Source organism: Pongo pygmaeus, chromosome 10 (genome assembly GCF_028885625.2).
Source record: "Pongo pygmaeus isolate AG05252 chromosome 10, NHGRI_mPonPyg2-v2.0_pri, whole genome shotgun sequence".
Taxonomy (NCBI): domain Eukaryota; kingdom Metazoa; phylum Chordata; class Mammalia; order Primates; family Hominidae; genus Pongo; species Pongo pygmaeus.
In genome coordinates this window covers 66539021-66650399 of record NC_072383.2, presented here as the reverse complement: position 1 = coordinate 66650399, position 111379 = coordinate 66539021, and the positions used below count along the sequence as shown (strand labels likewise).

The window sequence follows — 111379 nt, the reverse complement described above, 5'->3', positions numbered from 1 at the left end:
TGTTCCACTGCATGCTACTAGCTCCCGGGCTGAGACCGGCCTTTTGCTTGGCAGGTTTCTTTCTTTCGAAACTATTAATTATTATATTTTTTGTAGAGACAGGGTTTCGCCATGATGCCCAGGCTGGTCTTGAACTTCTGAGCTCAAGAGATCCACCCGCCTTGGCCTCTCAAAAGTGTTGGGATTACAGGCATAAGCCACAGTGCCCAGCCCATTTTCCTCCTGCCTCTTTGTTCCTTCTCTGTTTCTTTTGCAGCATTATGTTCTATCATCGTATACCAGAGTTCCTCAACTTCAGTTATAGTCTGTTCTTGCTTTATGCTATCTTCTTCAGCAAGCTCATCTTGGTCTGTTTTCCTCCTTATCAGGCATACCCCAGAAACTCCTGTTTTATCTCCACTCCAACTAAACATTTTCCTGAGTTCTGGGCCTCTATAAACTGATTATTTGATTAACATCTTTTTTTTTTTTTTTTTTTTTTTTTCCTGAGATAGAGTCTCTCTCTATCACCCAGGCTGGAGTGCAGTGGTGCAATCTCAGCTCACTGCAGCTTCTGCCTCCCAGATTCAAGCGATTCTCCTGCCTCAGCCTCCTAAGTAGCTGGGATTACAGGCATGCGCCACCACACACAGCTAATTTTTGTATTTTTAGTAGAGACGGGGTTTCACCATGTTGGTCAGGCTGGTCTCGAACTCCGGATCTGAAGTGATCTGCCTGCCTCAGCCTCCCAAAGTGCTGGGATTACAAGCCTGAGCCACCATGCCTGGCCAACATCTTTAATTGGGTATCTCAGTATCAAGAAGGCTCATAATATTCCTCTGCCTCATCCCTCTCCTCAGTCCTCTTCTTGTGTTTCCCAGTTCAGAGAATGGCACCATTCTCTATCAAGCTGTGCAAATCAGACATGTGTGATTTTTTGTTGTTGTTGAGACAGGGACTCACTCTGTCACCCAGGCTAGAGTGCAGTGGTGTGATCATAGCGCACTGAAGCCTCAAACTCCTGGGCTCAGGAGATCCTCCCGCCTCAAGCCTCCTGAGTAGCTGGGACCACAGGCCCACACCACCATGCCCAGCTAATTTTGTATTCTTTGTAGAGATGGGGTTTCATCATGTTGCCCAGGCTGGTCTCGAACTCTTGGACTCAAGCAATCCACCCACCTCGGCCTCCCAAAATGCTGGGATTATAGGCATGAGCCACTGCGCCCAGCTGAAGTGTGATCCTTAACTTCACCCCTTCTCATGCCCTCCATTTCCAATCCATCTCCAGTCCAGTTGATTCCAGCTACTCAATTCTCTTGAATATTTCCACTTATCTCATTCCCCTACCTTTCAAGCTACCACCATCTCTAACTACAGTCATCTCCCAACTAACTGGTCTCCTGGCATCTCTCTGGTTCTCCTCCACTAATTTCAAAACAAAGAAATTTACTGTGACAGTGCTCACAACACTCCCCCTTGCTCTTACTAAAGATGCTTACCATAGCCTCCAGGTACTGTATGGCCTGAGGCCTATCTACCTTTCCAGATGCATGACACACCATATCTCCCCACTCCCAAATTTAGTCTCCAGACTCCATCCTTTTTACAGTTCTTTAAAATCATCACAATTCCTCCAACCACTGGGCATTTGTATGTGCTATTCCCTCTTTCCAGAATGCAATACCCTCCCTCTGCCTAGCTAGCTAACTTCTATATATCTATGACTGCAGCTCAAACTTTCTTCATGGACTCCCTCCACAAGTGCCAAGCCTGGGCCAGATTCTTTTGTTATGTGCTCACAGAACCATGTTCGCTTTAGCATTCATTGAGTTTGCTGTTTAATTATTCTTGTCTTGTTTTTGTTTAATTAGTCCTATCTCTAATACTAGACAAATGTTCCTTAAGATCACAGGAAATACAGGACTGTCTCTACATAAAAACTGTTTTATATCCATAATGCCTAGGATAGTACCTGGCACACAGTATATGCTCAATAAATTTTTGCTGAATGAATGCAGTTATCATTATATTCCTGATATTAGCAGGTATAATCCAGTTTAAGTTTGGCAACAGAAAGACAAAACAGACCACATCTAATGAATCCAGTCTTTCATTATTTATTTATTTATTTTTGAGACACAGTTTTGCTCTTGTTGCCCAGGCTGCAGTGCAATGGCATGATCTTGGCTCACTGAAACCTCAGCCTCCCGAGTTCAAGGGATTCTCCGGCCTCACCCTCCCAAGTAGCTGGGATTACAGGCGTCCACCACCATGCCCAGCTAATTTTTTTGTAGTTTTAGTAGAGATGGGGTTTCACCATGTTGGCCAGGGTGGTCTCAAACTCCTGACCTCAGGTGATCCACCTGCCTCAGCCTCCCAAAGTGTTGGGATTACAGGCGTGAGCCACCGTGCCTGGCCAAGGTCTCCTTTCTTTTAATCAGACTCTCACCTTTGGCCATTCTGCATAGTCATTCACCCAACAGTATTTACTGACGGAGTGCATACAGAGTGCTTGATTAATGTTGCTGCTTTGTTATTATTATTATTATTATTGAGACGGAGTCTCGCTCTGTTGCCCAGGCTGGAGTGCAGTGGCGTGATCTCGGCTCACTGCAACCTCCGCCTCCTGGGTTCAAGCCATTCTCCTGCCTCAGCCTCCCAAGTAGCTGGGACTACAGGCATGCACTGCCACACCTGGCTAATTTTTGTATTTTTAGTAGAGACAGGGTTTTACCATATTGGCCAGGCTGGTCTTGAACTCCTGACCTCAGGTGATTCGCCCACCTCGGCCTCCCAAAGTGCTGGGATTACAGGCGTGAGCCACCGTGCCCAACCTAATGTTTCTGCTTTGAAATACAATTTTAAAAAGTCATTAATAGGTTGAAAACAGCAAGATTTTAAAAGTATTTTAAAAAGTGAAACAAAAGAATGCTTACTTCATTTCACAGAGATAGATTTCTCCTTTATGTTATTATTAAAAGGAGATGGAATTTTGTTTCATTCATTTCTGCTTATTTGGACAGGCCAAATATGAACAGCTGAACACGCCAGCGTTACCATGCATATGTTACACAGATGCCATCCTTCTTCCATCGGCTCTCATATGCAATACAGAAGTAAAAAGAGGTTCTCTTTATTTTTAAAAGGTAAAAACTGAAATTCAGTCACTTAACACAGAATAAACAATAATTACAGTTACACTGGTAACAAAGGACAGCATGTTTTCTTTGAAAGCACTGTATGTGGTTTGTCTCCGTGCTTGGTCCTAGTATCCGGCACATTTTCCCTGGGAGTTTTCTTTTCAGTGGGATGATTATCTTCAGGGCAAAAAAGTTTATCAGACTCAAGTTTTAGCAGTACTTACTTTATTCATTTACATACATGTAACCCCATCCTGTCTTACTCCAGTCTTCTTACTGCATTCCTACTGACACATATATTGTAACACCCTCCCCAAGTTCTATTTACAGTTAAAATTTTCTTTTTTCTTTTTTTGAGACGGAGTTTCACTCTTGTCACCCAGGCTGGTGTGCAATGGCGCAGTCTTGGCTCACTGCAACCTCCGACTCCCAGGTTCAAGTGATTCTCCTGTCTCAGCCTCCCGAGTAGCTGGAATTACAGGCGCCTGCCACCATGCCCAGCTAATTTTTGTATTTTTAGTAGAGACAGTGTTTCGCCATGTTGGCCAGGCTGGTCTCAAACTCCTGACCTCAGGTGATCCACCCACCTTGGCCTCTCAAAGTGCTGGGATTACAGGCGTGAGCTGCTGTGCCCAGCCTACAGTTAAGAATTTCTAAATGGCACAAATTAACTCAGCTGTTCTCAGTGCAGACGTCAAATCCTCACTGTGCTGAAACATTTTCCTCAGCTTTTGGGAAATAATTACAATTTAAACATACACAGAGAATGTTTCTTAGACAAACATAATACTCAAGGCTTATCTGGTAAAAACTAATTGCTCTGTCCTTCTTAGCACAAAAAAAATATATCTTTGTAAAATGAGAAGAACCAAAGAATATTTAAAACAAAGCAGGAAGCCACACGTACTAATTACACAAGAGACTGACTGACAGACTGGAATTCTCCAAAACAGATTTTTAGCGAGGCTTCTCATTTCAGAGTCCAGGAAAAAAAAATCCTAAAAACCCCAAAGGTATATTATATGTGTGTATATATATTTTTATTGTGTTAAAAAACATAAAACATAAAATTTACTGTCTTACCAAAAGGTATATTTTGTGGCTCTTCCCTTTTTTTTTTTCCAAGACAGAGTCCAGTCTGTCGCCCAGGCTGAAGTGCAGTGGCACGATCTTGGCTCACTGCAACCAGCACCTTCTAGGCTCAAGCAGTCCTCCCACCTCAGCCTCCTGAGTAGATGGAGCTACAGGCACGTGCCACTGGGCCCAGCTAATTTTTGTATTTTTTGCAGACAGGGTTTTGCCATGTTGCCTGGGCTGGTCTTTGTTCTCCTAAGAGTTGTTTTGTCCATCAAAGTTGATAAATAACATTTAGAAAATGAATTATTTATTACAAGAGTAATGATATGTCTGAATTTATTATATGAAATTATCAACAACTGCTTTTAATATGCAGATGTCAAGAAGATGAAAAGCAGAAATATATTTTGCAAACATGTGGCACTCCATAAATGGAAATCATGTATTTCCTCTAATATCCCAATTTTTCTGCCTAGTATCTGTATGGCTATTTTGTCCCAACTTGCTGTACAAGAATTTTCCCCAGCCACCTTAGAAAGGTTGGATGTAGTTGACTCCAAGTCTGCAGTTCACTCCAAGTGTTTCAGTACCACAGAAAGCTCTACGGAAGACTCAAATGTACGGGCTAGGCAACAGAAGCAGGGAGGTAAGATTAAGAAATTACTGGCCAGGTGTGGTGGCTCAGGCCTGTAATCCCAGCACTTTGAGAAGCTGAGGCAGACAGATGGCTTGAGCTCAAGAGTTTGAGATCAGCCTGAGCAACATAGCAAAACTCTGTCTCTACAAAAAATATAAAAATCAGCCACGTGTGTTGGTGTGCACCTGTAGTCCCAGCTACTGGGGAGGTTGAGGCAGGAGGATTGCTTGAGCCCAGGAGGTTGAGGCTGCAGTGAGCCATGATTGTGCCACTGCATTCCAGCCTGGTCGACTGTAAGACAAAAAATAAAAAAATAAAAAATTTACCAATATAAAATGCTCAAACAGCTAACAAACATGTTCAATTCCATTTATAGTCTTTTCTTTGAGCCATTTAAACGTAGGGCTTTTTTTTTTTTGAGATGGAGTTTCACTCTTGTTGCCTAGGCTGGAGAGCAATGGCATGAGCTCGGCTCACCGCAACCTCTGCCTCCTGGGTTCAAGCGATTCTCCTACCTCAGCCTCCTGAGTAGCTGGGATTACAGGCATGTGCCACCATGCCTGGCTAATTTTGTATTTTTAGTAGAGACGGGGTTTCTCCATGTTGGTCAGACTGGTCTTGAACTCCCAACCTCAGGTGATCTGTGCACCTCAACCTTCCAAAGTGCTGGGATTGCAGGTGTGAGCCACCGAGATTGGCTGCCATTTTGTTTTTTAACTCCATATAGTTTCTGTAGTTCACTGAAAACTCAAAGAGATGACCTATAAATGTATGAATAATGTATGATTTCTTACATCAATTTTCTACTAGAAAAAAATCATACTTTTAGAATTGGATTTTGTCTTACAGTCATCTTTATTATACGTTATAAATGAGATTTCATTTATATAAATCAGGAAGCTAAACTAAAATAGAAACACTAGATTTAAATTCTGATTTGAATACTCTTATCAAAATAACAAATCTCACACTGGGAAACCATCTATCAGCAAGCAGAGAGCTACTGTGTGTCCTTCCTTAGAAGAGTATGAACACTGAGAAGCCACAGCACATTTGCAGTACAACAACAGCAATTCCTTTGTCATTATCACAGAACTTTAATTTTCATGTACTTTGCTGGGACCAACCAAACCATCCCATATATATATCCATATATATATATCTCCCACATATATATGGGATGGTATATATATACACATGTATATGTGTGTGTGTATATATGTGTATATATTTATGTATACACACACACACACACACATATATATATATGGAGAGAGAGAGAGAGACAGAGTCTTGCTCTGTCGCCCAGGCTGGAGTGCAGTGGTGCGATCTTGGCTCATTGCAACCTCCGCCTCCCAGGCTCAAGTGATTCTCATGTCTCAGCCTCCCGAGTAGCTGGGATTACAGGTGTGCACCGCCACACCAGGCTAACCATCCCATACATTTTATACAATCATTTTTAAAAAGAAGCATGAACCATTTTGGTTTTAGAGAATTAAGTTTTTTTAATAAAGAGACTCTTAAAAAAAAGTCATTATATGAATAAAATTTCCTTTGTGTTAATTCCGACAAATCATTCCATCATTGAATCAGTCACCAATTTTCTTTTTTTTGAAATGGAGCTTCACTCTTGTTGCCCAGGCTGGAGTGCAATGGTACGATCTCAGCTCACTGCAACCTCCGCCTCCCAGGTTCAAGCGATTCTCCTGCCTCAGCCTCCTGAGTAGCTGGGATTACAGGCATGCACCACCACGCCTGGTTAATTTTGTATTATTAGTTGAGACGGGGTTTCTCCATGTTGGTCAGGCTGGTCTCGAACTCCCGACCTCAGGTGATCCGCTGGCCTTGGCCTCCCAAAGTGCTGGGATTACAGGCGTGAGCCACCATGCCTGGCCCAATTTTTTTTTTTTTTTTAATAACTTGCACACTTAACAATATTTTTTATCTTCTTGGGACAACATTCTTTTCTCCACAAAAACCCAATTAAGGGCGTTGTGCCAGTTTACTCTTACTTCCTTCCTGTTCACTGAGCTTAAAGTGGGTATAGGCGAGAATGCCAAATAATGTACAAAAAATGCCAAGGGCCTGATTAATGGACAGTGGATCCTTAAATAAAATGTATCCTCCAAATAAAGTAATGCAGAACTTGAAGTGTCCGAACATGTTATAGCTGAGGTTTTTGGATAAGGATAAAAAGGAATAACAAGATAGATGTTATATTTACACACACACTCACACTGCATAAAACAACCCAAAAGCAGCCCATCCCACGTAAAGAACAATGGGACCAGGCGCGGTGGATCATGCCTGTAATCCCAGCACTTTGGGAAGCTGAGGTGGTGGATCACTTGAGGCTGGGAATTTGAGACCAGCCTGGCCATCATGGTGAAACCCTGTCTCTACAAAAAATACAAAAATTAGCTGGGCGTGGTGGCGCACGCCTTCAATCCCAGCTACTCGGGAGCCTGAGGCACGAGAATCGCTTAAACCCAGGAGGTGGAGGTTGCAGTGAGCCAAGAATGCACAACTGCACTCTAGTCCAGGTGACAGAACAAGACTGTCTAAAAAAGGAAATAATGGGAACTTCTTAGTTTCTTCAGGTAGGTTTTAGCGATTGATTAATCAGAGACACAAGACTGCCTCAACCATTCCTACTGACCTCCGAAAAAGAAAAGGGATACAATATAAAAGGAAAGACATTCAAACAAGGTCCAGGGAAGGTATTTTGTACAGCAATTTATAATTATGTTTTACAGTGGTGTTTCCTTGGGAAATGAAGTGAGATTTATAAGGTACCAAATAGCTAACGAGTTTAGGAGGGAAAAGGGGGAGAGGGAGAGGGAGTAATATTGAGCACCAACTATATACCAAATACCATGCTGGGCGATTTACATGAAATCGTCGAAGTTAGGCATCACGTTTACCTTCACTGCAGGCTCACTCTTCCTATTTACGGTTGTAGAGGCTCAGAGATTTTAAGTTAACATGCCCCAGATTACAGAGCTATTAAGTAGCAGAGTTGGAGTCCAAACATAAATGGGTCTATTTAACTCCAAAGCACATGTTCTAATCCAAAATACTGCCAGTAACATGCCCCTGGATTAAGGTTCCAAATCATTGTTCATTTAAAAAGCAAACTAAACACACACACACACACCATTTAAAAATTACTTGTGGCCAGGTATGGTGGCTCACGCCTCTAATCCTAATCCCAGCACTTTGGGAGGCCAAGGCATGCGGATAACCTGAGGTCAGGAGTTCGAGACCAGCCTGACTAACATGGAGAAACCCCGTCTCTACTAATAATACAAAATTAGCCGGGTGTGGTGGTGCACGCCTGTAATCCCAGCTACTTAGGAGGCTGAGGCAGGAGAATCACTTGAACCCAGGAGGCGGAGGTTGCAGTGAGCTGAGATCACACCATTGCACTCCAGCCTGGGCAACAAGAGCGAAACTCCATCACACAGACACACACACACACACACACACACACAATTACTTATATTTAAATATAATTATTTTTTCTATATAAATGAGTACTTTCTTGTTCTTCAGATGTACGATGTGTGCCTATGTGCTTTTCCTAATTACAACACTAGAAACAGCCACCACTCTATGCCTTAGTTTCCTCACTGTATAAAAGGGGAACAAAATAATACCTCCCAGGGTTATTGTAAGGATTAAGTAAGTTAATATACACAAAGCTTCTAGCATATAGTAAGCACCATATGTGCTAGCTATAATAACATTACCAACAGCAGTACTTATGTATCATAAACACCTGCTTGGTGCTTGACACATTCTCTCAAATACAACCACCCAACATCATAGATCGTACTTCCTCCACTTCATGCATTTCATAAGTGATCAGAGTGAGACCCTGAGAGTTCCCACACTAGTCAGGCCCACAGGGAGTGGCAGAGCTCGGTGTTCACACCTGGACCTGTCTGACCTCCAAGCCCACCTAAGCAGCCTGGAGGTTCCCGCTGGGCAGCAGCAGTGCCTCAGGAGAGCACAGGCCGTGTCACCAGGTGCATGTGGTGGCTTGATCCCATGAAGGTGACTTCTTGAGACACAGAGGATCTTCCCAAGGTTGCTGGCAATAGTCATAATATGTTTTATTTTCAATTATAAGCTATCTTCATGTGCACTGGCTCTAACACTTTAAATTTCTTTATTCCTCAGCTTCTCTTTTAAGTACATTTATACTACAAGGAAGTCAAATTTAAAGAAACTATTTATGAATCCTTTTGTAAAAGCAACAACAAAAGAGCAGTCTACATGTGGTATTTCCAGTTCTGCACTTCACTCCAGGCAGGCTGTCACCCCAACCCTCAGAATGTTCTGGTCAAACCCAGTGCCCTCCACCTAACTCAGTCCCTCAATGCTGACCAGTCTCCTTGAACTTGGCCTGCCAGCGGCATCTGACACAGACACTGACCCTGCCTCCTCCTCCTTACTCTGGTTCTGTGCCACTCTCCTCCTTCCTTCCACCTCTGACTGCTCCTTCTCATCCTCCACCTAGTTTCTCTCATCTCTCCGAATTCCAAATACTGGACTCAAACCCAACACTCAATCTTTGGACTTATTTTCTTCTACTTGTCTGCTTGGTAATCTCAACTAGTCTCACCACTTTAAACCACAGCTTCATACTGCTGACTCCCTGTGATGCCTCCTACTGAGACGTCACCTTTGAACCCTCAGACTTGTTTATCCAAAACTGAGCACCTGGCTGTGCGCAGTGGCTCACACCTGTAATCCCAGCACTTTGGAAGGCTGAGGTGGGAAGAACGCTTGAGCCCAACAGTTCAAGGTTGCAGTGAACCATGATCGCACCACTTCACTCCAGCCTGGGTGACAGAGCAAGACCCTGTCTCAAAAACAACAAAAAAATACTCCCCAAACTGAGCACCTGATCTTCCTCACCAGCCCCAAACCTCCTTCTGGCTATGCTATCTTAGTTGATGGCACCTCCATTCTACCAGGTGCTCAGGTCAAAAACCATGTAAATCAGCCTTGTTTTCTCTTTTTCCACATCCAACTAGGCAGCAAAACCTGTTGGCTCTTCTTAGAAATATATCCAGAATCCAATCACTTCTCACTATATCCACTGCTATTATACTGGTAGCCACTATTACTTCTAAATTAGAATATCGTAGCAGTCTCCTGAGTTTCCTGTGCCTCTTTCAGTCCAGTAGTTCTCAACCATGGGTGATTCTGCTTTGTGGGCAATCTTTGGAGGCATTTTTGGTTGTCACAATTGGGCAAAGGGTATGTATGCTACTGGCATCTGGTGGTAGAGCCCAGGCCTGCTGAAAACATCCTACAGGGATGCACTAACAACCTGCACTAACAACCGTCCAGCCAAAAAAGTCAACAGCCCAGAGGTTGAGAAATCCTTCTTAAGTCTATTCTCAACACAGGAGCTCTGAGTGATTCTATGATTTATTTTATTTTAAAAAACTTTTTGTAGAGACAGGGTCTTACTATGTTGCCCAGACTGGTCTCGAACTCCTGGGCTCAAGGGATCCTCCTGTCTTGGCCTTCCAAAGTGTTGGAATGACAGGTGTGAGCCATTGCGCCCAGCCCACTGAGTGCTTCTATTAGAACGTATGTAAAATCATGTTATTTCTCTGCTCAAAATGCTAATGGCTTCCCATCTTACTCAGTTTAACAGTCCTTACGTAAACACCCTACTCAATTCAGTTCTGTGTTACTTCTCAGTCCACCACATTCCCTCCTTTGCTCAACCTGCTCCAACCACACAGGCTTCCTTGTTTTTTTTAGGGCCTCGCACCTGCTCTTGCCTCTTCCTGGAATGTTCTTTCCTCCTGATCTGCATGGAGCAACCGCATTTCCTTCAGGTCTTTACTCAAATGTTGTCTTCCCACTGAGGCCTTCCTAACTAGCCCTGCCTAGAACTTCAATGCTGTCTATGACATTTCACATTCTCTTCCCTGCTTTATTTTTACTCCTTGGCAGTTAACACTATCCAACACTGTATATAAATATTTAATTGTTTTCTATTTCTAGTCTTCCTCACCAGAATTCAAGCCTGTGAGAGCAAAGACTTTTGTCTATGTGGTTCATTACTGTATCCCCGGTGCCTGGCACATAGTAGATGTTCAGTATATAAATATTTTTATATCAAGGAATGGTTTAGTGGGTATTCAATAAATACTTATTGAATAAATTAATGTTTTAAATCAGAGCACATATTTGGATGCCTTGATTGGGTAGTATGATGTACAAATTTGGGGACTAGACTGCATGGGTTCAAATCTGGACATCCCATTTGTCAGCTTTGTGCCTTAAGTGAGTTGGTTAACCTCTCTGTGCCTCTATTTTTTCTATAAACTAAAATGACAGACTTTACGTCACAGAGCTGCTGTGAGAATTAAATGGACTAATACATACAAAATGTTTCTAACAGTGTCTGACACAAAATAAATATTTGTTAAGTATTGGTTTTCTAAAAAACTTATCGTTGTTGTTTTTTATTGACAGTTGGCAAATATCCTACTTGTTTACTTCCTGGGGAAATTCATTCGTTGCATTTGCCTAAGGGTGGGGGCAGAGTGAAATGTGAAGAGAAACAGGATGACAAGCAGAATGGTATAAATGGACAGTTGAATTTGACCTTTAACATATAACTTCATTTCTATTTTTTCTTTTTTTTTTTGGTAGAGATAGGGTCTCCCTATGTTGCCCAGGCTGGTCTTGAACTCCTGGGCTCAAGCGATCCTCCTGCCTCGGCCTCCCACAGTGTTGGAATTACAGGCGTGAGCTGTGGCATCCGGCCAATGACTTCATTTCTTGACTTGAAATAATATTGAGAAAAACAGGCACACCCATATCCAAATAAGTACAAACACATACTCCATAGCCAGATGCCAGTGGCCTGAAATTATCTTTTGTTATTTGTTAACCATTCCTCTACTTTGTTACTATAAATACCTGAAAACTGTTTGAAAATCCAAACCTCCACCTCACTATTCATTCAAAAAATACTTAATCTCACTGTCTGTAAGAAACGGTACTCTGAGTTAATTTTTGTAAGGGAAAAGGTCAACTATTACATAAGAAAATTCAGAAACATTCATGACACAAAAAGCTAACCCACTTCCTCAGTTCATATTTCTTTCTTTCTTTTTTTTTTTTTTTTTTTTTAAGACAGAGTCTTGCTCTGTTGCCCAGGCTGGAGTACAGTGGCACAATCTTGGCTCACTATAACCTCCAACTCCCCAGTTCAAGCAATTCTTGCACCTCAGCCTCCTGAGTAGCTGGGATTACAGGCGTGCACCACCTTACCCAGCTAATTTATATATTTTTTGTAGAGACGGGGTTTCACCATGTTATCCAGGCTGGTCTTGAACTCCTGGCCTTAAGCGATCCACCTGCCTTGGCCTCCTGAAGTGTTGGGATTACAGGTGTGAGCCACCACACTCGCCCCTTCAGTTCATATTTCTTTAAAATCCTTTAGTGTGTAAAGATACAGTAAAAGGCTAAAAATAACTCTCTCTACTCAATTTAGGCCATGCAATAGTTAGTGTGAGATTCAAATAAGGTAATGAATGTAAAAGTTTTGGAAAATATAAAAGATGATGCATTTGTAAGTTATATGAAAAGGATACGTGACAGGTGAAGTGTTCCCAATGATCCAATAAATTGATAAGTTCACCATGAAAGCTATTACTCCAGATAGCAGCACCATAAGCTACAAATAAACCAAAAGAACCATTAATGCAAAGCACTGCAATCATAATAATCAAGCAAAGATACATTTCATTCAGCATTTTAAAAAATTCAAATATCAACCATTAATAAATAAGATTAGAAAGAGAGGGCTGGGCGTGGTGGCTCACGCCTGTAATCCCAGCACTTTGGGAGGACAAGGCGGGCGGATCATGAGGTCAGGAGATCGAGACCATGGTGAAACCCCGTCTCTACTAAAAATACAAATAATTAGCTGGGCACAGTAGCGGGTGCCTGTAGTCCCAGCTACTTGGGAGGCTGAGGCAGGAGAATGGCATGAACCCGGAAGGCGGAGCTTGCAGTGAGCCAAGAGCGCGCCACTGCACTCCAGCCTGGGCGACAGAGTGAGACTCCATCTCAAAAAAAAAAAAAAAAAAAAAAAAAAGAAAGAGAATTTGGGAGACAGTAAGAATTGCAAGTAAAAAAGCAGAATGAACAGGGTTTAGAAAAAACGTAATTTTTTCCACAAGAATCAACAAAAAAATACTGCAATAACATCCTTTCTGTGATTGTGAATTTCCAGGTTCATTTTTCTTATTAATCTAAAGAAAAAGTATACATATGCATTATTATTATTGTAAATCAGACAATAAAGAAAAGCAAAAAGAATACAAGGAATTCTTACAATCCCAACCACCCACACATTAACATCTTGGCATACATCCTTCGAGATCTTTTTCTTTTCTTTTCTTTTTTTTTTTTTTTTTGAGACGGAGTTTCACTCTGTCACCCAGGCTGGAGTGCAGTGACATGATCTTGGCTCACTGCAACCTCCACCCTCCAGATTCAAATGATTCTCCTTCCTCAGCCTCCTGTGTAGCTGGGACTACAGGTGCCTGCCACCGCGCCCGGCTAATTTTTTGTATTTTTAGTAGAGATGGGTTTCACCATCTTGGCCAGGCTGGTCTTGAACTCCTGACCTCGTGATCCACCCACCTCGGACTCCCAAAGTGCTGGGATTACAGGCGTGAGCCACTGCGCCTGGCCAAGATATTTTTCTATTAAATTGCTCATTCTTATTCTTTTTTTTTTTTTTTTTTTGAGACGGAGTCTCACTCTGTCGCCTAGTCTGGAGTGCAGTGACGCAATCTCGACTCACTGCAACCTCTGCCTCCCAGGTTCAAGTGATTCTTCTGCCTCAGCCTCCCCAATAGCTGGGATTACAGGCCCATGCCACCACACCCAGCTAATTTTTTTTGTATTTTTTGGTAGAGATGGGGTTTCACCATGTTGGCCAGGCTGGTCTCGAACTCCTGACCTCAGGTGATCTGCACCCTTTGGCCTCCCAAAGTGCTGGGATTACAGGCCTGAGCCACTGCACCTGGCCTCACTTTTATTCTTATTTAACTCAATAAGCATTCATTGGATATCTACAAAGTTAGGCCAGGCCTTGTGAGGAACGCAATATGTACAAAGTTCCTGCCCTCAAAGAGCTTAGAAACTACTTGAGGACATAATAAAAGTCATGATGATCACAGCTTACACTTACATAACACTTATTATGCACCAATAATTGTTCTGTTTTACATGTATTCACTCATTTAATTTTCACATACATCCACAAAGTAGTTGTAAAAATATTATTCCTTTTTATAGATAACTTGGCTGGGCACAGGGGGACAAATGGGTTGGACCACTATATACACATACAAAGTTCTGTTCAAATCTATCCCATAATTTTATCCAAAAAGTTATAGAATCATTTTGTTTCTGAGTTTAGATAAAATAATATTCATGATCTAAACTATTAAGAAGTTTAAGTTCCAAAGAAAACATGTCATATTTGAAGATGCTTTTTGTCCTGTGTGGGGTTTTGTTATTTTGTTTTATTTTTTTGTAAAGACAGGCTTTTACCATGTTGCCCAGGCTGTTCTCAAACACCTGGGCTCAAGTGATCCTCCCACCTTGGCCTCCCAAAGTGTTGGGATTATAGGCATGAGCCACTGTGCCCAGCCCCATGTAAGTTTTATCAGTTTTAAAATCAGTGCAGTCTTAAAAAGGCCAGAGGAATTAGATTTGTATCCTACTTAGGTAAATACAGTAATACCTCATTTAATTTACAATAGTGAGGTCTATTAAATAGCCAACATAGAGAAATTTGCTTAGAGATTTTGAGTTTCTAGAAATATATCTCAAATATATCATTGCTAATTTTATTGAGTTCACAGAATGCTACGTACCTATGTCTTGATACTTGGCACATCATTAAAAACACAATTACTCTACTTTGTTAGGGTCTTTGTTACGGACTTTGAAGAATATAAAGAAGTTAGTTCCATGTTGAAGAGGAGTGGTAAGAGTGGGCATCCTTGTCTTGTTCCAGTTCTGAGGGAATGCTTTCAACTTTCCCCCATTCAGTATTATGTTGGCTGAGGGTTTGTCATAGACGGCTCTTATTAAATTAAGGTATGTCCTTTGTATGCCGATTTTGCTGAGGGTTTTAATCATAAAGCGATGCTGAATTTTGTCAAATGCTCTTTCTGCATCTATTGAGATGATCATGCGATTATTTATTTATTTATTTGGAGTCTCGCTCTGTCGCCCAGGCTGGAGTGCAGTGGCACGATCTCGGCTCACTGCAAGCTCCGCCTCGTGGGTTCACGCCATTCTCCCGCCTCAGCCTCCCGAGTAGCTGGGACTACAGGCGCCCATCACCATGCCCAGCTAATTTTGTTTTTGTATTTTTAGTAGAGACAGGGTTTCACCGTGTTAGCCAGGATGGTCTCGGCTAGTCTCGATCTCCTGACCTTGTGATCCGCCCGCCTCGGCCTCCCAAAGTGCTGGGATTACAGGGATTACAGGAGCCACCGCGCCATGTGATTTTTGTTTTTAATTCTGTTTACATAGTTTATCACATTTATTGACTTTTGTATGTTAAACCATCCCCACATCCCTGGTATGAAACCCACTTGATCATGGTGGATTATCTTTTTGATACATCGTTGGATTCAGTTAGCTAGTATTTTCTTAGGGATTTTAGCATCTATGTTCATCAAGGATATTGGTCTTTAGTTTTCTTTTTTGGTTGTGTCCTTTCCTGGTTTTGGTATTAGGGTAATGCTGGCTTCATATGGAAAAAAAAAAAAGGCAGTTGACACAATGCTCTACTTTGAGTCAAGGATGCCTCCTAGGGACATTAAGGAATGAAGATGACTTTCCCTCACACTAAATGGCCTCAGCCTGCTGTGGTCTTGGTTTCTTTGCCTTTTTTTTTTTTTTTTTAATGGCTTTTCTGCTGCTGTCCTCATTTTAAAACCTGTTAGAAGGCTACCAAAAAAATCCTCTCTCCTTGTAGTATAAGGTCTCTAGGCTGCAATGGTTTGAAACCAGATAACCAGGATGGCTAGGACTTTTGCAAAGTGGAAATATTATCTGATAGATGGTCCAATGACCTCTACTTTAGAAAAAAAGTGTATATGGTAAAATATATAAATTTGAAACAACTACTGGTCTACTTAGGGGAAGCAGAGCGGAGCACTGGAGAACACAGACTTTGGACCCAGAAGGCATGTATCCAAATTGTGGCTCTGCTTATTAGCTGTGGGATTGCAAGCCAGTTACTAACTCTCTATCTCTCGGTTTCCTTATCAGTAAAAATAATAACAATGGTAATATAGTTTGGATGTTTGTTCCCTCCAACTGTCATGCTGAAATTTGATCACCAATGTTGGAAGTGTGGCCTAGTAGAAGGTGTGTGGGTTATGGGGCTGGATCCCTCATGAATGGCTTGGTGCCCTCCCCAGGGTAATGGGTGAGTTCTTGCTCTATTAGTTCTCATGAGAGCTAGCTGTTTAAAAGAGACTGGCATTTCCTCCCCTCTCTCTCTTGCTCCCTGTCTCGCCATGTGACATGCCTGCTCCCCCTTCACCTTCCACCATGACTGTAAGCTTCCTGAGGCTCTCACTAGAAGTAGATGCCAGCACTAATGCTTCTTGTACTGTCTGCAGAACCGTAAGTCAAAATAAACCTCTTTTCTTTATAAATTACTCAGTCTCAGGTATTCTTTTATAACATCATAAAATGGACTAATACAAATAGTATAGCATCAACCTAATAAAGTTATGAAGATTAAATAAGTTAATATTTACGTAGTGCTTTGAATAGTGCTGGGAACAGACTAAGGGCTATATAGGTGCTTGACAAATTCATGCGACCAACAAAAAAGATATTCCCACTGACTGTGTTCCAAGAGTTGTGGGAACTCTTGTGGGAAGCAGGAATTCCTGATAAGTAAGGTGTTATGGACTGAATGTTTGTGTCCCCCCAAAATTTCTATGTTGAAATCCTCACCCACAAGGTGATGGTATTGGGTGGTGGGGCCTTTGGGAGGTGACTATGGCATAAGGGTAGAGCCTTCATGAATGGGATTAGTCCCTATGATAAGAAGAGATACAAGAGAGCTTGCTTCTCCTCTTCCTTGTTGTCAGATGAGGATATGGCAAAAAGACTGCCATCTATAAAGCAGGAAAAGAGCCTTCACCAAGAACCCAACCATACCGGCAGCCTGATCTCAGACTTCCAGACTTCAGAACTGTGAGAAATGAGTTATTTGTTGTTTAAGCCACCCAGTCCATTGTAGTTTTGTTATAGCAGCCTGAACTGACTAAGACATAGGAGGATTATACATTCTAACTTAAAATGTCCCCAAAGCATTAGTCCCAGCTGCTTGGGAGGCTGAGGTTGGGGGGATCACTTGAGCTCAGGAGCTTGAGGCCAGCCTGGGCAACATAGCCAGACCCTGTCTCTAAAAAATAAAAGTCCCCAAAATACGTATGCCCTTAATTTGCCAATTCCACTCCTGGGACTCATTTCCATAGGAAAAAAAGTTATCAGTACATGAGAACACATGATGTACAAGGATGTTTATCACAATATTGTTCGTAGTGGTAAAGAACTGGGAAAAAAGTGAATATGCAGAGGGGCTATTACATAGACACTGGCTGGGCGTGGCGGCTCACGCCTGTAATCCCAGCACTTTGGGAGGCCGAGGTGGGTGGATCACTTGAGGTCAGGAGGTCAAGACCAGCCTGGCCAACATGGTGAAACCCCGTCTCTACCAAAAATACAAAAAAATTAGCCAGGCGTGGTGGCGCACACCTGTAATTCCAGCTACTCGGGAGGCTGAGGCACAAGAATCACTTGAACCCAGGAGGTGGAGGTTGCAGTGAACAGAGATCACGCCACTGCACTACAGCCTGGGTGACAGTGAGACTCTGTCTCAAAACAAAACAAAACAAAATAACAACAAAACAGACCCTGAAAAGAATGCTTTGGAGAGATTTTTAGGAGATATTATTAAGTCAGGAAAGCAAGATACAGAAAAGCATATGTAATAGGATTCCACTTTTGTCAAACAAACAGATGTGGCCGGACACGGTGGCTCATGCCTGTAATCCCAGCACTTTGGGAGGCCGAGGCGAGTGGATCACGAGGTCAAGAGATTGAGACCATCCTGGCCAAGATGGTGAAACCCCGTCTCTACTAAAAACACAAAAATTAGCTGGGCATGGTGGTGTGCGCCTGTAGTCCCAGCTAGGGTCTGAGGCAGGAGAACCGCTTGAACCCAGGAGGTGGAGTTTGCAGTGAGCCAAGAATTGCACCACGCACTCCAGCCTGGGCGACAGAGTGAGACTCCTTCTCAAAAAAAAAAAAAGAAAAGAAATAGATGTTTAATTGGTGTGTGTGTGTGTGTGTTTATATGGATATATACGGCATGGAGAAAAATATGGAAGAACAAGCACTTAGAAAGTTAACATGACTTCAAGGAGCACGAATTAGGGGGTAATGGAATGTGGAAGAGTGTGTGGCTAGGAAGGCTGGGGAAGAGGAATCTGCAATAAAAACAGCATCTATGATATCATTCCATATCTAAAATTATACACACATGCATATGTACCTATGTGTTTATAAAAAAGAGATCCATGAAATGATCCTCACCGAAATGGTAAAGGTAATTACCTTAGTGTGATAGGGTTCCAGGGGCCCTTCACTTTCTTTTGTTGTTGTTGTTTTGGTTTGGTTTTTTTTTTTTTGAGACAGGGTCTCACTCTGTTGCCCAGGCTGAAATGCAGTGGTGCTATCTTGGCTCACTGCAGCCTTGACCTCCTGGGCTCAAGTGATCCTCCCACCCCAGCCTCCCAAGTAGCTGGGACTGCAGGCATGTGCCACCATGCCTGGCTAATTTTTTGATTTTTTTTTTTTTTTTTTTTCTGAAACAGAGTCTTGCTCTATGGCCCAGGCTGGAGTGCAGTGGCACAATCTTGGCTCATTGCAACCTCCACCTCCCAGGTTCAAGCAAATCTCGTGCCTCAGCTTCTTGAGTAGCTGGGATTACAGGGAGCATGCCATCACACCCAGCTAATTCTGTTGTTGTTGTTGTTTTTTTTTTTTTGAGACAGAGGTGTGATCTCAGCTCACTACACCCTCCGCCTCACGGGTTCAAGTGATTTTCGTGCCTCAGCCTCCTTGAGTAGCTGGGATTATAGGTGTGTGCCACCACGCCTGGCTAATTTTTGTATTTTTAGTAGAGACGGGGTTTTGCCATGTTGGCCAGGCTGGTCTTGAACTCCTGACCTCAGGTGATTTGCCTGCCTTGGTCTCCCAAAGTGCTGGGATTACAGGCATGAGCCACCGCACCCAGCCTCAGCTAATTTTTTTGTATTTTTAATAGAGACGGTTTCGCCATGTTGGCCAGGCTGGTCTTTAACTCCTGAGCTCAAGTGATCCACCCACCTAAGCCTCCCAAAGTCCCAGGATTACAGGCATGAGCCACCACACCCTGCCCATTTTTAAATTTTTTGTAGAGATGAGGTCTTCCTATGTTGCCCAGGCTGGTCTAAAACTCCTGGGCTCAAATGATCTGCCCACCTTATCCTCCCAAAGTGCTGGGATTACAGGAGTGAGCCACTGTGCCTGGCCCCTTCACTTTCTTTATATTTTTATGTATGTTCAAAATCGATATAGTGATTATAAAGCTATGTTTTCATTGTAAAAAAATTTAACTTAATCTAAATGTCCAAATTATTTGTGGGCTCTAGCTTGACATGGTCAGAACAGTAACCAGGCATCGGAAGACATTAATTGTAGTTCTGCTTTTGCCACTGAGTAGCTGCCTCACTCTAGGCAAGTCCCTTCACCTTTGTGTGCCTCAATTTCTTCATCTGAAAAAGAATCCTTACCTTACCTCCTTATATGGTGATTATGACGATAAATGTGAGAATGGATCAGACATAGTGCTCTGAAAACTAAAAATTACATTAATAATGGAGGAGTTACTATTATACTGTTTCTTAGATATCAAAACAATTAGAACTTACCAAAGCAGAAACTGACCAGGGACCAAATATTCCTCCTTCTCCAAACACTGGCTCAAAGAAGGGCACAGCGACCAGCAACATGGCAGATGACATCGGAGCCTGGTAGTACAGCAGCTGCATTGAGTTCACTTGTAATTCATGCTGTTTGGCTCCTACCCACTGAAAATTAGGAGATAAAACATGTCTGGCACAAAAGAAATAGTATCACATAATCAAAGATGCGACAACTAGAGTCACAAAGATGGGAATGTGGGGTATAGACTAGGGGAAGATAAAATGTCTAATTATTCTACAAGAGTTCAAAGACCAGTAAGCTATATGAATGCCCTTTAAGCACCATGGATGAAAATAGCTCTATAAATTTAATTTCTGATAATCTAGCTTCTTCTTAATTCTTAGAAGGAGGAGAAAAGTCCTCTATTTCCTTCTACCTGATCCTAGTAAATAGGGAAAAATAAATGCATATAAGGGCCTACAAGGATAAAAGATCTTGGGAAAATAAGGGAGAAATGGAAATTCAGGTGATTAGGAATACAGATGCAGTGTTGGACTTCATTTCTTTCTAAAAATGGCAAAATTTTAAAAATGGAAGACAGGGGCCAGGAGCAGTGGCTGACACCTGTAATCCCAGTACTTTGGGAGGCCAAGGCAGGCAGATAACCTGAGGTCAGGAGTTCGAGACCAGCCTGGCCAACATGGTGAAACCCTATCTCTACTAAAAATACAATTAGCTGGGCGTGGTGGTACGTGCCTGTGGTCCCAGCTACTCGGGAGGCTGAGTAGGAGAATCACCTGAACCAAGGGGGCGGAGGTTGCAATGAGCCGAGATCGCGCCACTGCACTCCAGCCTCGGTGATAGAGCGAGACTCTGTCTAAAAAAAAAAAACGAAGACAGAGGTTGGGGGGACACGATGACAATGGGGCATGGGGGCAGGTTAGAGATGGCTGCCAATGTGTGTGGCTTGAAAAGGTATGTGGTCTTGTCAGTTGCTTTGGAAAACCCAATCAATGGTAGAAGAAATTTTCCTCTCTCTGGATGACTTTTCTGTGGATACTATTCCTCATCCCCCACCAATACACCTAGATACACTGGATAATCACTAACCCTAAAATACCATACCATTCAGTAGAAACAACATCTCAAGACCTCAAATCCCATTTGTCCACAAAATGCTTCACAAATATAACTGAAAAAGAGGCTTTGAAGAAGCTTTAACAGGACTGTTTGGATCAGATCTGGCAAGAACAGCTAGGCTTTTGAATGACTTCTACATACTTCTTGTTCCTGTAGGTCTGGGTATCTTGTTACATAAACTCTAAGTCTATAGAAATTCATCAAGACAAAAATAGAAGAGCAGGGAATTTGAACCATACTCCTGCCAGCTTTAACTAAGAGTCCTCTGTGAATATGAAGGACAAAGAACTGATTCTTCTGCTGCCTGCTCCTCGGGGCACAGCAGCAAGCAAAAACGGATACAGAGGGTGTGTGCTCACCCCCTTTTCCTTTTGCAGCCTCTCCAGGCAGCCGCATGTCTTCACCACAGGACTGCCTGGAACAGCACGGGCTCTCAGGCCTCCACTGTCCCTCAATGCAGCATAGCCTGGCTCCTGCTGCCACCCCTCTAATGTTCTCCTAAGGGCACTATGACCTCCATGGCCATGTCCAGACTCCCTGTGGCCCTTCCTGCGAGCCCTCTTTGCAGAACCTGCAAGTTTTGCTTGGAAGAACTACCCTCTGGTTTGTACTCCTCCCTCACTGCCTCCTGCACTTAAGAGTTTTTAAGGCAGATGCCAGCCTTCCTCTTTCATCGCTCTGACTGATGTCTTTTACTATTTGCTGAGATCTACTGCTCTTCCCTCATCGCTTGAGCATCCTTAACCTTATATTGGCCACAGTCTCCTGGCCATCTCTACTTATATAATCTGCAGGAACTTGTTTAAAATCAACTGGTGCCTTTCTTCTACAAATGGGCTCCTTTTGTGTGGTTCCAATAATTGATGATATAATCTCCCTTAGGGATCAGAGCCTTACTTTCCTCACTCTCACATTCAGTCAGGTTCTCCTATGTTCCCCAAAACGCCCCTGGAGTGCCTTTTAACCTTTCCCTGTCCATTCCCACTGCCCTAGCTCAGGCCCTTCCTGCCTGTCCCGTGAAGTACGGGTAGGTTCCTGACTGCTCTGCCTTTCACCCTTCCTTCCCTCTTACCCACCCTTCACTGCCATCAGTTACTTTTCTAAAGACAGGGGAATGATCAAGTCAGTCCCTGTCTGAACTTCTCTCCTGGTGCGTGCTCAATAAAGATACACTTCCTTAGCATGGCTTCATGACCCTGACATCTGGTCTCACCCACTCCTCAGCCTTGTCTTCTCACAATGCACCTACAGCCTAGCCTCACCAAACAAATCAAGTTCTCCAAAAATGCTCCAGACTTTCACACGCACTGCAAGGAAAAGACCAGCTGTCCTTCCCTGCTGAGCTCATTTCTGTGTGCCCTTCAGTTTAAATTGTTAACTTTTCCATAAAGTCTTACCTCACCGCCCCTCTTTTAGAGCTGCCACTTCCTCCTTGGTGTTCCTCAGAATTTTCCTCCTACCTTGGGGTACATATGCTACTGTGAACAGCTGTCTCCTTGTGTTTCTAAACTGCTGGACTGTAGCTGCTTTTCATCTTTGTATCCTCAAGGGTGAACATAATGCAGAAAAGATGTCTGCTGAATGAATGAATGAGTCAACCATCTTTCTACAACTCAAGCTAATAGCTGGTCACTTGTCTTTTAACTCCTTTTAATGTCTCCAGCAGTATAAGAGAAACAACATAGAAATTATCCCAAGATACTGTGGGCAGATACAACTTTATTTAATAGGAATGTTTTGGGAATGTACCGATTTTGTAATAGTACCTTTACCATTTACTGATACGAAACTGTCCATTGATCTACAATCATTCCTTGGTCAATCTCATTTCAAATATCTACCTTAGGGATATAGAATCCTTTGATTCTAATCTATAGCAATTTTGAGACTTGTGTGAACAAAAATGGTCATAGTGACAGAGATGGTGAGTACTCTGAATCCATTATGTATAAGGAGTACAATTTCTTGCTCTGTTTAATAAATTGCCGATACTCGGCAAAAACAAGTGCATTTAATAAGAAAGATGAATAGGAATGTTCACTAGCCTCTTCTTTTATTTAAACTGCTTCTCTGCCACTAGAAAATGTATTTCACTGTAGAATATTTTCAAACACTGTCTCTGACATGATCACTCCTAGAATGTTTAAGATGCCAGGGCTCTATTACTGAACTCCTAAAATTTCGAACAAGAATGCCTTAGTTTAATAACCAGTGGATGTTTGTGAAAAAAGTAAAATTGGTTACACATTTTGGCTTTGATTCCCCATGCAGGCACACCCAGAATTTCCAGACCAAGGTTTTCAGTATAGAGAGAATACCGTTTCACTGTCCCCTACAGCAAGTTATTTTTTCTCCACTAAATAAGAATCAAAAACCATACTTGTTAGGATTTTATGGTAATGAAGTAAGTGAATCCATGAACATATTTTTAATGAATATCTGCTATAGGCAAGGCACTGTGCTTGCACAAATGGAAAAATATTCATTAATATAAATTACTCTATTATATTAATAATATTATAATAATCTATATTAGACAAGTTATTAAAAGCCAATAAACAAGTTGTAACAGAAGTATAATTTTTGAGGCAAAAACATCTAAAAATCTGAAATTTTTCATTACTGTTCAGATTTCTGGAAGTATACTCACTCCTTCACAACAATGTTAAAAGTAAAAAGTAAACAGAAAACATAACAAACTTAGGAAGTAAAAAGTCTTACTAGGTATTTTGTAAAGATTTCCCAGAAAATAACTTCACCCCAAGCTGAGACTGTTAAGCATGGATATTATACACTTACAAACAGGTAGGTATTTGGTGAGCATCACACACCCAAGTTTCTCTGTCTCCTTTCTTCTCTTCACCTTGAGTCAGACAACTTATGCAATTACGCTTTCTTCCCAACAGTCTATTGTCTCTATACTGTATTTTCTAAACCTTGGAATACAGCTTCAAAATTTATGAAATCTGCTAAAAAGGCACATAAAGAAAAAAAAATTACCAACCACTTGATAAAGGGATGTAACTAAAACACCAAGAGCAGCAAACACCATTCCAAGGAAATTAAACTTCACATCGTAATAAGAATTTAGGATTACACCTAAAGTTATAGGAATCTGTAACGAAAAAGAGGTAAATGTTGTTCAGATTAAATTCAAGAGACAAAAATTTAGTATTCCTTTCACAACGTCTTACAAGGCTAATGATAAACACATAACTGGGAAACAATGAACCTGTATAAATGTTTTCTTTTTTGACTTGGGAAAACTGGTTGTTAATCCTATTTCCTAAACGTGAAATATGACAAATCTATATTGATATTCACATTTAATTCCATTTTAAATTTGTGGTAAATATATTGCACTTTGCAAGAAAATACCACATGAATACAAAGGTGAGTTAATGGATCCCCAAACTAGTGTCTAAACAGCATAAGCATAAATATAAAACAATAAAAGCATAAAGACCTTAAATATAAGGCCGGGCACGATGGCTCACGCCTGTAACCCCAGCGCTTTCGGAGGCCAACGCGGGCAGATCACCTGAGCTCAGAGTTCGAGACCAGCCTGACTAACATGGAGAAACCCCGTCTCTACTAAAAATACAAAATTAGCCGGGCGTGGTGGCGCATGCCTGTAATCCCAGCTACTCGGGAGGCTGAGGCAGGAGAATCGCTTAAACCCGGGAGGTGGAGGTTGCGGTGAGCCGAGATCGTGCCATTGCACTCCAGCCTGGGCAACAAGAGTGAAATTCCGTCTCAAAAAGAAAAAAAGAAGAAAAAGACCTTAAATATAATAAGTGACTAAGTGCTAAAATTGAGTCCACCTCCTTTTATTTAAAGATGCAGACAGCTCTGCAGTATGGTGCTGCAGACGTTTTGAGACCTACTTTATGCTAAATCTTTTTACGTTTTATCATACATGATTTGATTCCCCTGGGGGAGAAAGGCTGTTTTTCAGTTTGAGCTTTTGCAGATATTCTGATAACACTGGACTGTACCACCCAATACAGCTTTTTTTCTTATCGATCACAGCATTTAACGATTTCCATCAAATGGCAGCTACTAAAACTCACACAAGCCCACTCTTCTGGGTTGACAAGATGGCCTTTTCCCCCTCCCCAAAATAAGCCTAAAAGTTCACATGCCCACAGATGACTCATTTGTGGATTTCAAGATGAAGGGAAAGACCAGTGTGCGTTCGAATTTCCCGGGGCCAGAGCAGGAGGTGGGTCGGGAGAGCGGCGCCTTGGGAAGCTGAAGCTACTCACCAGCGTGAGCTGGATTCTGGTGGAGAAGGTTTTCTGGTAGCAGAAGGTCTGGATGGCTATGATCACCGGCGTGGTCATGGCCTTGGCCAGCTGATAGGTGCCTATGGTGTTGTTCTGCAGAGAAAGGTTAGTGAAGACCACAAAGCCACAGAAGCTGAGGGCCAGGAGGAGGAGCCTGGAGGGCGGCAGACTTTTGGGGGCAAAGATGTCCAGCTTCTGGCAGATATACAAGCCCAGCCAGGTGACCACGAAGTGCACCAGGGTCAGGCTCATGTTGGGGAAGCCGTGATGCACATAAATCCATTTGTTGAGGAACACAATGCAAATGGACACCAGCAGGTTGAACAGGAGCCCGGCGACGATTCGCCCGTGGCCCCGCACTCGGTCCACCAGCAATGCCATGATCCCCGAGAAGCTGGGGCCGTCTAGCCTCCAAAGGGGCGCCCGGCTTGTCTCCGGCTGTGCTTCTCCTCCAACGCCGCGTCCTCGCAGACGCCGACCTCACCGTCTGACCCAGAAGTGGCATGCACAGATCAACCCCGGGCGAGTAGCACTCTTAACAGAGGACACACGCCCCGCCGCCGCCCTGCAAGCCAGCTAGGACACGGCAGCACGTCCCACGCCCCGCGCATCTCCGCCCGCAGCCACGTGACTCGGGGCTCCCGTGCTTCCGCCCCCGAGCCGCGGGCTGAACGGCCGCTACCCTGCGCAGGCGCGCTGAGCCTTGGGCGCGCGACGCTTGTGTCTTTGGGTCCTATCCTCTGGGTCCACGACCCCTTGGTCACCTAACGCCTCCTGACTGCACCAATCTAGGACCCCTTTCTTGATGTTTGTTTCCTGTGTGTCATTGACCCGATTTGCTAGACAGCTTCTCTCTGGCTGTGCAGACACTGTTAGCCAATTTTACGTATTAAATGCTGAGCAAATTTAGCCCTCGCCAGAGAGGGGAAAGAACTTATTGAAAGCATGTTTTTAGTTTTTATTTTTGGAAAAAGACATTCAGAATTTACTTTCCAACAGACAGCATCATCGGGTATAACTACAAGGGTTTCTCCTTAGATCATACATTCACAAAGCATTATTAGCTCAACAGTGAGAAAATGTGTTCTCTAAAGATGTCCCCTTGACAACGTAAACAAGTGCTATTGTGTTCACTTACAACTCGAGAAAAAAACGCACAACCTGGCAAAACTGTATATATATACAGCTGTCTCTAGGGGTGCATATAAATATATATATATGTATATATATATGTTTCGGATCAGGTCAGGTGCAATGACTAAGAGATACAACTTTGAGTAACAGTCTTGATCGACATTGCAGTAAGGTCCTTCACACAGAAGTCAGGTTCTTCCTTTCTCCTTCCTCCTTAAGTCGATAAAGAAAGATTATATATTGTAGATATTACAGGTACAAAAGGGGATTTTTAAAAAAGGAATCACAAAAACATCTTGAATGTTCAGCTGTTCCTGCCAATATGTCAATTCTTAGTTTTAAGACAGAGTCTAGGATTAACTCAGCAGTCATAAAATTAAAGAGAGAGACTGTGGTACAAAAAATTTAAAATAAATGAGGAAGTAGGGCATGGTGGCGTGGGCCTGTAGTCCCAGCTATTTGAGAGACTGACATGGGAGGATTGCTTGAGCCCAGGAGGTTGAAGCCAGGCTGGGCAACATAGTGAGACCCCCATCTCTAAATTAAATAAATAAATGAGGTAGGGAAATTAAAACTTTCATACCCAGGACATGCCTGTTCCAACTTTGTAGCCTTCATGCAATACTCAAGGAAGAAGTCTTCATAATTCCTTGGCATAAGTCACACCAATAAAAGTTTTTAAAAATTAGTATGTGAACCTGTGATAGGAAACACACCCTTCCCTGAGTTTCTCCTCTAGAATGAAAACCCAGTTCTTCAAGAGTAGGCACTGAGGAACTAAATTAAGTTGCCTGAAATTTCCCACTCAGGTGCCCACCACTTCTGGTGTTCAGGAAGACAGAGGCATTTGGGAATTGTGAGGAGCACATTGGCACTCTTGGGGCTCCAACTGAACTGTATTTAAATAAGCAGCAACACACACATTGACTCCCTAAGGACTCAAAGGAGTCCAGTTGGCCGGGTGCAGTGGCTCATGCCTGTAATCCCAGCACTTTGAGAGATTGAGGCGAGTGGATCACTTGAGGTCAAGAGTTTGAGACCAGCCTGGCCAACGTGGCAAAAGCCCGTCTCTACTAAAAATACAAAAATTAGCCAGGCGTGGTGGCAGGCGCCTGTAATCCCAGCTACTAGGGAGGCTAAGGCAGGAGAATCACTTGAACCCAGGAGACAGAGGTTTGCAGTGAGATATCATGCCACTGCACTCCGGCCTGGGAGACAGAGCAAGACCCTGTCTCAAAAATAAATAAATAAATAAATAAAAATTAAAAACAAGTCCATTTGAGGGCATCCTAATTAAGAGTCTAAGGTTGAAGGAATTTTGTAATTCCACAATCTTAGTGAGTTTCTGTGTTGTGTTTTTTAAAGGACATTCAAAAAACAAGGCACAACAAAAGATGAATACAGAGTGGGGGGCATGCAAAACAAGTTCCTAAATAGATGACAGACCTTGTCCATTTACCCACATACGGTTACGATGGAAGCATACAATATTCCTCCTCCTCATTTAGGCTAAGTAGTTCTCCACTGTTGTTCAACAAATAGGTAACAGTCTTTGGAAATAGTCACCCTAGGTTGTACAAAGTTTCTATATATATAGTTTGTTACAAGTAACAAAACTACTTTTAAGACTCACTTATTTCCCCTCCCCACCCCAAATCTAGTCTGTATTTGTTTTGGTATGAATTTTTTGTTTTTATTTTTTGCAAAGCAGCATAGCAATAATCATGATTACAGGACTGCATGAGCTGTAAAAATCATTTGCATATTAGTAAGAATAAAGAAAACAGGAAGACAAGATGAATTCTTTAGAGAAACAACAACAGAAAAAGCACATAATGTAGAGCTGATCAAATTCTGATCCCATCTCAGGCTTCCCAAGCCAGCTGTCTCTAGGGGTGGCATCTATAAATACATATTCAAGAAATTCCTTAGATGATTAGCAAGTTTGGGGAATTACTGTTTTCTATTAGAATCACATTCTTTTAGTTGTCTCCTGTTTATAAGCCCTACACTCTAGCCTATTTGGTGTATTTGTTGGTTCATAATAATGCCCAGCATTTATTATTTCTTGCTCATACTGATTTCTTAATCTATAGAACCTCATCCCTCTTGTGTCACTCTTTGCCTTTGCAAATTCAGTGCATTACTCAAACCCCAACCCAATACTACTTCCTGAGAGTCTTTTCAGCTGGAGATAGGTTCTTTCTGCTCAGACAACTTGTAATTCTTTTTTTTTTTGGAGACAGTGTCTCGCTCTGTCCCCAAGGCTGGAGTGCAGTGGCGTGATCTTGGCTCACTGCAACCTCTGCCTCCCAGGTTCAAGAGATTCTCATGCCTCAGCCTCCCCTGAGTAGCTGGGATTACAGGCGCCTGCCACCATGCCCGGCTAATTTTTGTATTTTTTTTAGTAGAGACGGGGTTTCACCATGTTGGCCAGGCTGGTCTCAAACTCCTGACGACAAGTAATCTGTCTGCCTCGGCCTCCCAAAGTCCTGGGGTTACAGATGTGAGCCACTGCACTCAGCCACTACTTGTATTTTTAAATGACACTTTTTAAATGTACTTATGGTATTTCCCCTATTAGAAGAGCTGGATCTGTAATCTCCAATATATTCAGTGCTTACTGTGTGCCAGGTACTACGCTAAGTCTTTATATGCTCTTATTTTGATAGGAAGTTTGCTAAATGAAAGTTAAACTAGAAATGTGTTCAAAATAACTAAAACAATAATAGCATATTATGTTAGAAAACATTCTTGTTATAGTCATCTTCTTAATTTTAATATTCAAAAATACTAAATTTTATGATAAATAATTACGTACCTGGCTTAAAAATAAATCTACTTTCTATCATCTATATGATTTTAAAATATCAGAATGCTTATGATTACAGAAAAAACTAGAATAGAAAATTTAATTTTCTTATTACATGACAAAGAGACAATCCTGGAATTTGTAAAAACAGAAAATTTTAATTTTTATATAGTTTTATTAATAAGCATACAGAGAAACGCCGATATACCTACATGTTCAAAGTGTCACGATAATATTCTGAAAAGTACAAAATTCAAATGTCTAAATTTTACATGGTAATGCAAAAGAAAAAATTACTAATAACAAGTATATTTTATTAAAAACTTCATTTATCATGAAAATTAGTGAGATTACAAAAATTAAACTATAACTGAATTTCGTACCCTAATGGGTCAAGTCCCTGGTCTAGGAGCATTAGAGAGGACTCTCTTAGCTTCTGCAGCAACTTCCTTAGCTCTTCCTTAGAAAATACCTGATTTTTAAAAAGAAAAATAAGAATGAGAACAAAGACAAGTAGACAAGTATGAACTTAGTTACCTAATCAATCTGATTAGCTTCATATAAGAAGAAATTCCTCTTTAAGATTTATGTAGCCAGAGGCTAGTAAATTAGAGAGGTTCAGGAATTTCAAGGCGAATTCTCAGAGTCAGTCTATATATTTCTAACTGCTTACAAATATGTACACATTTTGGGAAAAAAGTACAAACATTAAAACATTAAAACTGGACTATTACTTTAAGAAAATCCAAGAACAATTACAAATGTAAACACATCTTCACAAAATTAATATTACTACAAAGCATATCAAATCATTAAAATTTAAAACTACAATGCTCTAGAACTTACCAGGTACAGTTTGTGGCGCTCAGAAGATACCATATCTGCTAACTGTAGGCATTCCTGATACTGACCAGTACTGTGCAATATTGTATGAAGCAGAAAACACAACATTGGCAGACAAAGCTTTCTCAGTAAGACCATTTGATGTGTTCTTTCATGGTCTTCTTCAGCATCCTACAAACAGACATCAATAAATCATTTTAACAATTTAAGCTAAAGATCCTTACAAAAAGAAAAGCCAGGTACTGAATCAAACCCAGAATGTAATTGGTAGACAAGATTTAACAGCAAAAAAGTATGAAGATGAACACAGCAGACTACAGAGAGGTTAGAGGTATGACAGTGAAAATAATATGCTTCTGCATTTGTATTTCTAATAAACTTACTATGTCCTGAATAAAAACATGCATAAAAAGAATGAGTTAGAAACTGAATATCATTAGAGCAAAAATCAGAACAGAAAACAATCACCACTCCCATGGATGTTTACACATATAAATAAAGATAGCTCTAAGGAGGCCTGAGAGGACACAGTAGACTGACAGCAATGACTGTTGCTGGGAAAAAAACGATGTGGGGAGGGGCACACTGGGAGGGTCAACTTCATTGCAGACTACTTTGCTTATAAACAAGGAAAATGGAATTTATAATTTCCTTATATAATTTTTAAAAACAGAAAAACAGAACCTATAGATTTGAATAATACAATTAATGAGTCAGAACAGATATATGAGGAAAACAAGCAGAAAAAACAATTGGCATTCCTTTATACATACATGGATCTTTCTTAAAATCGATGTGAACAGTAAAAGTACAGAAAAAAGAGTAAACCTCTTATGCCCACTACATTTACTTACAACAAATTTGAAAATTAAAATAATTAAAAAGTAACCAACCACATAATTTCTTTTTTTTTTCCTTTTCTTTTTTAACCTTTTTCTTCTTTTCTGAGACAGCGTCCCACTCTGTTGCCCAGTCTGGAATACAGTGGTGCAATCATGGCTCTCTGAAGCCTTGATCTCCGGGCTCAAGCGATCCTCCTACCTCAGCCTCCCAAGTAGCTAAGAACCACAGGCATGTGCCACCATGCCCGGCTAATTTTTTTATTAAAAAATAATAATAATTTTATTATTTGTAGAGATGAGGTCTCCCTATGTTGCCCAAGCTAGTATCGAACTCTTGGGCTCAAGTGATCCTCCTGCCTCAGCCTCCCAAAGTGCTGGGATTGCAGAAATGACACACTACAATTTCTGAAATAATCTTAAAAATAGGAAGGAAATCAATAGCACTAATAGTGTAGAAAAAAAAAAAACAGGACAAGCTAAAATAATAACTGCTCCTTTGAAAAGCCTAATGGAATATCTAAAAATATCTTCATGTGAGAGGCTATATTAAATTGCTAAAACATTTTTCAAATGGACATGTAAGTGGAGGGGTTAATCAACAACAAAGTATAATCTGGTAATTATACCAAGGAGTAATTGTACTAATTTGGGCTAATTTAGGTCAGGTTTCCAAACACAGGAAAAATTACTATCAATATTTTGGTCTTGTTTGAAGCATAAATACATAAAAGCAAATATTAAAGTGCTTCTTTACAAGGGAAGCACCTTTATTTCTTTTCTCAAATAGATACTTGCTACCTTCAGAGGTGGATTTAAAATGCTTCAAGGTTTTACTTGTAATTCTTATTAGTGATCCCAACCTAGAACCCAGTAAGAGTAAGAGGACTGCTTCTTTCTGGACCTTTCCATTTGTGCTCCAATGTAGTCTTTCTATGTTAAAGAGGCCGGGTGCCCCTGGCTTCTGACTCCTTGTTGCCTGAAAAGCAGCAGGTTACTTTCTTATCCCACAGGATGGACCCAGACTTGCTTTTCCTAAATCCTGTTGCTGCCATAATATCAGTGTGCTGCAGGCAATCTGTTCTGCTAATTATAATGAATTCCGATACTAGCGGGTGGGCTGCCAGCAACTATCCAGGGTAATGGCTGACAGACCCAGCAAATTGCTACAAGGAAAAGCAAATAAACAGCTCTGCTACAACTGAAGACATTTTTCTCATCTGAATGAACAAAAGCTTTGAAATAGCCCGTAAATATGTAAAACAGACGGATTATTTCCACTAGGGATATTTCCACTTTTTTTTTTTTTTTTGAGACGGAGTCTCGCTTTGTCGCTCAGGCTGGAGTGCAGTGGCGCGATCTCGGCTCACTGCAAGCTCCGCCTCCCAGGTTCACGCGATTCTCCTGCCTCAGCCTCCCGAGTAGCTGGGACTACAGGTGCCCGCCACCACGCCCAGCTAATTTTTTGTATTTTTAGTAGAGACGGGGTTTTACTGTGTTAGCCAGGATGGTCTCGATCTCCTGACCTCGTGATCCACCCACCTCAGCCTCCCAAAGTGCTGGGATTACAGGCATGAGCCACCGCGCCCCCCCATGTAGTGCCTTACATGTGAGAAAAACTCATTACCTAATATGTGTTGATAGCAAGAGTTGATTGGTACTGATATTACAGCTATTCCTAATCTGAAGACAGTACATTCACCTCAGGAATGCAGTATCATTCATTTACCAAGTACCACTGAAAGCCTCCCATGTGCTCAGCATTATTTTAAGTGCCAGAGTCAAAGAAATAAAAGAAAACAAGGTTACTCCCTTCATGAAGGTTATAGTCTAATGAGGGTAGACATACAAAAAGCAAATAAATTAATATGTTTTATATCAGATTGTGCTAAGTGCTATGAAGAAAACTAATGTAGGATATGGAGATTAAAAGGGACAGGTGTGTGTGTGTGTGTGTGTATACACATGCATACATGCTATTTTAAATAGGGTGGTTGGGTTGAGGAGAGGTTCTTGAAAGAGAGAACATTTGAGCAGCTGCTGAAAGAAGTACAAAGTCATCCATGCACATATCTTGGCGAAGGAGCATTCTAGGCAGAGGGGAACCAATGAAGAGGCCCAGAAGGCTAGGATACAGTGACGGGAGAGCAGTAGGACACAAGATTAGGGGGTTAGTTTAAAAAAAAAGAACAAAACAAAAGTATGTATACTCTTGTACATCAAGAAAAGAAACACAGATTTTATTCCCAGTGCAATAAGAAGGCAACAGAAAGTTCTGGGTTAGAGAGTCGCATGTATTTTATTCCGAAAGGGTCACTAGTCCATCTGTATAAGGAACGATTGTATAAAGAACAGTGAGAAGCCAGGGAAGACGTAGAGGCTTGGACTAGAATGTGCTAGAGGCAGAGGTAGTGAAAGATGACCTACCTGCTCCATTCTCTCTACCATCCCTCTGTGCCACCAGCCCCAACACTAAGGGGCCTATTCCAGTTATTTAAAAACTTGAGGGGTAGCTATACGAAAACAGCACATAATGCTAGGGCTATTGTGTCAGCCGTGCCTTGTACAAGGGTGGCTGGCCAAACAAGTCAGTGGGGCTGAAATCTAGCCTGTGTTCTGTCTTACATGTCGTGTGCACTTGCCATGGAACCTATCTATGTAAGGGAAGGGAATTCCAATTTTTTTTTTTTTGAGATGGGAGTCTCCCTCTGTTGCCCAGGCTGGAGTGCACTGGCGCAATCTCGGCTCACTGAAACCTCCACCTCCCTGGGTTCAATCGATTCTCCTGCCTCCACCTCCCTAGTAGCTGGGATTATAGGCGCGAACCACCACACCCGGCTAATTTTTTGTATTTGTATTTTTTTTTTTTTTGAGACAGAGTCTCGCTCTGTTGCCAGGCTGGAGTGCAGTGGCGTGATCTCGGCTCACTGCAACCTCCGCCTCCCAGGTTCAGGTGATTCTTCTGCCTCAGCCTCCCAAGTAGCTGAGACTACAGGCACATGCCACCATGCCTGGCTAGTTTTCTGTAATTTTAGTAGAGACACGGTTTCACCATATTGGCCAGGATGATCTTCATCTCCTGATCTTGTGATCCACCAGCCTTGGCCTCCCAAAGTGCTGGGATTCAGGCGTGAGCCACCATGCCTGGCCAATTTTTTGTATTTTTAGTAGAGACGGAGTTTCACCATATTGGCCAGGCTGGTCTCAAATTCCTGGCCTCATGTGATCTGCCCTCCTTGGCCTCCCAAAAGTGCTGGGATTATAGGGATAAGCCACCATTCCCAGCTAGAATTACAATTTTCTAATTCACATACAAGTGACAAGTGTTAGCAGGGGCCTTGAACAGTGCCCTACGTCATTGACTATGTAAGAGTATTAGGCTCAACAAAGGTGATTAAAATGTTATTAATCATTTAACTGTTCAAGAAATCTCTTTTCTGGATTAGTTTTAAAGAAATAATTGAGACTAAATATTGATTTTAAAATCCCTGATGAAACAAAATGGTGTATCATTCATTGCCTTCCATCTCAACTCCATTTTTTTTTTTTTTGAGACAGGGTCTCACTCTGTCACCTAGGCTGAAGTGCAGTGGCACGATCTCGGCTCACTGCAACCTCTGCCTCCTGGGTTCAGGCCATTCTCCTGCCTCACTAGTAGCTGGGACTACAGGCATGCACCACCACACTGGGCTAATTTTTTTGTATTTTTAGTAGAAACGGGGTTTCACCATGTTGTCCAGGCTGGTCTCAAGCTCCTGACCTCAGGTGATCCATCCACCTCAGCCTCTTAAAGTGCTAGGAGTACAGGCGTGAGCCACCACGCTTGGCCTCAACTCCAATTTTATGAGACCCCCAGACTATTTTGTGGCTCTCACTACCTAATCTACTTAATTAATAATTAGAATAGCAAAGATGTATGTATAAATAAAGCATTGAAGTCTTTTCAAAATTTAAGTGACACTTAATTAGCATTTTACAACATTAAAATTTTATCTTCAAGAGAATCAGCATGAATCAGATGAGAAAGGTTTTGCCAGAGGAACCTGCGGAAGGTTTAAAACGAGTCAAAGGAGTTCTATTATGAACGTTAGGATAAAAAGTGGAGACTTGGCTGGGTGCAGTGGCTCACGCCTGTAATCCCAGGCACTTTGGGAGGCCAAGGCAGGTGGGTCACCTGAGGTCAGGAGTTCGAGACCAGCCTGGCCAACATGGTGAGATCCCATCTCTACTAAAAATACAAAAATTAGCTGGGCGTGGTGGTGGATGCCTGTAATCCCAGCTACTTGGGAGGCTGAGGCAAGAGGATCTGGGAGGCGAGCCAAGATTGTGCCATTGCACTCCAGCCTGGGCAGCAAGAGCAAAACTCTTTCTCAAAAAAAAAAAAAAGGTGGCAACACATTGACTCATGCCTCTAATCCCAGCACTTTGGGAGGCCAAGGTGGGAGGACAGCTTGAGGCTAGAAGTTCAAGACCAGCTTGGGCAACACAGCAAAATCCTGTGTCAAAAAAAAAAAAAAAAAAGCCAGGCATGGTGGTGTGTGCTTGTTGTCCTAGCTACTGGGGAGGCTGAGGCAGAAGGACTGCTTGAGCCCAGAAGTTTGAGGCTGCAGTGAGCTATGATCAAGCCACTGTCCTCCAGCCTGGGTGATAGAGCAAGACCTTGTCTCTAAAACAAAAAAAGAAAAAATAAAGTGGAGACATTTAAGATAATTACTCCATCAGTAATAGTGGCAAATAGGGGCTCAAATTTAGTTTGCTGTCCTGCCTGTATTCATTTTCCTCCTTCTGGTCAGAGAAGACAGGCTAAAAAAAAATGCAGTAGCTAAAATTAAAGAAAAAGTACTAAATAGATGAGGGTATGAAGAATGGCAAAAGGAAAGATACCAAAAACCACTTATTGTTTTCTTTGTTCAAAATAACACATTGAATATCCAAGAAGCCAGCATTTCCAGCTCTCAGCTCATCAGGTCTACAGAGGATAAACCAAGCTACTCACTGTTTCTGTCATGCACCAGGGTCAAGCTGCAATATCTTTCTCTTATATGACTATTATCTCAGTATCCTTCCTTTCTCCCATCTCAGCTCATCCAAATTCTACCAGTATGTTCAAGATTCAGTCAAATGCTATACATTTCAAGTATACGTTCCAGTTCCCTTTCAGGTGGAAACAATCTTTTCTTTTCCTGGACTCAGAAAATACTTAACCTGTGCCTTTCTTATGGCACTTAATACTTCTGTAACTGGTTCTCAACACAGGCTATATATTATATTAAAGCACTCCAGGTGATTAAAAAAAACAAAAATAAACCCCAGCCCTACCTCAGACCAATTACACCAGAATCTCTGGGAGTTGAACCCTGTAGTATTTTTAAAAAGTTTGCCAGGTCATTAAAATGGACAGCCCAGAGGTGAAAGCCCCTACCTTAGCTATGCCTTACTGATACTACTCGAGTTATCTTTATATCTGTAAATGGAGTGACATACATGTATAATTAAATTTTTAGGTCCATAATTTTTTAAAAATTAGATTTTTGTATCCTGTGTGAACATAGTAAATGTGAACTAATAGTTTATCCAAGAATCAAATATTCCCATTCCCTAGGTAGTATTTTCAGTTTAGCTTAAAACATGGGATTTAGCTATATCTACAATTATGTAAAATCTGTAGATGCTCCCATTTAGAGACAGAACATTTAAAAAAAAGAACATGGTGAGTGTTTTGGTTTTTGGCTATAAACAATGCACACAGCTTACCTCTCTAACATCCACCATCCACCCTCCATCAACAAACAACAAGACGTTATACATTTTCTCCTTCACATCAGCAGTTAGGGCATCCAAATGCCCTTTCCAAATACCAAAATCCATCTGCAAAACAAACACAAGGCAGACATATAATGGATAAAACCCAATAAATAATGTATTTGGAAAATACAGACAGGAACATACATATAGAACATCATTCTAAAGAGTTGACGTTTCAGTCTGCCAAGTACAAAAATAAGTATCAACAGACTGCAGTTAAGTAAAACGCTAAAATGTTAACTTTGTAAATGAACGCTCATGTCACCTGAAGGCATTTTTCATGTTTGGTTAATTAACTACAGAAAAGTAACTAAACAGATGCATCTTCCAAAGCAGGACATTAACAGGAAGATTACCCGTTATGATCGAAAGATAGTTGCTGAAGAAACGATCTCTTTAAATATACAACATACATTTATAAGATGCAGTAGGCACATCCCAGATCCATATTTAACTTACTTCATATTTCTTTTCTTTGTGTTCATGAGCCACTTTCTCAGTAAAAGTTGGTTGAGGTATCAAAGTAGGTTTTTGTGGAACTGAATTCATATGCTTAAACCACTCATTAAAGGTTTCATGGGCTTCCTAAAATGTAAAATAAAAAAACCAAAATATAAAATAACAAAAGTTTTCACTTTTATTGTTTCACCAACATTTTTAACATTTGATTCTTAGAAATAATTTTGCAGCATCAAGAAATAAAACTGTTCAATATATATTTTTTTGCCTCCAAAAATTCATATCATGAATAAATGTTTTGTCAAGTGACAAACAAGGTATATATATTGTGTTTTCTGGCATATTCTCCAATCTGAGCACCCTGATCATATATGTATCTTGACATTCATTGCTCTGTAACATATGCATGTGTATATGTCTTCTTAACTAGACTATTAGTTTTTAGAGGGCAAGGATAGGGTGCTATCCACAGATTTGGCCCTACTACCTAACCCACTGTAATTACATAATTATTTATTGAATAAAATTTTTTTTTTGTTTTTGAGACAGGACCTTGCTTTGTCACCCAGGCTGGAGTGCATGATCTAATGAAGACAAGGCATGATCTCCGCTCACTGCAGCCTCAACTCCCTGGGCTCATGCGATCCTCCCACCTGAGCCTCTCAAGTAGCTGGGACTACAAGTACATGCTACCATGCCTGGCTAATTTTGTTATTTTTTTGTAGAGATGCAGGGGTCTCACTGTGTTGCTCAGGCCAGTCTTGAACTCCCAGGCTCAAGTGATCCTTCTGCCTTGGCATCCCGAAGTGTTGGGATTATAGGCGTGAGTCACCGCATCTGGCCTTGAATGAATTTTGAATGAGTATGCTGCTATTTTAGTCATAACAAACCTAGAGCATCTTGCTTTTTCTCAGTTATTGAAAAAAGCAGAAATTTAAAGCTGAGACATGCATCACAAAATCTTAAGAAAACATAATTTCCAGACATCATAGACACTATCTACCATGTGAGATGATCTTGGTTGGTTAGCATTGATTAGAGAATCATGCTAATGAAGATAAGGTCATGAAGTCAATCCCCTTGTGGATGAGTCAGCACTATAGTCACAAGAGAGGTAAGATGAACCAACACTACTTCTAGAAAAAAGTTCAAATTCTGAGAGTGAATCTGAAAAATCATCATGAAGATAGGCACATCTGTGGCTTTCTTTACAGTCTCACCAAATAAGCTCTGATGCACAAATGTTCTCGGATAGCATTATCATCTTCAGCAGGAAGTGGACTTTCCATTCCTTGTTCCTCCCACTGATTATAGATTTCTGCTATAGAATCCTGAGGAATTTTCACAAATACTTCTTTTGCAGCTTCGTGCTTTTTTGATGCTGTGAAAAAAGATACACAATTTTGAATGCCTATGGACTTCTCTGTAATGGTTTCTAAAGGAATCAAATCACTGGTTTACCAATTTTACAGTGACCTGTAACTATTTCAGGGCCCAAGGTGTAAAGGTCTTGGTGATCTTTGTACCTGATAGACTGGCTTTTTCCTATCTCAATGTGATACTATCACAAAAGGATACATCAAATGCAGTTACTTTTACATACTTCTAATGTCTTAAAGCAATTCATTTTTCAAAGTCGGATAGCCTTGAGATTATTTGCAAAATTGATTAGGACAATGAAAATTCACCATTAAAATATATTTTGTTTCATAATACCAGGTTTGATAGATAAAGAGTGGCTGGTTTTCTCCTCCCTATGGAAGGATCAAAAACAAAAAACAACCCCCCTGCCCCAAATTCAAAAATACACGAATTTGAACAAAAATGTTTTAAAAAAGAATAAAAAGTCTGGGTGTGGTGGTTCACACCTATAATCCCAGCACTTCAGGAGGCCGAGGTGGGAGGATTGCTTCAGGCCAGGAGTTCGAGACCCGCCTAGGCAACATAGTGAGACCCCATCTCTAGAAAAAATTTTTTAAAAATTAGGTGGGTGTGGTGGTGGGTGCCTGTAGTCCCAGCTACTTGGGAGGCTGAGGTAGGAAGAAGAATGGAGCCCAGGAGTTTGAAGATGCATAAAAATATATCATACCCAAGAATTTTCTCATAATTGCATTGCCTTGTTTCAGTGCTTCTGCCCTCTGCGCTGGGTCAAATACCAACCAGTCAATTACATCAATTTTTAAACGATCCTCCTATTTATTAAAGGGGAAAAAAAGAAAAAGGAACATCAGGGTTTTTTTTTTTTTAAAGATATTCTACAAATTAGTAGAATTAACTTACACCTGTACTTCCAGTAAACATCATTTTCTCTCAAGTTATAGAAAATTATGAAAGCATCTAACTTTCCTTAGTGTATTTTCATATTTAATAGCTCTTTATTAAATTATAGAAAATACTGCTGGGCATGCTGGCTCACACCCGTAATCCCAGCACTTTGGGAGGCCCAGGTGAGAGGATCTCTTGAGCTCATGAGTTCAAGACCAGCCTGGACAACATGGCAAAACCCCTTCTCTACAAAGAATACAAAAAATTAGCCGGGCATGGTGGCATATGCCTGTAATCCCAGCTACTCAGGAGACTGAGGGAGGGTGGCTTGAGCCTAGAAGGCGAAGGTTGCAGTGAGCAGAGATAGCGCCACTGCACTCCAGCCTTGGTAACAGAGCTAGACCTTGTTGTCTCAAGAAAATAAAAATAAAAATAAATTATGGAAAAAACTTACTGGATTATTAATATGGAATTATATATTGTATGCCTCACCAACTTAACCATGTGATTCCTTTAAATGCTACTCTAAAATAGTTTTCTTAGATATAACTTTCTATTCCTTTCTGAAAATATGAGTAAGCAATATACATAAGTTAATGATTAATCAAGTATTTAAAATAACCTGATGAGCAACAAGCCAAAGCTGGAATTTTTTTCTATTAAAGAAGCTCCTTTAACATACTACTATAAGTAATCCTTTACATAAGACTTTAAATTTAAAAGGTCTGGGCTGACAAAGAAACATTCTTAAAAAAGAATAATAGAACTTCTTTTTATGAAGGGAGAAGTTCACCAAGGAATAACATAAAAGATTATTAGAAGTTATACAAACCTCTGCCCCCCTATCCCAAATTACCTCAGTAGTGCCAGTATCTAGGGCTGGGGCCAGGTCATGATGACTAAATTCACCATTATCTTTCTTTCGAATATTCTCAACTACAGTTTTTGTTATTGTTGCAACATCCAAATCTAAATAATTTTTTGAAGCGACAAAAAACAAAGATTAATCATTGATACTAATATTCTCTAAATAGTCATAATGATTCAGTAAATTTTGAACAGTAATTCCTCAAAAATAAAATATGTAAGATATGAAAGATATTTATATAAAAGAAAATGCCAGAATTAAAAGATATTTTACATATGAGTTACAGCATAAGCAACTTTAGTCCTAAAACAGAAATTCCCTGAAAATTTTATTCCTTTTTTCCCCTCAACAGAAATAAGATTTAAAACTATAAGGACAAATGTTACTACAGCCAAAATGAATATTTGCCTAGAAAGGCCAAAAGACAAAGTTTTCAACCATTTTTACCTGCTTCTTTAGCCAACTCCAGGCAATGGTGGCGCTGTTCAAATTCTGTAACACTTTCCAAAAATAATGCATACTGGGCAACAGCTAGGTCTTGAGGCAAATGACAGGTATAAAATGCTATAAGATTTGTATGCTTCTCTCTTATTAAAAGCTAAAAAATAGAAAAAGATCAAAGTATGTCAATAATAAAATAAAAAGTATACTTCAAAATTTCAAATGTATTCAGGAGAGGTTCATACAGATGTGGATTTGTGTTGCTAAACAGAATAATTTTATTTTATATTTATTTATTTGTTTGAGACAGGGTCTCACTCTGTCACCCAGGCTGGGGTATAGTGGCATAATCATGGCTCACTGCAACGTGTCTCCTGGGCTCAGGTGATCCTCCCACCTCAACCTCCCGAGTAGGTGGGACTACAGGCACATGCCACTATGCCCTGCTAATTTTTTGTATTTTTTTTTTTAGTAGAGATGGCTTTTCACTATGCTGCCCAGACTGGTCTCAAACTCCTGGGCTCAAGTGATCTGCCCACCTTGGCCTCCTAAAGTGCTGGGATTACAGGCATGGGCCCCTATGTCCAGCCCAGAATAATTTTAAATTCCAAAAAGTGAGTACAGTTGGCTCTTAAACTGCACAGGTTTGAACCATGGATTTTTTTCGATAAATATATTGGAAAATTGGCTGGGTATGGCAGCTTGTGCCTGTAATTCCAGTACCTTGGGAGGCTGAGGCAGAAGTATCACTTGAGACCAGGCCTGGTAGCTCTTGCCTGTAATCCCAGCAATTTGGGAGGCTCAGGCAGGCGGATCACCTAAGGCCAGGAGTTCAAGACCAGCCTGGCCAACAAGACAAAACCCTGTCTCTATTAAAAATACAAAAATTAGCCAGGCGTGGTGGCGCATGCCTGTAATCTCAGCTACTTGGGAGGCTAAGGCAGGAGAATCACCTGAACCTGGGAGGCGGGTTGCAGTGAGCTGAGATCATTCCACTGCACTCCACATTCCAGCCTGAGTGACAGTGAGACTCTCTCTCAAAAAAAAAAAAAAAAAGTATCACCTGAGGCCAGGAGTTTGAGATTAGCCTGGCCAACAAGTGAGACCCAGTCTGTACAAAAAAAAATAAAAAATAAGTTTGCTGGCCATGGTGGCATGTGTCTATAATACCAGCTACTTGAGAGGTTGAGGGGAGAAGACTGTTTGAGCCCAGGAGTCTGAGGGTTACAATGGGCTATGATCTAACCAGTGAACTCTAGCCTGAGTGACAGAACAATATCCTATCTCTAAATAAATAAACATTAATTTAAATATATATATATATGAGAACATTTTTTGGAGATTTGTGACAATTTGAAAAATATTCACGCTTGAAACCAAGAGGCGGAGGGTACAGTGAGCTGAGATTGCGCCATTGCACTCCAGCCTTGGCGAGAAAGTGAGACTCCGTCTCAAAAAAAAAAAAAAGACTCACAAACAAATTAACATCCTAGAAATACTGAGTAAATTAAGAAAAAGCTAGGTAGGCTGGTGGCTCACACCTGTAATCCTAGCACTTTGGAAGGCCAAGGCTGCCAGATCACCTGAGGTCAGGAATTTGAGACCAGCCTGGCCAATGTGGTGAAACCCTGTCTCTACTAAAAATACAAAATTAGCCAGGGGTGGTGGTGTATGCCTGTAATACCAACTACTTGGGAGGCTGAGGCCAGAGAATCGCTTCACCCCGGTGAGGCAGAGGTTGCAGTGGCAGTGAGCCAAGATCATGCCACTACACTCCAGCCTGGGCATCAAAGTGAGACACCATCTCAAAAAAAAAAAAAAAAAAAAAAAAAGTTATGTCATAAATCCATTATATGTAGATTCCGGTCTATTTTATCACTTACTACTATAAAATATATATGAATCTATTATAAAAAGTTAAAATTTATCAAAACGTACACACATTTACAGACCATACATTGTGGTCTAGAGAAATGTAAACAAGCATACAGATGCAGTATTAAATCATAACTGCATACAACTAACTGTAGTAGATACTATACTACTGTAATAACTTTATAGCCACTTCCTGCCACTACTGGGGTGAGCTGAAGTGCTGTGAGTATCCATTTAAAATGCCGTGTGATGCTAATTATCTCTGAAGAGCCGTTGGTCTCTTCAGTTGCATACTGCAATAAAAAGTAATCTTTCCCAGGTCTCGTGTTTTTTTAATGCAATACTATAAACCCTTACTAACACCATAGGAGCCATGCAAAGTGCCAGTAGTGATACTGGAAGTTCTCCCAAGAAGCAGAGAAAAGTCATGAGATTACAAGAAAAAGGTGAATTGCTTGATATACTGTAGATTGAGATCTGTAACTGTGGTTGTCCATTTCAAACAGACAATTCATCTTGTAAACAGACAACATAAACTTACAGTATTAACAGGTACAGTATAGTACTATAAATGTAGTTTCTCTTCCTTATGATTTTTATTATTTATTCTTTTTTTTTAACTTTTAAAAGTTATTTATTAATTTTTAAACTTAAAAAAAAAAAAAGACAGGTCCAGGCCAGGTGTGGTGGTTCACGCCTGTAATCCCAGCTCTTTGGGAGACTGAGGGGGGTGGATCATGAAGTCAGGCGTTCAAGATCAGTCTGGCCAACATAGTGAAACCCCATCTCTACTAAAAATACAAACAATTAGCCAGGCACCTTTAATCCCAGCTACTCGGGAGGCTGAGGCAGGAGAACCACTTGAACCTGGGTGGCGGAGGCTGCAGTGAGCTGAGATGGTGCCACTGCACTCCAGCCCGGGTGACAGTGCAAGACTCCGTCTAAAAAAAAAAAAAAAAAAAAAAAAGACAGGTTTTCGCTGTTTCCTAGGCTAGTCTTGAACTCCTGGGCTCAAGCAATCCACCCACCTCTGCTTCCCAAAGTGCTGGGATTACAGGTGCAAGCCACCACGCCCGGCCTGACTGGTTTTTTTTTTTTTTTTTTTTGAGACGGTCTCATTCTGTCAGCCAGCTGGAGGGCAGTGGCAAGATCATAGCTCACTGCAACCTCCAACTCCTGGGCTCACTCAATCTTCCTGCCTCAGCCTCCCGAGTGGCTGGGTTTACAGATATGAACCACTGTGCCCGGCTAATTTAAAAACATTTTTTGTAGTAGAGAGAAAGGTCTCCCTATGTTACCCAGACTGATCTCAAACGTCTGGACTCAAGCAGTCCTCTCGCCTCTGCCTTCCAAAGTGTTGGGATTACAGGTATGAGCCACCTCGATGAGCCCCTTATGATTTTCTTAGTAATGTTTTCTTTTCTCTAACTTACATTATCGTAAGAATACAGTACAGTTGAGCTTTGAACAACATGGGATTGAACTGTGCAGGTCCTCTTCTGCACAAATTTTTTTCAACTCAACTTAGAAAATACAGTATTATCTGGATGTGAAATCTGCAAATATGGAAGGCCGATTTTTCGTATATGCAGGTTCTGCAGGGCCAACTGTGGGACATGAGTATACACAGATTTTGTTATATGTGGGGGTCCTGGAGCCAATCCCCCAAGTATACTAAGGGATGACTGTATATAATACATGTAATATACAAAATGTGTTAATTGTGTGTTTATGTTATTGGTATGATTTCTGGTCAGCAGTAGGGTATCAGTAGTTAGGTTTTTGGGGAGTCAAAAGTTACAGCGAATTTTTGATTGTGTGGGGCGGTGGGGGTTGTTTTCCTAATCCCTGCATTATTCAAAGGTCAACTGTGCTGATAATTAAAAGATCTCTTATGGATTCTGATGCTTTCTTACCATTGAGAATTAAAATAGCATCATTCTGAGTTTTGTTTTCGTTAAAATAGTAAAAAACAATCAGGTTGTAGGTTCTCAAAGTTTACCTGTATGTATGTCTTTAAAACTTCAATAGAAACTTCCTCCTTCATAGGAAAAAAAGACATAATTATAAATACACTGCTTATATGAAAGTAATAAAATTTTTGATATAAATTCCATTATTAAATAATAATTGTAATGTTTACCACTGAGCAGTAACTATACACCAAGCTAAGTGCTTACCAAAGTTCATCTACTGCCTGATTTAACCTTACCATAACTCTTTTTGGGTAGTTACTATTATTGTTCACATTTTACAAAGGATGAAATTAAGACCAAGGGAAGTTTTATTTACCCAGAGTTACACAGATAGAAGCTGCTGAATAAGGGTATATACTCAGGACTCTTACTCCAAAGCCCAAGCTTTCAACTACTGTATCATTCACTTTCTACATGTACTCTGACCAAAATGTTATCTTCTTTTTTAGGAAAAAAGCAACAAAACAACAACCAACAAAGTTTTAAAATCTCACATAGCACTCACTTTGTTTAGTTAGCTTAGCTGGTTGATTTAAAGCTGGGTACAGACAAGGATAAAGTTATGAATTTATTAAAAACCAGTTAACCAACAGCATTCTGTGGCCACAGACTAGAACCCTAAAGGGCCACTCTCAGTGAGTTATCATTGAGTGACTGACTATACAAGACTATATGGAAGACTTTTGGTTCCTTATCACCATTTCTAGAAAACAATAACAAAAAAAGTAGTGTTTTCTTGACAATAGGTATATAGCATCAACATTACAGAGAAGAAGAAATCGTTCATTTTTATATACCTTGGTCTGTAGTCCCAGAGTACGGAAAAACAAAATAAGGTGAGTCATAAAGCGAAGGAGGTGTCCAGGTAGATTGTTTCTGCTTTTGGAAAGCCATTTGCTAAACTCATCCATCAAACCTACAAGCCATCAAAGTGAAGATTCAACAATAGGAATAAAATCAAAAGAAAAAAATAAACATTACCAAGAACATTTACTTCACTCCTATAGTGCTTTCAAGTCACTGTCTCATAATTAATAGCCATGATATAACTCTATACCCTCTTTGAAACAGAGTTTGGGTTCAACCCAAACTTTATTTTATAAAAACCAAATGAAAGGTCACCTCTGACATAAAGTAAATAGTTGCATTCAAATAGGTTAATATTTATCAAGATTAAAAGATATGGTAAGTCATATGCATTGTTTGGATAACTTTAAAAAATCACTATAAGACAATGAAGAACTCATAAAGAGTAAAATAAAACTGGCTGGTTGTAGTCGCTCATGCCTGCAATCCCATGTCTATAACATATAGCACTTTGGGAGGCCAAGGAGGGAAGATCACCTGACGTCAGGAGTTGGAGACCAGCCTGGCCAAAATAGCGAAACCCCGTCTCTACTAAAAATACAAAAATTAGCCAGGTGTAGCAGTGCGCACCTGTAATCCCAGCTACTCAGGAGGCTGAGACTGAAGGATCTTGTGAACCCAGGAGACGGAGGTTGCAGTGAGCTGAGACTGAGCCACTGCACTCCAGTCTGGGTGACAGGGTGAGACTTTGTCTCAAAAAAAATAAAACAAAACAAAAAAAACACAAAGTAAAATAAAACCATATCTTACCATCAATGTCTCCCAGGATAAGAAACTTTTGAACTATATGATAATGTTCTTGATTCTCTTCCAGAACTCTCTGAAAAAAAAGTTTTTAATTTTCCATAAATCTTCTAGCGGTCATTCTGTAGTATATATTCATTGTTAAACTAAAAATGTTAAACTTTTGAAGGAACATATAGAAAGAAAAAGCTGGAAATGAAGGGCCTCAGAAAGATCAAAACAAAATAAAACATGGAAAGGATACTGCCTTTGGAATATACTCACAGCTTACAAATCCAGAACTGAAAAGCATCTTTGAAAGTAGAGACCTATGTTATAACAATTTAATCTCTCAATGGTATTAAACTTTTATTCTTATATTTTATTCCTATTTACCTTGGCACTACACATGGTGGACCAGAAAGGAAGAACTCATGTGACCTAAGCAAAATAAACTATTAAGATTTCTTTCAACATGAGCAGCAGTACATGAAAGCATTCTTTGAGTATACTCTTCTGTACATGGCACCAAGGGTGAAAAAAAAACAAAATAGTGATCAGGTACAGAGTAGAGAAAACCTTTTCTAATTTATTTGCAGCTTGATTTTTTGAAGAATATAGTTCATTTTTTGTTGTCAAACATATTTTAATTTTTATTTAGTTGGCTGTCTAAATTTTCTTTCAGCATTTATTCATTTTTACATTCAAACCTTTGCTCTATCTGGAATTTATTTTAGTTACATGGCATGAAGTAGGATCTAGCTTTGTTTTCTTCTGGATGGAAAGCCAATTATGCCAGCACCATTTATTTAAATAAACCATCCCTTTCCCTCTGAAACTAAAGGTCACCTCTGACATCTGTTAAGTTCTCATATATACTTGGATCTAATTTGGACTTTGTATTCCACTCATCTATTTATTTTCACGTCAGTTCTATACTGTTTTGTTGTATCTTCATTTAAGTGTTATTATTGAGTAACGCAAGTACCCTCTAACTGCTTTTTTTGCTTTGAGTGTGGTTTTGTTTGTTTGTTTGTTTTTGAGACAGAGTCTCACTTTGTTGCCCAGGCTGGAGTGCAGTGGTACAATCACGGCTCACTGCAGCCTCCACCTCCCTGGGCTCAGGTGATCCTCCCACCTCAGCCTCCTGAGAAGCTGGGACTACAGGAGCATGCCACCACACCTGGCTAATTTTTAAGATTCTATAGTTTTTTAAATGAAGGGCTTGAAACCCTGGATTAATTTTTTATTCCTAGATCTCTTTAGTTTTGGTCACTCGTTTAAATGGAACTTTTGGGGAGGGGGTACTAAATCCTTTTCTAAATAGTTATAGCAAGTACAGAAAGACTTGACTTTTAAAAAAAACGTCTTGTATCTGGCTACTTTAACAAATTCTCTTATTAATTCTAGTAACTTACTGAGCTTTAAGTTTCTAGACTAATATTTTTATCATATATAAATGTTCTTCCCTTTCTAGTATTTATATCTGTTCCTTAATTTTCTTGTTTTATTTCATTAGCTAGAATATCCAAAATAATAGACTGGTAATAAACTCTTGACAGAAAAAGCATTAATTTCCTTACTATATCAAGTGCTCCTATATAATAATAAGAAAAATATAAAACCCCACAGAAAAATAGCTAAAAGATATGAACAAAAAATTCACAAATGGTCAATAAACATAAGGAAACATGCTCAGCCTTATGAATAGACAAGAAAATGTGAGTAGAACAGCAAGTTCCTATTTCCCATCTACTCTGATGGATTGGCAAAACATAAAAAGTGTGACATTTGAGGCTGGTGAGAAATTCAATAAATTACTTGTGGAAGTATGAATTAACTGCCACAACCAGGTAATAAATTATTTTTCCATTTCAATTTTTTCTGAGACGGAGTTTCGCTCTTGTTGCTCAGGCTAGAGTGCAACATTGTGATCTTGGCTCACTGCAACCTCTACCTCCTGGGTTCAAGTGATTCTCCTGCCTCAGCCTCCCAAGTAGCTGGGATTACAGGCATGCAGCATCCATTTCAAAATGTTTCTTTACCTACCTACCTACCTACCTATTTAATTTTTCTTTTTTCTTTGAGACAGGGCCTTGCTCTGTTGCCCAGGCTGGGGTGCAGTAGTACAATCACAGCTCACTGAAGTCACGATCCTCCCACTTCAGCCTCTGGAGGAGCTGGGACTACAAGTGGGTGCACCACCATACCCAGCTAATTTTTTTTTAGAGACGAAGTTTTGCTATGCTGCCCAGGCTGGTCTAAATTCCTGGCCTCAAGTGATCCTCCCATCTTGGCCTCCCAAGTGCTGGGATTACAGATGTGAGCCACCATACCTGGCCTTTTTATTTATTTTTATTGTATATATTTTTAAGGTATACAACCTGATGTCTTCAGAGAATTCATTCAGAAACACTGTATGTATGTATATACAATGTATAAAGCATATACTTATTTATACTCCTTAACCTGGTAACCCTGCTTTCAGGAAACTTATCCCAAAGAAACAGAAGGACTAGTAGCTAAGTACACACACATGTAACTTCATTACAGCACTAGAAATAACCTAAATATTACCCAAAGGGGAATGATTAAAATAAATCATACATTATTCTAAAGGACATTATGTATTTATTAAAAAGAATAAGGTTAAGTGAAAATGAATAAACTAACTTGGAGATTATCATTAAATGAAAAAAATCAAGCTGTAGAGTAATATATGTAGTACAATGTGAAAAACACAAAAATCAAAATTCTAAATTGGAATATCTACATTATTTACACATATTTGTGAGATCATGGAGAGAAATATAGAAGGATACATATCAGTATGTTTTATCATCTCAGGGGAATAACCATAAAAGGGTAGAAATTACTATAAAGGCTTTATTTATACATTCTTAAATTATTTTATTGTTACAAGTACATACAATATTACTACAGTTGTTTAAGCATTTTTAAAAGAATATAATTTTTAGAAAATATTAGATTTTAAGATCTAGGAAAATAAAGTCTTAATAATTTTCCATAATGTGTTTTAAATTTTAAAAAAGGAATAAATATAGCTTACGTGCATATACTTAGATGAAATTAATCCGAAACAAAAAACTAAAAATGATGTATCATTTATGTAATTAAGTTTCTTCCTTTCAAAGAATGATTCTTATTTTAATAGGTGAGAAAAAGAAGGGAGAAAGTTCCACCTTTTTCCTTTCAGCTACAGTGCACAACAGAATAACACTGTTTCCTATTCCAGATACTTAACATATTCCTATTAACATTTACCTTTTTATCAGTAGCTTGAAGTTCCTCAAAAACCTTTTCTAAGGTCCAGCTTCAAAAGAAACAACGGGAAAAGAATAATGTTAATAATATGAAAAAGGGCTGTAAAATGAAACATCAAAGAGCATGCTACAAATCACCATGACTCAAAACAATCCAACAAACTCACTTTGCTTCCAGATATTCTCTAGGGAGTTCTTCAGTTTCATCCAGAGTTGCTACTGACGTCTGGATCTCCTGTTCTACCAGACTGTCCACCATCACCCGGAAGTAGGCCCAAACTGTGTCTTCCCAGGTGTCACAGACAGGCAGCAGCTTTTTCCCCATTACAAAACAGAAACATATAGACATATTCAACAGAAAAGAAAGGAAAAGCAATTACATCCAATGATACTGACTATAAAATCACTTTATAATGATATAAAACACGGCAGATTTTAAAAAAATTATGCCAAATAACCTTTCCCCCGCCAACTACATCTTCTAAGATGTTTGAACTGTTCAGATTTTTTCATACTGTTAACAACAACATCAGTTTTCCAGGCTGATATGACATTTCAACTGATTAGTATAGTATCCCTAAAGATAGCTATAATATGTAGGGAGTAGTGGGTTGTGAGAAAACATGCATATGTAAGACATCCCAAGGACTCACTGTGCCTTTCTGGCACATTTCTGCATACAGCTATGTATTTTAAGTCATCAATAAATGTGTGTTGGAGTTAAATTTGCAATTCTTAGTTAAAAACTGAAATCTGATTTCATTCATTAAAATACTATGCATGTTATGGGATACATCAAATTAAGCAGAACAAGTCACTATCTGATTCATGATTATCTCTATCATTGCTACACTTAAGTATGTATATACTTAAGTATACAAACTTAAGTTTATATTTGTTATATACAATTGTTAGAATATTTTATGTATTTAATTTTGCTCCACAGAAAAAATTTAAACATTAAAACAGATTGCATACCTGCTTAAGATTCCCACTTAAAGCTGCATAAATCGCTCTCTCGTATCTATTAAAAAGCTCCTAAAACACAATGAATATAAACAAGTTTGAAATATTGTTTTTCTTAGTATGTCAATTTTCCTTATAATGTGGAGTCTTGCAATCTCTTCTAGACTGAACCTATTCACTTGATAGTTTTTAAACTTCAGTGAAAGATCTAGTGGGGTAATAACAAGGAAGAACTTCAGTGTGATGAAATAATAAATGCTGAAATCTAGAGGAAAAAGTAAAACATTTAAATGCCAAATATTGGGTGAAAGCAGATCCAACTCTAGTGGATGCTCTGAATATTTAAAATCAAATTTTATTTTATTTATTAATTTTTTTTTTTTTTTTTTGAGACAGTCTCGCTCTGTCACCCAGGCTGGAGTGCAGTGGCGCGATCTTGGCTCACTGCAAGCTCCGCCTCCCGGGTTCATGCCATTCTCCTGCCTCAGCCTCCTGAGTAGCTGGGATTACAGGCGCCCGCCACTACGCCCGGCTAATTTTTTTGTATTTTTAGTAGAGAAGGGGTTTCACCGTGTTAGCCAGGATGTCTCGATCTCCTGACCTCGTGATCCGCCCGCCTCGGCCTCCCAAAGTGCTGGGATTACAGGCGTGAGCCACCGTGCTCGGCCTTTAAAATCAAATTTTATTCCAGATACAATCTATATAGTTATTTACTCCTAGAATGTTTCTCAATACCTGACATTCTCTGATACTGACCTGATACTCTCTGATACTGACCTATGTACAACATCAAAACAAGGAATGCATTAGTTTGCATCTAATTCCTATGTAGAACTAACTAATTCCCCATTTTACTTTTGGGATTCTATTAATGGTATTTCCAGTTTTCTTATCATCCAAACAAGAGACTTCAGAGACTCTTACTGCATAACCGAGTCCACCTCTGCCTTCTGTGTCTAATCACCGGTCCTGACCAGTGTCTCTTCCTTCCTTTCCATTACCATCAATACTATCCTAGGAAAGACCGTTATGACTTAGTGTCCAAATAATTCTGACAGGCTCCTAATTACTTTCTCAGGCTTTTGTCAATCTAATTTTAATTATATTTTTTCTACTGCCATGCTGATCTTCTTAAAAACACTTCTGCCATGTGCCCTAAAGCTTTTACCACCCTGACATCCAATTCCACAAGCAAACTTTAGGCCTTTTTCAAGGTAAAGTACCATATTTATTGTAGTATTTATGTGTTTTTTAAACTGTTTGACAGATGTAAAACTGTGCTACCATTTTTATTAACTTTTTATCATTTTATGTATCACTAATGAAGTTTTTGAGTATTCTTCTCTTAACTCCATTTTCCTGTAAGTCCTGTGGGGTTTTTGCACAATGTTGCACATTGTGATGACTTTGAATACCTATGTCGTGTTACAACAGAACTAACTGTATTTCCTTTATGAGCATTCTACTCCAACCTGGTAGACCCACCTTACTTTGAGTTTCCCAATCTATGTATCCCACCTAGAATTCCTTCCTCTTGTTTTTCATTCTCAACAACGCAAATCCTACTAAGTTTTAAAAGTTCAATTCAATTCTTTCCTCAGGGAAGCCAGCTTTAAGCTTTAGCCCAGTACTTTTTCTCTAAATTCATTTGGTACCTCCTTTACATTTCTGCCTTATATCGGTGTTTAATTCTTAGTACACAGTGTTTTAATAATTCTGATAAGTAGTTAAGCCTATTCCTCAATTTAATTGGAAATTCTCTGAAAACCAGTTTTACACTACTTTCAATGTTTCACAGCCCCTGAATAGGCTTTCAATTAACTGGAGTTAAAAACAGTATCACTGAATATTTTATTTATCTTACATCTTCTGCCATTCTCCAGCAACTTATTTTCCAAATGCGTCTATATGGATTCCCTTCAACAGGTTCTAATTCTGTTCCTATAAAACAGTAAAAGAAAATTTCTGGTTTAAAATGAGACCTTATTACAATCCTTTCTAAAAAGAGAAGCTATAGTTCACAAAGATTGGCATTTAGAGCGAAATGCCTTTGTCCTCAACTGTCAGAATAAAATCTACTAAAATACCTCCATTAACATTAGGGTCATGGTACAGTTTCCAGCCTTCAAGTGTTGCAGCTCTCCATGCTTGACCACAGCGTTTACAGAGTCGTTGTGCCTTAGGAAACAAGAAAGAGCAGTCAGTCCAATAACCAGGGTGCTTTATAGTAAAGTATAACCAATATATGACAAGCTTAGATAACTTATGGAACAAATGTTCCATCCATCCCATTACAAGGGATGGATGTAGGCAGTTAATAATGGAATTCTGGCTGGGTGTGGTGCTCACGCCTGTAATCCCAACACTTTGGGAGGCCAAGGCGAGTGCATCACCTGAGGTCAGGAGTTCCAGATCAGCCTGGCCAACATGGTGAAATCCCATCTCTACTAAAAACAGAAAAACTAGCCAGGCGCAGTGGCAGGCACCTGTAATCCCAGCTACTCGGGAGGCTGAGGCAGGAGCATCGCTTGAACCCAGGAGGCAGAGGTTGCAGTGAGCCGAAATTGCGCCACTGCCCTCCAGCCTGGATGACAGAGTGAGACCGTCTCAAAAAATAAATAAATACATACATACATACATACATACATAATGGCATTCTATTTTTAAAACATATGCATGTCTTTCTGTGGCCTCTGCCTTTTTCTTTCTTTTTAAAATTTTTTTGTAGAGACAGAGTCTCATTATATTGCCCAGGCTGGTCTCAAACTTCTGGACTGAAGGGATCCCCCCGCCTCAGCCTCCCAACGTGTTGGGATTACAGGTGTGAGCCACCATACCTGGCCCTCTTTTTATTTCTACAAAATCCCTTTTCTGTTTGACTTTAGGCTTAACAATAGGTTCCCACGGCACCCACTGGCATTTAATTCTGCTAGAAACAAATGGGGTTAAAGAGGTTGACGACCTCTGATTTATGAAAAACTATTACAAAAACAGTCTCTAAAGACAAGGCTGTTACTGCTCATTTACTCCACTGATGATATTGCATGTTCAACTTGACCAATAGATCAGTAAGTCAATGTGTTTATATACCAGTAAGGTAAATACATGTTTTTGTTCCATCATCCCTTTAGGGAATCACCTTTTCCCCATTCTTAGCTCCTATGTTTTGGATAGGCCTGATCCCATTCCAGAAATCTAAGGTTAGGGATGTGAGCTAACAAGATTCACCGCCAGGACTCTTGCTGGAGATACTGGGAAAGAAAATATACTCCTTTTACTGAGATTGCTAGCTGGCAAGAGGATGTAAGCTTGGAGCTTCTCGTATCCATCTCTGATACAACATGGGGAGTAGCTTTCTGGGAATGAAGGCACAGAGAGGAGGGTTGAGCTATGGGTCTTGGAAACAGACAGTATCCTAGTGATATCTTTGGAGTTCCTGGATCCTGCTGAAAGCCAGATATACCTTCTATACTTCCCACTTCCATGAGCCAATCAATTCTCCTCTTGTAAGCATAAAGTAACTTAGGTTGGGTTTCTATCACTTGAACCCAGAAAGCCTGATTGATACAACTAGTTAAAGAATATCATACCCCTAACATCATTCTGAACTTACAGCCTTTAAAATCTATGAGAGCTATGTAGGAATTAACATGGAAAACTGTTTTGATATGGTATCTTAAAAAGGCAGGATAAAAACTCAATATAGAATATTGAAAACATTATGCTAAGTGAAATAAGATAGTCACAAAAGCACATTGTATGATTCCACCTATACATCACAGAGACAGTAAGTAGATTAGAGGTTACAGGGGCTGAGGGAAGAAGAGAATGAGGCATTACTGCATATAATGGTTACGGTTTGTATTTGGGTTGATGAAAAAGTTTTAGAAACAGACAGTGGTGATGGTTTCCCAATACTGTTAATGTAATGAATGCCATGAACTGCACACTTAAATGATTAAAATGGCACATTTTGTTATATAATAATATATAATATATTATACAATTCACAGAATGAATAATGTAATACACCAAAACCATTGAATGGTGTCACTTGAAATGGGTGAATTATATGGTATGTAAATTTTATCTCAAATTACTATTAAAAAAGAGGGAAAAAACTTGAATGTATAGTATGACTGCAACTATCTTAAAAAGGAAGACAAAAGAAAAAGGGCTATAAGTAAATACAAAACACTCACTATCTGGTTTTATAAAGCTAGTGAGACCTTGAGAATTTCTATTTTTTGAGCCTTCAATAATGTGATTGTATTTTTGTTTTTTAAAATAAATCCCATGGCCGCGTGTGGTGGCTCACACCTGTAATCCTAGCACTTTGGGAGGCTGAGGTAGGTGGATTGCCTGAGCTCAGGAGTTTGAGACCAGCCTGGGCAACACGGTGAAACCCCGTCTTTATTAAAATGCAAAAAATTAGCCGGGCGTGGAGGTGTGTGCCTGTAGTCCAAGCTACTTGGGAGGCTGAGGCAGGAGAATTGCTTGAACCTGAGAGGTGGAGGTTGCAATGAGCCAAGATCACGCCACTGCACTCCAGCCTGGGCGACAGAGCAAGACTCCGTCTCTACAAAAACTAAATAAATAAATAAAATAAATCCCTTGTTTACCATAGTAATTTCTAGTATCTTGCACATTATCTAGCAGAGTGGCTGGGACTTATATATTTTCTGAATAAACAAGTACATGGTATCAACTTCTTTTTTAATTTAAAATATTTTAATAATAGAGACAGGGTCTTGCTATGGTGCCCAGGCTGGTCTCAAACTCCTGGTATCAAGTGATCCTCCTGCCTTGGTCTCCCAAAAATGCTGAAATTACAGGCATGAGTCACTGTGCCTGGCCAACTTCTTTTCTTAATAAAAAACATAAGAATGATGCTTAGTAAACCAAGATTTATTACTGTAAGAAATTATTACTGTAAGAAATTACATAAGAAATTAATATATGCTTATGGTTGATAACATAGAAGAGAACAAAGAACACTTTGAACTGACATAGAATCTGTCTAAAGACCATTGCAAAAAGTACTGTAAACAAAGTACAACATAATACTGAAGCCAAACTCCTACACATCACACTATCTCACCTAAAGAGCCATCTGGTAAACTGTCCAATTAGATACTTATCATTCTACATATAAGATATTAACTATCACCCACATTTTTAAAAGGTAAGGTTAAAAGGAAGAAGTTTGAGGGCCACTGTAGCCTTCAAGTGCCTAAACAGTATCACCTAGAATTAGGGTTAGGTTTATTCTAAACTCTGAACAATCAGAATTAGAAATAATGAAGATTGGGTCAGGTGCAGTGGCTAATGCCTACAATCCCAGCACTTTGGGAGGCCAACGCAGGAAGATCACTTGAGCCCAGGTGTTCATGATCAGCCTGGACAACATAGTAAGACTTCGTCTGTACAAAAAATAAAAAAGTTAGTTGGGCATAGTGGCATGTACCTGTAGTCCCAGTTACTCAGGAGACTGAGGCAGGGCTTGAGCCTGGGAGGTAAGGACTGCAGTGGGCCGCGATTATATCACTGCATTCCAGCCTAGGCGACAGTGAGATCCCATCTCAAAAAAAAAAAAAAAAAAAAAAAAAAGAAAGAAAGAAAGAAAAAGAAAAAAAATAAATGAATGGAGATTGGGCCAGGTGCAGTGTCTCATGCCTGTAATCCCAGCACTTTTTAAGGCCAAGGCAGGAGGATCACTTAAGGCCAGAAGTTCGAGATTAGGCTGGGCAACATGGCAAGACACTGTCTCAAAAAAAACAAAAACAAAAACAAAAATCTCAAATGGAACAAAAAAATAAATAATGCGGATATACCTAGAGTATGCAGTACAATATGGGGAAGAAAAGTATGACTTGTTATAAATAATTTTCTATTAATTAGAGTTGTACAAACTAGATTACATTGTTTTCTCAAGTTACATGTGCCTTATCACCAGAAATGTTCGCACAGGAAGTTAGATCTAGAAATACCATGAATGGAATTACTGCATTAGAAGGCATACTAGGCAGCCACAAAAATCTCTTCCAACTCAAAGAGTCTATGACTTTTTGAAATTAGACAAGAAGGGTACACATGACTGACCTCTTCTGTCATTCCAGCACGGATTAGAGTGAAGAGATATTTGAGTAATCTAACTTCATCTTCTCTATCCAGATCATCAAGGGGCATTTTCTGTCTTATGGGAGCATCAGGGTCCTGTAAGAAGAAAAAAAAAGTCATCATCAATCATAAATCCTTTGTACTTACATACATTTTACACATCATCAAGAGATGATAAACCTATCCTGAGTTTATATACAAATAAATTCATTTTTTCTTTTTTCTTTTCCAAGACAGAGTCTTGTTCTGTCGCCCAGGCTGGAGTGCAGTGGCGCGATCTCAGCACACCACAACCTCCACCTCCTCTGTTCAAGCAATTCTTCTGCCTTAGCCTCCCGAGCAGCTGGGATTATAGGTGCACGCCACCACGCCCAGCTAATTTTTGTATCTTTAGTAGAGACAGGGTTTCACCACGTTGGTCAGGTTGGTCTCGAACTCCTGACCTCATGATCCACCCACCTTGGCCACCCAAAGTGCTGGGATTACAGGCGTGAACCACTGCGCCTGGCTGAAATAAATTGTTTCAATTTAATTAAGTAACAAAGGGAATGAAGCTGTCACAAGATTACAAGTGTTCCAAATAGCCACACAGTCATCTGCTTCCCTACTTAAAACATACTCAGTTGGCCCACAAAGGGCATGCCTCAGTCAGGCAAGGCAGAAATACTACTAGCCTATCCCAGCCCAGGTAACACTAGAAGATGACTTGAGTTTCACTCTGTCATAGCAGCTACATGGTCAAGTCTAAATAGAATTAGACCTAGATGGAAGAAGAACACAAAGCAAAAACCTTCTGTTCTGTGACTACAAAGTGCTTACCTGGTACTTTTTGAGAACATATGGAAAGAGGGCCTATTAAGACCTATTTTGGGATTAATGCCATATAAAACACACCAATGCCTAATAAAAAAAATTTAAACAGATTTCTAATAAATAAGTACAAATCTCCCAAAACAGTTATTTATACCTACCTTTTTTTCATGTGCTTCTAAGCATTTAGGATAATATATTGTTCTCACTTTAGCAGCAAAGAGCACACATGATCTACATGATGGATTTCCAATGGAAAACAATTTTAATGTGACTCAAGAAAGGAAGTAATTCTTACTCCACATGTTACTTAGTGTATGGTAATATGAACATCAATTCAGAAAATGGAATACATAATAGATCAATTCACTACTTTCATAAATATTTTGCAAACATATAATTCAATTTTGGAACATGGTCTCTTTCTGGCAAAAGGAAATCACCACTTTCCAGCTGGTAAGATTAAATGATTTTCAGCTGTTGCCTGCTACAATGTAATTTAGCTATAATCAATTTTAAGCTGTTAAGAGTAGTTTCCAAACAATTTTCTTTTTCTTTTTCCCAAACAATTTTCATCAAAAACCACTTTGTTACTAAACGGAATTCTAGAAGTTTTTTTCAATTGTTACTTATTTCTCTCTTTTCACTATAAACATTTCACGTGCCCTACCTGTCATAAAGCTTCATTCCTTTGTTTCTAGAATAATTCAGCTTCAGTTCTTTTCAAATCCACTGTTATTCCTACTACTCATATCCTAGAATAACCGTTCTAACCTCAAACCAATAAGGCTTTAGTTTTTTTTCACTTGCTTTCAACATAAAAGAGCTTTCATAGGTCAGTCACTACCTTATATAGGCAGAGTCAAATCTTAAGATAAGACCAAAAATAATTTGTTTTTAATGCTGTCAAGTATACTTTCCACAACTTATTACTTACAATTCAAAGGTCATGGATATGTTTCAATATATTCCATCAGATTCCAATGCAACTTAGTTGTTTTAGAGTAAAATGTTAGTGTGTGCAAACCTTTAGAAGAGCAAAACAAAGATCCACGAGAAAAAATTCTCAGCCTGAAAAAAAAAATCAGTTAACTTTGAAGGCAACTTTCATTTCAAAGAACATTTACCAATTCAGTGACAAGCGGACGAACACTTCCAATGTAAGAAGTCAGCTGCCGTTGTTTTAAGGTATGTAGAGTATTTTCCCTGAAAGAAATAATAAGTACCAAATTTTTTAAAGGGGTAATTTTAATAGATCTATTTTTAAAAAATCAAATCAAGTCAAAGGAAGAAAGACAGACTACAATCCCAGAAAAAACATGCAAAAATCCTTAATACAGAAGTACATTTTAGTTCAGATGACTAATGATGTTGAGGGCTTTTTCATGTCCTTATTGGCCATTCATCTATCTGGTTTTGTGAATTATCAGTTGAAATTTTTGCCATTTTTGCTAGGATTATCTTTTTACTATTGAGTTATAGTTCTTTATGAACTACACATCCCAGTCTGTGGCTTGCTCCCATTTATTTTCTTAACGGTGGTTTTTTTTTTTTTTTTTTGGAGACAGGGTCTCGCTCTGTCACCAAGGCTAAAGTGCAGTGACACAATCATGACTCACTGCAGCCTCGACCTCCCAGGCTCAAGTGAACCTCCCATTTCAGTCTCCTGAGTAGCTGGGACTACAGACACATGCCACCATGCCCTGCTAACATTTTAATATTTTTGTAGACATGGGGTCTCACTATGTTCCCCTGGCTGGTCTTGAACTCCCGGCCTCAAGTAATCCTTCCGCCTCAGCCTCCCAAAGTGCTAGGATTACAGGTGTGAGCCACCACGTCTGGCCAATGGTGTTTTTCTAATGATACATTTTTAATTTTGATAAAGTCAAACCAATTTTTTTCCCTGATTATTGCTTTCTATGAGCTAAGATACATCTATCTATTCTCAAGTTACTAGGATATCTTCCTATGCTTTTCTTTAAAAGCTTTATGGTTTTTAGCTTCTACATTTAGGACTATGACACATCTTGAATTAATTGTTGGGTATGGAGTGAGGGAGCCGTCAAGGTTAATCTTCTTTCTCATAGATATCATTTTTCTGCAGTTTGTAAAAAAGGAATTCCATTCCCTGCTGGATTGCTTTGATGTCCTTGTTGAAAACCAAATGACCATATCAGTGTGAATCTGTTGTGGGGCTCTCTGTTCTGTTCCGCTGATCAGCAAAAAAAGATTAACTCTTTAAAAATTGTAAAAACCCAACAGGGCATTTTAACTAAAAAACAAACAAACAAACAAACAAAAACTTATTTTCTGAAAATGAAAACTTCCTTTCAGAAAAAAATCACATCCAATTAAGATTTAATTTTTAACAAATGCTTAGTAGCAGTAATTTCCTAGCTAAGCAGAGAAAATATATAATTGACTTACAGACTTTGTACACACGTTACTGAATTCAAAGGCAATCTGGCAATCTGACCTTTTTTTTTTGAGATGGAGTTTTGCTCTTTTTACCCAGGCTGGAGTGCAATGGCATGATCTTGGCTCACTGGTGCCCGCCACCACGCCTGGCTAATTTTTGTATTTTTAGTAGAGATGCGGTTTCACCATGTTGGCCAGACTGCTCTTGAACTCCTGATCTCAGGTGATCCACCTGCCTTGGCCTCCCAAAGTGCTAGGATTACTGGCATGAGTCACTGTGCCTGGCCACAATCTGACCTTTTAAAAATCTTTTGCAAGTCTTAAACCGTGCCCGGCCACAATCTGACCTTTTAAAAATTTTTTGCAAGTCTTAAAATAAACTGTCCCTTTAACTTAGGGGAGCTTTCTGGTTTCAAGGGCCTATAATAATTTAGAAATACTGAAGAGTGTAAGCAAAAGCAAGACAAAACAAAATAAACCCACACAAGTAGCTGAAAACAGGACAGAAGTGTCTTCTTGACAATCAGAAGATAATCTTCTGATATGATCAATAATCTTATTAAGAAAAAAGCAGGCAGGTGATTGTTTGAAAACATAAATTGGACCATGTCATTCTTCTCTTCTCAAGGTTTCCCATCACGTTTAGAATAAAGTCCAGAATAGTTACATTGGCCTGTCTGTAAAAGCCCTGTATCTGGCTTCCTCCAATTTGTTTTCTACCATTCTTTTCCTTGCTGTGTTCCCACTGGCTTCTTTGTGCAAACACTTTACGTTCTCTGGGTCATTACAGTTCGTTTTCCTGCTCAGAATAGTTATCCCCCAGATTTTTGCATGGCTGGCTGCCTTTATTTTATAAAAGTCTCTTACTACCTTAGAAAAGCCTTCTCTGGCCACCTCTTCAATTTAAAGTAGGACTCCCTGTCCTATCTATCCATTAATTCTAATCCTTTTTTTTGAGACGGAGTCTCGCTCTGTCACCCAGGCTGGAGTGCAGTGGTGCGATCTCGGCTCACTGCAAGCTCTGCCTCCCAGGTTCAAGCTCCTGTCACATCAGTATTTAAATACAGAATTCAGGATCTCCTACTTTAAAAACAATCTCCCTTCTGAGTCACTTTTATTTTATTTATTTATTTATTTTTTGAGACAGGGTCTCACTCTGTCACCCAGGCTAGAGTGCAGTGGCGCAATCTTGGCTCACTGCAACCTCTGCCTCCTGGGTTCAAGCGATTCTCCTGCCTCAGCCTCCCAAGTAGCTGGGACTACAGGCACCCACCATCACGCCCGGCTAATTTTTTGTATTTTTAGTAGAGACAGGTTTCACCGCATTAGCCAGGATGGTCTCGATCTCCTGACTTCGTGATCCACCCGCCTCAGCCTCCCAAAGTGCTGGGATTACAGGTGTGAGCCACAGTGCCGAGCCTCTAATTCATTTTTTTCCCCAAAGCTCGGAATACCCAACAGAATATACATACGTCTCTTGGTATCCATAGGGGATTGGTTCTGGGACCCTACTCAGATACCAAAATCCAAGGATGCTCAGATCCTTTACATAAAATGTTGTATTATTTGTATATAATCTACGCATGTTTTCCCATATACTTTATATCATCTTGATTACTTAAAATACCTAATACAATGTAAATGTTATGCAAATAACTGTTATACTATATTTTTAAATTTGTATTACTTTTTTTATCTTGTTATTTTTATTGTTTTATTCCAATTATTTCTTTTCTGTTTTTTGTTTTTTTTTTTAAGATGGCCTTCTCTGTTGCCCAGGCTGGAGTGCAATGGTGTGAACTCGGCTCACTGCAACCTCCGCCTCCTGGATTTAAGCGATTATCCTGCCTCAGCCTCCCAAGTAGCTGGGATTACAGGTGTGTGTCACCAGACCCGGCTAATTTTTGTATTTTTAGCAGAGACAGGGTTTTAACATGTTGGTCAGGCTGGTCTTGAACTCCTGACCTCGTGATCCACCCGCCTTGGCCTCCCAAAGTGCTGGGATTACAGGCATGAGCCACCACACCCGGCTTGTTTTATTCCAGTTATTTCTGATCTGCAGTTTGTTCAATCCATGGATGCGAAACCCACAAATTCAGAGGGCCAACTGTGTATTTGCAAATTAGCTATCTAACTCTCTTAAACAATTATAAATTCCATAAAGGCAAAGCCTTTACTTGTTTTGCTCACACACTGAACAAAGTAGTGTGAACAAAGTAAAAACTGAATAATACTTATTGAAAGATGAATGAACAATATCAACATTGAGTGACCTTAAGAATTAAAGTTTGGTAACTTACCAATATACTGATTTTGCATAAAACTCAATATTATCAGAAAATTCTCCAATTTCATCTTTGGCAATACTCTCTAACCAATCTACCACCAGCTAAGAAAGAAAGAAAAAAATAAATTAGTGTTAACTACCAAATCTATTCGTGTTTTATTTGTAGTGGCACTACTACCCTTAATTCAAACAGTTACAGAATTTTTTTTTTTTTTTTGAGACAGAGTCTCACTCTGTCGCCCAGGCTGGAGTGCAGTGGCATAATCTTGGCTCACTGCAAGCTCTGCCTCCTGGGTTCACGTCATTCTCCTGCCTCAGCCTCCCGAGTAGCTGGGACTACAGGTGCCCACCACCACACCCGGCTAATTTTTTTTGTATTTTTAGTAGAGACTGGGTTTCACTGTTAGCCAGGATGGTCTCGATTTCCTGACCTCGTGATCTGCCCGCCTCAGCCTCCCAAAGTGCTGGGATTACAGGCGTAAAGTTTCTGATTTTAAAAATATCAAGTAACAATTTTTCCAAACACTATTTTTACTTTTTTAAGATAAATAAATATTATAGCAAAAGAATAAAATTTTCTATAGGAATAATCGTTTTTAACAGGCTATTCCTGAAAATACTAGGGCTATTACTTAAAAATCAAAGAATAAGGTTTCTAATTCCTTTTAATTGCAAATAAAAAGATCAAGTAGAAAAAAAATTCAGAAAAAAGTTTTAAGTTAAAAAAAACTTCAGTACTTTGCATGTCATTAACCTTTTCTCCATGTTTCATAAAAAAAATTTTAAAATTCTAGTCATACCTGACTTTGTCGAACAAGTGAATCCCTCTGAAATAACGCTTCCACAACAGTTTTTTCACTGGCATTAAGAGCCTATTATGAAAAATATTTAAAGGATAAACAGAACGAAAAGAAGATGCTGTAAGAAATATTATTTTAACAGAAAGATAAAAAGCCAGTATGAAACAAGTACAGTTAATCAGCTATACATAAACATTTTACCACATAGTAAATCTGCATATTCATCATTGAAAAGTATCTATTGTGTAAATTCCAAACTGCTACATCAATTGTAGCTGCTCTTACCTGGTATTTTGATTCTTTACACTTGAAATTTAAAATTCCATTTTCCCAGAGATGGTGTTTTGGGGAAAAATAAACACAAAATAAAACAAACAAAAAACTTTAATAGGCCAGGCATGGTGGCTCACACCTGTAATCCCAGCACTTTGGGAGGCCGAGGCAGGCAGATCACTTGAGGTCAGGAGTTCAAGACCAGTCTGGCCAAAATGGTAAATCCCCCTCTCTACTAAAAATACAAAAATTAGCTGGGCGTGGTGACGCAAGCCTGTAATCCCAGCTACTCAGAGGCTAAGGCACAAGAATCACTTGAACCCAGGAGGCAGAGGTTGCAGTGAGCTGAGATCACGCCACTGCACTCCAGCCTGGGTGACAGAGCGAGACTCCACCCCAAAATTTAAAAAAAAAACTGTAATACAGGGCTGAATACAGCCATGTTACATGTTAGAAACTAAACATTTAAAAACTTTAAAATCCTTTATAGTCTATACAGAAGTTGATAAGTAATAAAAGCTAAGAGCAATCCAAGGCTCTTACAACTGACTTTAAAAGACAATTTAATGCAAATATTAGCAAGTAATACTACGCAGTATATTAAAAGGATAATATATTGTGACCAGTTCAAGAATGGGTCAAATTAATTAATTAATCCATTTTATCCATGGGTTAAAGGAGAAAAGCTACATGGACTTCTTGACAGGTACCAGAATATTTCATAAAAATATCTTCATAAATTTTACCTTGCCATTTTGATTTAAAAAATATATATATCTTCATAAATTAGAAGTAGACTAACTGAAACCTCTAGCAAACATAGTCGTCCCTTGGTATCCATGGGGGATTGGTTCCAGGACCCCTCGTGGATACCAAAATCTGTGGATGTTCAAGGCCCTCATATAAAATGTTGTAGTATATTTTATTTAATTATTTATTTTTTTTTTGAGACAGAGTCTTACTCTGTCACCCAGGCTGGAGTGCAGTGGACCTGATCTCAGCTCATTGCAACCTCTGCCTCCTGGGCTCAAGTGATTCTCATGCCTCAGCCTCCTAAGAAGAAGGGAGGTGCCTGCCACCACACCTGGGTAATTTTTGTATTTTTAGTAGAGACGGGTTTCACCATGTTGGCCAGGCTGATTTCAAATACCTAGCCTCAAGCAGTCTACCTGCCTCGGCCTCCCAAAGTGCTGGGATTGCAGGCGTGAGTCACCTCATCCAGCCAAAATGCTGTAGTATATTTTAAATCATCTCTACTGGACCTGGCTGTGATAAAAAAATAATGAACAACAAAATCATCTCTAGATTATGTATAATATCTAATATAATGTAAATGCTACATATGTAAATAGTTGTTATATCACTTAGGGATTAAAAACATGTGCACATATTCAGTATAAACCCAATGATCTTTTATTTGAGACAGGGTCTCGCTCTGTCACCCAGGCTGGAGTGCAGTAGCACAATTATAGCTCACTACATTCTTGACCTCCTGGGCACAAGCGATCCTCCCATCTCAGCCTCACATGTAGATGGGACTAGGCATGCACCACCATGCCCGGCTAAGTTTGTCACTTTTTGCAGAGACTGGGTCTTGCTATCTTGCCCAGGCTGCTCTTGAACTCTGGGCTAAATTGAGCCTTCCACCTTGGCCTCCCAAAGTGCTGGGATTACCGGCATGAGCCTCCACACCTGGACCATTTTTTTTTTTTCTTTTTTGACAGTTGGCAGAGCTAGCTGAGGTTTTATTTTGGAAAAAAAAAAAATTGAATTGTTTTGTAGCTGTAGGCATGGGCAAGGGGGGTACCCCAGGCAGTAAACTCCCCGCTATGGGTGGGCAGAGGGCTAGGGCTGAGCCTCAGGTGGCTCTCCTGTTCCCTGTGCTCCTCAGGACAGCAGCCTCTCTGGGGCAGCCGCAGAAGGGGTAGGCCGCTGTCACAGCTGTTCACTTGGTCAGTACATCAGATGACTGGACACCAGCTTTCTGTCGTGGGTCTCGATCTTCACAATCACAGCCCTGGTGGAGCTGGTGCAGCTGAAGGAACTGGAGCCCACACCAGAGCCAAAGCTGGAGCCCAGGCTGTAGCTGAGGCCAGGGCTTGTGAGGCCCCCGTAGGCCGAGCTCAGACCACCTGCATAGCCACTGGTGGTCTTTGTATGGATACTCATGTTCTGCATCGCAGACTCCAGCTGGCTCTCCTCCTCCTCCAGCAGCTTCCTTTAAGTGGTGATCTTGATGTCCAAGGCCAGCTTGAAGTTCATCAGCTCCTGGTACTCCCACAGCTGCCGTGTCATGTCCTGCTTGGCCCGCCCGCCTCCAGCTTGGACAGCTTGGTGTTGGCATCCTTAACTGCCAGCTCCCTGTGCTGCTCAGCATCTGCGATGGCGGCCTCCAGGGAAGCCCTCTGGCCTTTGAGGCCCTCAATCTCATCCTGGAGCCGACTGATGTTCCCGTTCATCTTGGAGAGCTCAGTCTTTGTGCGCCACCGGTCATCCTATGCTTCCAAGCCAGCGTCTGCAGCTCCTCATATTTGACCTCATGCTCTCAGCCTCAGCCTGGTTGTGGTTGGCGATCTCCTCGTACTGCGCCTTGACCTCAGCGATGATGCTGTCCATGTCCAGGGAGCGACTGTTGTCAATGGACAGCACCAGATGTGTCTGAGATCTGGGACTACAGCTCCCAGATCTCCTCTTCATACAGTTGCCTGAGGAAGTTGATCTCTTCAGTAAGCCCTTCCAGGTGAGACTCCAGCTCTACCTTGTTCTTGTAAGCTTCATCCACATCCTTCTTGATGAGGACAAATTCATTCTCCATCTCTGTATGCTTTTTGATCTCATCCTCGTACTTGTTCTTGAAATCCTCCACCAGCCCCTCCATGTTATCAAGCTCCACCTCCAGCTTCAGCTTCTCTTGGCCCAGAGTGTACAGCTGCCAGCAGAAGGTTGTTGATGTAGCTCTCGAACACGTTATCCGTGTTGCTGTGAGCCATTTTCTGCCGCTGCAGGGGCCCCCACTTGGTCTCCAGCATCTTGTTCTGCTGCTCCAGGAACCGTACCTTGTCAATGAAGGAGGCAAACTTGTTGTTGAGGGTCTTGATCTGCTCCTTCACCTGGGTGCACACAGCTTGGATGTTGGGGTCCACCTCCAGGTTAAGGGGGTTCAGCAGGCTCTGGTTGACCGTGACTGCGGTGATGCCTCCTATACCACTGGCCCCGCCAAAGTCTCCACCCAGGCTACCCCGGAAGCTGCTGCTGCCCATTTGGGAGAAGCTCGAGGAGCTGATGCAGGCACTGGGCCCACATATGTAGGAACGGCTACTGAAGGCCCTGCGGCCAGAGTTGGACACCTTGAAGGAATTCTGGGTCACTCTGATGGACATGGTGGAGGCAGAAGTGAAGGCAGGCAGGCTGAGCTAGGCGGAGATTCGAGGAGCAGAGAAGCTGCTTCTTGGTGATTCTTTTTTTTTTCTTTTAAAGAATACTTTTGATCTGCGGTTGGTTAAATTCATGGATGTGGAACCCACATATAAGGAATTTCGGCTGACTATACTTAACTGTAAAGTGAGATACTCCCTTTAAAATCCAGAAGATGAGGAGTAAGAGTTCATTATTATTCAACTTTACTTTGAAAATTCTAACTAACATAATAAAACCAGGAAAAGAATTAAGTTAGCAATAAGTATGGAAAAATAGTCAAAGTCTTCACTACTTGTAGATAACAGAAATGCCTGGAAAACCAGAGGAAACCTATTAAAACTAGTAAGTGGGCTCAATAAATAGCCAAATATGACAGTCTTCCTAGATGTGCATTTGGAATGAAGTATTTGTGGGATAAACAAATTAAAAGATTGGAAAGATATTAAAAAATATTTTAAGTGAAAAAGTAGCCTTGGAGTTTGAGACCAGCCTGGGCAACATAGTAAGACGCTCCATCTCTATAAAATATAAAAAAGAAATTAGCCAGGCATGGTGGTACACACCTGTAGTCCTCGCTACTTGGGAGGCTGAGGCAGAAGGCTCACTTGAGCCCAAGAGTTCGAGGCTGCAGTGAACTATGATCATGCCACTGCACTCTGGCCTGGGAGACAAAGTGAGACCATGTCCCCGCCGTGCTGGCCACCCCCAAAAAAAGAAAAAGAAACAAAAGAAAAAAAAAAGCAGTCTAACAGATACACATAAAATATTTATTATAAATATACATTATCTCCTTTTTTAACTATATATACTTGCTTCAAATATGAATTACTTTTGGGTGAGGCACGGTGGCTCACGTCTGTAATCTCAGCACTTTGGGAGGCCAAAACAGGTGGATCACTTGAAGCTAGGAGTTCAAGACCAGCCTGGACAACATGGTTAAAACCCTGTCTCTACTAAAAGTACAAAAATTAGCTGGGTATGGTGGTGCATGCCTGTAATCCCAGGTACTAGGGAGGCTGAGGCATGAGAATTGCTTGAACCCGGGAGGTGGAGGTTGGAGTGAGCTGAGATCACGCCACCGCACTCCAGCCTGGGCAATAGAGCAAGACCCTATCTCTTAAAAAAAAAAAAGAATTACTTTTAAAAACAGAAAATATAAAGAAGTTAAACCCCAAAAAGGCATCTGATCTTGGTGGTTTAACAGGCATATATGTGTACATATTTTTTCAAAACAGATATAGCTGGTTTATTTTGGAAACAAGTCTCATCCAGAAATGTTATTTGCTGCATTTAAAAAATATCTGAGGCTATTTGCATGTTTCTTCCCCAAACCCTCAATCCAGCCAAGTCCAGTTTTACCACCCAAGGTCCTTTCAGGATCCCAGGCCTGGAGGCTGTAGAAGACAGCATTGAATCCTAAGGGCAAAAGAATGGTGTTTACCTGTCCAGACTTTCTCTCACACACATATATATGTATGAAGAAAAACATTCACTGCATTTTTTTTTTATTTTTTAGAAACGGGATCTCACTCTGTTGCCCAGGCTAGAGCGCAGTAGTATGATCATAGCTCACTGTAGCCTTGAACTCCTGGGCTCAAGTGATCCTCTGGCCTTAGCCTGACAAGTTGCTGGGACCACAGGCATGTGCCTCTACACCAAACTATTTACTGCATTATTAATGGCTACAGCAAAAATACCAGTAACAACCTAAATATGTCCAGCTGAATGTCTCAAAAAATTACAGTACATTTATACTCTGACATACTATGAAAAAATATGGTAAAAACCTACATGAATTTTAAAAAATCTAAGAAATATTAATTTTAAAACTCTCAGTATAAGCCGGGCACAGTGGCTCACACCTGTAATCCCAGCACTGTGGGAGGCTGAGGTGGGCGGATCACAAGGTCAGGAGATCGAGACCAGCCTGGTCAATATGGTAAAACCCCATCTCTACTAAAAACACAAAAATTAGCCAGGCATGGTGCCACAAGCCTGTAGTCCCAGCTACTCGGGAGGCTGAGGCAGAAGAATCACTTGAACCCAGGAGGCAGAGGTTGCAGTGAGCCATGATCGCGCCCCTGCACTCCAGCCTGGGTAACAGAGTGAAACTTCATTTCAAAAAAAAAAAAAAAACTCTCAGTATAATGTATAAATGAAATCATATTATATGTTAAAAAACAAATGTGTGTGTGTATACAAGTATGTGAGTGTATGTTTATATATATGTATGTATCTATAAAGATGCATAGAAAAATGTCTGGTAGGATACATACTAAAACTGTTACACTAAATAGTCAGTGGGATAAAAAGGGACTTTTACCTAATTTAACTCTCTAATATAAATCAATATGATTATTTTATGAGATTGAACCTTTTATTTACTTGTAAAATTTTTAAAATGAAGAAACTCAAGATGGAAGGCTGAAAATAAAATCCTGGCTGGGCGCAGTGGCTCATGCCTGTAATCCCACCACTTTGGGAGGCCAAGGTGGGTGGATCACCTGAGGTCAGGAGTTCGAGACCAGCTTGGCCAACATGATGAAACCCCGTTTTCTATTAAAAATACAAAAAATTAGCTGGGCGTGGTGGGGCACGCCTGTAATCCCAGCTACTCAGGAAGCTGAGGCAGGAGAATCACTTGAACCCGGGAGGCGGAGGGTGCAGTGAGCCGAGATCACGCCATTGCCCTCCAGCCTGGGGCAACAAGAGCGAAACTCCTTCTCCAAAAAAAAAAAAAATCCTATTAGTAACATTTTAATTTGTATGTATTTATAAAGGAAAAAATTAATATAAAACTTACAGTAACTGCAAATACACTTTCCTCTTCTAATACAGACTGTATTCTGTCTCTGGGGAAAAATAAGACAACATAAAAAAGCCTTATTTCACACGAATATAATGAACTCACCACTGAGCATCTGAGAGAAGGAAAATTTGGCTAACTTCTTTTTAAAAATTTTTTATTATTTATTTTTTCAAATATGTATATCTGTATTTTTGTAAACAAAAATGGGACAACAGGCCGGGCACACTGGCTCATACCTGTAATCCCAGCACTTTGGGAGGCTGAGACAGGCAGATCACTTGAGGTCAGGAGTTTAAGACCAGCCTGGCCAACAACAGAGTGAAACCCCGTCTCTACTAAAAATTAAAAAATTAGGCAGGGCACGGTGGGTCACGCTTGTAATCTCAGCACTTTGGGAGGCTGAGGTGGGTGGATCACCTGAGGTCGGGTGTTCGAGACCAGCCTGGCCAACATAGTGAAACCCTGTCTCTACTAAAAACATAAAAATTAGGCCAGGTACGGTGGCTCACGCCTATAATCCCAGCACTTTGGGAGGCCGAGGTGGGTGGATCACCTGAGGTCAGGAGTTTGAGACCAGCATGGCCAACATGGCAAAACCCTGTCTCTACTAAAAATATAAAAATTAGCCGAGCGTGTTGGCATGCGCCTGTAATCCCAGCTACTCGGGAGGCTGAGACAGGAGAATTGCTTAAACCTGGGAGGTGGAGGTTGCAGTGAGCCAAAGTCACACCACTGCATTCCAGCCTGGGCAACAGAGCGAGACTCCATCTCAAAAATAAAAATAAAATAAAAATACAAAAATTAGCTAGGCATGGTGGCCAGCATCTGTAATACCAGCTACTCAGGAGACTGAGGCAGGAGAATCGCTTGAACCTCAGAGGCGGAGGTTGCAGTGAGCCAAGGTTGTGCCACTGCACTCAACCTGAGCAACAGAGTGAGACTCTTTTTCAAAAACAAAACAAATGGCAGAGGGGACATCATTTATATATTAATATGAAATCCAGTTTTCATATAACAATATGTCATGAATATGTTTCCATGTCAATGAATATACACAAATGGTAATTTATTTATTTATTTACATTATTATTTTTTTTGAGATGGAGTCTCACTCTGTCACCCAGGCTGGAGTGCAGTAGCACAATCTCGGCTCGCAACCTCTGCCTCCGAGGTTCAAGTGATTCTCCTGCCTCAGCCTCCCAAGTAGCTGGGATTATAGGTGCCCACCACCACGCCTGGCTAATTTTTTTATTTTTAGTAGAGACAGCGTTCTACTATGTTGGCTAGGCTGGTTTTGAAGTCCTGACCTCAAGTGATCCACCCACCTTGGCCTCCCAAAGTGCTGGGATTGCAGGCATGAGCCACTGCGCCCAGCCTACAAGTGCTAATTTAAAATGGCTGCAAGTATTCTGGTTCTAACAGAGCTGCTGTAATTCATTTAACCAATTCCTTAGTAGTAGTTTTTAATTTTTTGAGATTTAAAAGTTTTATTCATATGTGGTTGTATATATTTCTCATTATTTTCTTAGGTTAAATTTCTAGGCATAAAATTCCTAGATTCAAGGATATGTACGTGGTATAATCTTTGCCTTCTGGAAAATTTGGTTAACTTCTTTCAAACTTCCATATTACATGAAGTCTAACTTTCAGCTCTTTTCTTAATTTAGCCTAAGTATTGCACTATTTTTAGTACTTTCCTTAAGTCTTTACACACATCCAATTTTGGTAACTACCAGCTTTATGATCTGATATCTTCCTCTTCCCTCTTGACTCACTCTTGACAACTAAGGTATTCGAAATGATAAGCATCAAAAATAGCAAAACCTATTTCCAAGCACGACCTACCCTAACTTTTAAATTAATTTGCCTATTGGTTTATTACCTTGTGTTTATTTCACTTATGAATTCTAGACACCATTACCTATACAAAGAAGCCAGCAGCCTCCACGTGACCATCTCCTGTTGAAGAAGCCAGAGCATACTGGCTGTTTTTGAAAATTTTTGAAGTCCAGGTGTTGCTCGACTCACTATTTTACTCAGTATATTCACCTGAATAAAAAACACAGATGTAAAGAGGTTAATTTTCTACAATTTTGAGTCACTGTTAAGTTTGTATTTGAACAGAGTGCTAAAATAATTGTATTTAATAAGTATATATTATAAAATTGCCTCCTCTATTTTGTCTTTTTAAATTAAATGTAATGTAATGTAATGTTCCCACTAGAAATGGATCTAATTTGGAACAAGGTGTGTTTATCTGAGTATATATATAAGTCTAACATACTCTTGATTTCAGATCCAACAGTGGCAGTGATGGATATATTTTTTTCTCCCTGTATATCTACCCAGAGGATAAGTGAAATCAAACCTATACCTGGAAAAATCATAACATAAGCCAACATTTTAGCAATTAAAATTTAAAAAGTTATCTTAAAATTATGTTTGAAAAATTTATATCAGGTAACTAATCAAGAAAGATATTTTCCGAAGATTGGCACCAAAAACATTATCATTTCTAAACAAAACATCACCAAAGTCCTTCCTCATTCCAAAATAGTGGTCTTAAACCTTTTCAGAGGCTGGGCGCAGTGACTCACGCTTGTAATCCCAGCACTTTGGGAGGCCAAGGCAGGTGGATTGCTTGAGGTCAGGAGTTTGAGACCAGCCCGGCCAACATGGTGAAACCCCATCTCTACTAAAAATATAAAAAATTAGCCAGGCATGGTGGTGTGTGCCTGTAATCCCAGCTACTCAGGAGGCTAAGGCAGGAGAATCACTTGAACCCAGGAGGCAGAGGTTGCAGTGAGCAGGGATCCTGCCACTGTACTCAAGCCAGGGCGACAGAGTGAGACTCTGTCTGGGGAGAAAAAAACAAAAACAAAAACAAAAACAAAAAAACCTTTTCAGGACTGAGGCACATGTGAAAATCTAATAAAAGGCATAAATGGTCCCCCTAGAAACATACACACAATTGTTTATCAGGAGGTTTAACGACCCAGGGTAAAGAAAATCTTTCTCAAAGGTTACTAACAGTACCTCATTATCTTGTCAAGATGAATTAAGGAACAAGATTGCTCTCATTCAGAACACCACAATGGGTTTTCCCACCCCTTAATAAGTATTCACAAAGTAATGTTACTACTGTCTTAAGACTAGTACTTCATAAAAGTGTTATCTGTACTTCATTCATTACATTCTCAGTTGGAATCCTGACTCCAGTGATTCAGTAAGTGTTATTTAATGAAGCTACTGCATTTATAATAGAACAATTCAGAGGTCAATAATTGAAACAATAAATGATAAAAAGTTGTCTATTACTATTATTTCAATTATTACTGAATGCAGTATTTTCTTGAAGTCTTTTCCTCTTTCTAAAAATAGACTTCTTTAGTGTAGATTTTATTTTATTTTATTATTTTATTTTGTTTTGTTTTGTTTTGTTTTGAGACAGAGGAGTTTCACTCTGTTGCCTAGGCTGGAGTACAGTGGCAGAATCTCAGCTCACTGCAACCTCCGCCTCCTGGGTTCAAGCGATTCTCCCACCTCAGCCTCCTGAGTAGCTGGGATTACAGGTGCCCACCACCACACTCGACGAATTTTTTTGTATTTTTAGTACAGATGAGGTTTCATCATATTGGCCAGGCTGGTGTTGAACTCCTGACCTAAGGTAATCTACCTGTCTCGGCCTCCCAAAGTGCTGAGATTACAGGTGTGAGCCACTGTGCCTGGCCTAGCTTTAAATTCACAGCAAAATGGGGCAGAAAGCAGAATACCCAAATATCTCTTCCCCAACACAATCCCAGCCTCCCTCACCATCAGTATCTAATACTAGAATGGTATATCTGTTACAACTGAGGAACATATATTGACACATCATTATCCCCCAAAGTCCATAGTTTACATTAGGATTCATTCTTGGTGGTGTACATTCCATGAATTATGACAAATGTATACTGACATGTGTCCCCCATTATAGCATAAAGAGTAGTTTCACTGCCTTAAAAATCCTGTGTTCTACCTATTCATTGCTCCCTCCCAACTAACTCCTGGCAACCGATGATCTTGTCACTGTTTCCAAGTTTTGCCTTTTCCAGAATGTCATATAGTTGTAATCATATAATATGTAGCCTTTTCAAATTGGCTTCTTTCACTTAGCAATATGCATTTAAGGTTCCTCCATGTTTTTTCATGGCTTGATAGCCAGTTTCCTTTCAGCACTGAATAATGTTTCACTGCTCAGATGTACCAGTTTATTCATTTGCCCACTGAAGGATATCTTGGTTGCTTTCAAGTTGTTATGAATAAAACTGTAATAAACGTCTGTGTAGGTTTTTGTGTACACACAGTTTTCAACTCACCTGGGTAAATATCAAGGAATGACTTTGCTGGATCATATGACAATAGTATGTTTAGTTTTGTATGAAACTGCAGACTGTCTTCCAAAGTAGCTATAGTTGTTTGCATTTCCACCGGCAATGAATGATAATTCCTGTTGCTCCACATCCTCTCCAGCATTTGTTGGTGTCTTTTGGATCTTCATCATTCTATTTCTTTTTTTGTTTGTTTTCGCAGAGATGGGGTTTTGCTATGCTGCCCAGGCTGGTCTTGAACTCCTAGCCTCAAGTGATCCTCCTGCCTCAGCCTCCCAAAGTGTTGGGATTACTGGCAGGAGCCACAGCACTGGCCTGGATCTTCATCATTCTAATAGGTATGTTGTAGTATCTCATTATTTTAATTTGCAATTCTCTAATGACATATGATGTGAAGCATCTTTTCTTTTTTTTTTTTTTTGAGACAGAGTCTCACTCTATCACCCGGGCTGGAGTGCAGTGGCTCAATCTTGGTTCACTACAAATTCCGCCTCCCAGGTTCAAGCGATTCTCCTGCCTCAGGCTCCTGAGTAGCTGGGATTACAGGTGCCCGCCACCACACCTGGCTAATTTTGTATTTTAGTAGAGACAGGGTTTCACAATGTTGGCCAGGCTGGTCTCGAACTCCTGACCTGCAGTGATCCGCCCACCTTGGCCTCCCAAAGTGCTAGGATTACAGGCATGAGTCACTGCGTCTGGCCAAAGCATTTTTCATATGCTTATTTGCCATCTGTATATCTTCTTTGGTGAGGTGCCTGTTCCCAAGTTTTGTTCATTTTTTAACTAGATTGTTCATTTTCTCATTGTTGAGGTTTATTTTGTTTAAGTTCCAGGATAAATGTGCAGGATGTGCAGGTTTGTTACACACATAAACGTGTGTCATGGTGGTTTGCTGTACCTGTCAACCCATCAACTAGGTACTAAACCCAGCATACATTAGCCATTCTTCCTGATGCTCTCCCTCCCCCCACCCCCACTTCTTATCGTTGAGTTCTAAATATTCCTCGTATATTTTAGATTTTCATTGAGACAGGGTCTACTCTGTCACCCTGGCTGGAGTGCAGTGGTGTGATCATGGCTCACTGTAGCCTCAAACTCTGCGGCTCATGCAATCCTCCCACCTGAGCCTCCCAAGTAGCTAGAACCACAGGTGCATAGCACCACGCTTGGCAAATGTATTTCTTGTAGAGACAAGGCCTTCCCATGTTGCCCAGGCTGGTCTTGAACTGCTGGGTTCAAGTGATCCTTCTGCTTTGGCCTCCCAAAGCGTTGGGATTACAGGTGTGAGCCATTGCATCTGGCTGGATTTTCCTTTTACAAAGCAGCAGAATCCTTTTTTCTCCCAAAGAAATTTTATATGGGCCCTCAATATGTAAAATGCAGGGATGCTCTAGTTGACTTTCCCTCCATTCCTGCCACTGTTCCCCTAAGACATCTCCCCTAAACACTATGAAAATTAGGTTAATGCTGTTTATAAAAACTAAAAATACTGAAGTTTGACTAACAACGGAGTGAAATTAGCTTACCTGACTACCACAGATGTTTTCATACTCTTCCACAAGATCAAAAACTGTACTCAAAGAGTGCTTCAGAAAAGACTGCAGGAAATCAGAAAACATACTCATGGATGCTAGAACACATCAAAAAAAAAAGGAATAAAGAAAAGTTCAGTGACATACTTCTAGGTAATTCTGTTTGTTTGAAAATGTATTTATTTGTTTATTTATTTTTTGAGATGGAGTTTCACTCTTGTTGTCCAGGGTGGAGTGCAATGGCATGGTCTCAGCTCACTGCAACCTCCACCTCCCAGGTTCAAGTGATCCTCCTGCCTCAGCCTCCCAACTAGGTGGGATTACAGGCATGCACCACCATGCCCAGCTAATTTTTGTATTTTTAGTAGAGATGGGGTTTCACCATATCGGCCAGGCTGGTCTCAAACTCCTGACCTCAGGTGATCTGCCCGCCTCAGCCTCCCAAAGTGCTGGCATTACAGGCATGAGCCACTGCACCCAGCCTGTTTGAAAATTTAAATGGCTACAAGTCTTTTATAAATTCACCGCTATATTAAAAAAAAAAAAAATTTTTTTTTTTTTTTGAGACAGAGTCTCGCTCTGTCACCCAGGCTGGAGTGCAGTGGCACAATCTCAGCTCACTGCAACCTCCACCTCCCAGGTTCAAGCAGTTCTCCTGCCTCAGCCTCCCAAGTAACTGGGACTACAGGCGCGTGCCACCATGCCCAGCCAACTTGTATTTTTAGTAGAGACGAGGTTTCACTGTGTTAGCCAGGATGGTCTTGATTTCCTGACCTCGTGATCCGCCCATCTTGGCTGTCCAAAGTGCTGGGATTACAGGCGTGAGCCACCGCACCCGGCCTTAAAATTTTTTTTAATTGGCAAGATACATATAATATAAAATTTATCTTAATCATTTTTCTTTTTTTTTTTTTTAAGAGAGGGGGATCTTGCTCTGTCACCTAGGCTGGAGTACAGTGGTGCAATCATGGCTCACTATAGCCTCAAACTCCTAGGTTCAAGTGATCCTCCCACCTCAGCCTCCCCAGTAGCTGGGACTATAGGTATATACCAGCCACCATGCCCATCTAATTTTTTATTAGTCTGTAGAGACAGGGTCTTGCTAACTCCTGTCTCAGCATCCCAAAGTGGTAGGATTAAAGGCATGAGCCACTATCCCTGGCTTAATCATTTTTAAGTATACAGTTCAGTGTCAGTAAGTACATTCACATTGTTGTGCTACCATCACCACTATGTATCCACAGAACTATTTTCATCTTGTAATACTGAAACTCTGTACTTAATAAACATTAACTCCCTACTCCCCACTTATCCCAGCCCCTGACAACCATCTATCTACCTTCTGTCCCTACATGTGTTGACTATTCTAAATATCTCATGTAAGTGGAACCATAGAGTATTGCCCTTTTGTGACGGGTTTATTTCACTTAGCATAATGTTCTCAAGGTTCATCCATGTTGTAGCATGTGTCAGAATGTCCTTCATTTTTGGCTGAATAATATTCCATTGTATGTATAGATCACATTTTGTTTCCCCCATTCATCTATCAACAGGTACTTGGCTTGCTTCTACCTTTTGGCTACTATGAATCATGCTATGAACATGCATATACAAATATCTCTTTGAGACTCTGCTCTCCAATCTTTTGGATATATACCCAGAGGCAGGTTCGCTGGATTATATGGTAATTCTATTTTTAATTTTTTGAGGAACTGCCATACTGTTTTCCATAGCAGCTGTACTATTTTACATTCCAACCAATAGTGCACAAGGATTTGAATTTCTCCACATTGTTGTCAATACTTGTTATTTTCTGGGTTTTTGTTGTTGTTGTTGTTGGTTGGTTTGTTTTTTAGTAGCCACACTAATGGGTGTAAGGCAGTATCTCGTAACTCATTGTAGTTCTGATTTGGATTTTCCTAATGATTAGTGACATTTGAGTATATTTTCATGTGCTTACCGGTCATTTGTGAAACTTCTTTAGAAAAGTGGCTACCCTATTTCTTTCTTTCTTTCTTTTTTGAGACGAAGTTTCGCTCTTGTTGCCCAGGCTGGAGGTGCAATGGCGTGATCTCGGCTCACCGCAACCTCTGCCTCCCTGGCTCAAGCGAGTCTCCTGCCTCAGTCTCCCGAGTAGCTGCGATTACAGGCATTTGCCACCATGCCCGGCTAATTTTGTATTTTTAGTAGAGACAGGGTTTCTCCATGTTGGTCAGGCTGGTCTCGAACTCCCAACCTCAGGTGATCCACCCGCCTCAGCCTCCCAAATTGCTGGGATTACAGGCATCAGCCACTGCGTCCAGCCTCTGTCTATTCTATTTCTTTGCCCATTTTTAAACTGCGTTGATTTTTTTGTTGAGTTGTAGCAGTTTTTATACATTTTGGATATTAACCCCTAATGAGATATATGATTTGCAAATATTTTCTCTCATTCTGTGGGTTGCCTTTTCACTTTGCTGATTGTATTCTTTCATGCACAAAAGTTTAAAATTTTGATGTAGCCCAATTTACCTATTTTTACTTTTGATATCTAAAGGTCTTTTAAGATCTCAAAGATATACTAGTTATTTTATAAACAATTACTTAAGAAATTGAGCCAGATTTAAAAATATCTGAATTATATTTTAAGCACACCATTACAAAGTAGTGGAGAAAGTTATAATACATACTAAATGGCATGTTCCACTCTGCGAAAATACAGGCACTTGGCCTAAGTAGAAAGTATTTTGAGTCACTTAATACGAGTACCTATTTTTGACAGATACTACAAGAAAGTAGTAGTTACCAAAGTGTTAAGAGCCGGGCTCTAGAGCTAAACTGCTTAGTTTCAAATCCTGGTACCACTACTTCCTAGCCAGGTGGTTTGAGGTAAGTTACTTAACCACTTTGAGCAGTAGTTTCCTTTTCTCTAAAATGGGAATAATTATTGTAACCATTTAATGGACCACCATAAGGATTACATGAGTTAATGCTTGTACAGTGGTCATAACACTATCTGAAAAAAAAAACAGTATTAGGGTCCAGGAGAAAACAAAACACATCAACAATGTTAGATTAAGAACTAAACCTAAAGAAAGAGATGCTCTTTCAACAGCACAAATAAGAAAAAATTACAATATGAGACTTGTCTAATAACATAACAGGCTGCTATTTACATTAAGAGATAAAATGGCAAGATGCTGCTCAGATTGAGAACGAAGGTGAGGTTCTCAACCTTCTAGTGATACTGTATCAAATACCGTAGACATAACCACAACTAATTAGCTTAAGGAAAAATATATTATAGACAGAAGACCACATGAAGACACAGGAGGAAGACAGTCATCTGTAAGCCAAGAGAAGAGGCTTCAGAGAAAACCAACCCTGCCAAGACCTTTACCTCAGACATCTAGCCTCCAGAATTGTGAGAAAATAAATTTATGTCGTTGCCTATAATCCCAGCACTTTGAGAGGCTGAGGTGGTAGGATCACTTGTGTCCAGAAGTTTGAGACCAGCCTGGGCTGGTCTTTGTAGACCCTGTCTCTACAAAGAAATAAAAAATTAGGCTGGGCATGGTGGCTTACGCCTGTAATCTCAGCACTTTGGGAGGCTGATGAGGACGGATCACTTGAGGTCAGGAATTCGAGATCAGCCTGGCCAATATGGTGAAACCTCTCTCTACTAAAAATACAAAAATTAGCCAGGCGTGGTGGCAGGCACCTGTAATCTCAGCTACTTGGGAGACTGAGGCAGGAGAATCACTTGAATACAGCAGGTAGAGGTTGCAGTGAGCCGAGATTGCACCACTGCACTCCAGTCTGGGCAACAGAGTGAGACTCCATCTAAAAAAAAAAATTAATAAATAAAAAATCAGTTGGCGGCCAGGCGCAGTGGCTCACACCTGTAATCCCAGCACTATGGAAGGCCAAAGCGGGTGGATCGCCCATGGTCAGGAGTTTGAGACCAGCCTGGCCAACATGGCAAAACCCCATTTCTACTAAAAATACAAAAATTAGCTGGGTGTGGTAGCACATGCCTATAATCCCAGCTACTCAGGAGACTGAGCCAGGAGAATCACTTAAACCTGGCAGGCGGAGGTTGCGGTGAACCAAGATCCCATCACTCCACTCCAGTCTGGGTGACAAAGCGAGACTCCATCTCAAAAAAAAAAAAAAAAAAAAAAAAAATTAGCTGGGCATAGTGGTACATGCCTGCAGTCCCAGCTACTCAGGAGGCTGAGGCTGCAGAATTGCTTAAGCCTGGAAGGTTAAGGCTGCAGTGAGCCATGATTGTGCCACTGCATTTAGCCTGGGTGACAGAGTGATTTTTTTTTAGACGGAGTCTCGCTCTGTAGCCCAGGCTGGAGTGCGATGGCGTGATCTCAGCTCACTGCAAACTCCGCCTCCCAGGTTCAAGCGATTCTCCTGCCTCAGCCTCTCAAGTAGCTGGGATTACAAGTGTGCGCCACCATACCCAACTAATTTTTGTATTTTTAGTAGAGACGAGGTTTCACCGTGTTGGCTAGGCTGGTCTTGAACTCCTGACCTCGTGATCTGCCCGCCTCGGCCTCTCAAAGTGCTAGGATTATAGGCATGAGCCACCATGCCCGGCAACAGAGTGAGATTCTTGTCTTGAAAAACACACACACACACACAAATCTGTTGTTTAAGGCTGCACAGTATTCCATGGTGTATATGTGCCACATTTTCTTAATCTGGTCTATCATTGTTGGACATTTGGGTTGGTTCCAAGTCTTTGCTATTGGGAAAAGTGCCGCAATAAACATACGTGTGCATGTGTCTTTATAGCAGCATGATTCATACTCCTTTGGGTATATACCCAGTAATGGGATGGCTGGGTCAAATGGTATTTCTAGTTCTAGATCCCTGAGGAATCGCCACAGTGACTTCCACAATGGTTGAACTAGTTTACAGTCCCACCAACAGTGTAAAAGTGTTCCTATTTCTCCACATCCTCTCTAGCACCTGTTGTTTCCTAACTTTTTAATGATTGCCATTCTAACTGGTGTGAGATGGTATCTCATGGTGCACATGTACCCTAAAACTTAAAGTATAAAAAAAAAAAAAATCTGTTGTTTAAGCTACTCTCTCAAGAAAAAAAAAAGAAAGAAAAGAAAAACATAATGACGTTCAGAAACAGGAAGAAATGGTTTCCTTCATCTTAGTAAAGTGAAAAGCTACTTGTCACAAAGCTCAATGCCATTTTACCAGCTTCTCCAGGATCATCCTCACGTAACATAACAGCACTGATAGTTACATCTTCTGTTATACTGTGGGGCTCTGTGTTTGTGAAGAGCCCGGAACGCTGTGATGAAAATGCAGCTGCCCAGTTACTGTCATCCAGATTAGTAACCTTAAAAAAAAACAAAAAATAAAAATACAGAAAAGTGATAGAGTTATTGTCACTGAGTGGATACTTTAAAAACAAATAAGGTTTCTGAAAATTATATGTATGTATGCGTCTTTTTTTTTCCCCTTCTTGAGATAAGGTCTGGATCTGTTGCCCAGGCTGGAGTTCAGTGGCATGATCATGGCTCAATGCCACCTTTGCCTCTCAAGCTCAAGCCATCTTCCCACTTCAGCCTCCCAAGTAGCTGGGACTACAGGCATGTGCTACCACGCCTGGCTAATTTTTGTATTTTTAGTAGGGATGGGGTTTCACCATGTTGGCCAGGCTGGTCTCAAACTCCTGGCCTCATGTGATCCACCTGCCTCAGCCTCCCAAAATGCTGGGATTACAGATGTGAGCCACCGTGCCCGGCTACTATAGTGTATTTTTAATACTTAGGTGAAGTCATTCTGCATCACAGCTTACATAACATTTCTTTTGCTATTTTCAATACTGTTCCATAGTGATTCCTAAAGAGTATCTCATCTACTTTTTCCAATTTTCTCTTTTATCCCCTTTAATACATTTTATCTCTTCCTTAAGATATTCTTCATCTGTTAACCTCTGATTCCTACTCTTGTATGCTTCAAAACAGGGATCAGATTTTATAGCCATCAGCAACCAACCACAGCATGTATTTCTTCTGGTCAGCAAACTGACAGATTAAAACATCTTATTTGCATCTAAAGGTTGCTGGTGTCACAGTTTCCATCTGTGATATCAGATGCGTAAGGTTTTCAGTTTTTTTACTGTCTAATTATTTCAATCCGTGTAATCTAAAGTTACTGTTATGATGATTCTGACACAATATTTGTTAAAAGGCTTTTACATCAAATATCCTATTTTTATAAAAAGGGAGAAGTTCTTTTTTCTCTTTTTTTTTTCTTTTGCAATCACAGGTCACTGCAACCTCTGCCTCCTGGGTTCAAGCAATTCTCACACCTCAGCCTCCCGAGTAGCTGGGATTACAGGTATAAGCCACCACTGCCCGCTAATTTTTTTATTGTTAGTAGAGACAGGGTTTCGTCATGCTAGGCAGGCTAGTCTCAAACTCCTGACCTCTGGGAGGCCAAGGTGGGAGAATCACTTGAGGTCAAGAGTTCAGGGAGTGCTGAGATTACAGATGTGAGCCACCACACTCGACCCAAAAGGAGTTCTTAGCCCTATTTTTCTACATACCATGGAGAGATTTCCGAAGAACCCTGAAGACTGCGTAAGTCGGGGCGACCTCCCTCCTGTTCCAAGAATGCAGGAAATATCTGGCTGCCTTAGTAAGCTTCGGCTTGTTGGGGTAACTATAAACAAAAGGTTGGTAGAAAGAACCTAAAGTGTGTGAGCATTCATTATCAAAACAAAGTAAGCAAACAAACAATGAAGAATAAATTTTTCAGTTTTCCATTATTTAGACTCTAACCAAATAAATACTTTAAATGTTAACATTTCCATGATACAAGCATTTAACTTATTTTTCTAAATTTGAGCTGTAGGTACTACTGAGCCTAACAGGAAACATTTTAATGCAATTACAGATGCTTTCATTATAGCATAACTGAGCAGTTAAAGACACTAATCAGTCAATGGATTCTTCATATTTTAATTTTATAAGGCAAACCGAGGCAGTGCATTGTAGTGGGCATAAACTTTGGAGTAAACAGATCATTGTTTGAATCCCAGTTCCATTATTCACATACTTTTTTTTTTCTGTCGCAGAACAAAAAAAGAGTATGTAAATAATGGAACTGGGACTTTTTTTTTTTGCTGTGTCGCCCAGGCTGGAGTACAGTGGCACAATCTCAGCTCACTGCAACCTCCGCCTCCCGGGTTCAAGCAATTCTCCTGCCTCACCCTCCTGAGTAGCTGGGATTACAGGCATGTGCCACCACGCCAGCTAATTTTTGTATTTTTAGTAGAGACAGGGTTTCGCCATGTTGGCCAAGCTAGTCTTGAACTCCTGGCCTTAGGTGATCCGCCCACCTTCGCCTCCCAAAGTGTTGAGATTATAGGCATGGGCCACTGCATCCAGCCTACTTAACATACTTATTGCCTATATTAGTTAACTTCTCTAAGTCTCGCTTTCAGTTTTGGTAAAACAGGGCTAACAATACCCATGTCATAGTTACCATGTGTTTATGTAAAGTACAGTACCTTGTACATGGCAAGAGTTCAAACAAATAATAACTGCAATCATTATTATTAATGCTTATTGATATTGTAACCAAATACTATACTTATGTTACAATAAATGTTAGTTGCTATTATAATTACATTATTAAATGCTTTAAAAGCAAAAAATCTTACAAGGCTGTCGAAATGAGCTAGGAGTTCGAGGGATAACCTGGTTTCTTGGTGTAGTATTACCAAAATTTTCATCTTGAGATGCCTGAACTGTACAATAAGTTAAGAAAAGTTTTCCATGTAGAAAAGAGATCATTAAAATGAGAATTAACCATCTTTTTACTATACAAATTATGTGAATACATTTTTCAAGAACAAGCTATTTTAGGGCTACCATTTTTCAACGCAAAGGGTAAATAACTCATTGCTTCTGCCATTTAAATTATCAGATGTCAGTCTTAGATAACTACACACTGAACTAAATGTTTTTAGTCAGTTTTCAAATAACAAAAAGAAATCTAGTCTCAGCAGAAGCTGTCAGCAGTAAGAAATATCTTTATTTTTAGGGAAATACGATCTCATTAAATTTTTGCATTATATTTACCAAATGACAGCTCTGTGGAGTGAAAAAAAATTTCTACAGGATTTTATTATAGCTACCATTTACTACTCTTATAAAAAGAAAATTCTACAACACTGATTCCAAACATGTTACAATTTTTATAATGATGCTTAAATCGCAAAGGATACTTAAAACTCTTTTCTGAGCACTCTGTTTCCGTGCAGTCCGTGTCACCTCTGCCTCCCGGATTACAGGGGATGATATATCTCCAAAGCCACTCCTAAAGTAGTATAATCAAGCTTATATAAGTGAAACGAGAATATAGCATTTATAAAGAATTTTATCATCACAGCTGGAGTAAAGGACCCTGAGTAAGTTAAGGTATAGTCATCCTAGTAGCCAAGTCTTAGATCTTTTGCTGAGAATGCACTCCTGGCTCCAAATCCTGCTTATTCTTCAAAGCCTTACTCAAATCTTACCTGCACAAAGACTTCTCTGACTTTCTAGTGCTCACTATGTTATTTTCTCCTAAGGAATTATTTCAACACTTGGAATCTATATTATAACATTGTTTTAGATAATTGCTTCATAAAAGTGAATCTTATTTCCCTTGTTGGATTGAGGAGTTACCTAACTGCAGGAATTCTCTCTTAAAAGATTTTCTGCAGTCTCCAAAATGCTTTAAACCATGGGTACTATTAAAAAACAAACAACAACAACGACGACAAACAGAGCTTGCAACAACAACAACAAACAGAGCTTGTGAGATAGAAGGGTAAGTAAAAGAATTGTGGTAAATTGGAGCAAAATGACCCTTCAAGTTATTTCAACCCAGGAGGTCTCCTGTCCCATCACAACACTCCCTGTCAGTTTCACTCAAAGGTCTAGAAACTAAATTGTGTGGACTAAAAGGCCTGTGTTTAAGACAAGAATCTAATATGCTTTTCCTCCACTTAAAACCTTCAGATATTCCTTCAGCAGGAAAGTATGGAAAACAACCACATAGAAACAATTTTAAACGTTTAACAATTAAAATTAAAAACAAAAAAAAAAACCCTTCAGATAGCTCTCCCTGGTCTATAGAAGTATAAATTTCCTAAAATGATATTTACAATGTGACCCCAGTTTAGGGGTTCAGTCTTCTATTCAGCCACAAACATCACTTTAAACGTATACTGCATGTGACCACTGAGCTACATGTACTTTTTTTTCATATCCTAGCACCTTTGAATATGTTTCTTTTACAAAGACCTACATTTGCCCCCTTGAGCACCTGGTCAACTACTACTTACTCCTCAAAGAGCCTCAGGTAGGCTGGAGACACACAGATGCAGGTTGGCAATTTGGTTCTTGTATTTATTAGCTTCCAAACTTTCAGCAAGTTCCTTAACCTCTTTTAGTCTCAGTGTTATATATGAAAAAAGGATAACAGTACCTATCCTCATAGGATTTTTCTTGTTCTGAAGATTAAATAAACTAATAATATATATTCAAAGCCTTTAACAATGGCAGTCACATAGGAAGTACTCAATGTTTGGAGTACGAATAATGTACTATTATTATTCAAAGACCAGCTAGAAAGTTACCTTCTTTGAGGGGTCTCCCTGATAGTTACAGTGACAAGGAGACTTAATCGCCCCCAAACACTTACCACTTTACACTGCTTGGTTGTCTCCACTACACAACTAATTCCCCGAGGGGAAGGATCTTGAATAACTGATCTTTGTTGCAGGAGGCTAGCACAGTACCCAGATCATAGAGGGAACTCAGAATCTGATGGTGGCACTTGTAATCAGAAAGTCTGGGCTGCGATCCCAGTATCTTCACTGACTGGCTTTGTGATCTCAGGCTGGTCACTTAGCATTTCGAACGCCGGGCTACCTACCCCGCCCACCCCAGGAGCGAACAGTGTTGCTGCCCCAAAGCGCCGAATAGATCGCAGAACGTAGTGGGAATGTAAGGGACCATTATGATCTGTACCCCACCCCGACGCACGCCAAGCGGCCTTTTCCCCATTTGTGGCCAAATTTCCCGGCATGGGGAAGGAGTCTTAGGGGAAGCACCCGGGACCTCCTTGGCTTCTTCTGGGAGTCTAGTTTCACCTATTTTGTTTCGCCAACAGGCGAGACGGGCAAGACTTCGGGCTTAGCTGCCACCATCAGAACTGACCTGTCCATGGCTAAAGCCTTTTCCACACAGAACCAACGTTGACTCCAGTTTAGCTACCTCGTTTTAGCCTTCCCGCTCTCCGGAAGCAAGCCCTTCGACCCGGAAGTGTCTCTCCCTAAAACAGCCCCACAGAAAAGGGTTAGGGGAGAAGAAACAATGTTCCCATCTAGCGCATGCGCGACTTCAGCCTACAGGTGCAGGCCCGGTGGGCGCAGGCGCAAAAGTTTGCCAATGTGTGCGTGGTTGCGTTTAACCCAGATGCCTTGCGGCAGCTGTGCCTCACCAACGTCTGTGGGCGTGGAACAGGCCCTGGGTTCTCCTACTGGGAAAAATGAAGTATGTCGATAGTCTGGAAAAATGTGAAGTCATTTCCTGGTATTCTCTGTCAGAAAGCGCCTGTTCTTGGAATTCAGATGCGTGGGCTCTGCCCCACACCTCGGGGATCTCTATCTCTCTTCCTACACTCAGTCCTTTGTTCTGTAGCCCCCTGCAGTTTTTGAAACTATTTTCCATAACTGCTATTTGTTCTTTACTTGGTATTCTTTCCTATTAAGGAGAAAAAGTTCACCTGTATTAAAAAGTAGAAAGGCAAGCGTAAAATATGATGGTATTGCCCTCTATTTCAAAGTGCCGTCTAGGCAAAAAGTGGTATATTTTGGTCTTGAAGGAGTCAGTCACATTTTTGTTTTGGTTTTGTTTTTTCCAGTTTGAAAGTAGTGACTGGCTATTAACTGACCAGATTACAAAAATAATGTTAGATGCTTCAGTTTATCCGTTTAATAAGCCTGTTGATATGGTCTTTTCTGTTGCTGGCATTTATACCTTTTATTAACACAAAATAGGTAGTCCTTCATTCTCCCTCGTGGAGAAGATAATTTGAAGGATCACAGGAACTTGAGTTTTTCAACAGCATAGATCTGATGAATCAGATTCTCCAGTCAGATGATGTCATATTTATCAAGAAATCTAGCAATCAAAGAGTTATCTGTTAAGGTAATTTGTTTATTGATTTTGCCATAACCAGTTTGTAGATCAGTTCATTCACTGATTTCAGGTTCAGGTACTCTATGCTATATGTGGTTCCACAATCCTCAGCATGTTAACTGAAGCCTTGTTGAGTTTAACAAAGGTGCCGTTGAAGATCTGGGGAAAGTGAAAAAGGTGCGACAGACTTTTGGGCTCACACCATTGACACATTTGATTCTTAAGGCAAGTGACAATTTGGGTTTCACAGGTATATAGAAATTGCCAGCTTTTCTTGCCATATATTCCTTGTGACAGTGCTGAGCTTTTTTTTTTTCTTATTGCTTCCTTTTTCTTGGACTTGATTTTTTAAATTATGTTTCCTTTCTTCCTTCCTTCTTTCCTTCCTTCCTTCTTTCTTTGGTGTTTTTTTTTTTGTTTTTTTGTTTTTTTGAGACAGGATCTTGTTCTATTGTCCTGGCACAGTCACGGCTCACTGCAGCCTTGACCTCCTGGGCTCCAGCAATCCTCCTACCTCAGCCTCCCTAGTACCCGAGGTTGCTGGGACCACAGGCACGCACCACCATGCCTGACCTCCTCTCCTCCCCCGTTTTTTAAAAATATTTTGGAGAAACGGGGTCTTATGTTGTTGCCCAGGCTGGTCTCAAACTCTTGGGCTCAAGCCATCCTCTTACCTGGGCCTCCCAAAGTGCTGGGATTACAGGGGTTAGCCACCACATCTGACAGTGCTTAGCTTTCTCATAGATGTAGCTTTCTCCTTGCTTTTCTTTTTATTTTTTTTGAGATGGAGTCTCATTCCATTGCCCAGGCTGGAGTGCAGTGGTGCCATCTCGGCTCACTGCAACCTCTGCCTCCTGGGTTCAAGCGATTCTCCTGCCTCAGCCTCCTGAGTAGCTGGGATTACAGGTGCCTGCCACCACACCAGGCTAATTTTTGTGTATTTAGTAGAGATGGGGTTTCACCATGTTGTCCAGGCTGGTCTTGAACTCCTGACCTCGAGTGATTCACCTGCTTCAGCCTCCCAAAGTGCTGGGATTACAGGTGTGAGCCACTGCACCTGGCCTCCTTTCTTTTCAAAGCATTTTATGGGCAAACTTCTTTCTCAGGCACTTGACCTTTAGCTCCGTGAAATTCCTTCATGTGTTTTATTTTTATTTTTTTGAGACAGAGTCTTGCCCTTTTGTCCAGGCTGGAGTGCAGGGATGCAGTCTTGGCTCACTGCAACCTCTGCCTCCCCGGTTCAAGCGATTCTCGTACATCAGCCTCCCAAGTAGCTGGGATTACAGGCGCGCACCACCATGCCCGGCTAATTTTTGTATTTTTAGTAGAGATGGGGTTTCACCATGCTGGCCAGGCTGGTCTCAAACTCCTGACCTCATGATCCACCCACCTTGGCCTCCCAAAGTGCTGGGATTACAGGCGTGAACCACAGCGCCCAGCCTTCCCTCACATTTTTAAAGGGTTTCTGGCACAGCAGGAATCTTCTTTTTCTTGTCTTCAATACCCTGTATGGTTTCAGCTGGGAAAGAGGAAATCAGTGGAAGTTTTGCCTTAGGCATTTATGTTCTGCTGTAATTCTGGGAAGCATAGTTCCCCGGAAGGCCTCTTCATACTTTATTATCCGCTCTCAGACAACATAGCATTTTGATAAAAACATTGCTTTAGGCTCCATCTAGGCTCAACCCCCCTGCACCTGCAGATTCCTCATCTGTAGAATGGAGAAAATAATACCTTTGTCAGGGGGTGTTGTGAGGATTAAACAAGATGTCATAGGGAGTCCCTGTCTCTAAAATAAATTTTAAAAATTAGCCAGGTGTGGTGACACGTGCCTGTGGTCCCAGCTACTTGGGAGGCTGAGGCAGGAGGATCACTTGATCCTGGCAGGCCGAGGCTGCAATGAGCTATGATCGTGCCACTGCACTCCAGCCTGGGTGACAAAGTGAGACCGTGTCTCAAAAAAACAAAACAAACAAAAAAAAAAACAGAGAGAGACATCAACTGTACACTGTACATAGCAGGTCATTGAAATGTTACTTTTCTCCTTTAATAACCTTTCTGAAGAATTATGCCCTGGCATGGTCTCATTCTCCCAACTCCTAATTTTCCTGTACAAAAGTTCACTTTTTCTTATGGAAAGTGAAATGTAGTCCTAATGATTTTTGTCAGTGCTGGGGCAAGTTTATTCAAAGTGTGATCTGTGGTTCATGTTCTTGCTCTGTGTCCCTCAGCAATTGAATTCCAATGAGTTTTATTCATGTAATATACTTGAAGTGTACTTGAGGTGATTGACCATGAAGCACACAATAAAAAAGAAGAGCAGTTTGGGGCAAAAAAATTAGCCCTGTGTTCAGTTCATATGCAAAGATGGAAAACTTTTTGGAAAGTGCACTGGGTTTCACTTTTGACACATTTAATTAGTAGGCATGAACACCATAGCAACCCTGCCAAAATTTCAAAACATATTCATTTCATTACCTTAAAAGGATGTGGAATAAATTTCTTATGTGGTGTATATTGTATACATGGTAGCTTTATGTTTAGTATTCTTGGTTGCAATGACAGAAATTGACTATGATTAACTTAAACAAAAGGAAATTTACTGGAAGCACATCCGGAGCTCTTGGAATTGTTAAGAAACTGGAGGAAAGGTCTGGGAAGGCACAGCTCCTCAGGAGCTGAAGGCCAGAAAGTGTCTTTCCCAAAGACACTCAAATTCCAACTGTTTGCTCCAGAGCATCCTTCAACCTCCCTTATCCCCAACAGCTGAGGCATCAAATATCATTATTTGTACCCCCACCGCCCCACCCCAATTTTTTTTTTTTTTTTGAAACAGGTTCTTTGGGCCGGGTGCAGTGGCTCATGCCTGTAATCCCAGCACTTTGGGAGGCTGAGGCGGGCGACTCACGAGGTCAGCAGTTCGAGACCATCCTGGCCAACATGGTGAAACCCCATCTCTACTAAAAATATAAACATTAGCCAGGCATGGTGACGGACCCCTGTAATCCCAGCTACTCTGGAGGCTGAGGCAAGAGAATCACTTGAACCCAGGAGGCGGAGGTTGCAGTGAGCCGAGACCGCACCATTGCACTCCAGCCTGGGCGAGAGAGCAACACTCCATCTCAAAAAAAAAAAAAAAAGAAAAGAAAAAAGAAACAGGCTCTTTGGATCACTCAGGCTGGAGTTCAGTGGTGCAATCTTGGGTCACTATAGCCTCAATCTTCTGGGCTCAAACAATCCTCCCACCTCAGCCTCCTGAGTACCTGGGACTACAGACTCGCACTACCACACCTAGCTAATTGCTAATTTTTTTAATTTATGTTTTTGTAGAAATGGAGTCTCACTATGTTGTTCAGGCTTATCTGGGACTTCTGGGCTCAAGTGATCCTCCTGCTTCGACCTCCCAAAGTCCTAGGATAATAAGCCACCTTGCTCACCCCCTCCCTACTTTTTATTTTGAAAATTTTCAAACCTACAGAAAAGCTTATATAAAAATAGTACAGTAAGGCTGGCCGCGGTGGCTCACTCCTGTAATCCCAGCACTTTGGAAGGCCAAGGTGGGCGGATCACCTGAGATCAGGAGTTTGAGACCAGCCTGGCCAACATGGTAAAACCCTGCCTCTAATAAAAATACAAAAGAAAGTTAGCCAGGCATGGTGGCGAGTGCCTGTAATCCCAGCTACTTGGGAGGCTGAAGCAGGAAAATCACTTGAACCTGGGAGGCAGAGGTTGCAGTGAGCCAAGATCACGCCACTGCACTCCAGCCTGGGCAACAGAGCGAGACTTGGTCTAAAAAAAAAAAAAAAAAAAAAAAAAAAAGTACAGTAGACCTCAACATACAATATTTCACCACAATTACTGTCTTTTTGTTTTTTTGTTTTTGGCTGAACCATATGAAAGTTAGCTGTGGTTATGATACTTCACCCCTAAATTTTTCAGCATGTATCTTCTGTTAAATAAAATTGATGTGAGGAGCATTGCTTTGGACTGAGCTCATGCCAAATCCATGTAATCAAACTGTACTTTTAAACAGTGCCTGGGCTGGGCATGGTGGCTCACGCCTGTAATCCCAGCACTTTGGGAGGCTGAGGCAGGTGGATCATGAGGTCAGGAGTTCAAGACCATCCTGGCTAGCACGGTGAAACCCCGTCTCTACTAAAAATACAAAAAATTAGCTGGGCGTGGTGGCGGGCACCTGTAGTCCCAGCTACTCGGGAGGCTGAGGCAGGAGAATGGCGTGAACCCAGGAGGCGGAGCTTGCAGTGAGCAGAAATCGCGCCACTGCACTCCAGCCTGGGCGACAGAGCGAGACTCTGTCTAAAAAAAAAAAAAAAATGGTGCCTGTAGTCTCAGCTACTCTGAAGGTTGAGACAGGAGGATTGCTTGAGCCCATCCAGCCTGGGCAACACAGTTAAAGATGCCATCAGAGGTTGGGCGCGGTGGCTCACACCTGTAATCCCAGCACTTTGGGAGGCCGAGGCAGGCAAATCACGAAGTCAGGAGTTCGAGACCAGCCTGGCCACATGGTGAAACCGCATCTCTACTAAAGATACAAAAAATTAGCCATGCGTGGTGCATGCACCTGTAATTCCAGCTACTCGGGAGGCTGAGGCAGGAGAATCACTTGAACCTGGGAGGCGGAGGTTACAGTAGGCTGAGATTGCACCATTGCACTCCAGCCTGGTCGACAGGGCAAGACTCCGTTTCAAAAAAAAAAAAAAAAAGAAAGAAAAGAAAAAGAAAAAACACACACACACACACATACACACACACACACATAAAAATGGGCCAGTTTTCCAAAAAACAGGAGATTCACAGCAACTAACCAGAAGAAGCTCAGTCTACCTGAGCCACTAAGGTCTGTTTTGACCTCGTGTGAAAGTAGCTTTGAAAGGATCAACCTGTTTTTTCTTCCTTATTTCAGCTTTCTTCAGCCCATTTCTTTTCTTTTTTTTGGGACGGTCTTGCTCTGTCACCCAGGCTGGAGTACAGTGGTGTGATCTTGGCTCACTGCAACCTCTGCCTCCTGGGTTCAAATGATTCCCCTGCCTCAGCCTCCCGAGTAGCTGGGCTACAGGCACATGCCACCACACTCAGCTAATTTTTTACTTTTAGCAGAGACAGGGTTTCACCATGTTGGCCAGGCTGGTCTCAAACTCCTGACCTCATGAGCCGCCCAACTTGGCTCCCAAAGTGCTGGGATTACAGGCGTGAGCCACCATGCCCTGCCTCTTCAGCTCTTTCATGTCTATAAAGCACACCTCCTCTGCTCAACTCTATTTGGTAGATGGGATGCTGCCTGATTCATGAATCTCTAGTAAAAGCCAATTAAATCTTTAAAATTTGATTTGTTGAAGCTTTTTTTATTTGACACTCCTAAAACAAGGACAAGACATTCTCCTACCTAGTCACAGCAAATCAAACACTCAGAACAATTAATAGTGACAGAATGCCACAACTAATGTATGCAAATTTCCCCCATTGTCCCAATAATGTCCTTTATAACTGCCCCTCTCCAATATAGGATCGAATATTGGATTATGCATTTGTCATGTCTTTTTATTCTACTTTAACTTAGAATAGTACCCCAGACTTTTTTTTTTCTTTTAGTCATTTGGATTTCTGATTGTTTCCTCATTATAACTTTTTTTTTTTTTTGAGACAATGTCTTGCGTTGTCACCCAGGCTGAAGTGCAGTGGTGTGAACATGGCTCACTGAAGCTCAAGCGATCCTCTTGCTTCAGCCCCTGAAGTAGCTGGGACTACAGGTGTGCACCACCATGCCTGGCTAATTTTTTTGTTTGTTTGTTTTTAAGTTAGGGTTTTGCCATGTCACCCAGGCAGGTCTTGAACTCCTGAGCTCAAGCGATCCACCTGTCTGCCTTGGCCTCCCAAAGTGCTGGGATTACAGGCGTGAGCCACTGCGCCCAGCCGATAAACACTTTAAAATACATTGAGGGGAAAGCAGAGTGCAGGAATACTACATAGATGTTACTAAGTATTTCTTAATCACATTGGATAGTATATGAGGTTTCTTTGTCTCAGTTTCAAAATCTGCTGAACTGTCCTTTCCCCAGACCCCCTCCAAAAGAAAGCATCCTTTCACCTGATGCCCCTTTCTAGCTGCTGGTTTTTCTCTCATTCCCTTCTCAACCAAACATCTGTTTTGCTAAATTGTAAATAGCCAGTAGTGGTTTTCTTACTATAAATCCAGTATAAGTATCTCTTACAAAAAGAGAATAGACATAAACAAAAGGAAAAAATTAAGAATCCTATGATTCCATTAACTATAGCTGACTACAATTCCACGAAATACCCTCATCAAGAATTACCCAGCTAAGTCCAGTTAACCCACAGAACCAAGAGAGTGAATAATATATTGATTTATGCCACTACATTTTGTGGTAGCTTTTTATGTAGCAACAGAAAACTGTAACAGATGGAATTATATTGTAAAACTGTTCTACAATCTTCTTATTCACTTAACGTGAACATCTTTTCATTTCAGAATTGTCTACATCATTCATAATTTACCAAAACAATTTGAAAGAGTCATATTTCCTTTTTGTCTCCATTTACATTTACAAGGTGACCTAATGCTGTCTAACTTCAACCTTCACTGGTAAATGAAAACTAACTAACTAACTAACTAACTAACATTTTCTCTGCCAGAAAAAGTTTATTTTTCATTTCTCAACATCTCTGGAATATTTGACACCATTCACCACTCTCTTCCTTAGTACCCCCATGCCATTTGGTGTCATGATTTTGTTAGTGGGTTTCTCCTAGTCCACTCTGGCTTCTCTTGGCTAGTCTTCTCTATGAGCTCTATAAATCTGCCTTTACCTTAAACATTAATTAGTCTTTTCCAGAGTTCAGACCCAAGCCCGTCTTCTTCAGTTCTGCGTTATTTTCAGGCTTCAAACTACTGACAGTTTCCTAATAAATTTCCAATCTATATTCTAGCCCATATCTCAATTTTATATTCCAGACTCATGCATCTGGTGGCTTACTAGACACATTCACTTTGAAGATATAAGGTACCTGAAACTTAACATGTTCTAACTCTAAACATGAACTCAATAGACCTGCCCCTCCCTCACTCCTCACCAAAACAACAATACAACAACAACCCTACTTCTCCTCGTATATTTTTTTTTTTAGTCTTGGCAAGTGGCCATATCCAGTTTGCCAAAAATTTGGAATTTAATCTCAGTAGGACTAAAGTTCCACAAGGGCAGAGATATTTATCTTTGTTTGGTGCTGTATCTCTCTGTTTGTCAGTTGAATTATTCTTCTCTCATCCCCTGCATCTACTTTGTCACCAAATCTCAAATATGTCTTCCCATTTCCATTGCTACCTTCTTCATTTCCAGTCCCAACTCATCATCTCTTCACTGTTCTAAGGTAGGTCCTCCAACCGAATTCCATCCTTTATACTGCTAAGAGGATGATCTTCTAAATATGCAAATCTGATTGTCACCTTTCAGTTTCTTCCCAGTCTCAATTTTAACTTCAAACTACTACACTCAGCCTTCAGGACGTGATTTACCTGTTATTATCTCTACCTCAAATTCTATATTCCAGCTATATTCAACTACAGTTCCCCAAACATTCTACAGCCATTTGGCATATTTTCTCTGCTCCTACTAAGTAGAAGCAGAAGAGGAATAAACCAAGACCATGTCATAGACTGCTATGCAGTCATTAAAAGGAAGTTTAGAGAGCATTTGTAATAACTTGGAAATGTTTATGTTTTACTTTAAATGAGGGAAGCAGACTGCCATATTATATATATCAGTATGCTCAGAAACAATGTAAAATGTATAAAACAATACTGAACAAAAATTATACCAAAGTTCACAGTGATCATCTTAGGTAAGACTTTGGCTATGCCTTGTTTTGTTTTGTTTTTTGAGACAGGGTCTTGTTCTGTTGTCCATGCTGGAGTGCAGTGGCACAATCATGACTCACGGCAGCATTGACCTCCTGGGCTCAAGTGATCCTTCCACCTCAGTCCCCCAAATAGCTAGGACTACAGGTATACACCACAATGCCTGGCTAATTTAAAAAAAAAAAAAAGCCTGTGTGTGTGTGTGTGTGTGTGTGTGTGTGTGTGTGTGTGTGTAGACAGAGTCTCACTATGTTGCCAAGGCTGGCTGGTCTCCTGACTCAAGTGATCCTCCTGCCTCAGCCTCCCAAAGTGCTGGGATTGCAGGAGTGAGCCCCTGCACCCGGCCCACTATGCGTTGCTTTATTTAAAGCAATATATTTTCATAGCAAGATCCAATTGAAATTCAAATAAATATTTTAATAAGTTCATTAAGAATTCCAGTGAGTCAGATGTGTATCTAGTGATTTAAGTTATAGCAGGTGCTTAAATACTTTTGCTATGTTCAAAAGATAGTGGAAAATCTTGAATACAGTTGTAGGATACACAGAAGCTTATATAAAACAAAATTAAGTATTTAGACTATTAACAGCTTGTTCAGATATAAGATGGTGTGATTTTTTTCATTTTAATGTTTGGGGAATTTTCCTCTTTGGGCACAAAACATTGAAAACATGCTATTATAACTTAGTAATATTCTTTTTATCTAGAGTAATAGAATTGGCTGGGCCTAGTGGCTCACACCTGTAATCCCAGCACTTTGGGAGGCCGAGGTGGGAAGATCAGTTGAGCTCAGAAGTTTGAGACCAGCCTGGCCATCATGGTGAATCCCCGTCTCTACTAAAAATATAAAAAATTAGGTGGGTGTGGTGGTGCATGTCTATAATCCCAGCTACTCAGGAGACTGAGGCAGGAGAATCGCTTGAACCTTGGAGGCGGAGGTTGCAGTGAACCGAGATCGCGCCACTGCACTCCAGCCTCGGCGACAGAGCGAGACCCTGTCTCAAAAACAAACAAAAACAAAACAAATGAACTCTCTCTCTCTCTATATATATATGTACATATATATATTCTTACTTAAAATCTATTACTAGTAAAACTTACATTTTGCAAATTGATGTTAGTGCACGGTCGGCAATGTTTTAGTCTTTTTTTTTTTCCTCCCTGGATGTTGACCAGCTCTTTTAATTTACTTTAAAAAAATTGTGATAATGTGTACATAAAATTTACCATTATAACCATCTTTTAAGTTTGTAGTTCATTGACATTAAATACATTCACATTGTTATGCAGGGCGATGTTTTATTCTTTTAAAAAAAAACAAACTTGAAGGCCTTGTGCCTGAACAATCCCCTCCGCTCCCCTCCCTGTCCCCTGTTCTTTTTCTGAGGTGGAGTTTTGCTCTTGTTGCCCAGGCTGGAGTGCAATGGTGCAATCTCAGCTCACTGCAACCTCCGCCTCCCAGGTTCAAGCGATTCTCCTACCACAGTCTCCCAAGTAGCTGGGATTACAGGCATGCGCTACCATGCCTGGCTGATTTTGTATTTTTAGTAGAGACGGGGTTTCTCCATGTTGGTCAGGCTGGTCTTGAACTCCTGACCACAGGTGATCCTCCCACCTCGGCCTCCCAAAGTGCTGGGATTATAGGCATAAGCCACCATGCCTGGCTGGGTTTCTTTCTTTTGCTTTCTTTTCTTTTTTCTTTCTTCAATGTTTTATTCTTTAAAAAAAAAAACAAAAACTTGAGGGCCTTGTGCCTGAACAAGGCTCTTTTCTTTTCTTTTTCCTTCCTTCCTCCTTCCTTTCTTCCTTCCTCTCTCTCCCTTCCAACCTTCCTTCCTTCCTTCCTTCCTTCCTTCCCTCCTTCCTTACCTCTTTCCTTCTCCCCTCCCCTCCCCTTCCTCAGGATCTCACTGTGTCACTCAGGCTGGAGTGCAGTGTCGCAAACATGGCTCACGGTAGCCTCGACTCCTCCTGGGCTCAAACGATCCTCCCACCTCAACCTCCCAAGTAGCTGGGACTACAGGTGCACACCACTATGCCCAGCTAATTTTTGTATTTTTTTGTAGATGCTGGGTTTCACTTTGTTCCCCAGGCTGGTCTCGAAATCCTGAGCTCGTCTCAAATTCCTGAGCTCAAGCAAGCTGCCTGCCTTAGCCTCCCAAAGTGCTGGGATTACAGGCATGAATGAGCCACCGTGCCCCGCCCAATGTTTTATTCTTTTTTTTTTTTTGAGACGGAGTTTTGCTCTTGTTGCTCAGGCTGGAGTGCAGTGGCGTGATCTTGGCTCACTGCAACCTCTGCCTCTCAGGTTCAAGCAATTCTCCTGCCTCAGCCTCCTAAGTACCTGGGATTACAGGCATGCGCCACCACACCAGGCTAGTTTTTTTTTTTTTTTTTTTTTTTTAGTAGAGATGGGGTTTCACCATGTTGGCCAGGTTGGTCTCGAACTCCTGACTTCAGGTAATCCACTCGCCTCGGCCTCCCAAAGTGCTGGGATTACAGGCATGAGCCACTGCACCCAGCACCAATGTTTTATTCTTAAATAAATGTATTTGCTTTAAAAATTATATATAGTATATATTATATATATTATATATAGTATATATGTATAATATATAATACATATATGTATTATATATAATATATAATTATATATAATACATACATATAATATATATGTATTATATATATAACAATATAAAATACATATAATATATGTGTTATATATATTATATATATAATACATATATAATACATATATATGTATGTATATATAATTTTTCTTTTTTTTTTTGAGATAGAGTCTCGCTCTGTCGCCCAGGCTGGAGTGCAATGGCACCATCTCAGCTCACTGCAACCTCTGCCTCCCAGGTTCAAGCAATTCTCCTACCTCAGCCTCCTGAGGAGCTGGGATTACAGGCACGTGCCACCATGCCAGCTAATTTTATATTTTTAGTAGAGACGGGAATTTACCATGTTGGCTAGGCTGGTCTCGAACTGCTGACCTCATGATCCGCCACCTCAGTCTCCCAAAATGCTGGGATTACAGGCGTGAGCACTGCGCTCAACCTATATATATATTTTTGAGATGGAGTTTCGCTCTCGTTTCCCAGGCTGGAGTGCAATGGTGTAATCTTGGCTCACTGCAACCTCCACCTCCTGGGTTCAAGTGATTTTCCTGCGTCAGTCTCCCAAGTAGCTGGGATTACAGGCACACGCCACCATGCCCGGCTAATTTTTGTATTTTTTAGTAGAGACGGGGTTTCACCATGATGGCCAGGTTTGTCTCGAACTTCTGACCTCAGGTGATCCACCCGCCTCAGCCTCCCAAAGTGCTGGTATTACAGGCATGAGCCACCACACCCAACCATATATGTATCTTTAAAATGATTTATTTAGTTTGGCTTCCTCTTAAAAAACACCAGATTTTTGTTTGTATATAATAGCAGTGATATTACAAAGCAGTTAAATATCGGCAATGCGAAGCAAAACAGTGCTTTGAATGTATTTTAGGAGGAAACTGCAAAATATATACGTTTGGTTCAGATAGACCAGGTAGCACAAAAGATAGAAGAAACTGTTAAATTTCAAAAAGTTCATGAGTCAGGGGAGGAAAAAAGTATTTGAGCCTGGAATGTGTAAGTTGTGTATGCCCTCAAAAACTCAGGTGTGCTATTTGAACTTCATGTATAGGAGAAAAGCTAATGGAAGGATTCAACAAGACAGATACGATTCTAGGAAAGGATGTGGTTGTGGTGATTATAGCAGGAAGCCATTGATTAAGTACATTATGTCTTTTCAGATATGGTTTTTCTTGGGGTGGGGAAGTGTCTGCTTTGAAGAAAAATGCATTACTTTAAGGTCAAACAGAGTCAGAGTTTAAATGTGGAGCCTGGTTGGTACTTGTTAAATTGCGTGTCTTCCCAGTTAAGCAGTGTGATGTAGTGGGTAGGATCATTGTCAGTTAACTTTTGGTGAGTTATTTCACCTCTTTACACTTCAGTTTTCTCTTCTGTAAAATTGAGAGAATAAGAATATTATTCTGAAAAATTTGCCCTGGGAACTAAATAATATTTATATAGCAGTAGAGATGTCATGCAGAACAAAAAGACTCCTTGAATTGAATTCTGGGTCCCCTACTTACTCTGTGGAACCTTAGACAAATTATCTTTCTATGCCTTTGTAATTTTATGACAGAAATAATAGTACCTACCTCATAGATTTATTGTGAGGATTAAATTAGTTAACATACATAAATTGCTTAGGACAGGATTGGCATAGTTGGCATATAATAACAACTCAGTAAACATTGGTTAATATTATAATGCACAACATATAATAAATATTCAATAAGTGTTTGCTATTTTATTCAACTTCAAGAAGGCAGGGACCATATCTATTTTATTCACATTCACCTATTGACACTTAGTAAGTGCTCAATAAATTTTTTTTGAATGAGAAGGTCATTTTCAATCAATACACTTGCATACAATTTCTCAAAAATGACTCTAACAAGATTAATTTTAAAAATTAATCAGATTATTTTTTCATTTTCATTATATCACATATAGATATTTCACAGTAGTCTCTACCACTTCAAATGATGTCTCTATCATCATAATCTTGTGGTATTTAGAAACAGGAAGAATCCTTGAACAATTTATTTTTTATAGCTTCTTTTCTTAATTCTTTCAAACTGTGTTCAATTTGAAGAGGAAAATAGAATGGAGAAGTATAAAACTTTCTAATTTCAAATTACTCATATTACTGAATTGTGATTTAAATGCTGACATCTGGGAGATTTTTAACATAAAATCATAAATAACATTACTGCTTCTTAGAATTCTAATGCTAAGAGTTAGTTTTCATTGTGGCTTATGCTTATGTCTTAAGTAAGTTTTCCTTGTGGCTTATGCTTCTAATGTCTTAAGCATAGAGTAGCTAGTGAGATTTTTGAGGTAGTGGTGAATTTGCTGACAAAAAGTTTGCCAGACAAATAAATCAATTGCAATGACTCTTCTTCATAGACGTTTCAAGCCTCATCAGTAATGGATATGATCTTGGGGCAACTGAAAAACTAAAATCATTATCCTCTGTTGATATAGGACATTATTCAGCTAAACCACAAAACTATTATTGCAACTTATGCATTTTGCTTTCCTGGTTTCATGTACTTCTATGCTTGGCATAGAAATCCTGTAAATCCAACACACATCCACGTTTCTGAAGAGTGATTTATTAGGGCCCTTGGGAGAGCATTGTTTTGCTGTTTTCTCTAATTAGAACAATTTATACTCTATTTATATTTTATTATGCAAAGAATGTAGCTGGCATGAACCTTAACCCAAAAATTTGAGCAGACAAGAAAAGTCACATTAAAATTTTTCTCTTTTGCAGTTGTAGTTCTGACTGAGCCCTCATTCTGCCTGATTTGATGGATTGAGGGCAGGAAATTCAACCTCACACATCACAGGGGCTGTCTTCTCTTCTCTAGGGCTTGCACAAACACTGGGGGGAAGGAGGCGTGGCTTCTGTGCTGCTAAGACACAGGAAAAGGCTTTTAGCTTTCAGTAGATTCTATCTACCTAATGCAGGTCATTGTCCAGGCCTCAGTGTTTGTCTGAAGATGGAAGGCATGTGCTATTCACATCCTGAATTAAGTAGAAGAGGGTGGGGGTGAGGCGGGGTGGGCCTGAAAATACAGAGAAAGCAAACAGACATCTTTATCTGAATAAATAACTTTTTGAAAACAATGTAACAAATAATTAAAAATTTGAACGGATAATCAGTTACCATATATATATATATATATATATCTGTGTCTATGAGTGAATATCTTCTAATTAGAGGGTCTATGATAATGTATCTTTAAGAAGATGCATCATGCATCTATAATCCTATGAATCTGCTCTTTAAAAACAACAGAATATTCAAGGTGTCTTTAATTTTTTTTTTGAGACAGGGTCTTGCTCTGTTGCCCAGGCTGGATGGAGTACAGTGGCATGATCATGGCTCACTGCAGCTTTCATCTCCTGGGCTCAGCCTCCTGAGTGACTGGAACCACAGGCATGTGCCCCCATATCCAGCTAATTTTTAAATTTTTTGTAGAGCTAGAGCCTCCCTATGTTGCCCAGGCTGGTCTTGAACTCCTAGGCTCAAGTGATCCTCTTGCCTCAGCCTCCCAAAGCACTGGGATTATAGGCATGAGCCACCACACCTAGCCAAGGTGTTATTTTAACAATGGAAAATGTAGTATATTTAGTTCATAAATCAAGAGCATAAACTGACTTAAAATATTTCAAGTATATTTTGAGCTACAAACATATTGGCATATAAGAGCAAACTATGCGGCTTTTATAAATGGAAGTGCGTTGAAAAGCATAAAATGATGGAATACATATTGGCAATGCAATATAATGTTAAGAAAAAGTTGCGTCTATCATGAACATTGCCCTTGAAACTTGTTTGGAAGCTGAATCTGCTGCAAAAAGGGCATTTGGGAAATTTGTGCTTCAAAATCCATCCTGCCTACCTATTTGCAATTTTAAATGATCGAGTTTAATTTTTAGGAAACCCAACATCCTAGAGAAGTCTTTCTGCTTCTTTGTCCTTCACAAGATCAACTGAAGTTCTCTAGCTGTGTAAAAAGGCTGAATTTCAGGTAATGAAAGAAAGTTAAACCGCTTTGGTTTTTTAAATTATTTTCTTGTTTAAATATAAGGTTTAAGTATAATGACAATTATTCTTAAATTTCTAAAATTAATTTTACTCAAAGATAGCATTAACAATGTTAAGGAAAAGGAAATAATAATACAGTCATCCATGATACTGTTGCCAGCACAATAATTTTTATTAATGCATATTATCCTCCCATGTATTTTACATTCATATTTTACATATAATGATGACATTCATATAGCGTTTTTTTTTGTATTCCAGAAAATGTTATTTACTTGTTACTGACAATGTCTCTTCTAGACGAGTCATCCTGTTTTTTCTCCCACTGTTTTACTTTTGCTTTTCTTTTTCCACCTACTCAGATCCTTCACTTCCTCACCCCTACTCCTATATCACCATGTCAGGTAATGCATATTAACAACTTGGTAAATATCCTTCAGTTGCTTTCTTCATCTCCTTTCCCAGGTGCCCACATGCATCCCTCACATACATCCTTCTTGGTATTCTGTTTTGTTCACTTTGCACAGGAATCCTTCTAAGTCAACCTTTAAACATCAAACTCATTTTTAAATGAATGCATAATGTTCTATATTATGCATGAATCATAATGTATTCAACTATTCTATTGATGGGCATACACTCTGTTTCTCCTCTAGAGTGTGGCAATAAATAATTTTGTGCATATATCCTTTCATTTCCTTGGTGTAGATATCAGTAGTAGAATTGAGGTCAAATATGCATATTTAATTTGAACAGATATCAGCTCTACAATGCACATTTCCATCGGCAATAAATGATTCATTTCTTGCCCTTTACCTCTCTTCTGGGACTGTAGTGTTCTCTGCAGTTTTCGTCCATGTGTTGGGCTCGTTGGTACTTCGATTCGTATTTCTCTGGCTACGGTTAGAGCATCTTTTTATGTTGATGGGCCATTTGGATTTGTTCTTATCTAAACTGCCTAGTTATATATCTTTCAACCATTTATCTTTTGAATAGTTTATCTTTTTTTTTTTTTTTTTTGAGACGGAGTATCACTCTCGTTGCCCAGGCTGGAGTGTAATGGCACCATCTTGGCTCACCGCAACTTTCGCCTCCTAGGTTCAAGCGATTCTCCTGCCTCAGCCTCCTGAGTGGCTAGGATTACAGGCATGCACCATCACCACACCCAGCTAATTTTGTATTTTTAGTAGAGATGGGGTTTCTCCATGTTGGCCAGGCTAGTCTCAAACTCCTGACCTCAGGTGATCCACCCGCCTCAGCCTCCCAAAGTGTTGGTATTACAGGCGTGATCCACCGTGCCTGGCCGTGAATAGTTTAATCTTTTATCTGTGCTATACTTTCCCAAATTTGACTTTGCAATATATTTTGCCAAATTTTAAATTTATATATACAGTCTGTGACTTATGGTTTTACTTATAATTTTTCAGCTTTGTGATGGATTTATCAGGGTATTAAATGCATTTTTGACTTACATTTTTGACTTCTGATGGGCTTATTGGGACATAACCCCATTGTAAGCTAAGAAGCATCTGTGTGTACATACACACACTTATTATTTACTTGAAATATATATCTTAAATATAGCTTCATTTTTAAAAATTGGCTAAGAGGTCTACCCTATCTCTAGATTTCCAGTCTCTTAGATTTTCTTCTAAGACTTCTATTGTTTTACTTTATAGCTTGAAAAAATTTTAATATATCTGGAAAGTGCTTTTTGCATGATATAGGGGTTGAACTTTTATTGTCTTTAGATGGATAGTTAGTTGTGCTAGCATTTTACTGATATTATTTTCTATTGAAATATATTTTTGTTGGCCGGGCATGGTGGCTCACACCTGTAATCCCAGTACTTTGGGAGGCTGAGGTGGGCAGATGACCTGAGGTTGGGAGTTCGCAACTAGCCTGACCAACATGGAGAAACCCCATCTCTACTAAAAGTACAAAATTAGCCCAGGCGTGGTGGTGCATGCCTGTAATCCCAGCTACTCGGGAGGCTGAGGCAGGAGAATCACTTGAACCTGGGAGGTGGAGGTTGTGGTGAGCCAAGATCGTGCCATTACACTCCAGTTTGGGCAACAAGAGTGAAACTGTCTCAAAAAAAAAAAAAAAAAAAAAAAGAAAGAAAAAGAAATATATTTTTGTCACGTATACACTTGTCATAATCTAGTTCTGGACTCAGTTCTACTCTACTGATTAATCATTGTCATTTGTTCTTTCACTTGAACTTTAAGATCATTTTACTTAATTTCTTTTCTTTTTTCTTTTTCTTGAGATAGAGATTTGCTCTGTCACCCAGGCTGGAGTGCAGTGGTACAATCTCAGCTACTGCACCCTCTGCCTCCTGGGTTCAAGTGATTCTCCTGCCTCAGCCTCTAGAGTAGCTGGGATTACAGGCACCTGCCACCATGCCTGGCTAATTTTTGTATTTTTATTAGAGACAGGGTTTCACCATATTGAACTCCTGATTTCAGGTGATCCACTCGCCTCAGCCTCCCAAAGTGCTGGGATTACAGGCGTGAGCCACTGTGTCCGGCCCATTTTGCTTAATTTCAATTTCAAAACCTCACCCAAGTCTGGCACGGTGGCTCATGCCTATAATCCACTTTGGGAGGCCAAGGTAGGACACTTGCTTGAGCCCAGGAGTTTGAGACCAACATCCAGTCTATTAAAAAAACAAAAACAAAAACAAAACCTCACCCAGTTGAAATTTAAATTGTAATCATTATACATTAACGTGCTAATTTGGGGGAATTGATATTTTTATGATATTATCTTCCCATTCAGTGTATTTGTTCAGATCTTGATTTATGTCCTTCAATAAGAGTTTATAATAGTTCTTTCTTAGCCTTATACCTTAAGGCATTTAGTTTTTATCTGTCCTGTTTACTATCATATCAACTTGTAGGTATTTTTCATAAATACAAAGAAAAGCTATTGATTTTTGGCATGCTTATCTTATATCCAGCCAAGTTCCTGAATACTTCTAATAGATTTTTTTGAGCTTTCAAGGTATTCACTTATAATACAAGCAAAAATAATTTTATTTTCCAGTGTCTATATTTAACATTTCATTCTTTTGATATAATGCATTCATTAGCTCTATTAGGAGACTCAGCCTCTATTTCATAGCATTGCTGTGAGGGTTGAACAACACATGTAAAGTGCTTAGAGCAATGGTGGCACATTTTAGGATGTCCAAGAAATAACTAGTATTATTATTTCCCAACTATCAGAGCTTATCAGATCTTTAATCTAGAAATGTCACTTTCAAGCAGTATCAAGCCAAATAACTGAATAAGAAAGCTATCGTTTGCTGGTTTTTCTTATTCTTTCATCATTCCCCATTTTAAATGAATTTGGGGAGCCTACCTGACAGCTTTCTTAAACTTCTATTTGTGATTCATAGGACGGCAGAAAAGAAGAGCCGAGACAGTCTGTGCAGGGATGATTTCAGATTGTTAACGTTATTTCTCTTTGGAAAAGAAGTTAATGTCAAACTAGATTTAAGGTTAGACATTAAATCTGTTTTGGTTTAACTCATGAAGAGTTTATTTTGTGCAGGTCAGGGAGACCTGGTCACAAAAAATCTTTTGCTTACTAGAATTTGTAACTTTTCTTTTTCAAAGTGAGATAAAGCAGTTGAGCCAATTGTGACAAATTCCACTTGCTCCTCTGAGTGAGTTTTAGTAGTAACTGGGCTAAGAAAAAAACCTCTTCCTTATTATAATAGTCTTAGGGAGATCAACACTGTGCAACTGGCTCCTCTGACACAGTATGGAGGTAGGTAGTGGCACTGTAAAATGTCTTAACTTGCCAGGACTAACCTGGTTGGCATTCTGTATCCATCCTGTTTGGATGACATCCTGAGACCTGTCCTCTTTACTCTCCCTTGAACAAAAGCCTTGACAGGGGGCCTAGGGCAACCAAGTCATTAATTCTGCATATGTCATTAACTACATCCTGCCAAGGAGAGAATGCCCTGACCATGAGAATATCCTGTACTGGTTCAGAGTGGAAGGATGGGGGAGGGGTAGTGGACGCCACTTCTTTCTTTGGTGACATCCTCTGTGAAAGCATTGGTGGAATAAAATTAGTGGTATGATAGTGGCCAATGATGTCCTCTTATTTCTGAAAAATTAAGAGGTAGCTGTTAGCTGTTTGCTAAATAGTAATTACCAGATAGTTCAGCTTCTGCAAGGAGCCCAAGATGTATTTCAGGAAGTATTATTGCTTTTTATTCTAAGAAAATAGACTATACATCTCCCGTTGAAATCCTGTATGATCCAAGGCATGAAGTCATGCTTTACTAAAGTTGGAAAATGCAAAGAAATGAGTAAGTGAAGTGAGAACTTTTTCCACAACAGCTCTTATAGAGAATGACTGAATCGACTTCTGGGAACTGTAAGTTTGTATCTTAAACATGTAAAGCACACAAATGGTTACAATTTCTTTATACCATTACTTGAAATAATAAATGGATAAAAAGGCTATCTGGAGAACCCCAAATTCATTTTTGAGAAGTGATTACAGAGACAGGAAACCCAACCCTAATGCTGAATGTACTAACACATATAAAAACCCCAAAACCCATTGGGTTGAATTAATCTCTAACTTCCTCAAATGTTCAATGTACTTCATTCCAACCAGATGAGTTTTTATCATTTAATTCTGTGCCTGTCCATTCCTCCCATTTCTTTTTTTCATGTACCTCTAGATATGACGCTCCTCCCATTCCTTAAAAAACAAAAACAAAATAACCAAGCAGTAAATAAAACATTGAATTCAGTGCAGAAGCAAAATCTTACAAACACCACCATTTGGTCTCAGAAACACTAATTTTCTCTCATATGAATCACATATGTCTGATTAAAGGTGGGACGGGTGAGATGAAGAGAAAACCCTCTGGATATGTCTGAAAATGAAAAACAAAGAAAAGAAGTTTGTTATATTACTATTAGATCTAAGTAAAAGGGGGGAAGTTTCTGTCACAAGTAGAAGGTAATTCTGTGGGATGACAATGGTTAACAATATTCCATACCCAGTATGTTGCTTCTGGAATTGTAGAACTAGTCCATACTAAACCTCTGATGGACTCTTTAAAAGTCTCACCTAATCCCAGACTTCCCTCAGAATCCTTGTAGAGTAGCTTAATTCTGGGGCTTTCCTAGGTGCTCAGGATCTCTCTAGCGAGACCTGAGGGTCTGCTGATTCAATTCAGAATGTTTTGCGTTATCCTGGAGCAGACCCATACTAGTCTTGGTACTGAAAAATTGTTAAAATGTTTTGGTAGGTTGTTAATGGCTCCCAAAGACATGTCCACATCCCAACCCCCAAACTTCTGTTAACTTTATTTGAAAAAAGTGTCTTTGCAGATGTGATTAAGCATTTTGAGATGAGATTATCCTGAAGTATGTGGGTAAGCCCTAAATGTCAAAACAATTGTCCTTATAAGAGAAAGATTATAGAGAGGAGGAGATACAAAGATGGAGGCACATGTGATGTGGCATAATGCCATGGAACAGGTTCTCTTCGAGAGCCTCTAGGAGTACATCCTAACACTTTGATTTTGGACTTTGACCTTCAGAACTGTGAAAGAGTACATTTCTGTTGCTTTAAGCCACGAAATTTGTGATAGTTTGTTACAGCAGCCCTAGGAAACTAATATATACTTTTAAACTAGGACACTAATTTTGTTTTAGAAAACAATAGAAATAGATCAACATACGAGAATCCAATTAAAAAGAAGAATTTTCTCCTTAATATTTTGGGTAAAGCACCAAAATACCACTTGTGAAAATTGAGAGAAAATAAAGTTTACATTACTGGGGAAGTAGAGAAATACTGCAAAGGCATATATTTGAAAGACAACTTGCTGGGCGCAGTGGCTCATGCCTGTAATCCCAGCACTTTGGGAGGCTGAGGCAGGTGGATCACGAGGTCAGGAGTTCAAGACCAGCCTGGCCAAGATGGTGAAACCCTGTCTCTACTAAAAATAGAAAAATTAGCAGGGCGTGGTGGCAGGTGCCTGTAATCCCAGCTGCTCGGGAGGCTGAGGCAGAGAATTGCTTGTACCTGGGAGGTGGAGGTTGCAGTGAGCCGAGATCGCGCCACTGCACACCAGCCTGGGTGACAGAGCGAGACTCCGTCTCAAAAAAAAAAAAAAAAAAAAAAAAAAAAAAAAAAAAAAAAAGATGTCCTGTTACAGCTGAATTTAAATATAAGTTTGCCAATACTGGCTCTGAAACAGACTTTATAGTTGCTGCAGATATACATAGACCTGGTACTAATTAGAAGATGGTATTTCCAAAAACTATCCCATCATCTCCTTACATTTGTAGCAAATTCACCAGCAAGTATATACAGAGAGAGAAAAATAATGAAGCATTTTAGAGCACAAAATTACTGCTGGTCTATAGCATACTAGAAGAGGAACAATAGTATTTTGCTCTTTGCCATAAAAGATGCTGTATTCTCAATTGCTGCTTAGCTATTTGCCTTGTTCTCTGCCCATGTCTTTGTAATAGCAATCCTTTGTACTCCAACCCTTCTCCCCATCCCAAGCCTGTTTAGGCCAGGCTTTCCTTTTTATTACTATTTTTAACCCCACGTAATTCTTATGAAAATAATTTCATTCACACTCATGGTTTCAGTTGCCTCCGATGTCAGTAACTCCAAGGTCCAACCATTCAAATCTGACTGCACAGAAAACACATGTTCAAAGGTAGCTGACAAGCTGGCTGTGTTAATTCTGACTCTACCATTACCCCTCTCTGGGTTATCTTTCACACAGCTGGCAAATCTGTGGCTTTAGTTACGTAACATTTACTATTAGTCTCATTTAGAACAGTAGAGGACTCCCCATAACTACCTGCTGTACCATACCCATCCGATTCTATTCCATTTCCAGTAGGGGAAGATACTTTTTTCAAGTGACAGGGTCTCCCTATGTTATCCATGCTGGCCTCAAACCACTGGAGCTCAAGAATTCCTCCTGCCTCAGCCTCCCAAGCAGCTGGGATTACAGGCAAGCACCACCACACGCACTTATTTTTTTCTGCCAGCCACATAGTTTTTCATCATTGGTTGATTTGCTCAGGAAATCTGACATTGACCTGTTAATAGTCAACTAGATGTAATAGTTGGGAATATAAATCAAACAGTCCATATATTTTACAAACTACAATTTTTTATTACGGGTCACTTGCTTTAGTATGGATAATGGAAGAAGAATCACCTATGGTTAGACAAGTTATTAGATCTGATAGTTTGACTGGTCTTTCCCATCATTGACTTGTTAAACACCTTGCCAGCAGAAACTGGATTTTTCTTCTTTTTCTTTTTTTTGCAGAGTTTCACTCTGTTGCCCATGCTGGAGTGCAGTGGTGCAATCTCAGCTCACTGCAACCTTGGCCTCCCAGGTTCAAGTGATTCTCCTGCCTCAGCCTCCTGAGTAGCTGGGATTACAGGCACACACCACCGTGCCCGTCTAATTTTTGTATTTTTAGTAGAGACGGGGTTTCACCATGTTGGCGAGGCTTGTCTCCAACTCCTGGCTTCCAGTGATCCACTCATCTCGGCCTCCCGAAGCACTGAGATTACAAGTGTGAGCCACCATGCCCAGCCAGACTGGATTATATCATTTACTCCTTCCTACTCCCCTCTGCTCCAAACCTACTGCACTGCACATTAGAGTTTGACAGTAATAGAATTTCCTGTTCTGAAATTAGTGCTCACAGGGGACTTAACTACCAGACATAAATAGAAATTTGAATGGGTAATAATGACAGATGACAAAAACATTAGAGGCTTTTGATCTCTGCCTATTTAAAAACTGAAACCTGACTTAAGTGAATATATTATTCACATAAAAATCCTGTAATATATGTGTGTGCTGTTTTGTTTAGTTTTCAGGAAAAAACCCTGCATTTTGACCCAAATGCTAAATTTGGATAATTGTCTCATTTATGTGGGTCTGTAAGGAAAGTCAGGTTAAACTAGGTTCACAGTAAAACAACATAGTAAAAACTGTCTTCGTACCCTTTTGGAGAAATCAGAAAAATTAGATTACCTATGAATAAAAAAATTTATATATATGAAAAATGACAGCTCACTTTTCTAAAATCATTACAATTTTCTCTTAGAAAGTTGGAAAGCTCTTAGAAAGTTTAACAGACTGTTACCAATAGAGCTTTGTTCATTTGCTGTGTTTTCTCCCCATGTGGGCAGAAAATCCCTGCTGTACCTCTGATATTGTAAACAGCGCCTGAAACACGGTAGACAATACTGAATGCATTTATTGATTCTTAGATAAAAAAGTCAGGTAGATATGCCTAATTTTGGATAAAGCCTGTAATTCCTAAGGTCAGTAACCTACAGGCCACCAACAGGGATGTTTTAAGAAGCAAGTTTAAAATGTGTGTAACATGGAATACTTTTTTTAAAAAAATGGCAGCTTTTAGAATACAGACCTATTTAGCAATAAGCACTTTACTTTTCAAAGATAAACTAATGTCAAGCCTATGGAATTAGTTGATTAATCTATTTAGTAGTCTTGTTTCAACAGTATCCCAACACAGACTCATCCATTTTCCTCCAAATAGTTAAGGAAACATACATAAAGTTTAGTTCTGTTCTCAATCTACCTCTCTTCTCTCATGTATTCTTGAAATATCAAATATATTGATTAGGCTGGGTGTGGTGGCTCACACCTGTAATCCCGGCACTTTGGGAGGCTGACGCAGGCGGATCACCTGGGTCGGGAGTTCGAAACCAGCCTAGCCAAGATGAAGAAACCTTGTCTCTACCAAAAAATACAAAATTAGCCAGGCATGGTGGTGCATGCTTGTAATCCCAGCTATTCGAGAGGCTGAGGCAGAAGAATTGCTTGAACCTGGGAGGCAGAGGTTGGGGTGAGCCAAGATCACACCACTGCACTCCAGCCTGGGCAACAAGAGCGAAACTCAGTCTCAAAAAAAAAGAAAAGAAAAAAAAAAAAGAAAATTCAAATGTATTGATGCACTGTAACAAATAGAACAGACTTATTTATCTTTTTTTTTTTTCTAAGACAGGGTCTCACTCTATTGCTATTGTGGGAGTGCAGTGGCGCGAAGAGTTCACTGTATCCTTGATCTCCTGGGATCAAGCAATCCTCCTGAATAGCTGGCACTACAGGTACGGACGTGCACCACCATGCCCACCTAATTAAAAAAAGATTTTTTTTGTAGAGATGGGGTCTATGTTGCCCAGGCTGTCAGATTTGTTTGAAAAAAAATTTTAGTCTTACAAATCACAATGTTAAGGCTCACTGACAGATTATGAGACAAGCCTGCAAACACTTTTAAGGCTTCTAAGGTAATAGTAAGAGTATTAATTGTAAAACACTATAACTCCCTTTTACATTTCCAAGATTTAAGAAGAGATACAATAGATGGAGATTAAATTCAATGAAAACACAGATTAAGAGTTTAACTCAAAGAAAAGTTGTAGTGATGAGTTTCGATTCTAAGTTTGCTGTCCCACAACTAAAGATGGAATGATTTAAAAAAAACAGCAAAACTTCATTTTATAAATGGAATTTAAAAAATTTCTATTTGTAATGCCCACATATGGTAAAGATGAGCTATTTACATTTAAGAAACAACTGAATCAACAAGAAAGTCAATACAGGGTTTTTACACTTTTTAGAAAAATGTAAGTGAAAGACCACTCTGATTTTCTCCTAAAACTCAAGTTTCTTCAAGTATCCTCGGGGACGTGAAAAGGAATTCACGCCTTTTCTGACTCAATTATTTTAGTCTTTTCCCATTAAGCACCAGAAAAGTCAATCTACATGAGTTGTGCTCCCAAACTGCAGTTACTGTTTTGTATAGGAGAAAATGGTGCTTTTTGCTAAACCACAGCCTTATTCCTACCAGCATTAAAAAAAAAATTATATATATAGTATTAATATATATACAGACCTCCACTGTACTATATATGTACTCTATATATGTACTATCTATCTATCTATCTATCGACCTAGAGGATAGCACTGGCATTCATTTCACTCTCCTATGAAGCAGATATTATCATTCTCAGTTTACAGATGAGGAAACCAAGGCATACAGTAGAAACTGGAAGAGCTGTGATCAAAAACCCGGGAAGTCTGGCTCCAAACTTCATATTCTTATTCACTATATCATAAACCATCCATCTTGTAACCCTAACACTCATCTGTAACTAATGTGTTGTTTCCCACCAGAGCAGTAGTTCTTCACCAGGGTGATTTTGC

The 111379-nt window shown here is 40.2% G+C and overlaps 2 protein-coding genes and 1 pseudogene across 5 annotated transcripts; all 3 read right to left on the bottom strand.

Moving 5' to 3' along the window:
• Positions 1-5669: 5669 nt before the first annotated feature.
• Positions 5670-26033, bottom strand: SLC35E3 (solute carrier family 35 member E3). 2 transcript variants are annotated; one of them, XM_054443542.2, is made up of 5 exons: positions 25308-25957; positions 24044-24154; positions 19905-20063; positions 12468-12550; positions 5670-7003 (listed from the first exon to the last, which is right to left on the bottom strand). In XM_054443542.2, exons 1-5 carry the CDS (start codon positions 25707-25709, stop codon positions 6817-6819), a joined length of 942 nt encoding a protein of 313 aa, XP_054299517.1. In that variant the 5' UTR covers positions 25710-25957; the 3' UTR covers positions 5670-6816. The 2 variants fall into 2 exon arrangements, with proteins under 2 accessions (XP_054299517.1, XP_054299519.1); XM_054443544.2 differs by lacking the exon at positions 5670-7003 and adding an exon at positions 10603-11653 and having other exon boundaries at positions 25308-26033.
• A 3379-nt stretch (positions 26034-29412) lies between these two features.
• Positions 29413-85918, bottom strand: NUP107 (nucleoporin 107). Of its 3 annotated transcripts, XM_054443541.2 has the most exons (28): positions 85557-85918; positions 83576-83667; positions 83009-83095; positions 81890-82005; positions 80530-80674; positions 75316-75419; positions 71341-71468; positions 69414-69462; positions 62921-62992; positions 62134-62222; positions 58543-58621; positions 56588-56701; positions 52573-52663; positions 52350-52426; positions 50498-50557; positions 49687-49832; positions 49521-49569; positions 46263-46332; positions 45443-45561; positions 44672-44710; positions 40801-40951; positions 40342-40454; positions 39310-39412; positions 38441-38601; positions 37221-37346; positions 36711-36824; positions 30121-30288; positions 29413-29746 (listed from the first exon to the last, which is right to left on the bottom strand). In XM_054443541.2, the coding sequence occupies exons 1-28, from the start codon at positions 85562-85564 to the stop codon at positions 29639-29641; spliced, it is 2778 nt and encodes a 925-aa protein (XP_054299516.1). In that variant the 5' UTR covers positions 85565-85918; the 3' UTR covers positions 29413-29638. The 3 variants fall into 3 exon arrangements, with proteins under 3 accessions (XP_054299516.1, XP_063502562.1, XP_063502563.1); XM_063646492.1 differs by lacking the exon at positions 62921-62992; XM_063646493.1 differs by lacking the exons at positions 83576-83667; positions 85557-85918 and having other exon boundaries at positions 81890-82033; positions 83009-83080.
• LOC129009948 (keratin, type II cytoskeletal 8-like) lies at positions 64571-68716 on the bottom strand (annotated as a pseudogene).
• Positions 85919-111379: the final 25461 nt, after the last annotated feature.

What these genes read in the sequence shown, in the direction of transcription:
- SLC35E3 (XM_054443542.2), bottom strand. Translation starts at nt 25,709, where the DNA reads ATGGCATTGCTGGTGGACCGAGTGCGGGGCCACGGGCGAATCGTCGCC. An exon ending in TTACATCCCTTTATCAAGTG is followed by an intron (nt 20,064 to 24,043) that starts GTTGGTAATTTT and finishes CCTAATTTTCAG; the next exon opens with TGGGTAGGAGCCAAACAGCA. An exon ending in CCTGGTCAGTTTCTGCTTTG is followed by an intron (nt 12,551 to 19,904) that starts GTAAGTTCTAAT and finishes GTTTATTTGTAG; the next exon opens with CTTATGGTGCTGCTATCTGG.
- NUP107 (XM_054443541.2), bottom strand. An exon ending in CTGCTGGCTTCTTTGTATAG is followed by an intron (nt 69,463 to 71,340) that starts GTAATGGTGTCT and finishes ATTTTTCCCCAG; the next exon opens with AGACAGAATACAGTCTGTAT. An exon ending in AAAGTGTATTTGCAGTTACT is followed by an intron (nt 62,993 to 69,413) that starts GTAAGTTTTATA and finishes TTTTCATAATAG; the next exon opens with GCTCTTAATGCCAGTGAAAA.